General features: G+C 45.0%; 2 protein-coding genes across 31 annotated transcripts; one reads left to right on the top strand and one right to left on the bottom strand.

Moving 5' to 3' along the window:
- Positions 1–88,642: 88,642 nt before the first annotated feature.
- On the bottom strand, positions 88,643–118,765 carry LOC135416544 (basic proline-rich protein-like). Its single transcript, XM_064659759.1, has 5 exons — positions 118,654–118,765; positions 118,122–118,234; positions 114,973–117,761; positions 90,225–90,418; positions 88,643–89,446 (listed from the first exon to the last, which is right to left on the bottom strand). The coding sequence occupies exons 1-3, from the start codon at positions 118,763–118,765 to the stop codon at positions 116,748–116,750; spliced, it is 1,239 nt and encodes a 412-aa protein (XP_064515829.1). The 3' UTR covers positions 88,643–89,446; positions 90,225–90,418; positions 114,973–116,747.
- Positions 114,030–140,083, top strand: PAX6 (paired box 6). 30 transcript variants are annotated; one of them, XM_064657023.1, is made up of 15 exons: positions 114,031–114,121; positions 118,151–118,260; positions 120,828–120,970; positions 124,499–124,575; positions 124,915–124,969; positions 127,682–127,812; positions 128,703–128,744; positions 128,838–128,852; positions 129,630–129,795; positions 134,259–134,417; positions 135,258–135,340; positions 135,615–135,765; positions 135,906–136,003; positions 138,023–138,173; positions 138,982–140,083. In XM_064657023.1, the coding sequence occupies exons 5-15, from the start codon at positions 124,960–124,962 to the stop codon at positions 139,065–139,067; spliced, it is 1,092 nt and encodes a 363-aa protein (XP_064513093.1). In that variant the 5' UTR covers positions 114,031–114,121; positions 118,151–118,260; positions 120,828–120,970; positions 124,499–124,575; positions 124,915–124,959; the 3' UTR covers positions 139,068–140,083. The 30 variants fall into 30 exon arrangements, with proteins under 30 accessions (XP_064513082.1, XP_064513093.1, XP_064513083.1 ...); XM_064657013.1 differs by having other exon boundaries at positions 128,838–129,053; XM_064657011.1 differs by having other exon boundaries at positions 128,838–129,053; positions 135,888–136,003.
- The last annotated feature ends 3,665 nt before the right edge of the window (positions 140,084–143,748 follow it).

The raw sequence follows: 143,748 nt of genomic DNA, 5'->3' as shown, positions 1-143,748 counted from the left end.
TCATAATGATAACCCCTTCTCCAGACATGCTTACACAGATTACTGTGCAGCCAGGTGAGGCACGGAGTACACATTGATCTATACATTTATCTATAGAGCAGCTTCAGCACATTTCAGTGAGGGCAGGCACAGAACAGACCAGCTTCTGCTGTGGAGCTGATCATTGCATAGTGAATTCACCCAAGCTATTCTTGCACCAGTTCATTCCTATAGTTGTATTGTCTTACAATCCCAGTCATAAATGTCATCAGAATTTAAAAGTAAGGCTCATTTTGTGCTGTTTAATTTTAGATATTGTTACTAGTTTCATAGCAAACTTTTTGGAAGTCTGGTTACAACATAGCAGACTTCACAGAATGGCTGTACATATTTAGATTATCTTCTTGACTTCCAATCACTTCAATTAAGTGACCCATGATTTTTATACAACAGGACATTGCAAAAGATGCACCTGCCAGTATTATTTTTGGTTTTATATTGTTGGAAGTGGTTTGGAAGTTTGATCAAAGTATATTTCCGAAAGTTGAGATGCTCCTCTGAATCCTTCCAATTTCCTGGAGGAACATTTTGGTGTTTGTTTTGCCAGAGGGCAGCCCAGGATCGTAAAGGTCCTCTTGAGATTTACAACCTCTGATTCTTGGAATCAAAACATAGAGCCCAAATTATGAGCACCTATATGGGGGTTTCTAGTGAACTCAATGAAAATCTTGTATGAAATATGTGCTGTCATATGCTGTATTGTCTTCTGGGCAGATCAAAAATATCATACATCAACATTTATCATGGAATAGCTCTATTTTTGACTCAGTAGCATATGAGCAGAAGCTGGACATGACATAGAATGCAAGAGAAAATGAAATATGAACAAGGAGAAATCTTTCTTTAGCCATTTATAGGGTAGCCATTTGTCAGCATCTGGTGAGCACATATCTATTTTAAGGAGCAGAAGAACATTTGAAATGTGCCACTCATATGTGATTTGAGTCCTAAATGTGGCTTGTGGTTATGAGTCTGTCTTTAGCATATTGCTGTGTGCTGCCCCAAAGCCTTTAGGTCACATCAACTTATCTCAGATTTAATTTTCTTTCGGTTGTAGTATTAATTCAGGGATTGTTACAGTTTATTTGCTTAAAAAAATCTGTGTGATTTTTCTTTGCATTTTGCAAACCTCATCATTTTGGAATCCTAAATGAACTGTTAAAAGAACTATTTATTATAACCCTATTATATGGATATATTTTGACAAAGAATGCGCATGAGCTTGATGGTGCATCAAAGCAAAAAAAAACCAAAATGGCTTTGACTTTAAGGAAAAGACTTGAACCACTGTCAAGATCAAAGTATATTTCATGTACTGGAGTCCTGATTCAGCAAAGCATGTAAGAAAGAATTTCAGACACAGTGAGCTTTGGTGGCAGCCACTGAACATGATTGCATTTACTGCTGAGATTCTTGCTTCTCAAGAATCTCAACAAAACAACCCACAACCAAGCCATCAAAAATATTGTAATCTTTCTCTGTTTTCACATCCTTGCACAGCATTTCTTACACAGTTTGCATTATTCATAATGAATTGCTTTAATCAGAAGGATTTAAAGTTTTAAAAGTTCCTGCATCTGCAGATCTGTTTCTCTTTGTAAATGTGCTTAGGTGATGGGAAACAGCTCGTATGCTTTTCCATGTCCTAGTAATCTTTTAATCAAATAGAAATGCTTTATGCAATAAAGCTTACTCACTGCTCTTCCTGCTTCTCCATCACCAAGAGTCTTAGAATATGCATGCTGACAGCAAATAAATGAAAGCAGTACTTTGTTTTCTTAATGGAAAATGCCTGGTGAGACACTCTGATTCCCTCTATCTCTCTTTGTTTTGCAGGCAGACCAGTGAGGGTTTTCAACCAGACAAATGTTTTAGGGCAATAGTGCTTTATGTTTTCGTAACACCCTTCTTCTAAGGGTCTAAAATGCTTTACAGCACTAATAAATTAAACCTTACAACATCCTATGTGGTAGGTAACTATTATATCCATTTTATGGGCGCCAGACTTCGTGAAATAAGCTGCATTCAACATGCCAGCACATTATGAGCAGTCACTGGGGGTTTCATCCCAGAATCATCATGTGAATGCTGTCTACAATGGAGTCTATAAAAGAGGAACCTACAAGGCAAAGCATTAGGACTTTTAGGAGCAGTGTTTGTCTTTGGGCCATGTGCAGAGACCTTTAAAAAAAAATGTTTGTGAGGAAAGCTGTGATCAGAAACCAAGAAAAGTCTTGGTAAAAAATTCAAGGTGAAAAACCCTAAAAAATGATGAAATGAAGGTTCATCAGTCTGGAAAGAAAGATAGTGCGGAAGAGGGTCTGGGGGAATGAAAGGAAATGTTTTAGAGTGGAGGAGCCATGACCAGATTTTCTAGTCTGCAATTCAAAATATAAAGGAGTGTCTGGCCTCTCCATACTACTTCAGCTGAGATAAAAGAAAGTCGTGACTGTTGTTAACAACACTCATTCTCAACCTGAAACCCAAATAACTATAGGCAACTATAGTAACTTAGCTTTTAAATCAGCAGGACTGAGCTGCAGTCAGCTCAGTTAAATGAATGATTAAAAGACTTCAGTGATGTATTTGAGTCTGAAATAGGCACCTGACTGGTGACACCCCACAAGCCCATGCAGGTGTGCTGAACTTCCCTTTTGCTTATGTCCCTCTGGAGCCTGCAAGGACAATAACCACTTAGGTTGGAGGAAACACTGAATCATGGAAGAAATTGTGACACCAAACATGTAAACCCTCAGGAACAGGAAAACCTAAACTAGTTTTAAAATTAAGCTCAGTCGTTGTATGGACAGGCATGTGGGGTGTGATGGTCTGGACTAGCAGGACTCAAAAGACTGATTAAGGAGGGACCCCTCCCGAGATAAATTAACATCATGTGATAAACTCAGTGCTTCATGGCATGTTTTTTGTTAAGTTGTTAAAAAAATCCTATCATACAGGAATAACCTCATTATTCTGTTAAGATGAAGCAAGAAATACAGGCACCAAGGAATATCTTCCGCTCTGAAATATTCATAAGTTTTTTTGTTTTCTTTTTCTACTGACACAAACAGTCAAAAAGCAGCCTGGAGGAAATGTCCTTCGCTTTTGGAAAATGAGTTGGTAATTTATTCACATAAGGCCACGTAGTCATTTTGAATTAGCACATTGTGGAATCTACTAATAAAATGAAGTCAGTTTACATTTTAAACAACCTTTAATATTTGTAAAAGTAAATATCCCTTAATTTCTCAGCAATTTAGATGTAATGGAAATTGTCAGAAATTTTAATTTCTCCCCGTTTAGCTCACTCACAATGGCTGTCAAACAGTCAAGTGATATGACGTAAAGTACTGCTAATCGTTTCAGCACAAGACAGTACTTCAAAGGTAAGGCAAAGGATGTGCAGACACTAATGAAATTTTATTATCAGAACATAGAATTAGAATTGTGACAAGAGACAATGGTGGCAGTGACATGCAGCTAGAATGTTAAGCTTCTGAAATCTCCAGGCTGAGTCTCGCAGACAAAAATAGCTGGAGCTACAGACTTCTTAATAGTCTTAAATGGAAATCGAATGGGCTCAATTAATCAAATGAACAAAATATAGGAAATTACAAAAAGGGCTCCTTCTATATTTTCAGGCTATTAACCTGCATGGCCATTATGTCCTGTTGTAATGGTGTGCTTTGAAATTCATGTGTTGCTTCTCTGAGAGTACATGTTTTTGTAATTCATAGGAAAGCATGGAGAGCTCATAAGGCAGCATGGCATGATGATTTTTGTAAGCACATGCTTTGTCAGACCCCACAGACAGTGGGTCTTGTTTCATGTGATCAAGCCAGTTCTGCCTGTGAAATAGGACTGCATATTTCTGAATATGTGAGCATGACAAGTTTGCTTCAGAGCAGGCAACTGGCCCCCAACATATCCAAGGTAAAACAATGAATTTTACTGACCTGAGGGCATCCGTTACTATTTTAGTGTTCACTGAAAGAGTCTCTACTTTACAAAAATCTATGAGAATATGTCAGGTGTTAAAGAAGAAACAGCTTTGATGTTAGTGGGCTCACAAAAAGTATATGTGAAGTAACTCTCACTGTCCTCAGCACATTCTTCTAATTCTCTGAACTGTGGTATGTGCCCTATTGCCTTGTGAGCCTCAGCAGCTGCAAGGGGAAATAAAAAAATGCCACATTGAATTTATTAGGTTTATTTCCTTTTGAATGTGAGTTAAACTTGGGTAAGAGTGATCAAAGCCTGGAACATTCTCTCTCCTTTGGAGGGGACCTGGCCTCTACTATTAGGAACTTTTCTCTGATTCTTGGATTAGTCCCACCTACAACGGCATCAGAGATAAAAAAGTATTTGAGAAAGGTTGGAGACAAAAGATACTCATCATTATATTCTGTAAGCATTTTTGGGCCCTTTTAGGGAATGTCTGTTCCCTAGGAGTTCTGTACAAATATAAGAGCTTTATGAAAACTCACACCCAGCATGGATGTGATAGTAAGGAGCTCTGCTGCAACTTGCACAGGACACAACCCAGCAGGAAGTCTGCAGTGTCAGGCACAGGCTTTCCTTCCTCCACCTGCAGGGTAGCTATTGGCATTGGAGAAGGACACAGAAGTGTTTTGAGTGTAGAACTGAGACTGGAAATTGTTACCAAACTCCTCTAGTGCACTGGTGTCCTTAGAGTACAATTTCTAGCTTAATTTGAAATGGGGAAAGAAGGTGTATGGTTTTCTTTAGGAGATACTTTTGCACTCTGACAGATCTCTTGGCAAAAAGGGAGGGTTTCCTCTGCATAAGGAAAAGGTCACAAAAATCATGTAATTTATTAACCCTACCATGTAATTCCATGGAACTGGCAATAACACTGCTTTCTAAATAAACAGATAGGGCCACAGTATATATCACTAAGATATTGGTTTGGCCTGGTAAGATAGTCCGGAGTCTTTGTCAAGACTGCCTATACCTGATGCTTTCTGCTCAGAGCTGCTGTATTTTCATTCCAGGGAATGTAGCTGTATCCACTGTCTCATCTCCTGTTCTCTTTCTATGGTTGCTGCATTTTATCTTTCCCATTTTCTGCTGAACTCTTCCATTTCTTTCTCTCTCTCTTGCATTTTTGTTCTCTGTAGTTTTTATTCGCGTGAAGGACATCTCCAGAGAGTTCGAAAATAGATAATTCATGTTCCCTCGTGCCATTTCCTGTGCCACACTGCCACTCCCCTGCCAGTGTGGAGTGTAAACATGTAAGGATTCCAGCTATGCTGGTACAGATACTTGCCAAGGGCAAACTGTAACCCAGAGTGCTTGATCATTAGCTGAAAGCAAACTGCACATCGTACATGCACATATGTTGTCTGTTTACAGTTTTGATTCCACTGCTAAGTTATGCAAGTCTACCAGTCAGGGAACAAAACCAATAACACATATGTTTGGTGACTAACCAGAAGCGTGATTTGTCCTCAAAATAAGAAATGGAAGGGGGGGGGGAAAAGAGTCAAAAGCTCGTATTCCACTTAGCAATGCAGTTTGGAACAGAGGTGACACGTGGTTTGAAAATATTTTGGGTGTTGTGTTAATCGTAAAAGCAGAGCAAATTCTGAATGGGCAATATTCAGCTGTGTTGCTGCAGGGAGAGCAAACACTGCCACATGGCTCATGCAATGCAGCTGGTGCTGTGCCTACAGTGAATATTTGCAAACTGCTCAGCAGAATTACCTAGTAAGTAACAGTCCCCACTAAGTTTCAGGTTCTAGTTTCATAGTTCATACACAGCTGAATGCCTCAGAAAACTGGACATAAAATGAATCCCTGTGGCTTGTTTGTTCAGGAAAGACGAGGTTCTCTGTTCTCCAGGCCCTGACCCCGAGCTGAAGGTTCTGGACCATGTGGCCTCTGTCCCTCAGCTCCAGTTACCTGGAGGTAGCAGCTCTCCCCTTACTAATGAGGGTGTTGGAGGATGAATGAATTGAAGACTATGGTACACTTATGGGATCAAAAAGATGTTTGAAATGGATGGATCCATAGTGCTGCCTATTGTACCCATTACCAGCTCCTCCAATACCTTAAAGCCCCTGCCAGTGATGCCAGTGAAGCTTTATGTGAACGTAGAGTCTCACCACAAGGGCAAAGGAATAAATATATGACTGGCTGATAGAAAGCTTCTTAGCTTCCTATGGTATTCTTGAACAATAAGCTTCCCTTGATCTGCAAAACCTCTTTCATGTAACATTCACCTGCATCTTGGAAGGGCTGTTAATTAGACAAAAGGGGATTCAAGGAAAATTCACATTAAAAATGTGTTCTTATGGGGAGCAAGGAATTGTCGTCCTGGCAACAGCAAGCATCTGTGTTTCTTTTTTTTTTTTTTTTTTTTTTTTTTTTTTAATTATTATTTTTCTTTCTTTTTTTTTCCTTCTTTTTTTTTTTTTTTTTTTTGAGGGACCTTACCTTGTATCTGCTGTATAGGCTTTAGCTGTTCCTCTGAGTTAAAAAGGCCAGGTTTGTCCTTCAAGTAGAAGTTCATGCAGAACTCTGCAATGGAGGTCTTGATGCTGACTTTTTTTCTCACTGGACTCAAACTGATATAAAAGTGGCTTAGCAGAATCAAATTAATTCTTGAATGAGAAGATCTATTTTAGACAGCAAGCCATTATTCAAATTTTAGTTAAGATGCACTTACTTCACGAAAACAATAGTTCTTAGAAGGGAAAAGCTTTATATGCAGAGGGAAATTATATGGAACTTATTTTTCTTCAAATTAAGGTGACTCTCGGAAGACGAATAGAAAAGCTGCAGAACTAAGTGGTTTGTCTGAGTGTATTGGCATTGTGTATTGGATTGGGATAAACTATCAATTATTAATCCAAATCTTTCCTAGTAGAGTTGAAAAGGCAAGCACAATATTTTGGTAAGGGGAAAAACCTTGAGATTGTCATAAACCCCCTCTCTTCACCTTTAATACAACCTCTTGGTTTTTAATTACTCCTGTAAAGTGGAGCAATCACAGGATCCTCCTGTGACATTTTCAAGTTTTCTGTCTGCTCCACTTACGAGAAACAAATGGGTCTGCTCAGCTCCATCTAGATTGAGTTTTTCATGAAGTCATTACTTCTGTCACAGGGACTATTTTCAAATTGAAAAATCTGAAACAATAAATGATGGTGAAGCAGTTAATAACTGTTAAGAAATCACATTTGGAAAATTGCATTTAAGCAATAACCTTTCTCCCTGTAATTAAATGACAGAAAGGTCCTGGTTTTAATTAAGTCAGCAATTTATAGTTATGAAGCTATACTTCACTATGCAGATTAGAAGATGATAGGTCACAGAACACCCTGAGTGCATTTTTAGCAGAGCTGATCTGGTAATTACTCCACTGTTCAGTGGTGACCACAGTGAACCGTATCTCTAGATTAAACAATTTTCTTTTCCCTGCTCCATGATGTATAACCAGGATGAGTAAATGTACCACTAGGACTGCATCGAACATCTTTAAATTAAAATGGATTTTAAATGAGGGGGCATGAGTGAAGAAAGTAATGTTTGAAGAACAGCGGTAAAAATGAATGGGCCACTAGGCAAGTCTTGCAAGCAGAGAATATATCATTGTTTTACAGGGCTTTCTATCTTGTGCCTGAATGTTTGGTGCAGATTTATGAGGAAGTAAAATGCTAATGTTAGTGTATTTATAAACATATGATGGGGGTTTCATCTATAATTTATTCCCAAGCCCTGCATTATGCAGCCTATGAAAGAAAATGAAATGCTGTGTCGGACAGCAAAAGGGTTCATTAATACAGCTTTCACATTTTATTTAACTAACCCCTAGCTCATATTACACATTGATTATTACATTGTGAGATGTTTTTGAACGCTTATTGTGTTCTGTTCCTCAGGCCTTTTGCGAGCTACTTCAGTAAGATTTCAGCAGCATTCAACTGTCTTATTTCAACTAGCACTAAGTATATTCACTTGGCCTTCAGGCATATGAACAATGTATGTATATTTATGGATTTTATTTTTTTTTTCTGAAAGAGTTGGAGGAACAGAGGTAGAGTTCAGTATTACAGTTTATTAATAAAATGTGTTACTTTAGTAAGATACTGATCAAATAACCTGTGCTCAAGTTGCACCGCAGAATCAATCCTAATCAAAGGTAGCCACAGTGTGAGCTTTGCTGAACCAGAGTCTGTAAATAAGGAATATTCAAATAGCACTTTAGTTCACAGTTACTACTTCCTTTTACTGGTAAACAAACTAATTCATTGACCAGAATAACTTCTTTAATGGGTCAAATTAGCTATGAGTGTAAATTGCCAGCACTATATGGAAATCTGTTGAGATTTGCCAATACAGACTGGAATTTACTTACAGAGCTCAATTTTTCCATATATTACAACTGAGTGCATGTTGAAGAGGAGGGGTGGCAAGCGTGGAAAGGGATGAAAAGCCAGTTACAAGATGATATTTATGAGAGCAGACATCAGTAACTATTGACATTAAGCGAAGACAGCAGATGATGGTTTTCAAGTTTACTGATACAAATACTTGCTTACAATTTCTTTTTACTCTGTTTGCTGGGTGATTGTTTTATTTTTATTCTCAGGTTTTTGCAAACCTTATTCTGATTCTCTCTGACTTTAACGAAAGGGGCTCCAGCCAGCAGTAGGCAATGACAAGATTGTTTCAAGGTTGGATCTGTCTAAACAGAGCAAGGAAAAGAAAGGCAAAAGTAGCATCTCTCAAGCCACAGCTACTGGTGCTGTTCTTCCAGGTTTTGGGATGTTGTTTTAGGGAGGGGGGTTGTGGGGAAGTGTGTTTAATAAGCCTGAAAAGGCCTCATAGAATCAGATGTCTTAGGAAGTTTCTTCTTTTAAAAGATGATAAATCTCCACTGTAGATATTCTGAAATGTTGAGAGAATGGGAAAAGAATGAAAATACTTATGTCACGTGCTTTCTTTTCTTTTTTCATTTTTTTTCTCTTGAAAGGATTGACAGTTAAGCTAATTGATGACAGAGCTTTGTATTTTCCCCACCACCACACACACACGCATATATTCCCCTCCACCATGTTTATTCTGCATGGAAAGAAACAAGCTTAGCACCTCCTTTGTATGTGTAACTGTATATAACTTTATTCTGAGGCATCCATATGTTTTCAGTGAAGTTTAGAGATGATGCTTCTTGGGTTGGTTTAAATGTGGGAGCAGAACAAGGGGACAGGTCTTTGGCTGCACAGTAAACAATGGGAATTTAGCCCAAATTACTGGCCATCTAGTGTAAAGGATGCATTTTGTACACTCCACAAAGTCCTGGGGAAGCTGGGTAAGCAGACTCAAAGGTCAAGCAAAGTAAGCAACAGTTAGTTAGCAACCTATGCCTTAGGTTCAATAACCTCGACATATTCTCACACCACTGAGTTGTGAACTCTTTGCAGAAGTCCCCAAAGTATCAGCGTAAGAACATTTTTCTTCACTACAGTTGGCTTGTCTTACTTCTCTTGTCATCCTTCTCTCTTTCCTTTTTGTTCAGTATTTTTATGTTACTTCTTTTCTGTTTTTTTTTTCTCCTTACGTCTAGTGCTGTTTACAACCCTCAGTGTATCAGGGTGAAGGTATTTCAAAAAGCTACTGTGTTGAAGGAATCCAGTGCTGCAAAACAAATTTTAGGTATTTTTAAAGATCTTCCTTAGCAATGTGTGACATTTTGAGTTAAAAGGGTAGGGATGCAGGGCTGCCAAGCCCTAATCCCTGAAGATGTAGCACAAATAGCATTTGGAGACCCAAATGCCTTCTGCATAACACTGGGGACAGTCAGTATAACCAAAAATCCACACACATGCAAACTCCAGGATCTACAGTCTGTTAGAGCTCTGTGAATCCTGAAGCACAGACATGATCATCTACTCTTTTCTAGCAATTACTGTCTGTCACAACAGCCTCTTGTTATCAACAGAGCAACTTATCAGCTGACTAGAAGTTGTTAAAGGTGAATGGAAATAGGTGAGACCTTAGCTGGCTTCCACAGAAACTGTTGAGTTCCTCAACTCCTGTTAAGACAATTAGCTAAATCAGGATCTGTTTTATTGCTTCTGAAGAGCATGAATTTACCATTTTCCTTTCTTCTGAAACAGCTGGAATGACTTATACTTGGAGGTACCAATTTGCTTTCATTCCTTGCAGAGTCTGAGGAAGTTCATGGGAATATTCCCTGTAGACAAGGCCATCAAAATGGCTGTCATGAAGCATGGAGACAAGTAAACTGATGACAGAAGAATTATGCGTAGGATTTATCCTTCAGTGATCATGTACACCTGCCTTATAAGGACATCCAGGGGAAGTCTCCCTTCGAGACAGCCCATTCTTGCTATGTTACATCCAGAAAAGAGACACACAATTAAGGTGGGCAGGAAAGAATTTGAATTATGGAGAGGTACATGCTTTCTGATGTGTTTGACAGCAGAAATCAGACAGGGAAAGCTGATGAATTCTTATACTTCTCAGGGGAAAAAGTGAATTTGAATCAATGTGGCAAAAAATTGTCAAGTGATACTAGCATGCTTTGGAAAAAGCAGTAAAATCCTTCCCATCTCGCTTTTACTACAGAGTTCTTAAAGAACACCTTTTCAAGTTCATTTTAGTTATGGTAGCTTTGCAGAGAAGTCCACTGGAAAATGCTGGAGTAAAGTACTTTTACCATGCCGTGAATCAGAGTATTAATCTTCACTCTCAGCTCTTCACCTACGGGCAAGGATGGTGATACTTACACTGACTTTCCAGCAATCCCTGCAGCTGCTCAGTTTCTGATCTTGAGTTCTGCATTAATGTTGAAACAATTGCACTGATCAGTTTTAATTACTCTATTGGCTCACTGTGGTGTTAAGAAGCAGCACATTGCACAGATTAACGTCATGGGTATTAGCACTTACTCATTTCCTCCTTTTGCCAATGACTCTCATTAATGACACAGAGGTTACATATTTATTATTTCAGTTATGAAAGCCCTTATGGGAGGTGCTGTACAAACAGAACAAAAAGCTGTCCCTACCCCAGGGCGCTCTCAATCCAAAATAAGCTCAATACAAAATTACAGATGATGGATTCATCCGGGAAGTAGTTTCGTGGTGTCTAATCCAAAGAGGACTGAAAACTAGTGAGTGGTGAAAAATACCTGAAGATAGAACTGTTTGGAGAGTGGGAGGTGTGAAATGGGGCTGCTGCTCAGGTGAAGACATGCAGGAGAAGTGTGCAGCTTGAAAGTTGCAGGAACATCAAACATGAAAGTTGCAGCAGCCATGACTGTGCATAAGGAGTAAAGTCATGAGCTGGAACAGAGAAGGAAGGTTGTTATTAGCTAATAATCTTTCCCTGTGTGTATCACGGGCTAATATGTACTACTTGTCTCCATATTTTAAAACTGTTGGGAGCTCTGAAGCCTTATGGCATTTTATTTCAGGGATTACAGTGTCATCAAGATGAACATTTTGTTAAAACTTAGGAAAGTCAGTGTTAATAAGTTTTTGGATTTGGAAGTAAAACATGAAAAAGCTGGAGTCTGCATAAACTAGATCATGCATCAGGGCTACATTATGCCTAAAATGTGAAGCTCAGCTTTGAAAAGCAGGTATTCACTCAACTTTCTTCAGGCCAGTGTGTTTTGGGCAGTAAATTAGAATAGCTTTGCAGAATCCTCATCAGATGCTGTGGGTCAAAATGCAAAGGCACAAACATCAGCTCCCTGTGCACCCCATTCTGTTCTGTACAGTACATAGTGCTGTCAGCCTGGACTCATAAGTTTGCACAGTGAAGTATTGGATTTCTGCCCCTTAATTTTGATGGAAAAAACATGAGGTTTGTCAAGTTGGAGCTCCCAGAATTTTAATTTTTTTTCTGTCAAAGACAGCCTTATCAGTTTTCCTTGTGACTACATGAGTGTTCAGTCTTCTGGCTTTTACAGGAGGATCCTCAGACCCATATTTTTTGGCATCTGCTTTATAGCTGGAGAGCTGACAGTCTGTATTAAAACGTTGTGTGTTTTCATGAGCAGCCTGACAGTGCTGCCAAGAGATCCCTCAAAATCCTCTCCGAATTTTAAAATCTCTTTGGAGTATTTTACTGATTTTTCTGCTATTGCACTTGACTCTGCCTAAAGAAGCCACGACACAATGCATTTTACTCATGTGCTACTGAAAATTGCCAAAACAAGTCACTTATACACCAAACCCCATCCATTATTCTATTTTTAACTGTATTCATTTGAACAAACAGCAGATAACAATATCACACTGATATTATAAATAATAATATCAGTGAGGTAGTACGTAAAAATTTTAGGAACAGTCTATTAATGAGAAATGACTCCTCCTTGTTCATCCAGAGGGGTCTCTGCCAACCTTGTTCCAAGGGCAGTCAGAAGTCTTGTGTTGTGTAAGTGGTCTCTCTTACATTCTGCTCCCTGTATGAGCTGCAGGCTTCACAGCAGGATACTTTATCTTTGATTGCATCATTCATGTCTGGCAAGAACAGGACATCTCAAATGTTGTTTTTACACTTTTCAACACCCAAATGGGAACTGCAGATTATGTTTGCTATGTCTCACCTCAGGTGTGGTACTAGAACACAGTTGTCTCTGTGCAGCATCCCATTCTTAGTCGCAGTTTTGCCTGGTCTAGGGTGGAAGTTGCACAGCCTTTTTTGTTAATGGCTGCCCATTTAAAATCTCATCTAAGATATAAAATGGCAGCATGTATTGTTAACTGAGCTTTTTTTAATTTTGCCTTTTAGAAGCATACAGCAGGGTAAGTTTACTTCTTCCTGTACTGTGAGTGGATAAAGAAGCTATTTAAAGCATTTCTTCTGCGAAATGCCTGATGTGAGTAAAGACTGAGTGTTAAATCCATTATATAAGGGATTATATTCACCTTTCTTTGTCCCAGCACCTTGCTGTGTCTCCCCATCAACTCACTGGGTCCTGGTGAAGGTCACAATCTGTGCCTGAGTCACCTATTGAAAAGTAAGCATAGTAGCACACTGGAGGTGTAGCAAGGGTGATAGCAATTGGCATTGGTGTGTTAGAGAGGTTTTAAATGTTAAGGGAAAGGGTGCCATGACAATAGCTGAGGAAGTGACTCGGGGGTGGTGTTTTCGTACGGTGTCATCAGGAATGGTTTGCCTGAAGTCTACAGAGTGAAAAATGTACTCTGTAATGTTTCTGGCAGTAATTTGCAGTCGTTTCTGGTACAAATGGACACAGCTCTGTTCTATTTATGGAAGGTTCCTGTAATGTGTGCAGGCTTCCCACTGACTTCAGTGAAGCTGTGCCCACTTATAAGGCTTGTGAACCTGGCCCGTGAACTCTGCCAGTCACTTATAAGGTCTGAGACAAAAAGCCAGCCTGAAAGCTGTCAATATTTATGTAATTCTGTCTGAAGGTTGCTATCTTGGGGTGAGCCCAGCAAGGAAGAGAAATTTTGTGTGCTCAGACCAAAGCTAGTAACATTTAAGTACTTAATTTTTTTCCCTGGAAGATTTGTCCATTAACTTTAATGAAGCTTTTTCTGGGCTTACAAATCTGAAGAGAGCTATTAAACAAAAGGGAGAGAGTTTGCTTGCCAGGCATTTTCTCTGCTCCCTTGGTTCTGTTTCTTTATAGCCAGAGAAACACTTTCAGCAATATATCTTTAAAGCAATCCTAACACTTAGTGACCAGTTAAGTAAATCCCACTTGTTAAATTCTTGTGGCTGCATTATGCTGGGAGCCTTACTCTGAGGGCCCTGTTCTGTCACTGCTTGTTTTTTCCACATTAAATGAAGTGACTTGGATGGGATACACAGATTGGTGATGAAGGAGAAATCCTCTTCTGCCACTGAAAGGTGGCATGATGCAGCACTAGAGCTGTTATTTTACTCTTCTGTAAAAGGTAAGCCAAGAAAACTTGTTTGCTTTCCTAGACCTCAGGCTAACAGGACAAAGCCTGGATGCAAGACAGTAGCCAGAAGCAAGCAAGTAGAAGGGCTTCTTTACTTATGGCTCCCGCTCCTGAAGCAGGAGTGAAAGGATACGTGCAGGACTTGCTATCTTAGGTCTCTTTGCTTTGTTCTTGGACCAGTGGAATTAGAAAACTAAATGGCAGTGAGCCAGTCTAGGTGCAGTGTCTCACCTCCATGACACCTGCAGTGCCCTCTTCCCCTCACAGTGTTGGCCATAAGTGTCCCAAAAAATCTTACAGGTTCCCATTTGGAGTTCCAGGGCTTCCTTGAGACAAAAAGCTGCAGCTGCTGATGTCTTTCTCCCAGAGCAAAGAGACAAATGACGCCTACGTCCATCTGCCTGCCTTCCCTGCAGGGTGTGTGTCCCTCCTGTAGCCCTTGCACTTACCAGCCCCTGACTCCCTTCACAAGCACCAAGGTACCACATTTATCTTTTGCTCTTCGGTGGGATTGAGGCCCAAACATTCCGGATGGGCTCCAGTTTAAGAGGAGCAGCTTATCCGTACCCGTACCATTGCTGTTACAATCTTGCAAATAAAAAAAAATGTCCAAGGTTTCTTTGTGTGCCATATCTCTTATTTCAATTACAAAGTACCACTCAGAAGTCATAGCTCAGGAGTTCTGGCCTAATTTCTCTTACAAATTGCTTACATGGATTTCTCTTGCTTGAAAATTAATTGACCATACAATAAACTATTTTCCCTTGAGCAGGGACTATTCTGTTTCCTATGACGTTACAGTAAGCTGTCTTTGGGCCAAATATTTAAAGGTATTTAGGTGCTTAAAGATGCAGGTAATGTGAATTTTCCAAAATACCTAGCTGCCTAATACACAGTGATTTCAGTGGGAGTTGCCATCAAAGAGCTTCTAAAAATCCCACTGTGCACCCATCTGCTCCTTTAAGCACCTGAATTCCTTTAAAAAACAGGTCCTTCCCTCCATCATTGGAGACAAATTTTATTTTTCATAATGTAGACAGAGCTTCTTACTACAGTTTCTTGGATATTGCCCGCCACCTTTAGCTTGTTTTCATTGTTTTGATTATGATGTCAAATCTAGTTGATGATCATGTTTATGCAGTTCCAAGCAGAGCGTGAGCACACAGCATCTATCCTTTATGACATGAACTTGGCACAGCAGCTCATGTTAATAAATCAGGGCTAAGAGGTTTGTAGGCAAGCAAACTGTCAGGAAGTTACTGCAACTTTTGCAGTATATTAAATGATCTGTGTTTTGTTCTAACTTTTTAAACCCTCTTTGAAAACTGGTACTCTGTTTCTCATTAGTTGGTCTTTGATCCAGTGAAAATATCAGTCCCTTGAGTTAATATTTCATCTGACTATGAGGCCATGTAATTTGCTACGACACTAAGTCAATAGGTCTCTGCTGGCTTACCCCAGCAGGACTTGTATGTGTAGGCAAAAAATTCTCTGCAAAACATGAATAATGTGGGTCTAATCAAGAATTTATTTCTTTGGTTAACCAAAGGAAAAAAGTGGAGTGTGAACATCAGTCCATCTAGGCACAGAAGGAGCTTGAGGGAAAGCAAACATTTCACTTTATATCAATTCACATTCTCAATTTAATACATAAGGAGGAGTGTCAGGACATGTACATCTTGCAGAGCCACAGAAATAGCAGTAGATTGATCTATCATTATTTACCAGCTTAGCCATCCTTTTCATGTGCTTTCTATTACAATGTACTTGGAAAGCTCAGACAGTCCTTCTGCATTAACCTCCACCTTCTGTCCTCATCCTTCCCTCTGGCCGCCCCGCGCTGCATTCTGAAATTTTAATTTCATTGCACAAGGTGCTATAGAATGAAAATAAACATTTGTCTGTGGAGAGTTTGCTGAGTCTGGAATATTCAGTGTGGCTGAAGCTAATTTAAAAACAAGCAACTAAAATTGTGCTTTTACTTTTTAAGGCTTCTCCAGTAATATTTCATTCTGTGGTCTCTAAAGGACCAGAGCATTTACGAATATGCATTAATCCTCACTGGGAATTGATCCAGAGCTTGTTTTAAGCATATGCTTAAGTGGTTTGTTGAACTGGGGCCATGGCTGCCCAGACCCATCTCTGGATGAGATTTAATTGAGCAATGAGTACATTTGAATTAATTTACTTGTACTTGTGGGGTTTGATTGAGATATATATAAAAAAATTATATAAATATAAATATATATATTTATGAGATTTATAAGGATTTGTGCACATCTGATGTTTGAATTCAGTGTATGAGAAAGGGTCAGATCTCTGCTATGACTCTGCAAAAAAAAAAAGTCATCTTTAGTGCAACACCTGTCTGATGCTGTGTCTAAAGGACAAGCAAATAGTTTTTTATGTTTTCTCTATGCTGAAAATAGACTTAGATCTTTATTGTGTGATTTTTGATCCTTGCTTTGTTTTGGCTTGGGGTTTTTTTAATTAATTTTATTTTATGGCTTCCATTCCTGTTTTGGATATATGATGAGGAAGAGCCTTATTGTAGAGGAGCCTCCTGCTCTGGTTGATGTGTGAGCACATCACTGACCCACTGCAGCTCATTCATGAGTTTTCAGCTCTGACAGGTTGAATGCCCAGAGTGGTCACTGATTAGACTGCCACTCCTAATATTCTCATCCCTGCAGTTATCAAGCAGGAAAATAGTGACAAGTAAATCCAAGCAGCGTGGGAAATGCAGAGTCTGAGAAATCATGGACTTGTTGCATCTTATGGCACTTACTGAGCCTGCAGTGGCATTCAGTGTGATAGCACAGTAGTCTGGATCAGAAAAGGAATCCAGAACTTGGCAAATAGAAGGCAAATTGCACACCACACTCGTGACTTGTACGTTGCTGCACGATGCCTTAGGGGGAGGAGAAGGATTTCAGAGCCCTGGGTGACTCCTTTGAGCTTGGTTGTTTTGTGTTCAGTTGCACTGCTGAAGAGATCTGACCCTGAAATTTCAGGGCCACCTCCTGAACTCCAAAATCTCTATTCATCAAGACAAAATTCTTAATAAAGTCACTGGGAATTTTTCTCTGACTTAAGGATATCAGAATTTCATGGTCCTTGTATTTTTTTCAAGAGGATGGTTTAAAGCATATTTATCAACCAAAAATGGGAATTTCAGTCCTCATGGAAGACATTCAATTTTCCCAGGTTTTATGGTAGAGGAGCTCAGCTTCTTACTGTTTTAGCACATTTTCTGACTGATATGTTGTAAATTGAGATTTTTTTCATTTCATTTGGGCAAGTTTGTTTTTGCACGTGTTTTTCTTTCCCAGCGTTTTTGCAGGTCTGGGTTCCACTCCTGCCGTTGTCATGCCTTCTTGAGGAGTATCCAGGGAACATTTTACACTCCCAGACTCCATAAATTCCCTGGGCTGATACCAGAGGCTGAGATGTATGCACTTGACTGAGACATTCACCAGGGATTTGCTGAGGCCAAAATTAAATCAGGTAAAGCTCTAAGTTGAATCTGGGTCTCCTGTGTCTCAGGTGAATGCAGTAATGTGTTTATTCTCTACAGCTTTTTCTTACAAAAAGTTAAAGTTCTGAAAAATATTTCTCTGACCTTCTTCCTAACAAAAAAAAAAAAAAGGCAAAGGCAGGCTTCCATGAATCAGTATTTTCCAGTGAATTTTTTTTTGTCAGAATATTCCTGCTTGGTTGTAATTGTTTTATTAAAAGCACCTTTGCTTTGGCTTGTGTTTAAAAATATAAATTCTGCTTAGATGAGAAGTGCCATGTAGAAACCAACAAGGAACATGCTTCCGAAGTTACACACATCTGAACTAAGTGATCCAATAAACGTGTTAACAAGCAGAATTAGGAAAATAAACTGCATTAGTAGCTCAGATGGGTCAATGTAAGTTCCCTGTACACTTCCCTGTACCTCTTTCCTGTCTTTTTACTCTCCCCAGTGCAGTGTTTTTCAACTCTGTGGCACAGTCCTGAAGTGTGGCTCTAGCCAGAGTGAGTCCATTCTCTGTCCTGGGGGTATATGTTTCTCTGCAGCCATGAGCAAGGCTGTGCACAGCTGCCCTGAGAGATGCTGTGTAGCTGTGTGCACTCCTGTGCTTCCCCATCATGTCACAGAGAGTTTGAAAGCCACATTGGACCATGCTAATGGTGGACAGAGAGCAATTCTGTGTGTTTTACCACACACAGGGAAATGAGCAGTCCTCTGTACTCCTTTGAAAGCAGCAATACTTTAAACTCCAGAGCTGGTCAAATCTGTGAATGTTTTTTGCTTGGAAGTTGAGGGCCGCTGTCCAGGCCTCCATGTTTGATTCCCATACAGATGAAGAGTTTGGTGTGTGGCTCTTCATGTGTGTATGTGAACCCCACCTCTAGCACCAGTTAGTACCCAGGCTTGGTGAGAGGAGAAAACAGAAAAAACTAATATTTGGTCTGAAGACATTCTGATATGAATTAAGCCTTAACAACAACTTTCCTCTGTCGTAACAAGAAATATCCATCGTTTTGAGGCAGGATGTTGAAGTATTAGATACATGCAGAATTCCCCGTGTTTAAATTAACCCCTTGGTTCTCATAATAAAGTCAGTCTGAAAAATTCTCATAGCCGTACCCCTGGGTTATGTGATGTGCCCATCCTGCCTCTTTTCCTCCTTTCAGCTCATCAACCCTCCAACTCTCCTACAGCTCTTATTCCTCCAGACCCCCTACAAAAGGGAAGGAAGGTGAAGCCAGCAACCAGGATGGAAATCCTTAACTCGAGCAGTCAAAAAGAGACAAGACAGGGTCACAAATGTACTGCTTGTAACAACCCTTTTCTTTTTAAAATTACTCAGTTGTGCAGAGAGACATGAGGAAAAAAACAAGCATGGCTTTTGTTGATTTTGAGACCATATGTTACGCTATCCTTAGAAGGGAGACTGCACAGTAAAATTTGGGGGGGGTGCTAGTGGAAAAGAATTAAATTAGAAATGGGGATAATAATGGCATAGAATGTGATGCTGGTTTGTCTTCTACCTCCAGCTGTTGCACCGAGAAGGGAGGGAGTCCTGTCTGCACACACCTCTTGCCCAGAGTGTCAGAGAGTTTGGACCCAGGTGTCTGAGTTCTCCCACAAAAGCTCTGCTGTGCACGAGGAACATTTCAGGATACTGCTGCAAGCGTGAGTGCATCCGTAATTCTGTTTTTGAAGACAAATCATTTCAAGTAGAGTGCATAGAGCTCATGACACAAGCACATCTGGATTTCAGTTGTTGATCTGAAATATTCACAGTCCAATATGGCAACAGCAGATGTTGGATTGACAGTCATAGTAAATGTGAATGATCACATCAGAAATCCCATATGTAGCTTAGCTGAGAGCAACAAAGCCTACCTGCCCACCCTTGTTTGTGCTCTGGGGTTAAAAATATTTGCTTGCACACCTAATGTTAGTCATTGCTTTTTTTTTAGGTATAGAAGATTATTACAACCCTTAAAAAGGTTTAGATGCAAACTGGTAGGAATTGAACTGACTCCCTTAATCAGAAATACTTGGTTTGAAATGAAACATAAAAAACCCTCCTTTTTAAAATGTTTAACATTATCATATTTTGTGCATAGTAAGCCCTGCTGCAGAGGTCAATGGCATCAAAATTAGTAGGTTGATCATTAAGAGACATTGAGCACCCTGTGCCTTCTGCTGAGGTACATAGAGGCTGCAGAACTTCTGACACCTTTGAGGAAGAGCAGCTGAGGAAAGAAAAGCATTGCTAAACACGAGTCAAGGGGTCCATATAAAGGGCACCTGATTTTTCAGAAGCTTTTAATTTCCACAGGATTCTCACTTTGAGCGTGAGTTTCATTGGTGTGAAAACTGCATGCATGTCATTCTTTATGTATTAACTTAGGAGTGTATCCACAAACTGGAGGATGCTGAAAAATACTTTGGATTATCAGAGTACTAATGTCACTGTCTTCCAGAGCAAAATCCTTCCAGACACAACATCTGAGACCAGAACTTTTGTAGAAGAGAAGCCCAGGCCATGTCCCCTTTTCTCTCTCCCACCCTCCCCCCACAGCCTCTTTGATTCCTGAACACTCAAATCCAGAGGACCATGTTCTGTTCTTGATCCCAGTCCTTGGTACAATGGTGCTGTGAAGGTGTTACAACTCTCCAGCAGTCTGAGGGCTCCAAACCAAGGTAACAGTTTAGGCAGTGTGCAATTTTGGAAAGAGGTGATAAGTCCTTGGTTGGAGTTCCCACCCTTGCAGCTCACTGAGCTACGGAGTTCATGGTTTCCCCAGGCAATTCCACAACTGGGAGACTGAATTGCCCACACAAGTGGGCATAAAACTGCTGGTCTCAGGACTGTCCATATCTTGCATTTGGTAGCAAGGTGCACCCTTCAGGGTGCACCAATGAGGTGCCTTGCAGAATGTTTATGATGTTCTAATAGAACCATTTACTGAGAAGTAAAATAGCTATTTATGTTAATCTGCAGCATTCATCATTGCATCAGAAACAATCTGTTGTTACAGGAGCTTTCCCAACATTTGCTTTCATGAGGATTTTAATGCAGAATCTGTTATTAGGAGGGAATTGAAGAAAGGGATTTCAGGATGAGTGAAAGATGGTGGGTAAGAGGTTAAATAATTAAGGAAACAATTATGCATGGGCTGAAGATAGAACAGTCATCCCAAGGTGTGGAAGAGATTCAAGACAAAGTTGAAGACAAGGTGAAACCAGTAAAAACTGTGTTGGCCACAGTGTTTTAAATCAGGTGAAACAACAAAGAGAAAAGTTTGGAGAAAAATGAGAAATTTCTGAGGAAGAGCTGGAGTGAGAGGTAGGAACAATTCAAGTGCATTAGGAAAAATGTACTGGGGAACATGGATAGCAGGGAACGTGTATGGTTTTTATGTTACAAAAAGCACATCCTAAACTGAGCTATCTCAGACTTTAAAGTGAATCAGATTTTGGTTAATTTCCTTTCCTAGAAGAGGATTTTATTTCTGAATAGGCAAACCTTTAAAATTGTAAAGAAGAAAAAGGAAGGATGGATGAAACATAAATCTTAAGCAGAACTATAAACTGTTCAGACAAGGCATTTTTGTTGGATTATGTAGCTCATATCAGATAGCAATAAATCAATCCTTCAAAGACAAAAGACTATAGAAAGAAGAATAAACCAAAGACTCTCCAAATAACAAAGGCCAGATACACAAAAGTAACTAAGGAGCTGAAGAGGCAAATAGATGCCTGGCAGGATTTTAAATAGGATCATTCAACACAGACACTCATCACCTGCTAGTGATTATTGGTGTCTTCAGGCTCCTTCAGGCCCAGACACTTCCTTGACTAAGGCTGAAATTCCCATCAGCATCAGGGAAACTAACTCATAGCCTTAAAATCTGCATGGTTGGTATATCTTCCCTAAGTAAATGGAATTTAGTAGTGGATGGCTTTGAGCATTGTGAACATTGACAGTACACATCTTACTACAGTTCTGTCTTTACTCTCTGGGGTCATCCCCCTGAGATGTGGAGTTCTGCACATATTTATTTACCTTCCTTGCTGTTCTAGGCCTGACTACATAGAATAATAGCTTGTGGAGAAAAACTGTGGCTTATTGGGTATGATGACAGAATTCTAGCAGTGGGTACCAGCCACTAATGTTAGTTAATACTCACTTGCTCTCACCCTTTGGAAATTAATTTTCTGTACTGAAAATTCCTACATTTTGGGCAAAAAAGGCCCCATTTCAGTGCTGCAAATAGCAAAATCTGTATCATACTCTGTGCCTGTGCCCTGCAGTGCCTTATTGTTCAGATCATCCCGACCTTTTACAGCATGCTCTGGCATGTTCCTAACCTGCACACCTTGGCCTTCTCCCAGTGAAAATCAAAGAATAAGAGAAGATTAAGTCTTGGGGCTCATCCTGACATGCAGGCAGAAGTCATAGCAGCTTGGAAGTATTTCCAGACCCCATGGCTAGAAGTACTGGGGACAGGTCTTTTTAGCTGAGCTTTACTATGCTAATAGTTATGTTTTCATCCAGGATCAAATTTGACTGGTTTGTTTGTTGATATTAAATAAAAGGATGACTCGAGTCTTAAACTGTTGAGGGTGTGTGCAGGATATAGAAATGGATTCCTGTCCTACCTAAATCAGAAGAAATAAATGTAATGTAGATATAAGAGGGGGGGGAAATAAGAGAAATTGCTGTACATCTATTTTAAAAAGCCAAGCAAACAAATATTGAGGGCACAAGATCTTAGTGTGACAGAGAATTACTAGAACATGCCAGACATGGTGAATAAAAGGCAAGCAGGCAATGTTACTGCTGGAACAAGCAAAGATGTGAAAAATGCAGGAAAATTTGCAAGTCTTTATTTGCCAGTAGTCTGACAACAGATGATGATGACATATCTGTGAACATATGTTATGAAAAAAAGACTACTATCACAAGCTATGCAGTGATAGGGTCTTTGAATATTTTTAGCTTCAGTTCTAGTTCTGGTTGGCCTGTGTATCATCTTGAGTTTGAAAGTGGAGGTTAGTTCAGTCTCCTCATGGAATATTGCTCTACAGAATACTTTAAGGGAATTTATTCAGAAAGGAGTCTTGGCATTTGAATACAATATCATTATGACTGCAATCCAAGCCTATACAGTTTTAGGTTTGCTTCATCAAAGATTAATATTCTGTTTCTCAGATTTTGCAGACTTACAGAGTTCAGCTGGAAAAAAAAAATTCAGAGTGCACCTGTTACAAGTTATGTGGTACTTTTGTGTTCTTTCAAGTCCTGCTCCCCTTTGGCACCAGAGAAGTGCTTTTTTCATTCCATATCTTAGGATGTGCAATACTTAAAACAGGGCAGCATGGAACACCATAAAAATAAGTCTTCCTGCTTCAAAGTACAAAATATTTCCTGTTCAAAATACACTTATCTGTTTAAAAAAGAAAAATATGCTTTTCCAAAATGTTGTCTGTACATTAATCCTGCCCAAGGGCACGTTTGATGTGTGCTTTCACTATTTACGTGGCTTTCATAGACAACTTCTTACTTTGGTATCAACTAAAAAATGAATTTTTTTACTAATCAAGGCAAGGACTGCACAGTGCAGCAGGAGTCTGTCCACCTGCTATTCATGACAATTTTTTCTTAAATAAAACACCTTACTGATACATTCCTTTCCACACATCTCCCAGAGCACAATCATGTATTTTTGGTCTCACTGTTTACTCTTTGCTCTTACTGCTCGTATGATCCCATTTTTCCCCCTCTTCTTCTTTAATTGCACCCCCTTAGTAGAGGTGGGGGGAAAAAAAAAGGTAACGTTTGCAAAAGGCAAATCAGTCCATGGGGACTGCTCGGATTTTAAGGGCAGCTGCTGTTCAATGTATCTGGTGTGTCACTTTCTGTTTTGTGCTACTGTTTTATTGCTGCTGTGGGAATGGAGCAAAAATAGCGGCTACTGCAGTTCTGTTGAATAACCATCAACGTGATTCTAGCCGATGTGTCAGTCCCTCACTGGGCAAAAAAATGTCCATATTTGATATCCACTACCCACCCTGACCTGTAAATGAAAATAGCAGCATGCTAAATAGCTACAGAAAAGCATGATTAGCTGGAAGACTCAGCTGATGTACATAGATGCGTTTGTGCTGCTATGCATGTGTGGGTGTGAGAATATCCCTACATCTCGGGAAAGGCTGGTGTAAGTAAATAATTCATAAGGTGCATGCAGTGTATTTAAATGTTAAATACATTGGCTTTCAAATTCAGTGCAACTATTGAAACCTGCATTTGGCTACAAACATTCGACTGCTGCATATTTAAAGGGAAACCACTAGCAGTATGGAAATGCTGAGTAAAATTTGCCCGAGCCCCAATCCTTGACAAACCACCTAAGCTTGCCATTTTATCCCTTTGTGGAGCTCAGATTATCTTCCTCCCATGCATGTTTCAATTTGAGTGTAAAGTCTTGACGCTGGAAGTGCTGACTCATGAAACGGCGAGGAAGGGACGTTTCCGTGGCTGCTGCAGTGGCCAAAGTGGGGTGGAATTTACCCTGTTGTGGCTTCTCCTGCCCTCCTCGCTCCATCACCCCGTGTCCCACGTCCGGCCTCCGTGCCTCTGAAACTGCTGCTGAGAAGGAGCGCGACGGTGCTAAATACACCTGAGAGCTGCTGGTTTGCTCAGTCCGGCGTTGCATCCATCCAGATTGTTTTACCTCTTCTTTCTGTTCATCAGTAAAAGTTTATCCCGCGTCAAGCCAGGCTTGTCCCTGAGCCTGACCGGGCTTTTGTTCTCCCCAAGGCGCAGCAGCGCCGAGCCCGCGCGGTCCCTGAACCGGCCGCGTTTCCCCGACAGATGGCACTGCCTTTCTCTCGTACTTAGCCAAAAGTTTAAAAACATTTCGTTAAAAATAGCTGCCCCACATTCTTAATTGGCAATCCTTTTTCTATTTATTGTTAGGCACAAATCAAACGCTGTTTAGCTCTTGGGCGAGCTCAGCGCACAGTACATAAAAGCGTAATGTGAAACACACAGATATTTTCCTATTCTGTTCTGTATCTGCTTGTTATAGCAGAAAATACTGAGCAATTTGTGGTTTGTCACTGATATCTTCAGAAACTTAGTTATGATAGAATGTTATTTTTTCCATTATGAAGATAGAACCTTTTTGTTTAGTCTTAAAACTTGCTGTGTAGTCAGACATCCAGGTTTGCACAAAGCCCCTCCTTTTCACATAAATGAAACCAATATTATTCCAGAAACTCTAGAGTTCGGCTACAGCAGTGGAGTGCTTAAGGCATTTAGCCCTTACCCTGGCTTCAAAATCTCCTGTGCTGGCAGGTGTTTCTTGCATGAGGGGATGGAGACAACCGTGCCAGCCCAGCTCTCTGAGCTGTGGTCCTCACAGTGCGGTCCTGATGCCCATTCTGGGGTCGTGAGGGCTTGCAGTCTCCCTGGGGCAAGCCCTCTCCAAAGGGGCTGGGAGCACTGCAGGAAAACGTGACTCCACCACGCACCTCCTCCGACCCCTCCCGGGTCCCCGGGGTAATTCCCCAGGTAGTTTGCTCCAGCTCCTTACCGGGGTCTCCTGATCCCAGCTCAGCTCTTGCAGGGAGCGGATGGATGCGTCACCGGGGGTGAGCCTCCCTCTGCTCTCTCCTCAGCAAGATAATCATTTCTGTGGCCTCTTCTGGGACCCATTTCATTTCTGCAATTCCTTGGGCTATGCTGAGCAGAAAGGCCAAATCACTCCTTTACAAAATGAAATTGTAATGGCCTCCCTTTTTCCTAGCTTAGTCTGCACCTCGTCTTTCTTTTCGTGGCCGAGTTGTTTATGGTGAAGCAGAAGGAACATGTTTTGTTTTGCTTTATTTCTTTGCCTGCTCTTGCACATGGACAGATTGTCGGCCAGCTGCCCACGGTTTTACTCCATCCCACCTCCCCCCACAACGGTCACAGATTCAGTGGAGGTCCTGATCCAGACAAGCATTTCGTTTCCTACCGGAGCTCCTCCAGCCCTGTCAATAGCACTGCCCACAAACACGGTTTTGTGTGAGCTCGAAGGCGGTGGCAGTGCTGGCCTTTTAGCACAGATGCATGGGAGAAATTCTTTCTAATATGCATTCACGTCTCTCTCTCCTGTGACCTTCGTTTGCCATCGCTTTGCCTATTTAGTTAGTTTATTTGGTCCTTCTGAAGTGGTTCCTAATATTCTCATAATATTGGACAAGCCTCAATAATTGTATCAAATTCCAATGTTATCAGCTGGATTTTTAAGCCCCTTCCCCTGTTTGCTAACATATTAAACAGCGCTGTACCTAACACAGTTCTCTGAGTCACCTCATTGTCAAAGCAGTTGAAAGCCTTTTCTTCTTCTTCTTCTTTGGTGATTTTTACTTCCCAAGTCGGTTTTGTTCCCTTTGTCACTTTTTGTGATGAGGGCTATCAGCTGTTTTTAGAAAGAGCAGTAGATTAATCAGATATGCTTGTACTTGAGGCAGTTGGTTACATTCTGAGCCTCATTTTCTTTTTAAAAACTCTGCACTATTCTCTGTCTTTTATATAATGACAGTCTGGTTCTTTTCATACTTTATTTTTGTTTTAAGAGTTTTGTTTTCCTGATGGTAGAGTTTACTAGGCCGAAATTTTCAAGGCTGGCTCAACATGTTTTTTAAAGCTAAGCTTTCCAGCAGCTGATGGTAATGAGCAAGGATGTAGGGGTTTTTAATTAGTTCCTTCGACACTTCCTTGAAAATATTTGCATGCACACAAGCCAGTTCTGGAGATCTGTTGCTCCTAAATGCAAATGTTGTAACACTTACTGCTTTGGTAACAGTCTTTAATATTGATTTATTTTCCTTACATGGGAGAATAATGTGCTGAAATGACAGCTTAAAATCCTCTTTTGAATACAGGTGTAAATAAAATATTTGGGATCTTTGAACATATCAGCCTTAAATACTCATTTGTTCCTCCTTCAGTCCTTCTGCTTCTTGGCTATGTGCCTCTGTGTGCATGTAAGAAAGTCTTGCTTTTATTCACAAGCAAATGGTCAAAAAATATTTTTTTTCCCAGACCTAGTTTCTATCTTGCATTTTTAAAGACAGTAGCACATGTATTTTTGTTTTGGTTTCACCTGCTGGGGGTTCCTCTGCTTTGAAAGCTAACTGGTAAACAGCTGACCACGTAAACATAATATTTATTTTTCCTTGATTTCTCCTTCCTCTTTGTGTCAAAATATTCATACTCTAGTGAATGTATTATGATTTTGAGGCTTTATGGTTATTAAGGACATCTAGTATTATTTCTCGTATCATGCCAGTCATGTGATTTCAGCCCCAGGTCCCAGACAAGCTGCACTGTATCTTTTATAAGGGCACTCATTCTTACTGAAAAGACATCAGCTTATTATATCCAGTGCTCTCAAGCACTTAATTTTAACCTAATCCTTACTTTACTTTTTAAAAGAACACACGATTTTTTTTTCCAACCTGAATTTGTCTGCCTTCTCTTTCTTAATTACTTACTTCAGTGGTTTTGCTCCCTAATTGCAAGTCCACTGTTGTCAGGGCTTTCCCTTCTCAGCACTTCACTGACACTGTGGTGAGTTATCCCTGCCCTTTTCCTGGGGGTGGCCATCTGTAGGATGTCATGCACAGGTAAGGCTTCCACAATTTCAAATTATTTAGTGACTCATTCTTGACTCCCTTGCAGTATTCCAGAATCATCATTATTTGAAAATTGGATACCAGAACTGGACATAGCCATGCTGGTCCCATCAGTGATACATACCTGTAATATCATGGTCTCCTGCATAATCATGCAAGTATTGCATTAACCTTAGCCCATAGATTGCATAGGGAATTCATGGTAAATTGATTTTCTGAAGTCCTTTTCAGTGTCACTGCATTTCAGGATATGGTATTCTGTGTTGTTAGTGTGACCTACATTCTCTCTTCTGACATATCTGACTTTGTGTCTGCCTGTATTAAAATTTTTTAAAATATTACTTCATTTTACAAGCTGATTCAAATAGCACATTATAGCTGACCATTCACGATCTCTCCAATGGTTATTTGATGAAATTTTTTCCTTTACATATCTATAAAGTAGCCAGTTTAAAATACTTGAAGTATTTTCTCTCCTGGACAGATAAATATATTTTCATAATTCCTGTTCTGAATGTAGTCAAAAGGCATTTTTAAAAAAAATAATAGAAACACTGGAAATACTATTTGATACACCCATATTCAGATATGATGACCAATAACAATGCTTTTGTCAGTTTTTAATGTTTTACTCCTACACATTTTGAGTAGTGTTGTTCTTTAACAGAATGTGATGCAAAATCTTTTAAAAATATGAACTCAAAATATAAATGAAATTATTTTTTACAACTGAATTTTTGACAAATAAAAAAATTATGTCAGCTTTTTTTAAAAAATATATGCTTCCCATCTACTGACTAGGCATTATGTTCTCATTTTTCAACATTTCTTTTTATTCTAACCTATGGTAACTTCTCCAAAGAGTCACCTTAGCCACAGTTTCTAATCCAAATGTCCCTTCCCCACTCTGTGAATTTCTCTGTGTCTGCAGCTCTTTCATTTTGACCAGGTGAGAAGCTGCTTTTGCCACCTTTGCCATTTGGAGATTGTATTTAAGCCCTTTCCCTGACCACGTAAATTCAGATGGTTAGCAGAATTTTTTTTCTCCTCCTTCCCTGCATCACTGTATATTCCGTGCCACAAGTCAGCATGAAGACTGGTTTATGCAATCTTTCTTTGCCTTCTTCCACCACACCCTGTGAATGAATTCCGTAAAAGTCTCTTTAAAATTCCCACCAGAGAAGAGATGTCATCTTCCATGTCAGTCTTTTTTCCAAAGTAACAAGCGATAGGACAAGAGGAAGGAGCCTCAAGTTACACCAGGGGAGTTTTAGATTGGATATCAGGAAAAAAAATTCTTCACCAAAAGGTTATCAAGCATTGGAAGAGGCTGCCCAGGGCAGTGGTGGAGTCACCATCCCTGGAGGTACTTCAAAGACATATGGATGTGGCACTTAAGGACATGGTTTAGTGGTGGAATTATCAGTGTTGGGTTAACAGCTGGACTCAATCTTAGAGGTCTTTTCCAACCTAAATGATTCTATGATTCTCTCCTCTCGCACCATGACTGGCTTGCCAGTGCTGGCTTGCTAATCTAATTACGCTGGCCTGAGGATGCCTATCTTTCCAATCAGCATCACTTCTGTTGATCATAGAATCACAGAATCATAGAATCAACCAGGAAACACCTCCGAGATCATCAAGTCCAACCCTTGATCCAACCCCGCCATGGTTACTAGACCATGGCACTAAGTGCCACATCCAGTCTCATCTTAAAAACCTCCAGGGATGGAGAATCGACCACTTCCCTGGACAGCCCATTCCAATGTCTGATCAGCCTCTCTGTAAAAATTTTTTTTCTAATATTCAGCCTAAACCTCCCCTGGTACAGCTTAAGACCGTGCCCTCTTGTCCTACTGCTGGTTGCCTGGGAGAAGAGACCAACCCCACCTGGCTACAACCTCCTGTCAGGGAGTTGTAGAGAGTGATGAGGTCTCCTCCGAGCCTCCTCTTCTCCAGGATAAACAACCCCAGCTCCCTCAGCCTCTCCTCATAGCACTTGTGCTCCAGTCCCTTCACCAGCCTCATTGTTCTTCTCTGGACCTGCTCCAGCACCTCAATGTCCCTCCTGAACTGAGGGGCCCAGAACTGGACACAGTACTCCAGGTGTGGCCTCACCAGCGCTGAGTACAGGGGAAGAATCACCTCCCTGGTCCTGCTGCCACACTGTTCCTGATCCAGGCCAGGATCCATTGGCCTTCTTGGCCACCTGGGCACACTGCTGGCTCCTGTTCAGCTTCCTGTCCATCCAAACTCCCAGGTCCCTTCCTGCCTGGCTGCTCTCCAGCCACTCTGTCCCCAGCCTGTAGTGCTGCAGGGGGTTGTTGTGGCCAAAGTGCAGGACCCGGCACTTGGCCTTGTTGAACCTCATCCTGTTGGAATCAGCCCAATTCTCCAGCCTGTCCAGGTCCCACTGCAGAGCCCTCCTGCCTTCCAGCTGATCAACACTCCCCCCCAAGTTGGTATCTGCAAATATTGCTAATGGTACATTCAATCCCCTCATCCAGATCATCAATAAAGGTATTAAGCAGAACTGGGCCCAACACTGATCCCTAAGGGACATCACTAGTGACCAGCTGCCAACTGGATGCAGCCCCGTTCACCACCACCCTCTGGGCCCGGCCCTCCAGCCAGTTCCTGACCCAGCACAGAGTGCCCCTGTCCAAGCTGTGGGCTGCAGTTTTTTCAGGAGAATGCTGTGGGAGACGGTGTTAAAGGCTTTGCTGAAGTCCAGGTAGACACACCCACAGCCTTCCCCTCATCCACCAGGTGGGTCACCTGATCAGGTTGGTCAAACAGGACGTGCCCTTCCTAAACCCCTGCTGGCTGGGTCTGATCCCTTGTCCATCCTGTAGCTGTCGTGTGACAAAACAACTGTCCTCGGTTCTAAAGAAAAGAAAGAAGGGGAGTGTATGGAAGTCAAAAAGCTCTGGCTGGATGTCTTCTATAGATAGCAAGTCGTTCTTCTTGGTTTGGACCCATAACATGAACCTGAGGTAGCCCAGATAGCAGGAGGGCCCTGGAGTCCAGCCAGGTTTACAATTGTGCATTTTGCCCTTAGGAAACGGCAACACTTGGGGTTTGCATCTGCCATGGGGTGGATATTCACTGGGGTGAAGTGCAAGTTCTCTATTGCTCGAGAAGGAATCTGAAACACTGAGCAAGTAACAAATAAGTAACAGCATCTCTATTTGGAAGCATAGGGAGAGAAGTTGTTTTCACACACATATTTCGTGGATTTTGCGATAGCTGCCTGTCAATTGACAGATGAACCTTTAGATTAGTAAAGCCAGCAGAACGAGAGGCACCTGCTTAACCTGTTTAATGTTTTCTTAATGATAACAGAGGAGACTTGGTATATTAGTGTTTCCTCGAAGAATATCCAAATATCCACTGACTTAAAAGATCAAAGAAAAGAGCAATGCTTTCTGTTAAGCTGGGCAGGTTATGTGGGAGTATGTTCTTGCATAATTATTGACAGCTTGTCTGGATCTCTGTCACCTGCACAGGGTCTGTGCACCAGACAAGGGCTTGGTTGCTTAACTCTATAGGTCATTAAGGGTACTAATTCTCAGTTAGAAGGCCATTCCAGATCCCAGTGATGTTACCTCAATTACTGGCTGTTAAATTGGTTACTGGCTGCTGTATAAAAGCCTTTTTTTTAAGCCTTTTTTTTTTTTAATGAGAAATTTTTGTTTCACTGGGGAGAAAAGAGTAAGAGAAAAGCATGTGAGAACAAGGCAGTTTGCAATGGTCACATAGGCTGTGTGAGATTCAGCTTGTGAAGGGACTGAACCAGTTACAGGCTGTCGCATCCTTGCTGGGATTTTGCCTCCCCTTGGCTAATTGTGACTGCAAACATTCTTTGTCTTAGGGAAGAGATGGCAGAGAGGAATGGCATTAGAGAGGAATGGCAGAGTTTGCCAGCACAAAGCAAGCACTGCTGAGGAGCCCAAATTCTTATCCAGGTGCTTTGAAATTGTCCAGAGATGCAGCTGCTTCGAGAGGTGTTTTATAAAAATACTGAGATGTTCAGCCTAAATATCTCTTTTTTTTTTTTCCTTCAGAAGAGAGAAAGTGTTGTGCTGACCATGCATAAGAAAACCAATCTTGTTGCTCACAGATACATGATAATGTATGAGCTGATATTTGTTCAGCTGAGTCACTTGCAGCCAGAGATGTGACAGTTCTAGGAAGTAATAAGCTGTCATGTAGTGTTTCTTAAATGCATGGATTTTCTGAAACCCTGTTCAAAGGGTCAATAGCAGAGCAGATGCAATTGTCTGCTGTATCACAGAGACCTCGAGAGTCAACTCTGCATTTCCCTTTATTTTTCATTCCCCTGAAGTGGTAAACCTCAGGAATTTCCTCTCTGAGCAAAGGAGCTTTCACTAGATGTTGGGGATAAGAACTGGCTGTTTAGTTTTGGAAATTATCTTGTGATTATTTTTTTATTCCACCTGTTTATTTTATTGTTTTGTTTCACATTATTCCTTGAGGAACTAATCTGTTTATTCCTACTACCATTTGTTAGCCAATGCTATTTTAATTGTTGTTTGGATTTTTGTGCTGGTGGTCTACTTGCTAACTAACATTTAGTCACAACCAAGGCAAGTAAAATCAAACTGTTAAAATCTATGTCACAGACATATCTAATGTGCCTTATCTTGCATCCTTTATTTGGTTGATTTCTGTGTTTCAAAGGGATAGAAAGGCACAGGGAAATATAGCAGATAGAGAGAGTAAATAATCTAGACCCTTCAGAGGATCCACTAAGGGGAAAAAGACAGAGATGTGCACAGTAATGAGTGTCATGGAGAAAGCGATTAGGGAGTGACTAATGCATTGTTTCTGACAATACAGGACCTAAGGGGGTTCCAATGTTATAATCACACAGGGAATTTAAAACAAACTTTTGTCATGCAGGGCATAATTATTTTGTGGAACTCATTCCACAGGATGCTACAAGTTCAAAAAAATAAGATGTATTGCTGACGATAGGTCCATGGGGGACTATTAACATGATGGTACTGTGGCAAACTCCGGTTCAAGGTCCTCTGAGCAGCTGATTGCTGGAAGCTGAGAGATGCACAGGGATTTCTGATTTGTCCTGTTTCTTATTCTTGTCCTCTAAGAATCTCCTACTAATAGCTCAAAGACAGGGCACGGGGCAAGGATGGATCTGAGCCTGACCTACAGGGATACGTTCATGTACAGAGCTAGCTACCCAAAAGAGCATCACAGACAACAGAAGAAACACAGGGACGCGGGATATGCTCACTGAATGAATGACGTGGCCTGGTGGGGTTTTTTAATAGCCAGATGATGCTAAATGTCAAATCCACTGCAACTTTCTGCAGGTCAGCTGACCTCAGTAAAGCCAGTTTACACCAGCACTAAGGTACTTGCTGGTGCCCTGTAGGGAAAGTGTTTTCCACAGCATGTCTGGAGTCATGATCTCCTGACCATTCAGTCTGCAGGACTTTGTGGAAAATATAGTAGCATCCTCCCTACACAGAGACAGTTTTTCTACTAGAGGAAATCAGGGTGTACAGAGGAAGGTGCACAGCATCCAAATGTGCAGCTAAATTGCATCAGGAATTCCCAGGGGGGATTAGGACGTACTGAAGTAAAACAACAGTATATAAGCAAGATACTGCAAGACCTGCTGGACTAGATGAGAGTTTGTGTGTGCTCTTATCCATTGGTAAATACGAAATATCTCCCTCTTAGTCATGAACAAGTATTGAGGAAGGATTGTGTTTGGAGAAGTGATCAGTGTGGAAGAAAATTTCTACATGAGGTTTTGACATGAACCAGTGGTAGAAATGCCTAAAAACTGGATTAAAGCTTCACTAGCTTGCTAACATTGAGAAGTATTAAGAAGGAGAAGATACTTTCAATATAGGACATGGTGTGGTAATAATGCTATGGAGCAAATTCTATGTGCTATGGTGAAATAAAAGTCAGGAAGAAAGTTAGGAAAGGGCAGTGGAGAGATTCCAGTTGTCTGGCTGTTTTATGGACTGAACAAGGCAATAGAATTTGTTGAAACACAGGGAGTGATTTAGGCAGGCCACATATTCATGTCTGGGACTGAAAGACAAAGGACAAGGCTTGTAGTATCAATGAAGATGGCAAATGGTAAAGTGAAGCTTTATAAGGCATCAAGAATACTTTCAATCCTTGCCCTAGTGCTAAATGGATGTCTGGGGAGGACTACTCAGAAAGAGGAACACATGGACCTCCCTATGTGTTCTGAGGTGAGGGAAATAGCATTTTCCTTTGGGAAGGCTGCTTTGTGAGGTCAACAGTGAGTGAATGGTAAGCTCAGAAATGCCAGGTCTCCAAAAGAAAGACTTGCTCCAGTGCCAGTCAGAAGAGGACAGTGTTTCTCATCTGTTCCTCGGTAAGGAGGGGAACACAGCTGTCTGCCCTGCTCTGTCTAGAGACACAGACCTTCTCAGAAAAGGAGGAAAAATGTTTTCTGCTGAGATACTTAATGCTTAACAGCATGGCATAAATTCATCTCCCTCTCACAATTTAAATTCAGCAGGCAAAGACATAAGGGCCCAAGTGGGCAAGTGTCAGGTGTAGGAAAGATTTATGAAATTCTTTTGCTTTGGCAAGAATTGATGGGTGAAACTTGGTTGTTTTTTCTTTTGTGTTTGTCTTTTTGTCATTTGGTTTGTCTTTGTTAAATAGAATCACAGACTTATAGCTATGTTTGTGTTGGAAGGGACTTTAAAGATCATCTAGTTCATCTTGTCAGGGACAACTTCCACTAGATCAGGTTCCTTAAAGCTGCATCCAGCCTGGCCTTGAACACTTCAAGGGATGGGGTGCACTCTTCTGGAGTGGGAAACCTGCTCAATTGTTTTACTGCCCTCATAGTGAAGAAATAGTTTTTGTAAAATTTATTGGTCTTTTACAAAATACACAAGACAGTACTAAACTGGTAAATTTATTTTAAAATTGCTTATAAACAGCTCAGATTAATATATCTATAAATTTTACCTCCATATAAATAGGCACATCATATTTATATTTTGTAAATCTCACTAAGTATAACATGAAATTATTGAGCTACAGGAAATTCTCTGAGACTGGGTTTGAGTACTATTAAAAAAACTGTAGAATACTCTTCTTCAACTATGCTTCTACCAGAAGTGTCAGGTAGAATGTGACTGCAACAATTTTACTTTGAAATCTTCTAAATGCATATGAAAATCCAGACAATAACCTCCACAATAAATTCCATCTTGCACAGGAGCAAACACCAACATCCACTAAAATTATAGAAAAGAGCATGACTTTAATATTAGATTCCTGTAATTGCAATTGTAAGAACCCTTTTGTACATCAACATAATAATAATGTCTGAGATTCCTACTCAGAAAGCACAGTTGCTCTCAAATCTTCTGTTCATTCCTTTAAAAGCAACGTCAACATGTAAGAGCCGTCACTACTGTATATGCATTTCTCATCTTAAATTAGCACTTTGTATTATTGCATTTCATTTTAAAAAGGCTTTCCAACAACCTATCAGGTATTTAAAGAATGTACAGTATAGTTGTAATGACACAGGTTGCTTATTTATTTAACTGTTGAAAGCTTGAAAGCCTCTTTCAGCTCCCTGTATCTATTTCTATATATACGAATTATGAGACCTTGAATAATGAACGTGTTATTTAAATCGTGCTCTGACACTACATAATGCTGAGAAGTCATTTTATACAGTTCACTATTCTCATAGTCAATGGTGCTTGACTTGATTACCAGTGCCTCATAGCTAGAGTAGATGTGGGCAATGTTTTAAATTTGTTAAAAATCGGTTAGATAAAATTGTCTTGAATGAAATAGAGTAGGTTGGAGAGCTTATTCCTTCCGATATTTTCCTAGATGAGTCTTAATTGTCACGCATAAAATATCCACGATAAAGTAAATTTTTGTATATTAAAAAAAGGAAGAAAATTAAAAAGTAAAGAAACAGCTGAATGTTCTCCCTGACCTCTGCAAAATTATAGTGGAGGAGGCAAACCCAGCCCAGCATCCTGCCTTACATTCCTAAAAGCCAATTCATGACAACCATGGCTAAGGAAATGTTTTTACCCTTCATGAATAAGGAAAAGGTGAGCAGAGATAACTTCTTAGCAACCACTAGCCCCTCATGGGTCAGCATACAAGATCTATGCAATGATTAGTGTCATTACTGTAAACTTCTGCTTTCTACCAGGCAAAAGGAGATCATTGTGCCCAGTACTGGCCTGTACTACAGTACAGGCTGCTCTGCCTGTGCATCTTCACTGCACTGGGGTCTAGAAGGCGCCCTGGTACAGCTGCAATTTACCTAGCAAAGCTGGTTTTCCCCTCCAATATTGATTTGTTCAGTGACGCTAGTTTGACCTGCTCAGCAAAGCCACCGTGCGCATTATCATGATGCATCCATGTAAGAAGTGTTTTGCACGTGTATTCCTGTGTGACAAAGCACTAAGAGGTTAACTCACAACTTCTGGGAGCCTGGAAAAGGGCAGATTTTAACAGATGGGGGGGGGAAAGGCTTTCTGTGAGCAGCAGAACTACGAAGCCTGGTTTGCCAGAGGTTGTGTGTTCCTTGTCACCTGTGAGTAGGTATGGCCGGTGGGCACAGCATATGCTCCTGGCTAGCACACCGCTCCCAAACAGCACGTGTGCTGCAGCATCTGAGTCGTCTGCTTTTCCCCAGTGGAGGTCACGAAATTGGGTTATTCCCTTCCACTAAAACCAGTAGGAATTTCACGGTTGGGAAGTTCCTACCTTTAGACTGTAAGACACACTTGAAAGGCAGTTCTGAAACACAGCCATGTTTCAGGTCAAGACAGGATCGAGCTGAAGTGTCACCGGAATTGGTTCATCTTCGGAGTATGCCTCAATTTCAGTGAATTTGATGAGATGCAATAAAAATTTCTGTTGGAAACCTTTTGACCTACTGTCCATGTAGGTTACCAGTCTTCAGGTTTCACATCTATTTCTCAGGGCTGAATAATATGCTACCAGTCAGGGCTGGCTTGTATCCATGTCACAACTCTTTTGCTTGTGCTTACATGTCTCTTTCTTCCTTTTCAGGCACATGGAAGAGACGTTGCTTGTGGTGCAACTGGTTTTGATACCCTCCCCCTTACCACACTTACACACACACTGAGGGTTTATCCATTCTCTTCGTTACATGAACCATGGATAATCCATGCGTTCTTGTCCCCACACCTTTTTGATCAGTTTAATATCTAATGAGATCTTAACCAAATGAAAAAAAAAAGAAATCTTTATTTCGAGATACTAGAATTCTTGTGACATGGATTTGAAGCAGTTTATGATCAAACAGTATTTTTTAATTTGTCTTGATTCATGTGAAAGTAATTTGAATCCACATTAGTATTCTATGAACTGATCATTAACACTTTTCAACTGATTTAGTAAACATATATTGCTTCCAAAATAAATAGAAACAGGAAAGGAGTACAGTTAGTGTAGCTGAGGCATGAAAATATACACATTAAAATGCAAGGCAAAACTCCAGCGTTGAAATGGGGCAGCACATCGAAGTTATTTTTCTAGCCATGTTTTCACATCTCCAGAGGATGCTTAAAAACAATAGAATAAACATCCTAAAATATATCTTTTAATAATGCTGCTTTATACTTCTGATTGTAACAAATGAATTGGCACAGCTCCCCTGAAAATATCGGGTAGTCTGGAAAGACAACATGCTGAAAATAAAGAGCACATCCTCCAAGGAGGTTGGTTCTGTGGTGATTTGTGAGATATTCACACAGCCCTTTTGGCATATGAGTCTTCTCTAGGGGCAGAGTCTGTGTCCCAGATGAAACCCAGGCTGGCTGTGGTCCAGAAGCCATGAAACCACAGTAACACATTGCTATGTCCAAACCCATAGGCCTTCCTCGAAGCTGTCATTTATTCCTGTTCTGTCACCTGTTGCTGTGTTTCACTTTAAATAGAAGTAAGGACCCCTGAAAATGGTCTTTTCCCTCAAAAGCTGATGTGCTTCTATTAGCTACTGGGTATAAGGATGAGGGAACCCTCCATCTCTTCCTTAAAAGGAAGGTAAGGGCCCATTTTGAGGGATTTACCCAGTTAGCTCACCTAACACATTCTGCTGCACCTATGAACTACTTAGAAGACTATCAAACTTTATGATCCTCCCAGGGCTGAGGCACGAAAAAAATGCTGAGTTGTTCAGCCTTGTTAACAGCAGGAGGCTTCTGAGTGTTTCCAAAATCCCAGACACACAAAAAATTAACAGACTATAAGTACCTCTAGCTTTGCTGGCTTGAAGCTGAGAGGCTCTATTTCTTGCAAGCTCAGTCTAGGTTCTCTTTGTAGACTTCAGTGTGATTTGCTGAATGCTATCTAACTAATACTTTGGATAAAGATGGGAATGGAGCACCTATCCCCCTGCCTCTGTGGAAACTCGATCTCAGTCAATTTGGTGAGTAAGGAGTGTTTATTGGTGAGAAGATATATGTAAAACCTCAGCTTGTACAACTTGGGCATCATCTCTGTCTGAAAGCTCCATAGTAATTCCTCTGTGAAAGCTGGAGGGTTTTTTGATGCAATGTAGCTCTCTGACAACTCACTTCGTGTGCAATGGCCGTGCAGAAGGGAGAAGGACATCATACTTGTATTTCTGAGACTTCTGGAGTGGTCCCCAGGCTGCTAAAATTGACACTGTTTCAGGTGTTTCAGGATGGTTGCTGACAGCAGCCGAGAAACATTTGGCACGGCGCAAGAAAAGAAGTGCAAAGGTGACAGTCTCCTTCCCTGGCTGGCTGGGCTGGTTCAGCATCCACCACCTGCCAGCAGACCCAACACACCAGGACGGCCCCCTCCTTGTCTTTAGATTCATCTGGACTTGAAAGGTACTGAGAAGGTTTGAATTCAACCATATAGCTCGTGCCGGGAGAGTGATTCAGCCTAGAATCTGCTTCTACTTAGGCTATTTTGCTGTAATATCTTATAAAAGATCTTGTAGGAATACAGTAAATATCTGCAGTGCCACACTTTGGTCTGTTTTCTCTGTCAAATCTCTCAGGGTCAGTCTTGTCACAGTAAGGTGTATTCCAAATTTTTCCTTTCTGCTCTGGTGCATCAGCGCTAATGGAGTATTCCCTTGCCAGAGAAATTAAGCACCTTATTTTGAAATTTTAAATTCTGGTTCCAGGTTAAAGTAAAGATTTTTGCAAATACTGCAAACACTATTGCTGACTGGCAGCTATGTCTCAGCTGCACATATGGAAAGATGCAAATTTTTTGTGAAGAGGCATAAAGTGCTTCTTGAAGCAGAGATGTGAGTTTTCATCAAATGAAATGTGCACAGGGGGTCATTTTTAAATTTTTTTTGCATTACATTATAGAAAAAGGTTCATTAGAGATTATAAATAGTAATGATATGGACCACAGTCTTGTGAATTCAGTTCTAATCAGAAATGCACTGAGCTACCAAAAATAATGCACCCAAGCCAGCTTCCTTAGGACTGCAGTTATCTTCTACATAAATGCATCTTTAACCAAAAGCATATAAAAAGAGCAATGATGACATCCAGAGGACAGATAGTTTAATCATAGGTACTGTAGGTATCCTCAGCAAATTTCCTGGGGATATATCCCTCACCTACTTTTTCTGTTTAAAGTCTGTTCCTATTAAGTCAGTTATTGACAGCCTGCTGAGTTCCTTTAAATCATAGCTTTTATGAAAACTGACCTTGTAAAATTGAGTGTTTCACCCCCCCGTGCAAAAATTATGTGTACATGGTAAACTTTTATTAGTGCAATCATTTTTGTGTGCATTCTCATTCTATGTTATCATTGAATCCAACTGAAATGTAAAGCACTTTAAGCTATTGGTAACTTCAGGTTAATAGCTGTCTGGCTTACTTCACCTGTAAGGGCTCCTACCGTGAAACCTCTCCCTATATGTAGGTTTTTATCTAATCTGTCTTAGTAACCTTCCATACTCTGTCTTGGCAGGTTGTTTTTGGGTTTGATTTTGTTTGCAACTGCAAGAATATTGGCCAGGTGCACCATATGTAGAAACCATACATAGAAAAGCCTCCGAATTCCACTGAAATATCTATGGGTGGGTGTCTATTTTATTGACAAATTTGAAAGAGATACATTACCAATGTTAGTCTGTTAAGCACAGCTCCACAATCAGAATTTAATTGAAGCATGTTACCTATAATAGGTTCAGATATTTGTGTTCTTCAGCATTTTATGAATTCAGAAACAGATGGGCTATGACCAGGAAGCAGTGGAGAACAGACTGGCGTAAAGCAGGTTGGCTCTCTGACAAGTGCAGGTACAGCTGTGGTATGTATTTTATTCAGCATGCCCACCTACTGTATCAGCAGCCTGCCCTACCAGCAATTCAACTACAACTGACTTAATGAAGAGTAGAAGTAAGCATGAATCCAGACTTTCCATGGATCATAATATTTGAGAACCCAGAAGAATCAACATGACGGAAATCATGCCAAGTAATTTTTTTTTTTCCTGCATCTTTATGTGTGAGAGATAACAAAAGCATTGGTGTTTTGAAGGGGGGAAAATATCCCCACAAAATGTAATCAGTTTATGGCATATTAAAATATTTCACTTTTGGTCTTTCTTAATTACTACTTTTAAAATTAAATAAAGAAAACCTTAGCAAGTAGTAGCTTACAGCTTAAATCACCATAATTGTGCCAAGGAACATGTTGAAGAGCTGGCTAAGAGTGCTTCTGTTAGTAAAAGGGAATTTATATGGGTGACAGAAGGGCCAGTTCTTGAAGATTTCATGCAAGAAGAGTACAAAGGGTATTTTTACTCCAGTTTGTGCCAATCTTTACAAGTCCTGTGGGGAAAGAAACTTCTGTGACTGAAGAGGTGATGGAAAAGAATCCTAGATGTGAGCATTCCTTAACTGGGAATGTGCTATTTGCTATTTTATGCATTTAAAAAATCTGTCTCTCTTTGTCTTTTGGCATTCCTTAGCCATCTGGTTGAATAATCTTGCATGCCTCTTTATCTCTGTTTCTCTATCTATCTAACTTCATATATTGTAACCTGCAATAACCTACAGTAACCCACAAAGTGAATTTGGAAAAACAACAACCCATAATTATTTTATATGGTGATTGTCTGACTTGAAATATTGAGGTAATTATCAAGTTAAATTCCTATGATCCCTGCAATTTCTATGAACCCTGGAGATGTCAGTACTTGAGTTCTGGCATAACTCTTAAAGTAAAATTATACCACCTCAGCCTAAGGTCGTAATTAAAGATGTAACAAAGCTAAGTGAAAAAGGGCTATATGATTTGAATTAAAAGCAGAACAATCCCCATAATTGTAGAGGGTGCAAAATTAAATTAACTGGCCACAAATTCCACCCTTCAGGAGCCACAAAGTGCCATCTGTAGATGGACAAGACTCTTGTTGATGCAGCTGGATGAAGGCAAAAGAGGAGCCTGGGATGTGGGTGCAGGAAAGAACCTGCAGGACCACTTGGTTTGAAAGGTGAATGATTTCTTACAGAATGCAGCAAAGACTTAGGGAAAGCCTGAATAAGAGGGGGGGTTATAAATCTGACTCTGCTGCGACTTTTATTTGGGGGACTGAGAAGTACCACTTTGGTCTCTTCAAAGTGAGACTGTGGGACATGTTTGCATAAATTACTTTTATTTTCACCTGGATTTCTAAGAAAAACTTTAAACACAACTGAATAATATTGTTAAGAGTTCTGATGAGCAGAAGAAAACGCAACCTAATGTATAGGTGTATATGCACCTCTATGTGTAAGCATGGATGTGGACTGGTGCTTACATTTGAAAATGAAATCCTGGAAGGCTGTTTAATGAACATTCCACAGCCTTATTTTAGGGGTTCTTCCTTCGTTGTAGTACAGTGCTGTAGGGGTGGCAACCATCAGCATTCAAATGACAAAGACAGGACTGGGAGTGCCCCTTCAGGGCAGCAAAACAAGGAGCTGCTGTTCAGGAATTCAGTTTCCCAGTGCATTTGTGCTAGCTGAACAGCACATGCCACATATCTTGCTTGCATCTTGGACTCTTGAAGGCTTTCTTTTCTCTCATTCTCTTGTCCAAGCTTCACATTTAACCTTTGAGGCAGTTTTGAATATATCCCTCCATAAATCATAGTCCAGTAGCACTAACCTCAGGCAGCTCTTTAGTGTTTTTGACTCCCTTCTCACACTGTTCCTCCTCAGGCTTCTGCTGGTCATTCTCATTTCTCTCCTGATGATTTTGTCACTTCTCTTCAATGTAAAACTCAGGGGATCTATGAAACTGTACACTGTGACCGTGTTTGTGATGTTGGGGCCTCTGCCTGATGCTACACTTCGCTTCATTTACCTTTCTCATTTCATTGCTTTCCCCATGTTCCAGCAGTGCTGCCTGCCCCCCTGTTCCTGCTATAGGGCTGACATACTGTCCATCAGATCCTGTCCCCTCCAGCCTCCACCAAAATATGTTACCTTTCATGTTGGTGACTCCCTCAAATACACTAAATCTTCTGTGTCCTTTAGAATTTTTTCCGTTTGGTTTTAAATGTCCCCCAGCTGTTCTTGTGCTGGAAAACACCTCTGGACCTACCGATCCTTCACAAGCTTTTTAAAACCGTTCTCTGGTATTTCTTCTGTCAGCATTTTTACAGCATTTCAAGACTAGTTGGTGTCACAAAAGTGAAGAATATTTCACAGAGAGGATAAAATACTACAGTCAGTTCCATACAGGCTTAGTTCTGAAAAGTCACTTAAGTGAAGTGTGATGTTGAATGAAGGGAGTAAGTGATGGCTCTTGGAGATTTGTCCAGAAACAAAAATGCACCTAAGCTGTAGCTCAAATTTATTTTTCTTTTTTCAAATGACTGGTAAAAAATAAGCTTTAGATATGGCAAACCAAAAAAAACCCCAAACCAAACCAAAAACAAAAAGAGGAAAGAAAAGAAAAAAAGAGTTGTAGTCCTGTCAGCTCCTGAGGTCCCCACTGTCAGAAGGGACCCCATCCCTGAGCACCAGTATCTTTGCTGCTGAGTGCTCTGGATACTGGCACCCAGTTATGTTGGAAAAATATCCTTTTGCTAATGGAAGTACTGGAATATGGTCTCCTGCATGCAGTGAGTTCCCAGGAATGCTGGATAAACCCCAGAGCAGTTTAAGCCTTGTCTCTTTTCTGGAGCTGGGTGCCTCTGCCAGCCAGTCCCACGGCCATGCCACTGAATATCTGCAGCATGTGAAGAGTAGGAGTCAGAGCTGTTCCTGAAAAGAGTTCAATAAGATGATTTGGAAAAGCTGCTTGATTAAAGGGGTCTAAGCATAAGAATTGCATTAGTTGAGTCCTGCATTATTTTCATAACTACAACAGGCACAATTCTGCCTTCAGATCTCCATGGGTGTTTGCACGGAAAGCAGGTAGTGAGCTGAGAAATTTGGCTGAGGAAAGCACTCAGGTACACTATCGAAGAGAACAACATAAAAATTTAAATTAAGAGAAGATGAGATTCTCTTCAGCTTCAGAGTAGAGCAGACCAGGAGCATTTGTTAGGATCAGCATTCCATTTTCTGGTTCTCTGTCATCACCAGGCTGAAGGGTGTCTGCTCTCTATCCTGCTCTCTGAGGTGTCTACTCTCTTGCTCCAAACTATCCAAAAGCTTTAGTGAGAGCTGGGAAAATTCAGGGAGCAAGTCCTGCATCTGAAGCCAGTCTCTTCCACCTCCACACCCAAGTAAAAAGCTCCACAGTTTCTTTAGAAGAGAACTGAAGCTTTAAACTGAGGGTCAGTGAGCTGCGCAATGCACCATTTCATCAGCTGACAGGCAGTTGTGGTTCTGAGCATGTTCCCCCTGCACAGGATCATTTCTCCTTCTGTTGGTAAATGGGGTGGGGTGCACTTGCCCAGGTGAAGCTGAGGCAGGGAGCAGACATGTTGTATTTGATGAATATTAATGTTCCTGAATACCTGGTGTCTTATGCTGAGCTCAGCAGCTGGGCTGTACAGGGACACTGTGAGTTTTTTCCATTCCTTGGGTAGGAAGCAAGTGGGGGTATTTAAGGTGGCCTGTTAAGGACTATCTCAAGGTCAGGGCAGAAAAAGGGTGTCAAGTAATCCTTAGGAAGAATATTTAGAAGCATGTAAGCAGAAGGCACAGGAGCAGAGAAGATGAAAGAGAAACCATAATGGGAGACAATTTTTATTGTACATACAGAGTAAAAGGGATGAGTTCAAAATCAACAGGGAAGGGTTTTCATGAGGCACTATGGTTTTAGTGGGGAAGATAACATTCTGGATGCTATCATGGAGTAAACTGAAGAAAGATGGAAGAAAGTAGATAATAAGGAAACTGGAACAGCAATACCATTTCCTTGTACTCCTTTTGGCTTTCAGTTTTTCATTGGATGAACAGGACAAAAGCAAGAGCCAGAGAAAATTCTGTAGGACTTGAAGTGCTCTGCCATGTCCCTGCTAGACAGTGTATATTCCTACTGGAAAGGGTGCTGGAGAAATAGCATCCTTTTTGATAATGACTCAGACCTGAAAGTGAGAATAATAGCTCTGACTCAATCACAGGCTGTTGTGGAGGGAGATTAATGCCAGGATACATGGCCAATTCTCATTTTTTGTGTCAATCTGCTTTCAAAATAAAGCACATGCCAGTTATTTCTCTTGGAAAGGAAAGAGAGAGAGCTGATATGAAACAGAGATAAAATCTGGAGCATAATTAAACAGGCATTTTTCATATCTTTATCACTGTCTTCTTTCTCTTCCCTCTTATGCTTCTGTGTCTTGTTCTTTCTAAAGCTATTGCAAATGGGATGGATGTCGAAGGAATAGCAGCTGGTTTTGATGCCAAATAAGTACTTCATGTTTTATCTGATACATGGCAAGACACATTCAGGCATTTTTGTTGTGCATCTGATTATATAAGGCATTTTATGAACAGTCCATCATACAAAGGCATTATTGTTACTGTAATTGTCACATCTTCATGTCAATTTTCAATTCACTTTCTGCATTTTCCTCACATTTCCAACAATAAATACTTAAAATAATTATGATTAATCAGACTGAGATTACAGGTAATATTGCTTTGACTTGATGTTTTATTACACTAATTTTCTTCAAGAGCTAGCAGTGTAGGTTGGCTTAGGATGGGGATAGGTACCTTTTTGTTGTTGAACTGATATTTCAAGTCTCCCTTCAGTTCAGAGTGAACTAGCATTTCTATTATCTCTTGGCTTTCTGGTTAATGGGGTGGGATGGTCCCAGTGGCATTCCTGCTGACCTGTCATAAGCGATGGTGGTTGGCTCCACTTCTTTGTTCTAGGTAAGGAGAGTAGGGTTTGAAAAAGTTTTAAGCCACTTTATGATACTGATATAACCCTCCAAGGTTCTCTTGCTACCCTGGGGTTGGGGTAGTCCCACGTGTAAGCAATGTTTTTGTCAAAGTGACACCAACTTGTCCTTGTTTTCAATGTTCCCTGAGGCAGCTGAAAAATCTCAGGCTACAGAGACTCATCCACAGCCTCTGCCCCTGAATAGATCTCCATGGTAAAACTCTTCTTCTGTTGCTGACAAACCTAGCCTGAGAGCCTTGCCCTGGTGCAGAGAAGAGCCTGAGCTCTCCCTTAGGCGCAAGGAGTGGTAAGCCTGCTTCCATACTCTGTGGGCTCCTGTAAAAGAGCAGGTATGGACGGGGTTCATTTATAGAACTAAGTCTGGGAATATAAAGAGCTACACAAACAACTTCCAAATCTACTATTACATGGGGCAGCTTTACAGGTCCCATTTGATACAGAAACTCTTTGTCTTACTGTATTCACCTATCCCTCCTGGCTCTTCCCCTGTTTCACTAAGTGCCAGATAAATTCAGCCCTACCCCAGCCCCCACACCTTCTGAAAAGTTATACTCTCCTGCCACTGCAGCAGCAATAGAAATGCCACTGCTGGCAATGACTTGAATGAGTGACATGGAATATGGGAAATGAAGCCATGAGTCTGCTCTGATGGGAGAGCTTGCTTCTGGAGAGCAGCATATTGATTTGTTTAAATGCTTACTCTCTGGGTTCTTGTGCTTTCTTTGTGCTTGTGTTTGCCTTTCACCTTCACAGCGCCATGCGATGATTCCCATGGGTCTGTTTCCAAAACTGTCACAGTCTTGGTATCTGTTGTTGTTACAGATACATAGAAGAACAGGAAATGCTCTCCTGTTCCCCTTTAGGTGGCTTCAGCATTTATAGAGCTTCCTGCATGAGGCAGGGGGGACCAGAGCATGTGGAACTGGGCTTGTCCCTTGATGAAGCTCCTCAGGGGATTTTGGCAGCCATCCTGGAGCTGATTATGTTTGTCATGTGCCACACAAGGTCTCAGTGCAAAGATTGAAGATGCAGTCTTAGATGTTGTAGATGTGGATGTTATCTGACTTCTGCTCAACTCTCTTGTATTTTGGAGGGTGTTTTTCTGGGTTACTGTGGTTCCCAGTCCTCTCCAGTAGTATCAGAGATATAGTGAAAGTGAAGAATGCACAAAAGGGAGCAGACACTGCATTCTGTCCCTTGCTACGATCCAAGAAAAGGGCCCACAGGTCCAGAGATGCAGGTGGAGCTGGAAGGAGCTTCAGAAGTGGGAGATATTTGGGAGACAAAAGCAAGGTGCAAGGATGCAACTGTGATGGATGGTCTTTGTGGAAAATATCACAAAGCAGGATCTGGTAGCATGTGCAACCTTACAAACTGCAAGTACTTCTGCGTCAGGAGTCGGCTGCATGTGCCCCTAAATTTTTTTAAAAGCCAGACTTCCCCTGTGGAAGCACCAGTGTTCCAAGTTAGAGTTAGCCTTTCCAAGGCTCAAAGGGAAGCCTATAAGTAATGAGCTATGATTAATTTTCTGTTTGTTTTGTGCACACACTAGAAAATGCTGTGATATTTTGTGATGATGAATCATGCTGTGCGTGAACACTCACCTCGCAAATGTCTGAAAACGGCATTTTGTGTTTTGGGACCCATTTCCTCAGTACTAGAGCTACTATGTTAGGTCTTACAAACCTTTTCAGGAACTGGGTAAGCTTCATCTGAAAAAAACAGTTGGGTTTTTGGCCCTCAGTATTCCTATTACTGGGCAGCCATTCCAGAGCTTTTATCCATCCTGTGACAGCCAAAGCCATTTTATTTCCAACCTTAGTTTATTCCTTGCCAATTTATGTCATGTGAAGAAATGAATGAATTATCAAATATGCCAGACTGCAGAATAAACAAAAGTGGTGTCACTAAACACCATATTCAGCATTTAGGAAGCAGACCTAGAGTAGATTCAGAAAGAAAAAAAATCAACGCAGAAGGCCATATAGCTAATTACCAAGTACAATAAATGACTACCATGAAAAATAGGCCATGTCGAGAATAATCTCTGTCAAATGTAGCTAAAGACTGTCCTCCTTAATCCATTTACGAATTGAGAGGGTATTAAAACCTGGAACGTGTAAATCAGTTGTGAAAGTTTACAATTCACTGCACCTCACGTATCTCCAGGTTGATACGCGTGCGGGGAATTCCAACGTGTCACTTTAGGAAAACTTAGGATAGCCAAGACTGGCTGACGTGGAAGAAAAACTCTTACCAGCAAGTCCCAGGCTGCTGGCAAACCAGTGTTAAAAAGGGTGCTGTGTTTCACAATAAAGCATTCTGATGACGGGGATGCTGTGACATGATCCCTCCAAAAGGTGCAGGAGGTGAGATAAGCATCTGTCTCAATTCTTTACAGAACCCTTGGGTTTGACAGGAGCGAAACATATGCTGCCTGGCAGGTGAGCCCGCATTTAATCCACGTAGCACTTTCTTTTAATGCCTATGGTCCTGGCAAGGGCTTCACAGCACGTAGGATGGCTTTTAGTTTAGTATAACAGGATTTTCATTCCCAGACTTATGATTTTGCTGCAGAATAATTAGTGGGTTTATTATTCCAGAGATGCAGGTCTGAGCTCTGCTGAAAATCTGAAGGTCTGGTATTGAAATATTTTGGAATGCTCATAGTCCTGATGTGGTGGTCTTCAAGTGCTCTTATTCATGGTGGTCTTGTTTCACAGTAACCAGAGTGTTCCTGCAGAGGAGGTGTCTGAGGATTCAGGAGTGCTAGCAAAATTGAAATTATATTATTTTCTCACTGGACTCAGTGATCACCACAGAAAACCCTGCTGACAGCAGCATACATACACAGTTATTTCTCAATAATAAACAGATTTGCATGATCATATTCTTGAGCAGAGGAACATGTTAACACACCCCCACATTCAACCAAAAAAAAGACACCATTTCTTCAAAAACAGAGAAAATTTTAAATAAATGAATGGAGAGTGAAACATCATCTATTTGATGTAATCAGATTCACAGATTATTTAACTTCTCTGCTACTGTGCTGATTTCTCAGTTGTAAGACAAAGCCCCCAAGTGCTGTGCCAGTATCATCAAGGTATTTATGGCAACTTACTTTTGTAACAATTTGTTCATATGTTTACCTCTTACTGGTGATACAAAGCTTTTCTTTGCATGGTGTTATCAAATTCTTAATAAATTTCAGCTACATCACATCTTTTTAAGGTATCGGGAATTTTAGCACAAGTAAGTGTATCCAATGCATATTAGGTCATTTGGAAACAAGGTTGGTAATTAACATGTCTAGTTTGGGAAGCAATGCAAAAAATCTGAGTATTTATTGCTGACACAACTCAGCTCTTTGTATGTTTGACTGGCTGCAAATGGACATATCCTTCCCTCGGAGAAGCCCCCTTTAGCCTTTCCTAGGATCCAGCATGGGTGTAAAGTTCTTCTTACATGGATGATACAGGAGGATCAGGACATAAATAGCAGAACTGTGAACAGAAAAAGAAGTGGACTCAGGATATCACAGACAGTGAGATATTAATAAATGTTAGTTTGTGCAAGATTGGCTTAGTCTATAAAACTATCCATTCTGTTACGTTGGTCACCTGAATTCTAGTAAACACAAAAGATGTTATCACAAATGGTATAGTGTGTGTGACCTACCTCAGTTTTCCTCATTAATTGGATGACCTTAAAATGTTTGTATTAGGAACTGATGCAGAGATTTATTCATGAAAGTATTGCTTTGTTTTAATATATGTAGAGCCCAGCTGGGTTGCAATTAATAGCTAAGAAGGTAATGCCAAATTGGACTTTACGTAGAGTCCAATGCTATGAGTAACTATAATAAGGTTACACATTAAATTACCTTAGATATCAAAACTAATAAGCCCAAACTAATAATTGCCAGTCACAAGACAACAATTTGTTATTTCAGATGAGCTGACTTTGAAGGGATTTGAAGGGAACAGAGAAAAATGAGTTCATGTGCAGTTTTAGGAGATATCACTTATCACACAGTAATAAGATAGTGGACAACCCAGATTGCAACTGTGAAATATAGATAAAGCAAACTTGCAAATAGAAGGAAATGTGATCATCTGTAACACTGCCAAACAAAACCAGGAAAAAAGAACAGAAAAAAAAAAGACATCTAATTCTGTAAAATGCAGGGCACAGATTACAGAATAAACTAGGAACTCTCCTAAATTAATAAAAGAAATTTAGAGTCCAGCAGTAAATTGAAATGCAGTTGTTTGAAAAGCACATATTAATGCTCTCCTTCCCCCAGATGCTGCTTTCTCTGCCTGGAGTAGCACTCCTCAGAGATTTTGTTTCTCACTGCCATGATTGCTCATTTCTTCAGCAGAGATAATGAGATCGAGGCAGGACTAGCCTTCTTTCATTCTCTTATTCCATTTCATTTCTCTCCTTCAATTTGCACCACAACAATGGCAGCAAAAACATCAAGGAGATGAGTTGGGAATAGTTCATGGTCAGCAGGGAAGAGACGCTCTGCAGAGAGGTCCTAGATGGAGTTTCAGCTGGGGTTGGGGCACATTTCTCTCCCTGTCCTCCCCACTGAGCCGGGTTTCTCCATCTTCACATAACTCTGCATAGTCCTGTCTGGGACCCACAAAGAAATTGAGATGGGTCAACAGAGGAAGAACAAGGCAACCATGAGTCTTCTTGGATGCTTGGCTGTGTTGGTTCATCCACCAGTACAGCACCCTGGAGAAGTGCTGTAAGGAAGGTTCTGTTGGAATAACCCAAAACCTCTATGTGCTTATTTTCATAACAAAGTGCTAGGAGTCATCCAGGTGCTTACAGTCAGCACTCAAAAGGGAGGTGCTCCTCCTTTGCTGTTTCACAAATATCACCTGGAAAGCACTGAACAGGAGGAAACGGTAAGGAAGGTGTGTGCCCTGCAGTGCACTTGTGCAACCAGAAGCCAAAAATTAGCAAAGGGAACATCTCATTGTGTTTGTTCTGCTTGCAAATAGATACCACCCCCCCCCCACACTAATTTCAGCTTCTGCTTACAAAAGTGCTCTGCAGTGTTCGCTGCCCCCTCCCCGCCCTTCCTCCTGCTCTCTCCGTGATTTTTTTTTCTTCACTCAGATGTGATTTTTTTTTTACGTTTCCAGCTCTATTTTCTCAGTCTTTTCATCAATATTTAATATGTGAATGGAACAGTGGGCAGTTACCTTCTTTTTCTTTTCCCTTTTTTTTCCCTCTAAAAGTGCTGGTGCTCAGCTCTGGCTGCAGGAGCACTTGGCTCCTGGGAGCACTCACTTGGTTTGAGTACTGCCTGCATTAAGGAGCCAAAGTCTAACCTGAGGCTGCCAGAGGGGGTTTAAAAAAGGCAATAATGACTAATTGACCTCTTTAATGAGCTTAGGAGGTATAAAGTAGATAATTGCGGTGCATATGACATATTTTATCTAGGTTTTCAGAAAATCTCTGATAAGGATCTACATGACAGGCTGCTTCTGAAGATGAACCTAACAGGGGCTGAGAAGGACATGGCAAAGAAATACATGAAAGAAAATGAATTTTCTGTGCTGAGGGATCCCCCCAAAAGGGAATAGTTAAGTGTGATTAACACCTGGATTCATAGTTTGATTTTAAATAAATTGCCTAGCTAGAAAGACCCACCATAATGTGCTGTATATGCTGATGATACTAAATTATGATGCATACTGAGCACAAAATGAGTGGCAAGAAACATTCATCGTGCCTTAGATCAGCTCAGTAATTGAGCTGACACATGGCAAATTAAATTTATTACTGAAAAACGTGAAATAATGCACATTGTTCTTGATATAGGGATGACAAACATAGAGACCCCATAGAACATTTTGACAAAATAGCCTTTACTAGAAGGTGGCTGTCCTGGACAATGTACACAGGGAGAGAAACACTGGAAAAGGTGAAAACAGATGGGACTGGCTTTAGCATTTGATTTTCTCTCTACTACAGTGCATTGTCCATGCCCATTCATTTCTTGTTTTTCCAGCTCAACACAGAGCCCCTCAGTTGCTCAGGTTTTCTGAAATCTCTCCATACCTTGTGGGTTTATTAAGATGAAAACCAAAGAAGTGAGTTGGATGCATGAAGAAAAGTCCCTCAGTTTTGGAGCTGGAAAAGCAGGGAAGTGCAGCAACAGAACTTTTAAAATGTGCTGGAGCAACCACCCTGATGACACCCTCTATTTAACCCTTCTATTGGTGCAGTACGGTAAAGAGAAAGGAAAATAGATGTTTCATAGGACAGTGTACTAGACAAGTGAAAGGGGTGGTGTGGGTTTGGTCACATATCTGGCTTTTCATAATGTGCACACTATGTTGTTAAACAGTTTATGGCTAAGATTTGATGCACACACCTGGATCTGGGCAGATCTGATGGAGTAATTACTTAATCCAGATCTAGCAGCCCAGGGCAGTGGCTGTGCGGTTGGTTTTGGTCTTCCAGGGTTAACACCAGCACTTCCCATTATCCTCCTGTGTGGCTGCTGTGATTCCCAACACTTATTTTCATCTCCTTACAGTCATGTGGAGTCTATTTTTCTGTTTCATCTTCTTGGTTTCCAGCTCAGTTTTCCAGGTGTGATGGACAGTTTCCTGCTAACAATTAGAAGCCGGTGCTTTGGAGAATGCTTTGGGGGGACTGATGATGGAAGGAAGAGCAGGGGTAAGGGCTTCCAGGCACAAACAGCCACTAGACAAAAAATACAGACACTTGTGGGAGAGATGGCCAAGCAGGCCATCAAGGCTGCCAACAGCGACAGAAAAATAAGATTGTTTTGTTTTGTTGTTTTTAAAGAAGGGCTAAGTTGTGACATTTGGGTAGAAGTCTGTGGTGTTCAAATTCATTACAGCCGAAAGGGAAATACAGTCACAGGGGCACATCACAAGAGAACAGTCCCTCTGACTGGCCCTGAAGACCACAGGATACTTGCAGAGCTTTATTGACATCCTGATTACAGTTATAATGCACTTAACTGCAAAATTCCTTAAAATTAACATCTTATCAGAATCAGTCATTTTAGTTCCTGCTGGTGGGTTCAGGCTGATTTCTGTGGTGTATGCTTCTCCTTCTGTTTTTTTAGCCATCAGGGTGGTTTGGGTTCCAGTTTCCAGAGTTATGCTGATGACACATCTACGTGATTTGTTTCTTGACTACTCAAAGCCATTTAATCTCTTTGAATTTATTTTTAATGTCAACATTTTGAGATGTCTCTATGAAAATCTGTCACTATTCCCCTAATCTTTTCCTTCATTTCTTTTGCCATCTGAGCTGTGCTTCTTGAAGGTGGGGAAATGCCTCTTTTTCAGGATCATATTATGCATTCTGTTTACAAAGTCATCTTTTTATTACTTGGAAGCATCCCACAAACCAAATACACACAGAAGAAGAAATTAAAAAGCTTACCTTTGTAGCACACTTTTCTTTCCTCTGGATTTACCCTTGGTAGAATTCAGTTGCGAACACAACAGCATTTGACTCAACTCTTAAAATATATCTTGTTAATAATGGGTTTTTAGCTCCACAGTACAAGACAGATCCATTCCTGCTTTTGCAATTGTCAGTGCAATTTTGCTTATTATTTAATTTTAAATTGGACTTGGCAGATTTAAGGTAAGAGCCTATGTTTCGGGGTGTCTGAACACTCTTGATATCTCAATTTTTGAGCAATCTCCCTGAGATTCTTGAATAATTTGGCTTCCAAAGTTTTAAGTCAGGAATTTTTTGTCATAATTTTTTAAATGGAATTTATTATTTGTCTAAAAAAATTGATAGTCTTTTTTGTGAAGAGGAAGAGTCTTGTCTATTGTCTGATCAAAACCCTGAGAATAAAAGATTTTTTTTTTTTAAGTGAAAGGAACATGTGGTGATAGGGAATTAAAACAGAGAGTGGGTAGTTTATTACTGGAAACAATATCCTAAACTGATGAGGTATAACATTTATTTAAGTTGGATAATGTATGAACTAGTTGTTGGGAATCGATGAATTTTACCTTTCACATCCAGCTCTATGAAGACTCTGTCACAAATCCATTGTAGTAACTGGTGGTTCTGTATTAGGCACGGGAATTTTTTGGAGGAAGAAGTCTTCAAATAAAATTTCAAAAGTTGCTATTAGCTGATACTTGCCTAGATCCATTGCAGTAATCCACCCTAAAAACTTTGCTCAAGGTACCACCTGCTGCTTAATTTCCATTTTCTAAGAACTCTAATAAACCAGAAATCAGACTTTTTATCCCGTACCACTACACTGAGTTGGTCTGTTTGACTGATTGTAGGTTATAATGTGGAAAGGGACTTGGTATCTAGCAGGTGAGATGTCCTCTGCATTTGAAAAAGAAAGTATGTCCATATGTAATGTTTTATGCTTCTTCATGCCATTTGATACTATTGATCACAGAAGCTTCTCTCTTGCCTCCAGGAAGCTTGAGGGGTAAACAGAAACACCCTTAAATGACTTAGATCCTTCATCTCGGATTAAAGCCAAAAATTTGACTGGGGCAAATGGTTTTCCATGTCAGCAACCATCCCCTGAGAGCCTCTACAAGGGTTATTCCTCTTCTCTCCTTATAAAGCATCTATGGGATTCTACTGAAAATTGGTATATACATCCTGATGATTTTAAAAGAAACCATTTTTAAACAACTTTTTCTCATGGATCCAGCATTTAAAATCCTGTCCTTTTCCTTATTTTTTTGTTCATGAGAAAATAAGTTTTCAGTATCCATTCCTGCTGTCATCATATGGAAAAAATGCTTCAAACAAAATCATCTTAAAACCCCACCTCTTTAATCACCTCTCCTCCTCCATTATATTCCTCCATTGAATCCCCTCTATATCACACCAAGGTCCATCCACAAGTGATGTGACTTATGACATCATCCTTGTCTTCTCTTTCCATATCTGTGCCTTTGCTCTCATCCCATGAGATGCTGCTCATGAACTGGTAAACTTTTCCTTATATAAACCACCTTTTTTTCCTTTTTTTTTTTGGGTTGTGTTTTTTGTTGTTGTTGTTGGTTTTGGGGGTTTTTGTTTGTTTATTTGGGGTTTTTTGTTTGGTTTTTTGGGGGGTTTTTCTTGCAATGCTTACAGGGAATCTAATTAAGTACTGGAACTGTCTTTCACAAAGCAAACATTGCTATCGATTTCACCACAGGTTGGACTGGACTGTAAACTTGCTTACTCCTTATCTGCATGAATTTCAAAAATATGTCTAATTGATTAAAAGTCAGTGACACTTGGTTTTCCAAGTTACCCCAGGGCTTTTGAAAATCCCTTTTCATGAGGGATAAAATCAGAAGTCAAATCTGCCTTCAACAAGTCTCTCCTTCTTTCTATGTCCTCTTTCATAACTTATTGGATTCCTATTGTGTCATATCTTACATTAATTTCTGAGGTCTGTAGAACAGTTTAAGTCCCATAATGTTGTAGACAATGTTGTAGATATAGATCCATAAAAACTAAAGGAAACTCTGAAAAGCAGAGCGGAGACACTCTAATCACAAAGATTGTGAAGTCAATGCCCCCCATGATGCCTTCACAAGAACAAAATATATTCAGATCCTTAGATGCTATGCTTCCTTTAAGGATACTTGATGTCCGATTTATCAAATGCTCAGTGTATTTTTTCAGATGGGGCTTGATGTAGTCTGTGTGAGACTGGAATGGAAGTAAATATAGTGATGTGAATAAGGAGTTTGAAACCACTGCTATAATAGATGCAGGACAGTATTTGAAATCAGTTGCAAACAAATCAACATCAACTGTTCTGCTGGCCAAATTTGCTTCAAATTGGGTAGTGATAGCTTGTCATCCAAGCTACTTAGGAGTCCTAGTGCTTCCACCTTGGGACTGCCAAGAAATGTGATTCTGTTGGTTGCATGTGCACATCCATTGGAGGAACAAAAGTGTGCCACGCAGTAAAAGGCTGGGGTGGAGATCATGAAAGGTCAGGCCCTGAGCACTGGAAATTGCCCCTCCCAAAATCCATATTTGAGAATACAAATAGAAAGTAATCTTATGGCCAGAGGTGCAGAGCTCTGGGACAGCCAGTCCTCAAGAAAGCTGGTCCTCTCATCTGTCAGCAATTATACCCTCACTAGTCACCTCTTCCCTCAGGACAGGTCTGTAGCAGTGAGCTCCCACACAGAGCAAAATTCTTACTGTCATCCATGAGAGAAAAGAGGGCAGGTAGGAGCCCACACTACTCTGTTCATTGCTGTGACACCTTCCACGTCACCAGCAGGACATCCCTGCACACCTGTGACTCCTGAGTGGGCCCGTGAACCCACCACTGAGCTCTGACCTGTTGAGAGGAAACTGGAAATCAATCACTTGTGCGTTTGGCAGAAGCATATACGGGTCTAGAAGCAATTGCTGCAATCTGTCTAAAATCTCTGATGGGTCTTTTGCTCCTCCTCTTCCTCCTCCTCCCCCATCCCAGGCAAAGGACAGCAGTCACCTTGCAGTCCTCCAGGTATTGTTTCCAATTTTGCTTGTGCACGGTAAAAAATTACCCTCTCCCCGTGCTCCTTGCAGACTGTTTGTTTGCATCAAGGTAAACATTTAAATGTCACCTAAATGTAGAAATAGGTAGGAGGCACATTAAAGAAACTTCATCTCCACTTCACATCAACACCACTAAACACATTGTTACAACAGTGACTAAAACTGTCTAATAATATCATCAGTGGCAACTGGTCAGTTAAAATGTTTTTTAATTGTGACTTGAATGTGTTTATCAACCTCTTTTTGTGACATTAAAAAGACAGCAAGAGAAACACATGGAGACATTGTCCTCGAGGGAAAGGATTAATCATCAGTGAGTGAGCAGGCCTAAGCAGATGGTCAGCTAAGCTTTCCTGAAGTCATTTCTTCTATCCACCATTCAGTGTCACTGCCAGAAATGAGAAGAAGTGTTATCTTGACATTGAACATCTTTATAATAAAATCACTAATTGGTGTCTAATACCAAAGGCTTTATAGCTGTAAAACTGCAACAGAGTGGTTGACTGGGTTTCATTTTAATAAATGCTATTTCACAAACCCTTCCTTAGTGTAGTCAACTCTGTGCTATCACTGGGAGACCTCTCTGCTGTAACAGTGTGTCTCTGTTAGCTCACTTCCAAACACAACAACCAGGAGTGTTTTAGCAGCAAAGCAGACAAACGTGTCACTGCCATTGTGCTGTTATTTTTCATGTATTTCATGTAATGCTAATATTTTACAGAAGATGTTCTTCAGGATTTAGTTCTCAGATTTTTCTTGTCTTTTTGGCAACCAGAGAGAGTCTGTCATAATAAATTATCACTTTTGGTCTTGGAAATATATTTTTATGAAAGCTGAAAATGTGTCAGTGTTGGACATACATGAAATTCTCATGGTTTATTAAAGATCTCTTTTTCTTTTTTTTAAAGGTACAATCAAATCTGGGCTGGAAAGAGTTATATATATAACAGGGGCTATGTGAATACAGCAGTTCTTTTTATTACAGTTTGTATGTGTGGGTCTTGTTTCCATCACCCATTTTTCCATTTAGCAAATCTTTCATTGAGTGAACAGTGAGAGCCAGATTCTGGCCTCATCACACCAAAGCCAGTCTGGAGTAATTCAGACACTCTGGACTGTGTTTTGGTGTGGTTGAGGCTCAGCAGTGGCTCTCTTGAGAGCACCTTTGATGGTGCTTGACCCCAAGGCAACCAGTGTGATGCTGCTGTGTTGGAAACTGGGCCTGATCCGAGGTTCATTTAAAGCAATAGAAAGAACCTTGTGGACAGGAACAGCTTTCAAACCAGGCTTTCAATTCTTTCCCAGTGAAATTTGAAATTTGCAGAGAGGGTTAATGCCTGGAAAATTATATAAATATGTTATGTCATAATATTATATGTCCCAAAATATTGGTAAAGGGTGTTTTTCCCAGAGATTAGAGCATTAGTGAAAAAATAATGATTAACCTTTAAAATCAGATTGGCATTTCTTTTTTCTCCAAATGTAGAATTAATACGCATTTTTTAATCATTAGTGTAATTTTCAGGATGATACTTTTGTTCTTTTGGCTGTTGAACTGTTACGGCTGCTAGTAACCCTTCAAATTGTTTGCTTCATTCAAGCATTCTTTTTTGAATAATTCATTAGGCATTATTATCCAAGCGTGGAACACCTCATTTAGCACTGGTGATCTTTTCCTTATGTGTAGCTGACAGGCAATCAAAGTTTTTATCAGTGCAGAAAATTTGCAATTCAGAAATGTAGTTGCAGCAATTAGTAGCTATCAGGTAGCATAGGAAGGACAGCTTCATAAAAAGAGAGAGTTGAATGAGCTCAACTGATGTTAGCACAAAAGTAATGGATAAAACTAACCAGCTGTTTCTAAATTTACCAAATGGAACATTCCTTTTTCTCAGAATAGAGGCTTTAATTAACTTTGTGTTATGTGTGGCTTCACGAGAGGAGAAGTGACTAGGTGACAGAACATCCCTCTTTTGGTGCCCTTCACTTAATTTTGTAACTGTATTAAGATGTCCTGTCGATATACAGCTCACTCCCTGTCTCACTGCAGGAAAAACTTCCAGGTTTCTCTTCGCTCACCTTAGGTCCACAGGAGAGCAATGAGGTTTTTTAAAGGTATGGCAGGGTTTTTTTCTCTCTCTCAGTACAAATACTGATGTTTTTATGCTGCTGCAAGAAGCTTGCTGAAGTTTGGGCACTCCAGGTGAACTCCCAGTGCGGCTTCTACGGTGACAGTCTCAGAATACAAATAAATAGTTCTAGGAAACAAGGTGGGAGAAGAGGTTGTGGAAGCAGGAGGAAAGAGTGAGCTCTTAGTTTCATATGTTACCAACCAGTCTAGCTCATTTCCATATTGCAGACCAGGAGATGTTTATACTGGATTTGACCCCGTGGGTCATATTCTGGAAAGTTCAAAGAGAAAAAGAAAGCATTAGTGGCACTACAATCTACAGTGTTCACTGGAATCCTGGAGGAGACCTGGACATTGGTCTTGTTCCTGGGATAGTTCATCTGGTTTGGAGTGGACTTTTTCAGGATTTAACTTCAAAGACACTTGGTCTGCCAAGTCCTCACATTCTGGTGAGTTGCTCTAATTGGTTTGTGACTGAATAATTGGCACAGCTCCATCATCCCCTCGTATCATTTTTGAAAGTAAGAGTGTTCCCAGGCCTCCCTTATGGTTCTTGTTTGAAGGAAAAGTTTCCTGGCACTGGATCCCAGGCAAGTTTTGCCTGCATGCTGCCCCAAACAAGGCAGCTGGCCAGCAAGAGGGGCAAGCAGGAGAGGAAACACCTTTTCCCAGGCTCTGCCTCCACACTGCGGGTGTGCAGCACCCTGACCATAGGGCAGTACAGGGGGCCTGGAGGGCCAAATCCCCTTCTGAGGTCCCTCACTCTCACTGAGCACTCCAAACAGAGCCTACAGGTGTGTGAAGGTGTTTAACGGGGCCAGGTCTCTGAAACCCAGCACAGCAAAGCTTGTGGCTCCACTTCCATCCTGTCCTGTGGCCTTCCATGGGTGAAGTTTCAACAAAGCTCTTTAGCTTTTTAACAAAAAGCAAAATGAGTCCTCCAGTGTCCAAGTGGAAGGAGAAAGCCTGAAGTGCAGAACAACCCAACTGATTCAAGAACAAGAAGGTATGTGGAGCAAGGCCCTACATCAAATACTTATGTGTCATGGTGGTGGAGACTGTGAAAACTGAGAGAAACACTGTTGCAGTGTAATTTAGAAGCATTTAAAACCTGCTCTCTTTGTGCTTATTGCTGGTCCACTGTATTCATACAGTGCTTTTAAGCACCAGTGCTGAGCCACATGTGAACATTATTTTATCCATTGTGTTGTCTGCCTCCTTTTAGTGAAATGAAATGATGCCATGTTTCACATACTGTTTCCTCCTCTGACAGCAGCCACAGGGCTCAGGAAACTGCTCAGAGCAGCGTGGGCCATCTCCAGCAAATGCTCCCATCTGGGGAGGCACTTGGGAAGCTGCAGAGGAAGCAGGTGTGCAGCTGCCAACCCCCATTCCCCACAGGGAAAACTCTGCATTCCCAGCAAAAGGAACCTCCTGGCGTGTTCTCCCATCTCAGGGGTCTGCCTGGCCTTTTGCTGACAGCATAATTTCCTTAGGAGTTTCAGGGTCTGACATCTCTGTTTGTGACCCTTTTTTCTAAGCAACATTAATATCTGCTGCAGGTTTGGCAGGTGCAACGTCCGCTAATTGTGTCTGCATCGCCAGGCCTGATTCAAACACCCCTCCAACATCTGAATTTCTACCTGGGCAATGAACAGACCTCCTTTTCTCCTGGAAAGAGTGCCCTGCTCACTTGTGAACTCCTGGCCAACAATCTCCCAAGCAAGAAGAAACATATAGTTAGGAAATTTGCCGAAGCCATCGTTGTGAAAACTCATCAGTACGTCTGATGGAACTGAATAGCCTTTGCCAGTCTGAATTATTGCTCGTGTCACAGGCACAACCAAAGCTCTTTTGTAAGATGAGCTAGGAGACACCTACCTCAAAAAGCCAGAAACAGTTGATATAAACTTGACTGAAGTGGCCATCTGAGGTGGTGAAAAGCAGCACAGCGGGAATCCACGGTGACCAGACACTGTGCCAGGCAGAGGGTGGGTCTGGGCTGATGAGCTGCTATGGCACTGAGCTTCCCATCCCTTGCAATTCAGTGAAGCATGGCTAACCTGGCACTGGTTACTCATCCCTGGCACTGCTTACTCTGTCCCAATTCATTTTTCAGAAATAAATAAGGTTTTGAGTACATGCTTTCTTCCCAATAAAGAAAGAAACATAAGATCTCCCTGTGATCTCGGCCACAACTAGCCATCTAAGCAAGTATACATTTTAAATATAAATAATATATCAAAATAACAGTTAATCAATACTAGATTTGTGTCCAATCTGGTTCTGTCTACCATCAAATGCTGAGAAGCTTCTGAAATCCCACATTTTTTTTGGTACCACAAAATTGATTTTATCACATATTGATTTTAACATTGGGAGAAGACTTCAGGGAAGGTAAACAGAGAAATCTCAGACTTGATTATCCTGAGATTTTTTTTCCCCAAGACTTAAAACTCTCATTAATTCTGATTAAACAAACCACTATAGCTCATTTGGATTGTGAACTAGCAGGTGCTTCTAAGACTGAAAGCAACCACCTTCTGCACACCCTGGCTTTGCTGGAGAGTAGAATTAGACCCAAAGTATATCTCCTAATGCTTCTTCATTTTTTATGGATTTTATTTTTTTCTTTTTGAAGGGGGGGTTGTTTTTAGATGGAACCAACTCGATGCTATAGCAAAATTAAGCTTCAATAGTGAAACACAAGAGTGAATGAGAACCTTTAAATGTATAGCCCCCACCATACTGACGGGGTCTTTCTCTTTTAATCCTGTTTCAGCCGAAAAACAAGTTCCCAGGTTAGACATAAATACTTTAGTGATGCCTTTCAGAACTGCATGGTTCTGGTTCTATATGGCTGATGTGACAATATGTTGAATCAAGTAATTCCTTATGTTTAAGCTCAGGTCCCCGTACAGCTTTTTTTGGACAGTGAGAGTCACACAGCCTAACAGCCTCCTGCACTTACCACTGCTGCCCCACGTCCCACAGAAAAGGTTAAAAGGACATTAAGGTCTGTGGCAAGGTGTACAGTCCTAAATCCACTAAAGTATGAAGCCCCTACTGCAAGGTGACAGCAGTAAGTGCTAATAGATGGCATTGTGTTGCTTTTGTCTTATGAAAATTTCCCCTTTGCTTCCTGCGTCATTAGTGGAGGAAGTGGCTGAGCACAAGTCCTTAGTCAACACATCTCTCGTTATTGCTGTTATTATTTTGGCAGAGGTTGGTCTGTATTCACTCCCACCTGGGTGTGGAGATGCCAGTAAGATGATTTGTCCTCTGAAATCGAACCAAACCCTCTGATAAACACTAAAGCTATGGGGAAGGACTTCCCTGGCCAGTCAAAAGTTTTAGAGAAGCTTAACTCAGATGAATCCGCTGGCAAAGGGCAAATTTCCCTAATGAATTTCTCTCCTAAACTTTTACGATAATTAAGAAGAGAGCACTGGTCACTGAGCTCATCACTGAGCAAGCAGAGCAGGGGAGCAAAATCCCCAAGTGATTGTTTCCCAAAGACTACTGCGTAGCCATTCCCACGCCCAAGACATACCGTTCCATCTGCTCTCATGTTTTTTTTCTAAGGGCGGTTTCTTTCTTCTCTAATTATTTTTTCACAAATCAAACGAAATCATTGCACAGTCATACAGCATTAATCACCTTATATAACTTCATAGTAGTGACACACAGAAATATAATAAGTAATAAAAAAATAAGGGAGGATGACGCATATGTGGAAAGAACTGCAAGGCAGAGAAATTGCTCTGGATGTGTCTCCACTTTCTCAGGTGTATCACAGAAGAATAAGGAAAGTCATCTCACCTTCGGGCTGACTAAAACACCTGAGACGTACTCCATGTAAAATCCAGCAGAAAAAAACATTTATGTATTGCTAGGAATTAATTACTTTGTAGGCATAGATTTTAGAGATAACTGAAGCACTAGAAAATATATTAAAAAAAAAACCAAAACAACCAAAAAAAAAAGATGGACAGCTAAACACGTGCTTCATGCCAACATGAAGCCAACATGAAGCCAACACAGCTTTTCCTGCCAACAGGACTTCTACTGTGACTTCACTGGAACACAAGAATAACCATAAGGGCTCAGAGGAAGGCATATCTCAGCATCCTGTCTCCAGCAGTGGCCATAGCAAGTGCCTCAGGTCGAGTGAGAATAAGGCATGCATCTATGATATTTATGTACAGTAATACTCTCCTAGTCTCAGACTGGGTCTGATTCAAGAGCTTGCCTGAGTCTAATGCAATTTGTCTGTTTAAGTGCCCTCAGTAAATCTCTCTCAAGTGCTTGTCCAGTCTCCCCTATCCAAATCCACATCATCTGCTGGCAAGGAGATCATAGGTTTAGGGGCAGATTACAAGTTTCTGTATCTTGCTTCCTTTTGGAAAAAATAAGAACACGTTTGGAGAGCCACTGTGGTCAGGTTTCTGGAGATTTTCTTTGATAATTTCTGAATGAGGAACTCTTGTGAACAGTTTTGATGAAACTGTCCTACTTGATAGGAAATATTGCAAAAATCACACAGGGTTTCTATTCTGCATTTCATTTCAGCATTGACATATCACCAAATATTCACCTTTAGGTTTTACCCTTGTCTTGAATGAGACACGTCAGTGGATTCCAGATGCTTTAGTAGCTCACAAAATATTAGTAGCATTATGATAAAACACTCAGATTACCAGCTGGTCTAGAGTTATGTGTTTTAAGTGGCATCCACTCCTTTTTGGAATTGTCTGCCATTTGTACACACAAGTATCACATTTTTGCACCTGTACAACAAAAAACAAAGCATTGTTTGGGTTTTGTAATCTGAATTCCTTGGGGTTTTTTAGTGTAGCCTAACAGTGTTGTGTGTTGTCTCTGTAGTGAGGGACCCATCACAAAGTTCAGATTTGGAGCTGAGCTACCAGCAGTCTGTGGTTGTTATGGTGCATTTTTTTGTGTGTAGGTCCCTCTCCAGAGATAGATAGGATTTCAACAGACCACTCTTAAAATTGTTAAGGATGCAAAACTGAATAGCCCCAACTTTAGACCAATGGACCACAGTCAGACATATGTCTTGCATATGTCTTGCAAACTCCCATCATCATCTAGAGCCTGGGACAGGAGGTGACAGGGCAGAGAAATAAGGAGTTTTCATCAAGGTCCATGTCATATAAAACTGACAGATTCATGTATGTTCCCATTTGGTATTTTCCTGGAGTGCATGAGGACTATTTATTAGGACCTCAGGGATGACAAGGGATGAGTCTACCACAGTTTGGAGGCTACAGCAATGTAAAAAAATTTAAAGACTGTAGTTAGGAGTCATCTTCACTGCTTGCCAGCACAGGGGAGCACCTTGGTCAGGCCTTTGTCAGGCCAGGTACAGCCACAATTCTTCATCAGCAAGTGTGATGAAGTTAGTTCAGTTCCACTGGAGACAGGAACATGAGGCTCCTGAAACCCAATTATCTGAAAATGTGTTTTGTGTATCGCTAATAAGAGAGGGAAATAGTGCTGATGGACATTGGCTTTAGTTCCTTATCCAGAGTCTGTTAGGAGATGCAGACAAATGTGTTGGTGCCTTACAGTGATGATGGGAAATAAGACTATTGAGTTGGTGTTCTGTGAAAAAGGAATAAAGTTTGATTAAGTCCAGAAGCTAGAAAAATGCATACATGAAATATTTTAGGTGCTGCTACAAAATATGTCTATCTCTGTATCTATTTTTATATATATGAAATGAACTGTAGACCTTTTATGTGGTTATACTTACCTGTCTTCCTTCCTATACGAGGAGCATTGCACAATGACTAAGGAGCCTGATCATGGCTCTTTATTGAGACAAGAGTAAGTGTCTTGTCAGTGAGCAGCCTAATTATTGACTTGAGATTGTATCAGAAAATTCCCACATATTCAAATCAATACTGGATTATAAAACTTTCTGCTGTAGCTGTGTATTTGTAACATTTGCCTCTCAGTGCTATCGACTGCCCTTCCCTTGCTCTGATATTTGGTGCCTTGATTAGAGCAGAACAAATGCCCTGATAGGTATCAAGCTTTACTGTTTCTCTGCTCTTTTTGGAGTTCCTGTGAAACAGTTCCTGATGCTAAAGAGAGGCTGCAACCCTCTAAGCCACGGGTATGCAGGAACAGCACAAGGTGTTGCCAGCTATGGGAAAGACAGAAAGCCTATTTTCAAATCCCTGTGAATGGGTTAATGCCGTTGCTAGGAAAAGATTTGCCCTTTTACAGATCTGAAGGGAGGTAATGTTGACAGTAAGGAGTAGAGGCCCAGCAAGGTTTTAAGTTTTTGTGTGACTTTTATTTCGAGAAAGGAAAGGGCATTGGCAACAACAGCTGCCTGTAGCACAGCTTCCCCTCCTTTTTTCACACTTGACTTCTAATATGGATTCCAGGCATGATTCAGCAAAGAGAGGAAAGAAGATTTTTACAGACATGGACTGGCAGTATTAGAAAAAAAATGATGCAAAAAAACCAACCCTGGAATAACATAATGGCCTTTCTTTGATAGATCTAAAATTTTGACCTTAGCAATCTTGCATAAGCCTTAATTTGCAAGAGTTTTATGGGTCTCTTGCTTTAACTGCAGAGAATTATTTGCTGGGAGCACAGACTTGGTCTAACAGGGCTAACTGGTCTGGCTCAGAGAAGGTCCCAGCTCACCTGGAGCCTCAAAATGAAAAAGATAAAACCACTAAATTGCATTATCTGGAGATTCATTTTGTTCTTATTTAAGTATATGGCAAATAGATGGAGAATGATTTTGTGATCCAGAAATCCCAGAAGTGGTGCTGACGGCTGGAGTACTTTATCCCTCCTTCTTAAGTAAGTGCTCCAGTTCCAAAGCTGGGACAACATTTTTTAGCTTGAGGAACAGATTTTTAGAGACAACAATAAACCTCTGGAGCTCTTCCAGCCTATCCTCATGCCCCAAGACAAGAGCAACTGTTTCTAAACCATATCTACTGGATCGAATAATATATACACACAAGGTATAAGTAGGCAGCTGTGAGGAGTCACGGGTTGGATGCATATTAAGTTGAAATCAACTGGGCACACATAACTACAGGAAAAGAAGAGAAAAAAAACTTCTGAGAGAGACAGAAACTTGATCGGTGTGGGAGTGATTGATTTTTTCAGACGGTTGTGAGAGTTGGTGGTTATTGTATTTTAGCATATGATTAGAACTGCTTACGTTTGGGTATTGTTGAAATCTAATGGACAGTGGATAATCCTCAGCAATTTAAGTGTGAATTAAAATGACGAATGTCTCCTTTTGTTGGAATGGTGGCACAGTCAGGTGAGGTCCCTGGTGGCTGAAAAAGGGAAACTTTGTACTCATTTTCAAAAGAGGAAGAAAGGAGGATCCTTTCTGACAGAACTACTGACCTGTCAGCCTCACCTCTCTGCCTGGGAAGATCACGGAACAGATCCTCCTAGAAGTTCTGCTTCTCTCTCTCTCATGGAGAACAGGGAGGTGAATTAAGACAGCCAACAAGGCAAGTCCTGCCTAACCAACCTGGTGGCCTTCTATGATGGAGGGACTACATCAGTGGACAAGGGAAGGGCCACAGATGTCATCTCTCTGAACTTCAGTAAGGCCTTTGACATGGGCCCCCACAACATCCTTCTTGCTAAACTGGAGAGATACGGATTTGATGAGCAGACTGTTCAGTGGGTGAAGATTTGGCTGGATGGTTGCATCCAGAGGGTAGTGATCAATGGTGCAGCATCCAGATGGAGATGGGTGACAAGCGGTGTTCCCCAGGGGTCTGTGTTGGGGACCAGTATTGTTTAATATTGTTTAATATCTTCTTCAGTGGCACAGTGGGATCGAGTGCACCCTCAGCAAGTTTGCAGATGTCACCAAGCTGAGTGGTGCAGATGACTCACCTGAGGGACAGGATGCCATCCAAAGGGACATGAACAAACTCACAAAGTGGGCCATGGGAACTTAAAGGGGTTTCACAAAGCCAAGTTTAAGGCTCTGTACCTAGGTCAGGGCAACTCCTGATATCAATAGAGGCTGGGGAATGAACAGATTAAGAGCAACCCTGTGGAGAAAGCCTTGACAGTGCTGGTGGATGAAAAGCTGGACATGATATGGCAGTGGGCTCTCACAGCCCAGAAAGCTGGAGCACCTCTCCTATGAAGACAGGATGAGATAGTTGAGGGTTGTTCAGCCTGGAGAAGAGAAGGCTCTGGGGAGACCTTACTGTGGCCCTTTGATGCTTATAAGAAAGATGGGGACAAATTTTTTGAGCAGGGCCTGTTGGGGTAGGACAAGGGGTAATGGTTTAAACCAAAAGAGGATACATTTAGACTAGATGTCAGGAAGAAACTTTTTACAATGAGGGTGGTTAAACGCTGGCCACAGATTGCCCAGAGATGGAGAGATGCCCCATCCCTGGGAACATTCAAGGCCAGGTTGGAGGGGGCTCTGATGAGGAACCCGATCTAGTCGAAGATGTCCCTGCTCGTAGCAAGGGGGTTGGACTAAATGACCTTAAGTGTCCCTTCCTACCCAAACCATTCTTTGATTCTATGTTACTGGTAGAAATAATTTATGCAGCTGATAAGAGCAATCCTGTATTGACAGCAACATTAGAAGGAAGCCTGTGAATTATGGATGGCAGCACAGGCTGTCATAAAGCACTTTGCAACTTTAAATCCCCAGAAGCTTGTACCAATAGTGTCCATACATCCTCCTTCTCCTCTTTAGTAATTGAGGACTACTCTCTTGTTAAAAAAAAAAAAATCAAACTGGCAAGGTCAGTCTGAATATTTTTCTTTACCTCGTGTGTCCTCTAATGGTTTGGGAAAATCTCAAATCTGCACAATTTGCTGGGTCTGGGACTGGCAAAGGAACAGTAGAATAGTGACTGGCAGAGATGGCAGAGTGCTCCTGTGTGCAGAGAGATGTGAATGTAGCTACCATTTCTGCACTAAAGTTTTAATAATGCTTTCATTTTCTCTTAAGATTATCAGAAACTGAGACTCATCCCTTGCGATCCCTGTGTTAATTGTGGCTGTTTATGATAATAACTTTCTTGATTATTTTGGATGATTTGAGTTCTGAGACTTTTCTCATATATATGTGAGTGCATCTGCGTGTTTTAAGATATGAAAATTGCTCTGGTGTATTCCTGTTAAATTGCATGGTAATAACTATAACAATATCCCACATAAATTATGACTGTGGAGACTTACCTACTTGTCCTTGCCTTAGCTAATTATATTTCACCCCCGTTCACTTTTTTCATGCTGTCAATTCAAATGTATATTTTTTGGTTCTCTAGCTCTGCGGTAGCTCTAGTACATTCCCTGACAGCAGGGTGGGTTACAGTTACAGTGGGGAGACTTGCTGGATTAAATGAACTGAAATGAAAGATATTTTAGTCTCCTGACATACAACTCTCAAGTAACTGTATGGAAAGCTAGTCCTTTTTTTTTAATGAATGAATATTTCTGACACATAATTCAAATGCCCAAAACTAAGCACATCTGGAGACAGATTTGATGCAGAGACAGTCCAGACAGGTCAGAAACTGCACCTCCTTTTTGTATAGGGCCAGGCCACTGGTGTAAAGCCCAGCATGAGGACCAGGCTCTTTTGACCATACGTGAGGAGGAATGGGCTGCCCAGAAAGGCAAGCCCTAAAACCTTGCCCCTTTTGAAGCATTAAAGAGCTGGAAACACGAAGGGTGGGATCGTGTTTCAACTTCTGCCCGTTGTTCTCCAGAGCTCAGCTGTCCAGACCTGCAGTTTTAACATGCATTAGCCTGATGTTTTATGTTGAAGACCCTTGATATGATGACAACCAAACCCAGGGAGCACCCAAACTACAGCCAGACTTCCAGGTAAAATTCTATTTGCTTTTAAAAGCAATTTACCCTTGAAAAGACCATTTTTTCTAGGAAACATTTGACTGCAGGTTTTGTTTAAGGTGGGTGGATGTCTTTAGAGAGCAGCCTGGCTTGGAAAAGCAGCATTTTATTGGAAGGGTAGGTCTGGCTGCACATCTTCTGCGGCTCCAGAGGACGTGAGGGTGCATTGTCCCCCATCCCTATGTCTTCTGGTCTGCGTTGTCCCAGAGGAGCAGTTCTGTTATTCAGGGGTCTCTTTACTTAAAAACCATGTTTTCAGTGAGGGTTTTTAACACTCGAGTAAGTGCCATAGTACCAATGCCACATAAGTTACACATCACGCTGTTAGCAAGGTAGGGTAGGGATGTACCTTCACCATTAACGCCCCAGTTCACCACTCACGTTTCTGCCATTTACATTTTTGACTTTTCTAAGGCATTTATAGCTCTCTAAAACATCCCATTTTACCTTCCGTGTCCTTTTCGCAAAAAATAACAATAAAAAAATTAAAGCTCCTCGGGGGGGACGATGATTTTTTTTTTCTTTGGTCAAAACACTTCCCCGCTTCATAAACAATGAGGTATTTCAGTCAGATTTAAACCCACAATTTCCCAAAAATTTACGAGTTATTCTGGTGACATTGCTACTGTATTAGCCTTTCTGTTCTCTCTCTGGCTTCTTATACTGTCAGATATTATCAGAGTACCTAAGCATCTCACGCATAAAATCAATAGCAAAAGTAAAATCTCTACAGGGGTTCATACTCTCTGGCAATGCTCCCTTCTCACTGGTAAAAAAATTTTTCCTTGAGTCAGGGCTTTTTTTCTCAATTTTGAAGAGTGGAGAGGAAAATGTTTAGCAATAAATGTGGTGTTTGTATCGGGTGTGAGCTGCACCCACAAAAAAAAAAAGGTCCTTAAAGGTACTGGTGGCCCCTCCTGAAGGCAGCTACCCCTGGGTTTCCCATGCCAGGTGGGGAGGGGCCTCCATGTGTCCACCCACACCCGTTTCCTGAGGTGACATGGGCTGGGGACAAGGATCTCTGGCACAAGTGGGATCACCACCTGCAACCAGGCTGGGTGGCCTTTGCACCATGTGGTCCCTGGCAGCCCCAGGGCTGCTGTACCCAAATGGGTCAGCATAACCCCTTATTGGAACCATTGGCCTCATCTGACTTCCACACCTTCCCTGAAATGGTACGTTTCTGTTAAATTCAGCCCCTTCATTTGTTTCTAAAGCCCTCTCTCACATCTGTCTGTCAAAGCACTTCACGTCTTGATTTGCCTCCTCCACAACTCTTGGCCACATTTCTCTCCTTCAGGAGTCTCTTTTCAGGATAAATAGATGCTATTTGATTTCTCCTCATACAGAAGCTCTTCCACACTTCAGAATATTCTCATCTCTCTTGTCTAAAACTTATCACTACCTCTTTTTTTACAGTGAGAGGCCAGTATGGCAATGAATTATGTCAGATATGGATGCACCAAGGGTTTAAACAATGGCATAATGATGTCTGCTGTTTCTTCTCTCTTTGTTTTCATCTTTCTGTGCACAGGGACACTGATGAAACCCCTCTTAATAATGTCACCAATGTCACTGTAGAGTTTTCTTTTGTGTTGTCATTTGTGTTGCATTTTAGAGAGGAAGAAGTATTTTTAGTAACACGTGAAGCATAAAAGCAGGTGCTGCATCTTTCAGTTTCACAATTTAACCCAAATGGCTTTCTGTGTCATTAGCTTCATGCAGCCCTGCTGAAAAGAACTATAAACTACAATCTAGGCTAGTTTTTTTCCACATAAAATTTCCAGCAGCAGCATATGTGCTTGTCGTGTAGTTGGGGCTGGTCCAAGCCGTGCAGAAGCGCGCTGGATAGGATTGTGCCCGCGGTCACCCTGCGGTGCTGCGCTCACGAGAAGAGATGCCAAAGGGCTCCTGGTTATTCCTGCCCCAGTAGGGACAGCACCATGGAGCCCTGTGGTCCTCTGGAGGTACCCAGTGCTTCTTCCCAGCTCCATCCTGATGCCAGAGGGGTTTACAATCAGCAGTAGGTCTCAGAGTGGTGGTTCGTGGCTGCCAGTGGCTCCTGCGCTGTTGTCAGGTGTCTGTGGCTGTGCAGTGACACCCTGATGTCACTGCAAAGAGGGGACTGGCAGACTCCCCCTTAGCAAATCAAACACTGGTGGGCAGATCCACACGTTCAACGGGTCCAGGCTGAGCGAATTTGGTGCCAGAGTGATTTAGCTCCCACACACCCCCACCATGATGAATTTTCCTCCGAGAGGCCCACGTAGAGCTCACGCTCAGGTTACTCGTGGTGATGGCTTCTACAAAGATGTGAGCTGACACCAGCACCCGTTCCTCGTGCAGCTGCTCTTCACTGCAGCCCTCCTTCGTGCCACCCACCCTCGTGCCAGCCCACAGAAAAAAAAAGACTGCACTGAGATGCAGTTTCTAGTAGCGACACTGATATGGGTTAACCCAAATTTTGGAAATCCAAGCCTAAAAGAGAACTGATTCTTCAGAAACTGCAGGCTATGCACCCCTGGAAAACAAGTGTTACCATGGATTGCCCTTAGTCATGCTGGGGACAACCACCCCTCTGGCCAGGGAAGCAGCTGCTCGTATTTGCTCTTTTATTTCTAGTTCTGGAGCAAGCATATTTCAGCCAGATTAGAAAATCTGAGACATCAGTTTGTACTGCTGATTGGCAGCTTTTTCTTCTGCAGTAAGTGCAGGATATTTCTCGGGATGCTTTGCAAGCAGTCACCTCTGAGTGCTCAGCAGAACAGACCACAGCCTCACACGCGACTCTCTCTCCACTGTATCGCTGCTGCTGTACAGCCTGAGAAACTGTTGTCACTACAGACCAAAAAATTCATATTCTGTCCCAATCCACAGCCCATTTCCCAGCTTTTTCTGTGCTGCAGGACCAGTAGCCTGATCCATGTTGTGCTCCAGCCTGTTTTGATGCTACAAGGTTTGAACTTGGGATCGCTTACGATAGCAATGTTCATTCACTATTATTTTGTTGAAGCAATGTAGAAAGACAAGGTTTAATCTGTGAAATGGGCCATCTGTTCCCATACAAACTCCATAATAGAATCCACAACTATTTCAATTAATGCAGTAAACCGTCTTTAAGCAATACAGATGATTTTGTATACATTCTTGGCAGAAGATGCCATCATCCTTTGCTCTAATTTTTCTTGATTTTACCTTCTTATTTTTCTATTTAAAGAAAAGGGATGACAACTTGTCTCGCTGGGAGAAAAGTTTGCTCATAGATGGATCAGGAATAATTAAACCAAATGGTACTGCAAACTCCAGCAGACAGGATATCTCCATTACAGAGAGTAATGTTGTCATTTCTTTGACCATCCTCCCATCAATCCATCCATCAACAAATTAAAGCTGGCTAAAGAGCCACTTATCTTGAGTGCTTTTCACCCTGATTGCTGTCAATCTAGGTAAATAAACATTTTCCCTAGGCAGGGTTTACATATTTAACCATGTTTCAGAAGACAGTCCCCTTGCTACTCATACATCCAGCAAACAGCACATGCTTTTGCTATGCTTCCTTACTCACCTCATCCACATATTGCAACTCCATTGAATAAGCCCTACCCCCTCTGACTCCCTTTGGTTTGTCTTTGAAGGTGGCATGACTTGGATGAAGTTGCAATAAAACTCGCAGACTGAAAAACGTTCAGAAACGAATTTTATTCCCTTAGGTTGGAGAAGCCTGGTCTCCCATGCAGGATGCACAGCAATAATGAAACAAGGGTGTGAAAGAAAGAAAAACTGAACAGCAGAGCTTTATCAGTGCAGAATATGGCAATGCTACTGCATCTGACTTCCATCGTTTAAACCTTGACACCACAAATTACTTTAGGGCTTCATGATGCACATAAACATGATATGAACAGCATTTTATTTGCTATCTAATAAATATGTATGTGCCAGTGAATACACTGTTAAAGATATTACTTTCTTCCGATTATTTATTTTTCACTTAATTGATATATACTCTGGTTCACACTCTGCCTGCTGCCTATCAAGCAGGAGCAAAGGAATATAGCCCTCTTAGTTATTAGTGTTAATGTGTGCCTGGTGCTTTTCAGAAGGCACTCACAGACACACATGTGCACAGAAGGGGTGACATTGGCCTCCCACCCAAGTCAGTAGGCTGTGCACCACTGCTGTCAGTAACCAGGGGGGCTGCTCTCAAGCCTGACTGCTACTAAGCCAGAGTATGACTGAGAACAAACCCACTGCTGTGGGCAGAGCTGGAGAGCTGTTAGGGAAGCAGCAGAGGAACGACAAGCTGATATTCCCTGTCGGTCATTAAGGACAATTTGCCTTTTCCTCTCAAATACCTTGCAAATGCAGCAGCTGTTTGGGGCATGTCTTAGTTGTTAGATTTCCCTAAAATGAAGGCAAGATGTAAGAAAATGCTTTTGCAGTGGCAACGTGCATGTTGGATAATGCTGCAGTGGTGTCAGTGGAGAACAGTGGTTTAAGAAGGGTAAGGATGGCCCTCAGGAGAGTTAGAGTCACAAACAGCAGTATGGCACTGCCACTGCCTGATCCCATCTGGAAGCCAAAGCAGACTCCAAACCGCATCTCGTCTCTTTTACCTCCAATAGAGTTTGGCACTGAACATCTTACTGGTCACAGGCTTCTCTTTTTGAGGCAGTTAAGACAGAATCAAAGGAAGATTTGACTTTCCAAACAGGACTTGTCCCAAGTACACAAACATCTCCTGAGACTACGACTCTGAACTATCCATTCCAGATTTTGTTGCACCTCCTTTCCCAGGCTTGCTCCTTCTGCCCCACACATGCTTGGTCATTGTGAAGAGGCTTCTCAGGGGCTTGCTGGAAAGGCTGTGCCCCCCCTGACAATTTGTCAAAGGCAGCTGTGCTGTAAAAGTCATCATGGCTGAAGTTATGGAAGAAGAGAACTCAGCAAGGACACCTTCCCCACGGACTGCAACAGAACAGACACGGTAAGTACGTAACATAACCTTTCCTTACACCCATCACTCTTCCTGCTGCCTGCTCTCAGGAGCTCAAGGCAGGAGTTTGCTGTAACATGATGAAAAAAAGATGTGACTTTTCCACCCTTTTAATAGACCCAGTAAGCAATAGGTGCCTTCCTTTCCTCTGCCAAAACAATTCTTCTGTCTAGACAAATAAAGGCAACCACATGAGGGATTTATACTGCTAATATTCTAATCAAACCCCACCTCAGATTTCTTTCCTGAAGCACAACCACAAGACTGGTGTAAATCTGATGGTGGTGAGTTCAGCAGTTGAACCTCAAGGTACCTTTCCACCCTGGGAGCATCCATGCCTGCCCTGCCCCAATGCCCCCACCCGCAGGAGGCAGCGTGTCCTTGCACAGTGCTGTCCCCGTGAGGATTTGTGTGTATAATATGTCATTTCTCCCATAACATGTCCATAAGCACAAGGCAGGGGGTCAAACCTGTGGAAGCAAAGTGGTTGTTTACAGATTTGGGGAAGGAGGGGGACAGGCACAGAGCTGAAGGAGGAGATGCACTTTGATTTCCCCCTCTCCAACACTCACAGGGGACAGTGACAAACGTCCCCAGTGCAGCCTGTCATCCTCAGGTTGTTCTCTGGCATCTGGTGCCCTCATCCTGGAGCAGAGTCTGTGCCTCACTTTGCCCAGGGGAAAACACTTCCCATCTCTAGGATCTTGGCAAGATACCTGAGGTGCCTCATCGCATTCCCTGCGTTTCACTAATGATGAGATGCCGCGGTGCTTGGCTCACACCGCGCGCCCGCTCATTAAATCTCAGCCATGTCTTCAGCACTGATATTCTGACCAGGCTCTTCAAATGCAAGCATGGATGGCTTCTTGCTTGTCGCTGAAGGGGCCCTCACAGAAGCCAGGGGTGGGTAAGATGGCTGATCTGATGAGGCAGGAGTAGCCTCCATCTTTTAGCGCTTGATTTCCTCGTCTTAACTCTGCATAAACACTACTTCTTTGCATTTATTTATACTCAAGTTTAAGTGCCTGTGCAAATTATAGCACAGACAGCCAGAACAGAAATGAGGCATTTAAATGGTAAATAAACACTGCCTGTGCATGGTGGTGATTTTATAAATAATATCCCCTTTTAAGCTTTATTCTCTTCCATACAGGAATGTCACTTTTCAGAACATCTGAACTTGCAAACATCACACATCAGTCTCTTTATATGCTTATTTAAAGAGCATATCAAACTATTTCTGCAAAGCAAAAGGACTAAATTATCCATGAATTCCATCCTTAACCCAGAAAATGTCAAGAGTTTTCCGTAATAATAGTCCCAAACATGGCAGCTGTAGTGGTTGGAGTACTCCCCCTTTAGGAGTGGGAGAGCCACACATTTCTGGGAACACACTCACCACTGAGCACGTCCTGACTTTTTTATAAGCTGTTATACATACTGGGCTCCACACATGGGCTCCCTGCAGTTGTGTAGTGCCTTTGCTGCCTCCTCTGTGCCGTGTTTCTCCTCTAAGGGTGGGAATTTTCAGTAAAGCCCTCACCCAGCCCTGGAGAAGCTCTTGGCAAGCAGGTGCTGCTGGAGCAGAGCCACACCAAGCAGAGAACAGGGTTGGGCCATCTCAGTGCAATATGATTTCCATGTGCCCCTGGATGAAGGGGGAGATGAAAATATTAATCTTCATTATTTCTTCCTACAACTTGCAGAAACCATTCATGACTGGAGGCCTCCACCCTTATCACTCCATTTATTAGCAAAATATATCCAGATTATAAATTTGGTCCTGTAGCAATTCTGTAGCAATTCCTGTAGCAATTTTATTTAGTAATAAAAAAACTTCCACCTTGCTTTATTCTTTAACTCCTGGCCTTCTTTGCATGATCTCTGGATTTAATGCCACCTTCCAGATGATTTTTATTACAATGTTTACAATGCAGACCTATAAACATCTACTAAATTCTATTTGTTAAGCCTGTAATAACTACTGCCCACAACTACCTAACAAGCAGGTTTACACCTGAAACACTTTAATGAAGAGGCAGGTTGTTCATGTGCATGTTCTCAGCTGGGTGTTGTTTTGAACAACAGACTTCCACAGTTAAAATCAGACTGATACAGAAACACTGACCACAGAGAAATGTGTTCCTGGGTCCCAGATTTTGGGCACAGGTCACAACACCATACAATCTACAGTACTACGTTTGCTCTGAAATATATGCAGATCCTTCACTGAAGTTAACAGGGAAGGGGGTGTTTTTACAGCACGTGTGCAAGTAGGAATTAAAAAATAATCAAAATTTTCTGACTCCTGTCCAGACACTACCAGCTCCTAACCAGCAGTGTAGTAGGGTCATGCCTGGCCTTTGCTTTTGAGGAGTGAGTGGAAAGTGGAAACAGAGTGCAGTGTTTGTTGTTTCCTGAGCTCCCAAAATGCACAGCCTGGTGAGGATCAGCTCAAACTGGCTTTGATTTCCTGCTACACCATCTCGAGTAAAAATACGTGATTTAACTTCACAATGGCAAGAAGATGCAGGTGGTGTGCTAGTGTGAAATAAGTAGTGAGGAACAAATTTGTCCAAATTGCTCATGAAGTTGATAAGGCACTAGAGAGCTACTTTGCTTTCCAGCCAGTGGGTCCCTTGGTGGAGGCAGCAGTGATGGTGAGTGTGTTTGTGCTGTGGCAGAGCAGTTTCTGACTTCAGAGCAGACCCAGCCACCCATGGCATGTCCCACACTGATGTCCACTCTTCTTGTCAGCCTAAGCACAGATGGGAAGGGATGTAGAGGCAGCGACACCCACAGACACTGCTGAGGGATGCTTCCAAGCATTGCCCAGGTGTGTTTGCAAGGTGGTGTGGAGAAGCTGGTGTTGCTCAGTCCTACAGTGCCTGTCCTGTGGCTGCAGAGCAGGTGTCACTGGCCAAAACTCAACCTGCCGAACACTGGCTCTCTCTACAATTTTAACAGACATGATGGAAATGCAAATTGCAAAATTCTCTTTGGCACGATTGTATTTGGTCTTTTTTTGTCTCATAATCAGAATACGGTGGTGGAATTTATTGTAGGTGAAGTTTTGCCATCTTACTCCAAGATGCAGAACTGAGAAAAAATTGAATACTCTGTGAAAAGGATTGAGGCAAAACACATGAGCGTTATACAGCCTCCTCCTAATGTGGTCTCTCAGAGTGGATTATAATATAAACATTCATCCATTAGAAAAAAACTACCCTTTACTGCCCCCCATTAAATACATTGGCAGTCCTATTAAAATACAAGTAAGATTTGTGTTTAATGATCTTGAAAGGAAAGTAATTGCTTGAGTATTACCATTCAAATGTTCTTACAGCAGCATATAATATTTACAGTCTAAGTGCCACTTCTGAGTGCTACGTGGCACTGAGGACTGCCCAGCCTCTTCAGAGAGCCTGTGCAGCTGAGAACCAGGGTACAAAAGTGATACACTCTCTGAGCACTGCAAAGCTGTGAGAAACAACCAAGCAATGGGCTACATAATTTTTCAATTTCAATAAGCTCTTGACAGGGGAAAAAAAAAAAATCTTACAAAACCCCTCCAGCCCTGAGAAGGCAGGGCTTGAACACCAAAAATGCTTGCTCAGGTGAGGAGTTCTGCTCTTACTCACAAGTCAAGCTCCTTGCACTGTAAGCATCACATGCCAGCAGCAGGACAAAGTCATTCTGAGATCTGTCGTATTTTTAACCCCTGACAGTTTCTTAGTCAACATCATGGATTACTTGTATTCAACTTTTACATATGTTCTTGCAGGAATATCCTCAGTTTGAAGCTCATTTTGACAAAAGGAGAGGGGAACACGAAAGTAAACAGGAAGAAAAAATGTTTTTATTATGTTTGTTTGTACAAGGCTATCAAGAGTAAACCAGGAGAGTATTTCATAAAGCACATGGGAAGAGTGCCACAAAGAATATCAGAATATTCCCAGTGGGAAAAAGCGAGGTCCAAGTCCTTTTTTCCTTTTCTCCTCTGTCTTGCCTACCAAGGTCTTGGTCCCTCAGGCTTCCAGAGGGATGGTGAGAGACTGGGCTTGGTGTCCATGTCTCACTGCCACCCTACCAGTGACTCATGACAGCAGACCCTGGAGTGCAAAACTGCTTGGCAAGGTCAGCCCCTTGCTCTGTGCTTGTACAAGATGCAGCATGGGGAAGCCACAGTCAGCACTGAGATCTTGCACCCACCTATAAAGCCAGATTAATTAAAAAATACTAACGAACTCAAAATGTCCAGGGCATTGCCTTTTGTTGGACATGCTGGTTCTGAGACTGACAATCCTGCCATAGTGAATTAGCTTTTGCATCCTTGGATGCCACTGTCAGATGCCATCCCAAGCAGGCAGGACAGCGAGGATGTGATGTGAATGGAGTCGGATGAGAGGCAGTAAAGCACCACCATGTACTAATCAAACTGGTGCCATGGGCCAGATATTAATGTTAGAATGTGGTGAGGGTGCCTGTAATCACTTTATTAATTGTAATGGCTAGCATTTCTGTCACATAGTTTATCTCCTTTGTATGCACTTGGCTGACAACCAGCTTCCTCTCTCAGGAGGTGTTATTCTCTGCAGAGTGTGGTCTTGGTTATAACCCTTTCTCCATCTCAGACACTCGTGAAGTGGTGGTTGAAACAGTCCAGACACAGCAATCTTCATTCCCTTCCACATTGAGACTTCTTTGATCACTCTCACCATAGAAAAGACCTGTAAAGCTGATACAAAGGTAGTTCAGGTTCCTGTGAAATCCCTGGGTGATTCCAGGGGCTTTAGTGGAAGTAGGAATTAAACTTGAAATCTCTGCAAGTGCTGTGAAATGCCCGTACACCTCTTTGACAAACATGGGGGGGGAGAGGAAGGCAGAGAACCAGGAAAAGGGAAAACATTTGCATTTTATGGAAACTATAATAGCAAAGAAGAGCAGAAAAACCCTTCAAGTAACCAGGGGCACACACCTGTCTTTGAAGGCTTGCCCATCATTGCAGATGTGTGTATGAATGAAGACTTTAAGCATGCCCGTGGCAGTCTAGCTGTGTACCATACAGAAACAGCTTTGCAAGCCAGTTTGCTGACCTGAGAACTGAAAATCAGCACCCAAGTCTGCCTCACTTCCCCCTGCAGATTAGTACATCTAGATGCACTGGATCGGGACACTTGGGAAGTCCAAAGCACTAGTAGTGTTTTCTCTGGATCCTCTTCAGTCTTTCACCAGTGAACCGAAAAATATGGCTGTGCTGAGTGATCTGGGATTTAGCTGAGCTCCTCATTACAGTTTTCTGATTCCCTAATTAGTGAGGTTTAAATTTCAAGCTGGAACAGATCAGGTACTATCAACAACCCCGGAAAAAAATGCACCCCTGCAATTTTAACAGGACTTGCCTCAGCCTCAGACCAACTAAATAATATATCTGGATGGCACAACACTCTAGAGAACCTGAACAAAGCTCTTGTGCTATTATTGCAGTTGGGACTGGGTGTTATTCAGGGTTGATGACCAACTGGTGGTGCTAATGCTTCATTGGATGGGAGGTGAAGAAGGGTTCATCACCTCTCACTAAATATGTACATTCATTACACAAACCCTCTGCAAATTACAAAGCAGCTTTCGTCAGCCCTGCGATTAAAGGATCCAGCCTGAGTTTCAAAAGACACTTGTAGGAGACAGTTACACACGTGTGTTCCAAAATTTCATACGGTAGCACTTTGATCATGAGATCTTCAAGGAGCAGTCACTTGCTGAGGACACTCAGCAGTCCTTAGTCCCTATAATACACTTTTGTGGGAGACTTTTTTGTATCTGTAAAATGTTTATTGCCTTGGAGGGGGGTTAGATACTTTTTTGCACAGAACTATGAAACAGTAAAGCATCAAGCGAGACAAGCCTGGGTTTGAGGGATAGTTGGCCGCAGTTAGAGACAACCAGCCTGGCTGATAAAGCATAGTCTGAGCCTTGGTGGGTGGAGAAGGCTCTGGAGCCAAGTGTCACTCTGTGTCGCAGGCAGCACAGTCACTGAGTGCAACAGAAATAGACTCCAGGAACCGCAGGAGTGCGAAAATAAAAAGAGAACACTGTTACTTGCATTTATTTGGATAAGTAATAGTCCTCATAAAAAAGTCAGGGTGCCATCATTCATATTTGGTGGAGGCCATTTATTCTCTTAGAGGTTTGTGTTTGTATTTATGGTTCTGTCCCCTGGGTATTGTGCTGAAAGTCACCTGTAATAACCAGGCCAATGACAAGCTGTATGAGGGATTGCCCTGTTGCCCAGGGAGGAGAAAGGAGGAACTGAGTCATTTGCTTTTGCAGCAGACAGACTGTGAGAGGAAAACCCCTTTTCACACCAGCTCTGACCTGTGAGGACACTTCTTGAAGAGACTGAACACGAGCTTCTCAGAGTAGCAGTGAGGAGTGGGAGAGTGGACCTGTGGTGTGACACAGCGACAGATGACTTGTGTAATCACCAGGTGATTACAGTCGTCTTCCCAGCATCACAGTTGCCACTGTGTTTATTCATTCCCTGAAATCGTCTTCCTCTGATAGCTGTTGAATCTCAGGAGGAATGAGGTACCCCTGGGTCTTGCAGGAGAGAACAGGCAAAGGGATGACTGCTCTGCCCACTCCCAGCACCACGCTGCCATCCCACCCACAGTATTTGGTGTGGTGAGTGTCTGGAAGTTATTCACACCTGGCATTTCCAGTGAAGTAGCTAGAAATTACTGTGCCTAGAAGGGAGCTGGTCTTTTTCCACATTTCCTACCGTAATCACAGCTTTAATACTATGAAACAACCTATTGGGATACTTTGGCCATTAATGCCAAAAGTCTCCCTGATGAGCATGTGTCACCTTCTGGTAGTGGTTAAATTGATGACCATTTTTTTGGAGCTCAGGGGAGTACCAGTGCACCCTGTGAAGCCTTAGGTCATAAAATAGAGACATAAATTCTTCATCTCCTCTCGATTACCTGCAGGTACTCTTCAGGTTCCTGCAAGGTCAAGCTCGTGCAGGTCTCCTCCTCTCCATAGGAAGAAGCAGTATGGTGGTCCAGGGGGTGCTATCCCACCAACAAAAGCACCTGCTGATGCTCACTGGGTGTCAAATTGAGCTGTCAATGGCAATTGTGAGCCTTCCTTCTGTCCGTCCTTCTGAAGGAGGCCTGATTACATGCAATGCTCATCAGTCCCTGGTTTTCTTTTTTTTTCCCTCCATTCCCAACAACCTCTTTTTTTCTACTCCAAATCTTTTCCTAGTGGTTTTCTAAATGTCTTCTTTCTCTCCCGGTTCATCCTTCTCTCTGAAGGAGCAGCACTGACAGTGGCTCTCTACTTTGGGATTGTCACCTGGCAAGGCATGAGCTCCATTGTTTGTTTCCTTTCTGGCTCATCCTGCTTGTTTCCCATAATCAGGCATATTAATATTCCACCTCTCATTGTCATTTATCTTTTGTTGGAGAACATTTGCCTTCTGTCTCATTTAGAAAAAAAAGTGAAATCACTGCCAGATTTTTTTTTTTAAATGAAGGCTTCTTCTCTGTTTTCATTGCAGCTACTTAAGAGCTCGGCTACTTTGGGTTGCAGGATGTGCAAACCCCACAAGGCACACACATGTTGGGTGTGCAGATCAGATAATTGCATGTACAAATGTCTAGTTAAATGCATGTCTGGTTATATGCATTCCTAAATACACGAATGCTTGGATACCATCACCTCAAACTGGGTCTGTGTCTCGGGAATGGTGTGATGGGAATGTTAGGGGCACAGGGCAGAGAGGACAGCCTGTGCTGGCAAAATACGGCTACATTTCTGCATGCAGTCCTCATCTTCTGACATTTGCAAATTTGTCCCTTACTCTCTGTGGTGTGGAATTTGCTGTCAAGAAACATTGTCTGGGATGAGCTGTTGGGATTCAGATTATCAACTGAACATTAATTATTCTTCTAACTAAACCCTCAACAGCGAGACTAGATAATACAAATGAAAAAAAAAAAGAAGAAGAAATGAGGATGAATGATGCTCAGTGCTTGAAATCTAGAATGCATCATGCTGTAGGAACAAAATTAAATACCATATGCACATGTGTGTTGAGACATAGCAGAGCCAGATCCTCAGCTGGGGCCAGGACACACAGTTCTGATGCCACTGGCATCAAAACGTGCTTTCCCCAGTTTAAGACCCTGAGCAGCTTTGTTTATTCTAAGCACCTGGAGAGCGATTCCAGATAATGACGAGATCCATCAGGTTGTGCTGTGGGAAGCTGAAGCCAAAATAACAAATAAGATCTGTTAATATTGTGATAGAAAATGTCTTTTTTTTTTTTTTTTTTTAGTCATGCTTATGCAAGGAGCTGCTCAGAAAGACAGAAGCAGTACAGGCCCTTGGAGACAGAAGCAGTACAGGCCAGGGTGCCTAGCATCAATGCCAGGCAAAGCATCAATGCAAAAAGCATCAGAGCTTTTGGAAGGAACAGCAAGCCTGTCTGCTGTAATTACCAAGCAAGAGGACCCAGGTCTTCAGACCGAGTAACTTGGGGCAGCTCAACTGACTTCTGTAGAGCTTTGTATTTATATCCCTCTGTTCCACACATGGTCGCAATGTCATGGTGCTTAATACCATCGTGGTGGTGTCCTTGCATCCAACTAGGCTAAAGATTTAAGTATTTACATTTCAGTGTACACAACTAAATGCTTTTAAACCCAAGTCAGGGGTTTAAAGTCTCAGAATAGAGCCATAAAGAGCTAATGAGAAGAATAAAAATCAGGTAGTTAAAAAATGATGTAAGGTAGAGTCTTAATTTTTTATTATTAAATTCACAGCACATTAAATATTAAGTGTTCATAAACTTTGTTTTGTGCAATGATAAATTAATAATATCTACATAGACATGTTCTTTTACAACAGGGAAGCTAAGAAACATAGTACCAGAGGACCTTGTGTTGACAACTGAAGCTATTAGAATAGACTCCTTAATCTTCAATCATAAAAAGTAGATAATGTTATTTCTTATTACTATTAAATGCAAAGTGCCTTACTAGGAAACATATATGCTATTACTAAAAATAACTATCAGGGAACATTTTAAACAAGGAAGAAAAAGATGTTAGCAAATTATATCTTGAGATAAATTCAGTGAAATGTTCTCTGCTAATCTCTGCCATATAAAAATTGGTTTTCAACTTATTCTTCTGTTAGCTCATAACAGGTTGCATAAGGTTTATGTCTGAGCACAGAAACAGTCAAGGTTTAACATGGTATGTTGTACTTTTGGTAAAAGTTGCCAATGTCCTCAACTGGTGGTGATGTGCAGGCAGAGGTAATACTTTTTGTATTACTGAAAAGCCTCTGCCAACCTCTGCTTGGGGAAGGGATGATGAACTTTGTGTTTTCCATCTCATCTACAGACAGTGAACAATGCTTCCTTGATTAAAGCTGGGGGACTTCAGCAACTTTTATCTAGGATTTAGCAACATTATTCATTCAAATGTTTCCTGTGGTTCATAAATAAGTGAGGAGGAGGTATCTGCCAGGGCAGTCTCCTCAAAGACTAGCTCCTTGTCTGCAGACCAGGCCATGAAGAAGTATTTCAGAATGAAATGTGGCCTAAATGAAGGAATTATGGGTTTGTAAAGTATTTATACATGACCCAGACAGCAAACCCATCCACTGGTTACTGATGTAGCTGCCAGTACATGGAAGTAGATGGGCTTTTAAGATTAGAGCCTGAGAAAGGCCCTTCACTGGGACAGTAGCACAGCTGGTAAAGAGGAGTTTCAAGCACTTCAAACCTTCCAGTAGGGGTAGGACAAAATGTTGATTTGCATGAGCACACACTAATTTTTGAGTCCTGACACTTTAAATACTTTTTTTTTTCCAAACCAGAAGGCAAAGGAGACTCATTTTAGATTACTATAAACAATTTTGAACGGATAAACTGAAACAAGCTACCCCTGGACCCACATTTGCCTTCAAAACCCCGTGCAGCATCTTCTGTTCCTGCTTCCACAGCGTGGCAGCCCCTGGCCCCATGTGCTGCCTCACCGGGGCTGCTGCCAGCGCGGGGACCCCCACCCCGGCAGCACACCACGGGGCTCATGCAGCTCCTGCCCCAGTTTTCCTTCTCGTGATGCTGAATGAGACCGGCTGGGGTGAGGACGGGCTGGAGCAACACGTGCTCCCCTCGCCTGTTTGTAACGGGCGGACGCTCTGCCCCGGCCAGCTGATGGGAACTAGGACATGCCGGGCAGTGCGTCCTCCTCATTCAGCTGCTGCAACGGCCCTGGAGCCAGCTGGAGCATTGAGGAGCCCAGCAGCTCCCTGCCAGCCCGGCTCCCGGGGCCAGCTTTAGGCACAGGAGTAATCGGCAGTTGCCTGGAGAGGCGGGCTGGTGGAGGCAGCGAAATCGCAGCCGGGAGAGGACAAGCCGTGCCCTGGGGTGCAGAAGCAGCTGCTGCTCCCTGACAGGCTTCCCCAGGCCCCCCAGGCCCTGTGGCACAGCCCCTTCCTGTCTTTATTCCCACTTATGGGGGCTCTGGCTGCTTGCCTGCAGCCCTGCCCTTGCTCTGCCTCTCACTCAGTGCTGGCCTCGCCACCAGAACCTTGTCTTGTGCTCTTCCTTGGAGTCGTGGCAGGGACTATCAGTGGCCCACGGGCACCCATCTTCAGTGTCAGGCTTCCTCCTCATGGAAAAGAGGCTTCTGCCTCCCGAGAATCATCCCCAGACCCATGCCTTGAACACAGGGGACACCTGACTGTGCTGCATGAGATGTAAAGTCTAAAAATTGAGAGAGGGCAAAGCAGTGGGGAGGAAGGCTGAGCTCTCCTTCCTGTTTCAGAAGTCCTTCCAGAGGCTCTGCAGCTGTGCTCTTGCATTGGGAGGATGTTCAACAGTGAGAATTTAGCCCCACTCTTGCAGCCAGGCTCTGTGGGCACTGCTTTGGGAGGGTGAACATGAGGTGGTTGGCACATCCCATCACTACCATCATCCCCCTCTAAGCCCTGCACCATTTCACGGATAGCTACTGCTGAAAGCCACCCACAGAGGACTGCTACGTATCAATCCCTCTCTGCATGTCATCCAGGAGACACTGCTTTTTTTGCTATGATAGAGAATAGGGAGAAAACATCCCTGGAGCAAACACGTCAGTGTTCTGAGCTTCCAGGTGGAAACCACCGACGTGACAAAATTGCAACCAGGGCTGCCAAAGCACTGCAGGTACACCCCAGTCAATGGATAGCCTGGCATCAGCTGCCCAGCAACCTGAAGCACAGCTCCAAAACTAAAGGATCCCGACCATGCAGTCCCCCAGCAGCTGGGCTGGGCATAGGCTACAGATAAAAACTGTTGTCAGAAAGCGCCTTCATAAAATACTGCCGGTTTTGGGGCACCTAGAGAAAGCACACAAAAGGTCTCAAAGCGATAGGTATTAACAACAGGGAAGGCTTATCCGAGCAGCTAATGGGGTTTAAGTGGGATAACCCCAGGCTAACAGTGGCAGATACCATCGGTGAGACACCTGGACAGAAATACCTGCACTACACAGCACTGGTGTTGCTGGCTCGGCACGAACTAGATGATGCGGTCCAGCAGGATTAGTGGAAACCTCCACCTGGGCGAATTTAGGGTAAGCTCCTCAGCATTTAGTCCCAGGGTAGTTTAAATAGTTTTCTGCTTAAGGGATTGGCTCTGAAAATCCCTTGCTTAAGCACTTAACTACAGGTCGGCTTGTTGGCACAGACCAGCCTCATTCAGGGCCCGCGTTCCCAAAGGCGATGGCTCGGCGGAGGACCGGGAGCCGCCGCGCTCCGGTGTGTGCTACCTGCAGAAACAGGCTCCCCATCACTCCTTTCAGGCTGCTTCAAGATCACTGCTGGCTGCCGTGCTGCTGAAGCCCCGCTGTGCCAGTCTGTGTCTGCAGCACAGACATCACCGCAGGGCAACACACCGAAACACGACCGGAGAGGGGCTGCGCCTCTGCAGGAAACGAGGCTGCTCCTCTGCGCTGTCTCCCAGAAGGGCTGCTGCCGAATTACACCTTCCCAGTGCTTCACCAAACAGCTTTGTGGCCTTTTTTTCCCCCCCTCGTTTAATTTTGTTTTTTTTTCAGCTGGTCTGGCTTTCTGCGATGCACTTGCAAGATATGGCATTGTCATTATAATGTACTTTTTTTCATTATAAACTAGACCTAGCTAGACCTTTCCAAAGGAGCTAAACTGTGTAGGTGACAAGCTCTTCATTAGTATACTTGGGAGTCATTTGGTCAAGTAAAGCTGCTTTATGAAAACCTCACATTCACCGCATAACAATTGGAGCGAAGTTTTCAAGCACAGGGCTTTTTATTTTCCAATCAGCAGCCCTGAGTTGGGACTCTTGGGGTAAACTGGTAGCTCTGGGCAGCTTTGAAGCACCACAAGTGGAGGGTTTTGTCTCCAGAAGATTTACTAGCAGTGATCTTTTCTTCAACCGTTTTATTAGCCTCCTTTTACATATGTATAGCGGTGAGGGGAAAAAACCTGTTGTTGGTGAAGTGCAGAGCCTATTTCCCCTGTGGTATTCACACCAAAAAAAAAAAAATGTGTGAAAAATTGTTGCCCGGGGCACCCCCAAATCTTGAAATTTAGCTTAGCACCACGAGGTTTTCCAACCCTTCTACCCTTCTCCACCCCCCACCCTCCTCTTTTAAAGGTTGAAGCTGGGGTAACAAATTCATCAGTGAGAATGGACGTCCTGCCCTTGGCTTCCTGGCGCTGCCAGAATAAATCTGGGCCCCCCCGGCCGAACTGCTGAAAAGTTTTCACCCACTTAACATGGGTTTTATAATTTTAACTTGCAAGTTCTTGTTGAATTGAGCCCCGTTGCGTGGACAAATTGGACAAGAAAAGTTTAAATGTTACCACTTTGGCTTCTCCTCAAGTGGTGCTGAGCACAGATGTTTGCAGGGGCCATCATGTCCCTGTAAGAATGGGGGCTTTGTGTGCATAACCTTACAAAGGGCAGAATAGCCCTGCTTTGCTGCCAGCCACAGGATCATCCTATCTTTATGTGTTGATTTATTAGGCCAGGGATGAATGAAACCGTAATTAATATTACTGAAGCATTAGAGTCTATTTAATTTAAATGCCACTGAATATTTCACTTTCAGTTGGGAGTGACAATGTGTTCGGGACTGTTGGTGAAAGCCTCAGCCATCTGTTACCCCTACTAAGAAGGGAAGACAAGAGAGACACAGGGAGACAGAGAGCATTGAGCTTTGTGGCTTTTCCAACCCTCCAGGATCATCATTCAACTCAAGGGCAGCCAAGAAACATTCCTGCACACTGGACCCTTAATGTATAGGGGAAAGGCCTGAAAGGGTATAGGGCCAACACATCTCCCCAAAGGATGGAGAGAGAGGGAGACAGAGGGAGATGGAGATTTACAGTACATACATATGTACATACATACCTAAAATATGTGTGAGCACGTGCAACAAAGTCGAGTGCCACGGCAGTAGAAGGAGGGTAGAGCAGGAAACCAACTTCACACCAACCTTCAGGTGGTGTAAAAATACTTTCAAAAGTTGGAAGGTAGAGAGGAAAGAGTCAAGGCAAGGATTGACTGTTGGTTTTAATCAGCCTAAGTGATGAGGTTCCAGTCCAGCTACACTGTAGCAAACATCCAGCATTAGACTTGACGGGTATCACAATGTTGGGAGCATGAGACACTCCCTGCGAGCTGCTGCTGCGACATGGTCCACACCGATCCAAAATAAAAAAAAAAATGGAGAGGGGGAATAAAGAGGGCAGCGGTGCAGGCAGCAGGCTTAGTCCCAGGGAAACGCTGTGGGGCAGGAAATGAGCAGCTGGTGAAGCATCACCTTTGCTCCTGCGGTGACAGAGGAGGGTCCCAGGCAGAGCGAGGGGCTGGGCACAGGGGCGGGAGGAGTGTGCCGGCGCCGGGCCCGGGCACGGGAGATGGCGGGACGGGCGGCTGGGCAAGGACGCGGGTGGGAGGCTCCGTAGTCCGTGGGATGGTAATTAGCACAGTGGGTTTTCTTATAATTGGGATCATTTGTTCTCCCAGTTTTTCTCCTGCGAACTGATTTCATGCCAGAGGGAAGCTGTGTGACTCACACCTTGCCATGCCAATTAGCTGATAAACATCAAATGTAAACAAAGATGGCCTAATTAAGACTAGTCGCCCAACCTCTACATGCATCCTGTCAAAATCCCACCAGCCTTTCACATCCAGACTTATTTTCTTGTTTGCTGGGACTAAATTAGCGGCTTTGCACAAGAACCACTTATCTTTGGGAGAAGCTTAGAGCAGGTAATGAAGAAAATTGGGAGCCGGCCACAGGGGCGGTGTCACCCCCTCCATCTCGGGAGGTGCCTCCTGCCAGGGCTGAGGGCAGGGATTTGTCTGCCACTGGGTAATGCTAGAGGCTGACCCAGCAGCCACATCCTGAGGTATTCACTCAATTTGTCTTCCTGAGTGCTACTATCTGTACATGAAATCTGTAATGTGTGTGTCTCCTGCTGCTCTCACCTGCTGTGAAAATTCATCAATCAGAGCCCATCGCTTACCATGGGCCCGTCCCCCGGCTCGCAGCCCGGGGAGTTATTTGCACTTTGGAGCGGAGGTGTACGACAGCGACACATCCCAGCAGCAGCGTTTCACACCCACTTCGCACCAGAGCGAGGGATCACGCAGGTGCGCTGTGGCAAAGAAACAAGCCCATGGAGGGAATTTTATTCCAGGAGGTAGCCTAATGAAGTCTGTAGGATTGTTTCATGGCATTATAAAAAATAAAAAGGGGCCAGAAAGAGATCTCAGTGGATCGTCTGGACCATCTTGCTGCACCTAAACCAGTTCCCCTGGGTCCCTGAGACTCCCATGGCTCACCCCAACAGCCTGTCCTGGCATCTCGCTGGCCTTGCTGCCAGGGAAGGCACCCCTTCGGTTTGAACTGAATCTCTTTGCAACACACTGAGCCCATTTGCTCCAATCCCACCCAGGATGAGCACAGAGAGCAAATCTTCCCCTTTGTCACCATCCTTAATGTACTTGAAGGTTGCTATAATCTCTTCCTCCCCGGCACCTTCCCCTCTTTTAAGCTCAGCAGCCCCAGGTCATTCATCTGTTCCCCATAAATCGTGTTTTCCAAGTCTTTCACAATTTTCAGCACTCGGCTCTGAGGTCTCCTCAAGCATCTCCATTGCTCCTGAAGCATAACATCCAAATAAGAGCATGGCACTCACCTGGCTGTGCTCCACTCCATCCCTGGCTACAACATGCTTGTTCCTCCTATGTTCCACCTTGCTTCTTCCAGCCCAACGTGGTCATCCTGACTGCCGTCCCACCTCCCTGTGTACCACTGGTCCTCTTTGCTTGGGGTCAGCTGAGATTGGAATTAGGTAACATCAGTTCCACTATCCAGGACGGGAATGACAATTTAGCAATGGCTGCTTTCAAGGCTGACTGTCCTCAAGCCCAACCACTGCTAGTTCAAACTGGCACTGAATCCACTCGTACTGTCCTGTTACCTCTGTGGTTTTGCAGCATCTCTTCCAGTGGCTTCATCTCAACCACATTGCCCAGCCCTGTTCAAGAAAACGTCATGAGAAGCACTACCCTCCTGAAATGAGAGAAAACTGGAGTCAGGGGTACATCCACCACTTCTCTCCACATGACAGGACTTCCCCTGACACAGAAAATAACTGGAGTGATTTAACTAAGTTTGTTCTTGACAAATCCCCATTAGTAGCCCCCCCACCCCCGGGTCTTTGCAATTAGTTCTGTGATTATTTGTTCCAGCACTTTCCTGGGGTGGAAACTGAGTTACCTTTTCAAAAACTCATCGGTGCCTCTTTTCCCAGTATAAATATCCTCTACAAGCCCTCGGTGAAAACCACTAATGGCTCTGAGCCCACGTCAGACCCTTTGCCAAAGATTCCAGGTAGCTGGGGAATAACCTCTCACACCATGTCAGTGAGAGCGATAAAGCACAGCCAATGCTTCCCTGCTTCCCACAAAAGATCTCAGGAAATCACCTGGAGAAATTACCTCTTCTGGTTTAGTCTGATTAAACTGGTGGCTCATTTATCCACACACGAGAGAGGGACCTACTCCACTGAGAGGAGGTAGCAATTAGCTATGCCTTGTGCTCACCAGTGGGTACCCATATTTCTCAGGACCTGTTATGCAGTCTATGTCAGCATCCCCATAAATGACAAGGTTCATTGGGAGGAAAGATGAAGGAATGCAGACATAGTGCAATTGTAAAAGGTGGCCAGTCAGAGTCAGTGGCATTTCCTTCCCAACTGCCTGCTTAGAGATGCTCCAGAAACAAGCACAGACTCCCCTCACTAGTCTGACCAGGTAGGGAACAGGGACTGAGTGAATCAGCTCTTTTTTAAAGAGGGAATGGGAAGCATATATTTTCACACAACAAATAGAAGTAATTCTGATGTCATTTATTTATAGAACCTTGCAGCTGAAACCTCATACATTTGAAAGTTATCTGCCTTGCAAATTATATGAATGCTGGGCACTGCTTCCCAAAGAAGCCAGGGAGGACATGTTGGTACCTGGCTGGAGAAGCAAGTGAAGAAGCATCATGCCAAACTGCTGATGTCCCAATCAGTGCAAAAGTACAAAAAATCAAGTGGAGAAATGCAGATTGCGCTACCAGTGTGGATTTATTCACAGCTCACATCAGCATAGAGGTACTTACAGCACAGAAGTGAAGGTGTGAAGATACCTCAACTGTTTTAGTGGGTAAATCATCTAATACAATGTAAGAGAAAAATTTCGTGGCCATTCAACAGTCTGGTGGGGTTCTGGCAAAGACAGTTCTCAGTAACATGTAAAGCAGGCCCTTGTCGGTGGCTTCAGCAGGAAGTTTTTATATTCCATGAACTTATTATTGTCTAAAAGTGTTTTTGAAAAGAGTTTATGAGCTAATCAGCAAAGTAACATAATTATGTCAGATGACAAAGCGTTTTGCGTGTATGGGTTTCTCTCCACTGGCAGAGCTCAAAACAACATGTAGCCTCATAACTTTTTAAATTCCAGTCAGATCCCACATGCTCTCCCCACTGGCCTCCAGCTGACTCATCCTTTTCAGAATATTTCTTTTCATTACTGTGTCTGTAGGCTGCACATCCCGGAGCTGGAGCCAGATCAAGCTGGTACTAGCCAGTGTGGTGAACCAGCATTTCTCCACGGTGGTCTCATCAACTTCTACTGAATTTCAGCTTTTACTGAAAAGGAAAGGGAAAAAAACAATCAAGCTCTCCAGGAACTATGAGCGAGCTTTGTCACTGTGGCCCCATGGAGGACAGCTTCACTGACATGGTAGGGAAAGAGAAACAGAGGGAAAATGTGACTGAACCCCAGTGGCGACTTGCAGCAGGTCCCAACGGCAGCGTCACCTGTGGGAGCTGTGGGTGTCTCCCCATCCCCACCTGCACAGCCATGGGGACACTGGAGGGGAGATGACCCACAGGTTTTTACAGTGAGGCAGCTGCAAGGGTGAAGCAACCTGGAGCAAACCCAGTTCTGGTGTCCCTTCTCCAGGGACCTGCAAGAGGGGGAACCCCACAGGCACAACGGTGTCTGTCTCCTGAGGTGACTGTCCCTGTGCCTGCCCTGCCTGGCACAGCTGCTCCGTGCCAAGCAGCCCTTTCTCTGCGTGAGAACCAGAAGGAAAATGATGCTCATCATGCTTACATGGTACAGAAAAGCACCATGTAAGTAAAAATGGAAGATTTCCAGTTCCTGAAGAGCTACCAGTGAGCATTTTCAAAAGTGGCGTTAAAGAACACTTTGAAGTACAGCCCATGAGTTTAAAAAAATGCATTTGGGGGATAAATCCATATCTTGTTCCAAAGATACTAACTAAGCTGCATTTTACTAAATATAGACACGTAAGGCACAGCAAAATTCATCAAAACTCTCAATCATATCTCCCAAAGAGATGTGTTGTGACAGGAGACCAGCAACACCATGAAAATAAGGGCTCGGTATTCCAGTACTTACACGCACGAGTTACCTCCACAGTGTAAGCAAAGCCACTGGATCAAACACTTGCAGGATTACACCCCTCACAGCTTAGACCAGGTCACTTGGCAGGATCTTTCCCACCAGACAGTGGCTCACACTCCGACCAGGCTCCCAGCACTTCCTCCAGAGCTCAGCTTTTCCGTCATCGGAGATCAAGTAGGAAAGTAGCGCTAAAAAAAAAGCTTTATTGATTCAGTTATACGAAATGATCCCCTTTGCAGCACAGTTTACACTAAGCCTCCAAATCTGACATCTCTTTGAAAGCCCTCTTAATATATCCAATTATAGATTTTCAGCAACTTTGTGGAATGTCGGCTTTCCCGGCGACTGACCCCGGAAAACACCATTGAAATCAGGAGGGATTTTGCTATTGAGCTCAGTGGGGGAGGATCAGGTCCTACATAATTTTATTGTCAGCAATGATGACCTCTCTTCACAAATGAAGAATACCCATCCTGAACCACGGCCTTCAGAACGTAAACCATTTATTTTTATAGCTGGATCCTTCCCCAAGTGGGATATTTTGTGCATGGTTAACTTATCCCAGGGCTTTAAATGCTTGCCAAGTGGCTTTAATAGCAGGATGTTGTTTAAAAAGATTGGGAAGGATTGTGGGCAGTAATAGAGATAATTACCAAGGAGAGATAAATGAATCTTCCATCTCAAACCAGCTTGGCTTTATCATTGGGTCAGGAGGGAAGATCCAGAAAAATCCCCTGTCTAAGACTAAATGTGTAATGATAGTTTGGGATTTAGGGAAGTTGGCAGCTGTCGAGATTTTTTGATAAAAACATCTTTTGAGGCTTAATGCAGGTTTGCAATTCCATATAAAGGCATGAAATCCCCTTTTCACTCCAGGGATTTGGCATCATGAAATAAAAAAGCTGGAGGTGAATTTTTCTGGGAGAGGAGCAGACAGCAAGTGGCATCCTGAACTGAGAGTTTTGCAGGTGGCACCAGGGTAGGGAAACTGCCCATGAAGGGACTGAGCACAGATCCAAGCAGGTAAGGAGTGTTTTGCAGGACACAGGGCACCTGCAAGGGGTACAGGTGCCATTAGGATGCACATCAGAAGCCTCTGGACCACCCCACGACCACCCCTCAGCTGTCCCCCTCAGCCTCTGGAGCAGCTGGGAGAGGACAACATGTGCCAGGCTCAAAGCTTCTCTTTCTGCTTTGGAAAGAGCAGAGAGAGCATATCGAGGACAAATTCAAGTGTATTTATTTATTTATTCACTCACCAGGGAGGGGAGGAGGTTGGAAGCCAACCATTTTAATGAGAAATTAGCTTACTTTACCGGGCAGAATAAGGTACTGCATGACACAGCAACTTTTCAGGTCAATCTTTTTAAAAACGAGTTGCCAAATAAAGAGTGTCGCAAAAGAAAAAAAACAAGGGCTGAATTCAGACAGGTCTCTCCTGCTAGGATTTGGGGGGTTGGAGTGGAGTTTCGGCTTTTCTCCCTCTGTGACATCCTCTTTTTCCTTTCCTGGTGCCAGACAGTGCCCCAGGCTGCAGGACCCTTTTCTGCTCTCTGCGGTCCGAGCTACCCGAGGTGACTTCTGCAAACACTCACGGGGCTTTTAAAAGAATTGGAAAAGGCATTTTAGAGAGAGATGATTTATTTTTCAGCTAAGGCCTTACCCAACCAGGAAGCAGGGGAACTTCTGGGACGTAATCAGTCAATGTGGAGCACTCATGGGGCTTTCATGAGAGTGGAAAAGGCCTTTTAGTGAATTATAACTTATTTTTCAGCAAAGGCCTTTTCTAGCTCAGGGTAGGGCTTTTCCCAGTTATCCTCTTACCAGTCTACTTTTCTCCTTTCTGTATTCTCAGCTATGGGAAATAACATGGGGGAAACTCAGAAGGACTGTACGGGGAGAAGCCTGACAAAATGATTTCCCTCATTATGATCTGGAAAGGAAACAGTGACCCATTTTTCCAAAAGCAATATTAAAAAAGGCAGAGGAATGTGACATGAGTGATACAAAATGAGACATCTTTGGGTTAAAGAGTCACTATTTCAAACCACCCAGCTACTTCCCCATGTTTGCAATTGCCCCCAAGAGCCGGACAAAAGCCATGAAGAGGTGCATGCTTTGGTATGACAAATTCTCCTGTGCAAGCAGGGTCCAGGAGGAGCGTTGTTCTCGTGAGGTTTACAAAACAAAAAAAAAAAAAAGGAAAATAGATCAAAAACCAGCTATGAAATAAAACTGGGGCAAAACCATCCCAAACCACGAAAAACTAAGTCCCCTGCCAGCGAGCGCAGCTGCGTTACCCCGAAGGAGAGCCTTCTTTCTGGTGTGGGAGTCTCAGCCTGTTCCCAGCTCTGGGATCTGCGTTTCCAGGCTCCAAGCCCTTCTCTGGGGAAGGGGTGCAGCCTCCCCAGCCGGCAGGCCATCAGCTAAACTCACCACTGCCTCGGGCTCCTGTTCACAGCCCGCTTGCCTTTAATATCGACATGCTCACACTTGGCGGTATTACTCGGAGCTTTGGGTCTGATGATCATATTTATATGGCTGACACCCAGACCTACTTGCCTATTCCTGCGGATTCCCGTGAAGTGCTGTCATGGCTTATTACCTGTCTATCTGCCTTCAAGCCTGGGTGACTTTTAATTTTTTTGAAGCTTAATGCTGGGAAAACAGAATCGTTTCAGATTGGTTCAGTTCACCTCCCGGATGTATGGATTTATGGGGTATAACAGTGTAGCGCACACAGCTTAGGAGATGGTTTCACTGTGAGGCTCTTAAAAAATGACCTTATTTTGTATGAAATAAACCTTTTCAGGAGTGTGTCAGCAAGAGGAGAGAAGAGAAAATGTCTTCCTCGGCTTTCGGAAACTTCCACAGCCTTTGCTCCGTGTTGCTTGCCAGGCTGAGGAGCCCTTGTTCATGCCTCGGTCTAATCCAGAGTTGTGTATCAGAGCTCAGTGATAATTGGAAACTCTTCTCACTCCAGCATTTTCAGCTGTTGTAAAAGTCTGCAGCTAATGTCATAACAAGAATTAAACTGTCTCATCGTATTACACCCATCTTAGCTGACTTCGCTGCCTATTAAGGTGACAGCGCATTGATTTAAAATTTGTGTTAATTGTTTACCCCTTCTTGCAGAGGCTTTCTTGGGGGTTTTGTAGCAACCTGCAGGCTGTAGCTGTGGATTATCTTTGTGTTCAGCTTTATATGGACTTAAAAAAAAGTCCTTTGTCTGGATCACACCATGTAATACCTCAGCCCGTGGACTTCTTTGGCACGTATATTCCCTGCATGGGTCACTTTTAAAAATAAGCTAGTGGACAAGGTATAACTGGCCTTCATATTACAAGACTTTAAGAAGGTTTTTTTCCCCCTCTCTGATATTTATTTGTATTTGCTTTTTTCAATTTTTCTGGCTACTGATAGCAGGGGTGTTTTTTCAGATAAAGGTATCACTGCCTACAACAATTTCTGCTTTATGGGTTTAACAAAGAAAATACTACCTACCAAAACAGACCTTACAGCCCATCATCCTAAGACTTCAAACTTTTGGGCTGAATAAGTCTGTCCCTGTGTAAGCCCGTGGTAACAAATTTTTTACCCGGAGCTGAGAATGAAATTTATTTTCTGTCATATGCTATCTCTGGCACAAAATGAGCATCACCTCAACAGGAATTTGGTATGCTCCGTGATTGCAAGGCTGGAAAATAGGAGACATTCTCTTTCTTTTTCATGATCTACTTCTCCAAATGCATAAACAGTGTATTTCTCCATGGATATTTGAAAAAAAAAAATCTTTCATTGTCTCTGAGACTATGAGGTTTTTTCCCCCACTTCAACACGAGCTGAAACATTTCTTTCTGCTCCACTTTGTTGTGCTTTCTCTCACTGGAGCAGCTACTTAATGGGAAATGGTAAGATGTAAATTTGTCTTAACAAAAAAAATCTTACTTAAGGGAAAAAGGTAAGTAATCAAGTAAATAATAAATATTTATTTGAGATCAAAATATCTTTGACACCATCAACTTTTTGTCTCAGGTGTCAGGGACTTTGGAGCAGACCTTGGACTCATTCTGGGAATGTGACCTTAACCAATGGACATATTCCTGAGGAGACCCACTCTGCCTTCCCCTGGCAAGAAGTGCTAATCACATAACCAGCCTTTCCCTTGGCCCATCTCCCACTGGGTCTTTTTTTGCTTTTTAGTTAAAAAAAAAGAGCTTGTGCATGAGCTGCAGCCGGATTTTACAATTCTCCAGCGGCCAGTACATTTTACACAGTTTATAGCTTATTAACATGATTGCGAATTGCAAAACTATTCCCGGTTATTTGAGTTCCCAGCGTTTGTTCCCAGGGAAAACCAAAGCCTCCCAGCTGCCATTAGAGAGCACTTCATTAGAAAACAACATTCACTATTTATATTTTGAGCAGAAAGTGCCACTCACTTGTATGAATAAAGCATGTGCTTTCCCAGGCCGTTGCTGGCTGTTCCCTGCACATCAGCGGCCTCGGCCAGCTCCGGCACCCACACCTGGCAGTGCCTTGAAAACGGAGAGGGATGTTCTGTAACAGCTCCAGCAACAAGTCCGGCTGTGGGATGGCACCCTGGGCCACCGGGTGCTCTCCCATTAAAGCAGAGCCAGGGAGGTTGTCTATATTTAACGTGAACTTTTCTGCCTTTGAACAGAGCGTTGCTCGGCGCACGATAACTGCGCTTTAAAAGCCTTTTGTTTTGCTCCTGTTTTGATGAACTTCTTTCCCTTTGATGTTCATCTGAGGTTTAATAGCGATAAAGCAAGCACAATGGTTAGATTGTGGAGGGGGAAAAGGTGCTGGGAGAGCACAATGCAGCGCATTATCCGCTGGCTCCCCTGTGCCGCCCGCTTGGCAGGCGGCAGGGAGAGGGAACCAGGGTGGCAGCCGGGGCATCCTGCTGGCTCCCGCTGAAGTGACACCAAAACCAGGCTCAGAGCAGAGGATCAGGCACAGCCAGGCCCCGGGAAGGGCTCACTGCTGCCAGCAGCCAGCCCGCAGCACCTTCTTGCAGCTGTGGATGCCACAGGGATGCGGTGTGGGGTCAGTCCCAGTTTGTGGCATCCTCCCCCGAGGCCTCCTCCAACCTCAGGGAGCGATGGCTGGCTGCAGTGTGTGGCCCTACATGAGTGGGATGCATCCCAGCTCCCTCACTGCTCATCAACATCCCGTATCAGCATCCCATGTCAGCCTCTCCCACATCTGCTCTGCCCCTAGCACAGGAAGGTGAGAGTTTGAGGAAACCCCCTGGGGTAGCGCTCCAGCACAAATGCCAGCCTCTTCCCAAGCTGCCAGCGACCTCGGCTCTGACAGGTTTTCAAGAGCCAGGTGGTACTTGCTGTTGTTTGGGGTCTGGCTCCCACAGCCTTCTGTGGGCAGCTTGGTTTTCCTTCAGATATACATTTCCAGTCCATCTGACTGGAAAGGAAATCCCCAAAAGCAGGAGACAGAGGGAACCCCTAAATGTGCTATTTTTATAGTCTTTCCACAATTTTGTGAAAGGCACTGATGAACCACTTCAGAAGGCAAGACGGGGCAGCAGGGCCAGCAGCCACCATGGCCAGTCCAGACAGCAATGTGCCCACAGGCCAGTGCTTACCTGAGCCCATTTCTCCCTGCCCAGACCCTCTGCAGGTTTGAATCAGCACCGTCCTGGCTTAAGCCTCTTTACAAATTATTTGTGCCTATTAACTCCTGGCACCACCCTCTTGTTCCCTGTCCGGTGACATCTCCCAGCAGCCAAGGCTGGTGCTGCCTGCCCAGCTGTCACCTTGCAGAGGTGCCCTGTGGCGCCCAGGAGCTCCCAGGGAAAGGGCAGTGCCCAGGCTGCACCCCCATGCCCAGAGGGGCTGGCAGACCGAGGTGACCTGGTGACACCTCTGTGACTCAGGTATCGCTCTTTCCCCCTCCCTGCCCCAGCCCTGCCCCTGGGCAGCTGCTGCTCTCAACCACGTCATGGCACATGCCATCCCTGGTCACATCTCGGGACATGCCAACCCGGGGCACATCTTGGAACAAATCTACCCCGGTCACACCCTGTCCCCACGAGGCTGGGGTGCGGATTCTGCCCCCTCCCAGGCTGGGTGCATCCCCTGAGCCACCTTGCATCCCAGACCCCACTTCAGCCACCACAATCCCAAACCCCTGACAGGGGGCACCATGTGTATTTGGGATATTTTTGTGCAGCATCAACAGGGTGAGTCATTTTCTGTGAAGGCCCTCAGCACTGGGTAGCCTCAAGCACCTTTTCCCAGGAATGACTGAGGTGGCTTCTGTAGTTTTGTGGGGACTTACAAGGACACGTGTCTGTCTTGTCCGAGCTGTCCTACTGTCTGCAGACAACCTGCTGTGCAAAATAAGGACAGAGTCCTAATGAACTCATACATAATCTCATTTCTCCTTAGATGGCCTCTGCCACCAACAGCTGTCTCTGAATAGGTGGGGGTTTTTTTAAAGAAAATTATATATAGACCTTCTGCAAATATAATTTCTTACCTGACAACAAGTTTGAGGGTTTTTAAGTATTCTTTGAGTTGCCAATTTTGGGGATGGCTCATTGTCTGTATTTTTGCTTAGATTTTTAACCTTATTTTATGACATCTGCATTCACTGCTGCTCTGACCTACTTAGTGAAGTCAAAGATACTGAAGATTAAACTGAACGATCCACTTCAGTGCATACTTATAATTTCAGGGTTTTGACAGAATTCATTAGTTTCTAATGATAACTTCTTGCTGTTCAAACACTAGTTGTAAATTTGCGCTCAAAAAAAAATCTTATTTGCAAAATAAAACCATTCTGTTTACCTGAGAAGGAAAAATCTGCAAGTTCAAATAACTGAACTGCACCTGAAATGCACACAGGGCTTTTTAACAACACTGCTTATTAACCAATGCTAGTATCTGCCAGTGTAAACCCTGGTGTGCCACAGTCCCTGTAAAATTTAGCTTAACTGCAGCGAAAAAAATCCTTTTCTTTTTTTTTTTTTTTTTTTAAGGAACGCTTTCCACTGCATCCCCATTTCAAACCCAGAAAGCAAACAAGTTGTAGCAGACTTTCTCTTGCAAAATGAATTTGTCAAGCTCTGCTGCTTTTTGCTGAAGTGTAAGAAACGTAAATAAAAGCGATCTGAAAATTAAGAAGCTGGTTTCAGGACAGAGACCAGTGAGGATTTCCATGTGTATATTCACTATTCCTGAAATTGGAGGTGTGGGTACGTTTTCTCATTGCCAGAGGAAATCATTCACAAGTCTAAAACCTTCCAAGACTGATTCCCTTCCCTATTGCACTGTGCAGCTCATATTTTGATAATATTCCGGAGATACAAGTGAAAATAGGAAATAACTTGCAATTTTGAGATAGAATCTGGGCTCTTCCTTTTCTCCATTACTCTTTCATACAATATATTTTATATATATATATATATATATTTTTATATATACAAAGCCTCTGAAAATTGGGCACAAAGCCTCTGAAAATCAGGCACAAGTGTTTCAAGCAGGTCGTGGACACTGAACATTTACAAACACCTTCTCGTCTTGACACAAAAATACTTGGAGTGTAACCTTGTGTTTTCCTGGTAGCTGATGCCTTGTTTAGTGCTTGGGAGAGTATAGCTGTGCTATTTAACACCGTATTTTCCTGGCTTTTAATCCATGTTATGAACCTACCGCCAAAGAGCCTTTCAAAATGACTGCGACCATGCCACTAAGGTTTGGAAAGCAGTTGCTGCCAGTGTAATATTTCCCTGTATCTTTACCATTTATGCACAAGCTGGAAAACATTTTTTTGCTGGATCTGAGCTGCACTGAAGCAGCCTGTGTAAACTGCTGTTATTATTCAGTGGGCTCATGCTGCCGTGTGGGAACTTGCACGTCCAGTTTTCAGTGACCCCTTCAGACACAGGCACAGACCTGCTCTGCCACGATGCCAGCCCCCGATACACTTGAGGATATTTGTGGATATGCTTTGCTGGGCAATAAAATATAATTAAAAATGTGCAAAATGAGGGCGTGCAATGTTTTATTCCTGGAGGTAAAATCCACTTAGTAAAACTTCAGCGTTCTACCGAGTGAGAGGTTCGTGCTCAAAAATGCATTTCTGCAGTTTTTTCAATGAATTTCCTCAGGTGATTGATTTATAGATGGCTGAACGGTGGTAAATTACAGAGTGCACACAATCAACATAAATTAGTAGTACTAAGCAAGTGCCAGATACTCAGAGACTCTTTATTACTTTGGAGTATCTCATATCAGTAAAATAAAATTGTTTCACATAACATGAGGCAAAAGCCATTTGGAAAACAGCATATCCAACCTAACTGTAGCCAATTTATTTCTAAGCTCTGTAATGCAAGGGCTGCTTTGCTCTGTTGTTACCATAACCACGTATTCATCAGATGTGCTACACAAAGGTTTTTCTTATCCGAAAATCAGTTACATTTATGAATGTTGCTTTAAAATTAAAGCACAGACCCCTGAGCCTGCAAAGATTCAGCTGGACCCTGAACTCTGCATACAGCAAGGAAGCTCAGAACCCAGGCGAAATCCCTTGCAGAAGCACAAGAGGAACACTTTTAGGAGCAGGGTCTGTGGAAGTTCCACTCAAGGACCATCACCCCCTCCCAGTAAAAACTGTCTGTCTCAGGGACAAATTACGAAGAATTTGCCTTAAAGCCTGGCTGGGCCACCCTTGAGCTGCGGGTTTTGTCCCACACTCTCAGGCTGAGACGGGCAGGCAGTGCCTCATGTCCAAAACAAACCGAGCTGGATTTGTGAATCCGTGAAGAAGTGCCAGTCAGGAGTGCAGGAGGGTGGGCTGTAGGTGGCTTAGAGCTCATGGATGGCTCTGCATTTGTTACTTTGAGTCCTTTCCCCTCGAGGATTCTAGGCTCTGGAAAGTTTTCTGCCTTACAGAGATCTCGTCTTGCGTTGTAGGGGAAGGGCAAATCACACAAATAGGAGCTTGCTCATGGAGCTGCCCCCTCCTGCTAAACAGCATATTTCTGTCTGTGTTTGACTGCGTTTTTCTACCCCATCTCCTTCTGCTCTGCATAATCTGTCAATGTTAGGTTTGCTTTCATTACACATTACTCTCTCTTAACATCTATTCTTCCTCACTGATGGTTCCTCCCTTTACCACGGATTTTTTCAGCACTTTGGTTTGATTCAAACTGAAACAGCCAGAGTGGCATTTAAAAGTAGTGAATTCGGTTGTATCTATTTACTGTGAAGCACACTATTTGTATCAGCTTCATTCTTTGGGTATTTTTAAGGAAAATGTAACACTCCCTTAATTTTAGATCCTTTCTATATCTTACTTCAGGCATAGGCTCCAAGAGATGTGCATGTAGCACGGATGCTTAATTTACTCCCCCAAATATGCAACAAATATGGCTATGTGCAAAAAACATCATTAAGAGCATGCCTGAAGACCAGGGGAAAAAATCAATAAAGCTGCTGTGCATTCCTTATAACCTAAGAATTTCAACACCTATTCGTATGTCTGATCTTCTGTTGCACCCTCATGAACTCAAGAGCCTGGGACACACTTATTCATGGCTGCAAGCTGTGTGTGTGTGCACTAACAGTACAGCAGATTTTGAAACAACCATCTGAGGATGTTATGGTTGTTAGTCAAAATCAGCCAGTAAGGGGGAGATTTTTGTTTGAATAGGGGGATTCAGAATGTGACTCATAGAGAAATCACGCGGGGTACAGGGACTCCATGAGAAAAAAGCCTTAGAAAAACACACTATTGTCTGGAAAACCTGGACATGCAAGTGCAAAATCTGCAATATCTGAATCATATCTCTTCCCTGTTACCTGCAGACTGTGCAGACTGTGGATTGAGTAAGTGACATCTGCAGTAAAATATTGAGCAGCAGAGAGAGAAAGGGAAGGGCAATGGCTAAACTTCCACCAGCCTCGGAGAGACTAAGCTTTCCCCTGCACATCTTTTAAGTCTCTGATTTCCACATCTAGGTGTAAACCTGGCTTTGAGCTATGATGCACACTTCTGCCAGTCATGGTTAGTATTAATCACATATTATTTAGATCAATAAGGATCTCCCATGCATGTAGCACTTGCTGCTCTGTATCCTCCAACTCTTTGTAATTAACAATAACAGATCCAAAGAAATTTATACTCAGGCCACAAGCCCTTCACTCCCCAACCCCCCACTCTTACTGGTAGTGTAAATTCCTACAGCTCACAAAATATAACATAAAATATTACAGTCTTGAATTTTTTTAATGTCCTAATAGTCCCACTGATCTGGCTATTCATGGGATTTTTCACATCACACTATTTCGTATTAACTGTGTGCGTGTGTACCAGGAGAATTGAGTGGTGAAACGGTAGCATCAAATACTTGAAAATGTACATCTCCAGGAAAGACTGTCTCCCTGTCTACGCCCACACACACACTCTCTCTCTCAGATGTGTACATGTCTCTCCATCCCAGTGCTTGAATCAGCAGTGTATGGTCACTACTGCAGAAACATATGTGGCACAGCGATATCGTAATCAAATGTATGCTCAGACATGTGGCAGGAGGTAGCAGCAATTTACAGCCACATCGAATGCCATGGATTTGGCTTCCTTAAGAAGCATTTCTCACACCAGAAAATGCAATTACTGCTCCACTGTGCCTTCCCACATGGTGATCTGAAATGCTTCGGTAAATGAAGCAACCTGTCAATACTTTATCTATTGCAGATGAGACATCTACAGATAAGGATCAGTGTAATCCAGTCATTGATTTTAGGATTCTCAGTCCTCCAAGGGCTGTAACAAATCTATACATTGTCCCTGAGGGATGGGGTTTGCTTTTGTATTTCTGATTTCATTGGGGAAACCATGTAAAAGTTAATGTAAGCAGGGAGAGCTCTGCTGCTGCCCAGCTGGGGAGGCTCAGGTCCATGTGTGGGTCCTTCCAAACCCAACTATGGTGCATACCACTAATTAACAACCAGACAATTACAGACAGACAAACATCTTTTTTTTTTTTTCCCAAAGACAAGAAAAGGAGAACAGTTTCAATATTTGCCAGCTTTCCTGCTTTGCCCCAGATTTGCCTTGCTTTGGAATCCACTTGTACTGTACAAGCATAGCTACCATTTCTGGTGGGGTTTGGTGACCTGGGGATGTGAAGGAAGCATTTGGCTCTCAGTGCCAATCAGTAAATCTTGTTTGTAAGAATGGACATACAGAAAAATTCCTGTCCTGATGTATCTTCATCTGGAATTTACATGTGTGTGTTATTCCTTTGACATACTTGCCCCAAAGCAGGTTATAAACAGATAAATGTGTCCTTGTAATAAAAAGAGAGATTTTCTCTTTCTGAGAGGCCCAGGAATTTGAGGGGCCATGTCTGTAGGTGTGTGAAGGCACACACACATAGGGTCCTTCAAACATACACTTACACAAGGTTTTATGTAACTGAACTTCAATGCAGTGCAAATGTTTACAGGCAAAGGTTTGCAACTCACTGGCTGAGGACAACAGAGTAGTTTGCTAAAGAAAGAAGGGAAAAATTCTGAACAATGACCCAAACGTCTCAACGTTGAACTAATCAGAAAAGAAAGTTTAAAAGTATGAAGAAATGTTCAGATTTCAGCTAATCTGTAAGATTTAATGCACACACAGATGATGGAGGTATTTGGATATTACATGGAAAAGCCATGTAATAGATATAATAACCTGGGATTACTGAGAATTCCCACAAATAATAACCTGGGATTACTGAGAATTCCCACAAATACCCTGGATATTGTCATCGGGGACTATTTCTGTCATTCCAAATGCCACAGCACCTTCAGGTTTCCTCACTTATTGCAAGATGAATATATCAGTGTATATTCTTCTTTTACCCAAATTTTCTTCTACTCCCAAACCTAACTGGAAATAACATGCTGGCAGAGGTGCAGAATGGGCAGTTTTCCAGTCTCCAGGTAAAGCCTCCGGTATCTGATCCACCACGGATAATTTGCTACCACTGAGCAAGGTGCACCCCAAATACAACACAAACATGACTAACACAAACATCTAATGGGGACTGAACCACAAAATATTAGATGTGAAATTGCCATTCCCAGGAAAGCAATTGTCAGTGCTTTTGGGAAGTGTTAAATTTGCTTCTGTTATGCTTGGAGAGAGTACTTTCTCACCCTTTACTTGGTATGATGATATGTAATTGAGACAATCTGTCCCTAAAATTGGAGAAAAAATATAATATTCCACCAATACACATTTTAAAAACATGGCTTCACAAAGTGCATGGTAGCCTTACAGAAGGATTTTCTGGTCACTTAGACTGACCTGCAGAGCTGGACTTTGCTGCTGTGAATCACGCGGACGTTCCCAACTCATGACCCTCCGCAGACAACATCAGCTCGGAGCAGCTCCAAGGAATAGGCTCTTCTGCAGCACAAACATTATTGCATCTACTCTACACCTCTGAAACTGCTAGTTTATGCACCATCACTACTGCATGAAATACGACTCACACGTGAAGAGCGATCGCGGCGGTGAGAGGCGCTGTTAAAGACGCAGGCTCCTCCACACATCATCTGCTCTCTGCTCTCAGTCCCTACCCAACACACTGGGCAGAAACCCAGAAACACATAGCTCATTCACAAGACTGTGCGTTCTCCACACCAAACAGCTATAAGGACTCTCATTTTCCAAGAAAAAAGCTCAATTTTACACTATAATAGGGAAAAAATGTGCTTAGATCACAAAAGAATAGAAACGAAACCTGTGGTATTCAGTTATTGACATAAACGCCCTCATGCACTGTGTGAGCTGTGATTTCAGGCTAGTGACCATATCACGTGGACCTGGGAATTTGTCCATCACATCAGCAAGCTTTGGATCAGACCTGTGAAAGCCAGAGCTGTACATGTGGCTTTAACTTTATATCTGGCAAGGCTTGCGACTCGGAGAAAAGCACGCTTCACTTGCTTACTTGCTATGTAAACAAGTGCAGCCCACGTCACCAAAAAGGCTCTGAGATTTACCCAGCAGATCAGTGAAACATCTGTAGTCTTTCACATATTTCACAAAGAAACATTTGTCTGGTAACACGTTGCATCCTTTCTGAATGGCGACACATGGGGCCATAGGCAGAGCAGTCAAATCACAAGGAAACGAAGTATTATAAAAATCTAGATTCTATTTCTGTATAGTCTATACAGAGTATAAATATATTCTAAATATGGGTTTATTTAAATATATTTCTATTCCATGTATAATATAAATATAGAATATAAATATAAAATATAAATACAAAACATAGATATAAATATATTCATTGATTTAAATAAATAAATCTATATTCTATATTGTATCTGATCTAAAAGTGCTATTGCAATTTGGGGCAGAAGTTTTTGTTTGTTGATATGCAAATATGTACAAAAAGTTCTATATCAATAAGAACTATGAGCTTTTCAGAAGTATCTATAATCTTATATTGACCAATTACATTATATACATAGGTTTTCCTAGATAACATATGTAATTTGCACAGTAACATCCCTTCTAAGCCTGAAATTACTCTGCTTTTCTGATAATGGAATTTTGACATCAGGGTCACTTTCAGAAAGTGGGAAATGATAGCAAAATACAGGGTTAAAAATTGAACAAATAGAGGAATATTATGTTTGTTCATTTTGAAACAAAATAAGAATCTAAGAACTGAAATGTGTCGCACGTTGGTTTGTGTGACCATCCCTGCTGACACTGGGCAACCATAAATCACAGTATTACTGGAAGCTCCCAGTCAGCTGATTAAGAGGCACTCAAAGAGGTCTGTCCAAATAACCACCTTCTTGACACGAGGGCCACAAGAAGCCAAGAGAATCTGGTCGTGTTCCTCCACTACACGCAGGCTGAAATCCAGAAATTGGTCAGAAAATGGGTTTGCCATTCACAGGGGCCAGTGCTCCTCAGAAAGGGAAAAATGTGACACTATTAACAGAGGCTGTGTGAAAGTGTGAATGTGCAGCTGAGGTCGGGTGAAAGGGATGTTTGTGTCTGCCTTTGGTTTGTGCTGGGGCATCTTTGGGGTCTGAAGGCAGCTGGGCCAGGTCCTGTCCTACCCAGCTAAGCAGAGGCACAATGGAAACCAAGGCTGAGACAGGACAGTGAGAGCTTCACTTCTCGTGTCTGTGTGTGTGAGAGGGAAGGCAGAGACAGGGTACAACCCCAAGTGCATCCAGGCCGAACACTTGGGGTGCCCACGTGCTGCTCCCACGGGCAGTAAGGTTTTGGGGGTGTGGGTGCAAGAGATTGCAGGGGGAACTCCGAGCAGCCTCCTGCCCAAGGCCTCCTGTGCCCAATTTCACCCTCAAGAGGTGCTGAAGGCATCACAGGCTGTGTTGTGGCTTGAAGGGGAGACACCCCCCACGTTAAGGCCCTGTCTGGATTTTTGTTGTGCTTTTCCCACAGAAGTGGAGTTGGGAGAGGGGAAGACTAAACGTCCCAACTTAATTTCTTTTTAATGGTCTGATGGAGCGTCTGACATGTGAATCTTCCCTGTCCCCGCTCTCCAGCTTGACTTCAATGACGGCTTTTAACAAACAGCCTCCCCCAGACAGGGAAATTCTGCTACCTTGCCCAAACCTGCTCAAATACTTTGAGCTCCCAGTTCTCCATTTAGCACAGGGTTTTGGCAAAATGCAGGAGAGGCGCATTCTTTGAACTGGAGGTAGACTTAAAAACAGCCCCTTGATCATCACTGATGTCTTTATCCACTGAACCAGAACTGGGTTTTATAAAACCTTACCCCCATAGTCTCTTGATCTCCTCCCGACGTGCCAGCCAGCCCCTGCAAACCAGGTCATTTTAGAAGAGTTCATGCGCCTGTATTCCTGCAGCCCTGCAATATGCATTACAAGTAGCTTATCCGGGGCCATCAGTGACCACAGATTAGCGGGGCGATATTCCCTCTGGAAATCTTTGAGCCTGTCCTGCCTTCCCTCATTACAGAGGCTATCGGGTCTGCATTGCTTTGCATCCGCTAACCGAGGGGGCTTTGCATAAACTCCTCTTGGGGTTTCGGAGTTTTGCCTCTGAGCAGATCGTGGGCAAACCGGGATGCTCATTTCCAGCGCCTGTCGGGGAAGGGGAGCCCTGCTGCAGCGCCCGGGTGCCCTGCCATCCCCAGGCCGGGCCTGGCTGCCAGGACAGGGTGGGCTCCAGCCGAGAGCGCCCAGCACCGGGGCCTTGCTGCTTGTGACTTCTCAATGCCAAGTCCTAACTGGGAATTAAAAGCCTGTCCCCTCCTAGTCTTCAGGGGTAAATTTCAGAGGCTCCAACGCTTGATAATTAAGAAGTTCTGTCGTTCCCCTTGCTGTTGCAATGGCTGTGGTATTTTTAAAGCTTTTTATTAAAAATTAATTTCTTTATTTTGTTGGAGACCCATCACTCAGTCACGTGGCTCCCTGTCATGTTTCTATCCTTCCTACTCATATTCGAGTTATGCCATCAAGCTAATATATTGTGACTGCTCTTCTCTCTTGTGACAAAGCCTTGCAGCTGCCTCCAAATCAATAGATGTCAAAGAAATATGAAAACAATCATGACAGAGAACTTAAATCCTGGCTAGAGTCTGCATAATAAAAAATGTGCTTCTGTTCTCAAGGCAGCGGATTAATTTATCCTAAAGTTTAGTCAAATTTTATTCCAGTACCTTTTTCCCAGCAGATAGAGCTACATCTGTTGGGTTTGTAATGTAATTTGTAATTACTGCCCTTCATGTGGTCCAATGCCTTGAACCATCTTTAATTAAAAGCATAATTAAGGGAAGATCTAAAGGAAGACAATTACCAGATGGTCTTTTTTTTAGAAACAGTTAGTTGCATTGAGGATGTGTCCTGGTCCATTTCTGACTTGGATTAAAAGGCAGGATGCCTCCCACACAATCTGCGAGGTGAGAGGCTGAAAAGGGGCTCAGACATCCCGGGCAGCGCCACAACCAATAACTGCGAGAGAGGCTGGGGACAGCCAGGGGGAGACTGGGGGGGACCCTGGGACAGAGGGTCGCCCTGGCTCCATCCCATTTCCCCGGGTGGGTGAGCCCTGCTGCTCTGCTCCAGCGCAAAGCTCTGGCAAAACCCACCTAAGTCACACCCCGCATCACCAGGGACACCCTACATCTTCTGGGGAACATTGGTGAAAATAGTAATAAATCATAATTATGATAGTAATAGTGATATTGTAGCCGTAATAATAACAATAATAATTTTTAAACCCCACGGGGATTGAGTCCCAGAAGAGCTTCCAAAAATGAATTATCGCCTTTACCCCGGGTGGGACAGACCCTGATGGCGTTCGCCGTGCCTGCCCAGCCTTTGCTCATCACCGGAGGCGGTTGTGGGAGGCGGGTTTAGCCAAAATTTCCTCTCAGGCTGCAGCAGCCACCCCGGCCTCGCTGGGCTTAGTCTGGGGATCCCTCCTTGCCTTTTGGGGTACTCTCCTTCCGAAAGATTCCCTGCACCCCGCATCTGGAAGTTTCAGAGACAATTACTAAAGGAGAAAGGGCAGGAGGGGATAGGAAATAACCTCGAAAATATGAATAATGCAACAAAGTGCAGAATTATGTGTGAGCACAAAATTTCTAGGGGAAGCTAGGCATAAAAAAAAAACGGGGAGAGAAAAAGAAAAAGGGAAACCTCGAGCAGTGGTGTAATGTAAATTAAATTTTTACTGTATTACTAAGATTTCATTATTTGACTGTTCCTACTCAAAGTAAGGCAGCAATGAATTGTAATCATTTCAATTATCTTCAAGATAGTTTCTTTAGGACACAAGTTGTCAGAGATAAAAAAGTACATTCTTGCTGCTCCATGGGTCCATTTTCCAGACGGTTTGTCGTTCTTGCTGCATGATTTAGTCGGGGCTTTTTTTTTTATTTGCATACTCCGGCTCTCCCGCACGCCCTCCGCCTGGGCGCGGACCCCCTCCCTCCCCACGCGGAGCGGCTGCGCAGCGCTCCGCGCCCGCGGAGCCGGCGGGGCTGACCCTGCCCCGGCGCCCGCTTCGCCGCCATCCTCTTGAATTAACTTCGCACAAGAGCTTTTTTTTGGTTGGTTGGCTTTACCACTTTTTCCCTCTTATTTTTTGCGGCTCTCCCCGTCTCGCTTTCTTCCCCCTCCTCACCCCCCTTCCCTCCCTCTCTTCCTCCGTGGAATATTTCCTGACCCATTACTCTGATAAAGCAATAAACGCGGGGCGGGCGGCCCCGCACCTCGCCTGGCCGCGGGGCACCCGAAGCAGGATCCTCGTCCCCATCCCCGCAGCCCTGCAAATACTGTTTTCTCCCTGCTGATATGGGTTGATTTGCAAGTGAGAGCTGCTCTCCGCCGGGAAGGCGCTTAGGTCTCTTTAAGCGCAAACCAAATAACATTTAAATGCCTTTTTACTGCCGGGGCATTATTTATTTAAGTGGCCGTCGGAAATCACAGCAGCGCGGTTCCCGTTCCTCCCGGAATATTGTCCTTGCCGGTTTATTGGAGCGACTGGTGTAAAACAGGCTCTTTCGGAATAAAAGGGCGCGTTTCTCCCCATTATTCATATCTGCGGAGTCCCAGGCCTTTAGTACATTAAAAAAGCTTCAAAAGGACAATTCGCCATCCACAGATATTATATTTGTGAAATGTCCTTTTGTCGAAGCTTTTAACACCTTCTTATAACGAATCATTTGTTCTTTTCTTTTTAATTTTGATAGACAATTAGCCATCAAATATACACCAGTTGACTGTAACCGAGCATTAAACTAGCCTTTATTTAACGCTAATTTAGCATAGCTGCTTTGTTTAACTTTGCCATACAAGAACCAGGTTTTGTAGCAAAAAATAGGTGTAATTTTATGTGGGGCTTCATTTCTTTTGGCCCTCTGCACAGCAAGCCCTCTCCTCTTTGTAACCCATTCTGCTGGGCAGAAACACCATTTCGGAGTGCCTAGCACCTGGAGTCTGGAAAAAATTAGCATTGATATAGATTTAGTTGAAATGTAATCTCTTAAATCTGTCCAAGATTCGGGGAGATAATTACACTTTCACTGAATTGACAGAGGTCAGCGTCTCTGTGGACCTGAGGAGTTGATTTACTAACAATAGTGTTACATAAAAAATGGTGTTTGAGATTATAATGTTAATAGATGCAGTCACTGGGGAAAGCAGGCAGGCTACAACTAATTCGATGGAACTTGGTTTTTGCTTTACAAGGTTTCGAATCACTTGCAGCATTTAATTTAGAGGAATGAGTTTGCCAGTAATTACAGCAAATGGAAAGGTCGCCTTGGAATATTAGTTATTTTTTGCCAACTTGGGACTCGGGGGTTTGTGGGGAGGGTCCTTTTTCTCTGCCCCCGGCGATGGCCGAGAGAGCCGCGGTGCTGCATCTCCTGCACTTCTACCGCTGGTCACCTCGGGCCCAGTAAAAACCCGCTCAGACAAAAGAAACAGGGGTAAAAAATATTTGTGTAAGCACTGGAGTAGCCCCTCGCGTGGGACCCGACAGTTTTCTGCGAGAGTCAGGATTTCTTTCTGCTCCTGGGAGATGCTCTCCTGGACGGGCCAGGTCAGCACCTCCTCGGGCAAAGTGCACCACGTCCTGGGGGAAAATGCTCCGCAGTTTCGTTTGTATTTTGGGGGGTCGCGACAGGAGTGAGGGGCTTGGGGCCGTGCTCCGGTGAGCCCGCTCCCGCCTCCCACTGGGCAGAGTTTACCCAGTGACAACCTGGCGGGGACCAGATGGCCCAAATCCGGACACTGCCCCGCCAGCCCCTCCAGGTCACGCTGCCTCTTTGTGCACCCTGCAAAGCCCAGCCCAAGCCCAAGCCCTTGTGCCACGACGTGCCCTGTGTGTCGTGACCCTCCACACCCCGAAGGAAACGTTCCCCACTTCGGCAGGACCTCGGCTTTTTTCCCGCAGGGACACAGGGAGGGCCCTGCTGGGGAGTCACGAGTGGCCAAGGGGAGCCGAGGGACGGGGTGTCCCTCGAAGGAGCGGAGCTGGTGCCGGGTGTGGGTCCCCTCTCCGGTCCCTCCAGGGGGTCCCACGGGGCTGCTCCCTCCCGCTCCCGGAGGGGTCCCTGCAGACCCGACGGGCAGCGGAGGTGGAGAGCCCACCCTGCCCGGCCCTGTCCGCGCCCGCGGGCCCGGCGCTGGGAGCCCGGCGCTGCCCGCGCTGCGCGGGCGCGGAGGGGCGCGGCAGCCCCTGCCCCGCATCCATCCCCCGCCGAGCATCGCCACCGGGGAGCCGTAAATCCAAACCGATGCCCTGCAGGACACACCGCGCTCTGTATCCCGGGCCGGGCGGGCGGCGGCTCATCACCGGGGAGCCCCGCACACCTCGAGGGGATGCGCTACCTGCGCCGGGCACTCCGCTCCGGCCCCTCCGCGCCTCGGCCGGGTTGGGGCACGGACAAAGGCGGGCGGGAGCGTCCCATCCGCTCGTCCCCCGGGCTCGTCCCGCTGCCCCGGCAGGGCCGTGCCCGTGCTCGCGGGTGGGGGCGGCGGGGCGGCTCCCGGGGCCGCGGCTCCGGTGAGCGCCGGCAGCCGGGGCAGCGCCGGCTCCGCAGCCTCCACCGCCCTTCCGTCCCTGCCTGTTTATATTTTAAGTCCACCCCGATCTTATATGTAACAGCAATATATATGTTAATTGAAAACTTCTGAATTTAAAAAGGTTGTGACAAGTTATAATTTGTCTTGTCAATGTCTGGAATCCTTGTTTAGCTCTTTAGTTGTGTCTGCTGTTCGTGCCTGTCAGATAACAGCTTGCCTAACACGCTGCCTTCCTCTCTTATGGCACGGAAATGACAAATGTGCTGTTTTATCCATACAATTTATTTCATTATTGTTGCCAGCACGAAGCATCACAATCAATCATAAGGAAGTCCAGTTGGCAGGTGTCAATCTTGGTATGTTTTTGTACGTCTCAGTCTATATTTAATCCAATTACAAGGGTCATGGAGTAAGTGCAAATCCCCTTGTTACAACTCACATCTTATTCAAGATTTAAAGTAAAAAGTCAACTTGATCACATGGGCGCTTTGGGGGTCCTCCGATACCTTTTGATATGTCGTTCCCCCCTCCCAAATTATGCAGAGATAGCGTTTTATCAAAGAGTTATAGCGGGTCGGTTAGGGTTTGGGGATTTTTTTTTTCCCTGAGTGTTTGTGTGCAAATGAAGTATCTTGTTATTTTGCTAAAGAAGAGGGAGGCTTTAATGATGGGAGATCTTTCCGCTCATTGCCCTTTCAAATACAATTGTAGATCGAACTCAGCCTTGTCACGTTGAGGAAAAGTGAATTTCTAACATCCAGGACGTGCCTGTCGACTTTCAGCGAATTGCATCCAATCACCCCCAGGGAATTCAGCTAATGTCTCAGTCTAAACCGGGATGAGGGGAGAAAAACAAATCAAACATTGTCCGGAGTCACGCTTATTATGAAAATGTTTTAAAGGATAGAGAAGGGAAATAATTCAAGACAGCCCAGAATAAAGTTTTCGACAAATTAATAGCATTAGGAGTCTTCAGGGGAAAAGAAAAAAAAAAAAAAAAAAAAGAGAGAGATTGAGAGAGAAAGCCCAGCTACAAAGCTAAGGTATAAAGAAATGATTTATAGCTATACTTTTCTTTTTCTAAGCAAGAAGCATTTTTTTTTTTAATCTTGATTTTTTTTTCTTTTTGGATGAGAAACAAGGTTACGGCATTGAAAATAATAGTCTTATTATACAGTCGGCTACGGTGGGATTCTTCAAGAGGGAAAATGTTATCTTTCTGCTAAATTTCTGTCTTTAGGACGCTTCAGTTCACAGAAGTTTCTTGCAGCATCTTAAATTAAAGCCCCCAAACACACGCTCCCGCACACTAATCCCGCTTGTTACAACAAGTTTCCAGCTCGCCAAGGGTTCACAGAGTGGGGTGCCCATGTCAGGCGGCTCAGCCCGCTCTGGGCAAATGCTCAGGAGAAGGGAAGGTGCAACCGTTTACCAGGTCGCAGGAGAGCCTCGCAGGCTGCCAGCCGCACAACAGCCGGAAAGCTCTCCCAACTTTATATGCCAGCACACAAAAAGCCATTTCAATAATAACTCAGGTATTTTTTATTCGAAGAGATGGAGCTATTCAGTTTCTATCAAACTACGAGAGGGCTGAGCCGACAGGACGAGAGGATTTAAAAAAAAAAAAAAAGAAAACCAACAAACCCAACAATACAAAACAAGAGCAAAATTACATTCCTGCACCAAGGTTTAAACGCAATCCTGGGGGCAAAAGAGAAATGTTAGACAAGCAAAGAAACGTGTGGGGGAAATAAAAAGAAAATATTTAAAAACACATACCTTGGACAAGGGCAAAATATCCCAGCTAAAATGCTAGTCAAGAGCCTTTTTCCTTGAAAGCCAAAACCACGTTTCTATCGCAATATTTTTCCTGTTCTAGAGCTTTTCCTTTGGTTTTTACCGTTTATTGTAGCTAGTCTTGGACCCTGCAGCCTGTGCAATGCCACAGTAAACAAATTGTTCTGATGTGCTTATTATTATTGCTCAAGTTCTGCTTGGATAGAGAATTAAAGCTCATTATTACAGTGTGTGTTGAGAATTGCTCAATCTATGTGAACACGGGGGTTTGGGGCATCCTCGGGAAAAGGAAAAAAAAAAAAAAGGAAAAAAAGAAAAAAAACCACACAACTTCGGAACGCAATGTAAATCAAATATGTATAACGCTTATAAATTTGTAACACGTTGCCGTGCCCCTGTTCCTCTCCCCTGCCCGGGCGCGGCGACGCCCGCACCGAGCCCACTCCCCTCCGCACCCGCGGGGCTCCGCTCCGCGCTGCACCGCGGAGCATCCTCCGTCCTCCGCGGCTCGGGAAAGGCTGCGGACCCGGCCGTGACAGAAGCAAAAATTAACGGGGACACACACACAGGCGGGGGGGGGACACTTTGCTGGCCCGTTCCCCCGGCACCGCTCCCTGCCCGAGCCTGCCCGGCGGGGCGCGGGGGCTCCGCAGGGTTGCGCGGCGGGGGGCGGCCCTTGGGCACCCCCTCCTCGGTCCGGGGGTGACACCGGGCCTGCCCGGGGGCGCCCCCGCCGCCGAGCGGAGTTTCCCGAGGCAGCGCCCGGCAGGGAGAGGCGGCCGGCCCGGCCCGCCGCCCCCGGGGTCCCGCCTGCCTCTGAGCGCAGCCTTTGCAGGGTTTTTTTTCCACTATTCTTTATTATTATCCTTTTTTTTTTTTTTTTTTAGGCGATCTCCCAGCCAAATACGGACTCTGTTCCCGTCGCTCCCCCACTTTCCTGCCTCGCTTCCCTCTCCCTGTCTCTATTTTTTTTTTTTTTAGGAGATAAAAAGGCAAACAGAGCGCTCTGGCGCTGGCGAGGGGCTGTTTGCCTGCCTCCGCCGAGGCCTGGCCAAGCAGACTTGGCTTCACGCCTGAGCAGTTTCTGGAGAGCGGCGCGCTGGAGAGCAGGGGAGGCAGCACCTGGCCCTGCTTTAGGAGCCATCTCCTTTTATTGACAGCCAGATAAGCAGGCGGGAGCCGTGGTGTTTCCAACGCTTCCCTGGAGGACCCTGCCGGGTTGCAGGGAGCCGCAAGCCCCTTAATGGCAGCGGCTCCAAACGCGCCGCGAAACCCCTTCCTGGCAGCACCCCCGGAGCCGTCGCTACCTGCCAACGCGGCCTGGCCGTGTAAGGGACAGGGTCACCCGGGATCCAGGCAGGCTCCCCGGGATTCCTGCCCCGGGGGGTCCCGCCTGACCCCGGCCCGCAGAGCCGGAGCAGGGGCCGGGGCCGGGCGAGTACCCCCGCACTCCTCAAAGCGCTCTCCCCGCACCCCCCGCCACAGCCCGCTCCTAATGGATCCGGCGGCCCCCGCCTCATCCCGGGCGGGCGGCAGGTTCATGAAACATTTAAGTGCAGTTCAATAAAACTATCGGCTGCGGGGGGGCCCTCTTTGCTGATGAATTATTTACCCTGACAAGTGTGTGCAAATAACGGGCCTCTCTCCCTCCCTCTCTAATGGGAGAGGGTGCGGACAGGGAGCCCGGGCAGGACCCGCAGGGCCCCGGATCACCCGCAGAGGCTGCCAGGGCGCAGGGAGGCTGCCGGAGCGGCCCACGCGTGTCCCGCCCGTCCCGCGGCCTGTCCCTAGGTCTCGCAGGGTCCGGCGTCTCGTTCCAGCAGGAGACCTGCGGGCGAGCTGGAGGGCCACAGCGTTTCCCAGGAGCCACAGGGTTGGGTCAGGTTTTGCGGGGCCTCTTTACCCGCACAAGAGCGTCCCTCCTTCGCAGCGCCTTTCAGAGGGGAAGAAGCCAAACCTCAGCCCAAACCTCGACCTGAGAGGCCGGGGATAGGCCCGGCTGCCGGCGGTGCTGCGGCTGGGGCGAGCCGTCGGGCCGCAGCCCCCGGTTGCTGGTGGGCAGCGGGAGGAGGCAGCGACCCCGCCGCTGCCCGAGGGAGCCTCCGGTCCAAGGGAGTCCCGTCCGACGGCCGAGCCCCGGCGCGGAGCCCCGGGCAGAGCGGGACCCCGGGCGGGGCCGTGCCGTGCAGGGCCGTGCCCGCCGACGGGGCGGGCGGTGTCCGGGCTCGCGCCGTTCGCGCTCGTGTCGCCCAAAATGTCTCATTAGCGAACTACTGTCCGCCGTGACGTCACCGGGGCGGCCCAGCCAATGGGGGGAGGCGCTGGCGTCGATATTAAGGGAAAGTTAGTGCAAAGGCAGCACCCCTCTTTTGCTGTCATTGACATTTAAACTGTGTGGCAGGTTCTTTGCGTGGAAATTGGCGACCGGAGCCGCCAGGTACCTCCTCCCGGCCGCGGGACCGCCGCGCCCGGACCCTCCGCTCCCGCTGACAGGTAACGTCCCCGCACGTCCCCTCCACCCCCAGCCCCTCGCCCCGACCGCGGGCCGCTGCCGGCCGCCAGCCCGACGGGAGGGGCCGGGCACCCCGACCCCGGGCACCCCCACCCCGCGGGGGGAAGGCGAGGGGAGCGGGCCGGAGCCCCGCACAACAGGTGGGGGTGGGAGGAGGGGTGGGAGGGAGCGGCTCCGGCCGCTGCCCGCCCGTCGGAGGGGGCGCCGCGGGGCGGAGGGGGCGGCCGGCGGTGCGAGCCGCTTCCCAAACTTCCCCCCCTGCGCGGGCGGCGCAGCCCCCTCCCCTTCCCCCCGCCCCGTGACCCGGGCCCCGCTCCCTCGCCGTGACCCGTCTCAGGTGGCGGGGGCAGCCGCGGGTTACCGCGCCCCTCGGAGCACCCCGCTCGGCGCCCCCCGGGCCCTGGAGCGGCCGGCTCGGGCTCGGGCTCCAGCCCCCCGGGCTGAATGGACGGGATGGGAGCGGGTCACGGAGAGTCCGGCGTGACGCCCCCGCGGAGGGGCGCGGAAAGGCAGGCTGGCGGCGGGGCTGCGGGAGCAGAGCCGAGCCGAGCCGGGCTGCCGTCGGGGGCCGCGTCCCAACCACCCTTTTCCCCGCCTAACGCCGGGGGCTCGCCGGTCGCCGCGGAGGCTGTCACCCTACCCGGGCTGGAAAGGTCCGGTCGCCGAGAGGCGACCACCTCTTGGTCCCCAAACTCAGGCTTGGCTTCCCAACCCTGAGTGCCTCTACTAAATCGGGGCGTCAGTGGGAGAGAAAGGTACCGTAGAAAGGCCGTTCTTCCTCCGAAATAACGCTAAACAAAAATAGCAGCGTAAAACCTAAAACACCGCTTACCTGTCTTCGAGCATCTCCAAATATTCCTTACGGTGCGTTAGCGGGAACGCTCCCTGTGATGCTTCACTATAATATACCGGTAAATGGACATTCTCCTTCAGTAATAAATCAAACACCATCTATCTCAGATCCTCCTCCCTAATTAGAGATGTTTATTGGAGATGGTGTTTATCCAGCTGTCATGCCGAGAAAAAGCTGTGACATAATTACCTCTGACCAGATAGTCTTTTATATGCATATCTCGCTGACATATAAAGGAATCGGTTTGCATTAAAAATGACAAGATCAAATGTTGATTTTAGCCGATATAATAATATTCCTGGTCGTTAAATTAATTGAAATTCAACTTTTAGGCTCTCCAAATTACAAATCTTGCGATTTAAACTTTTTTTTTTAGCAATTAAATGAGAGGCTCCACCGAAAGGATGGGCAGAGAGAAACGTGCCCTGCAAACTTGCCGCGATAAATCAAATATGCCAGCATAAAGAAAAAGAGCCCTCGACCCCTCAGCCTAAGAACACAATTGACGTGAATCTGAGGAGTTTCTCTATCGGTTCCTCGTGGTTTGCCAAGTTTAGGTTTTGCTGCTAATTCGGGAGGCCAGGAGAGTCCGAGGCTGGAGAGAGGCGAGAGCTGGACCCCCCCCTTAACGCGTTATTTTTAACCCCCGCACCTCGGCGGGGCCAGCGCGATGCTGGTTCATTTGGATTCGTGGCTTTGGCAGCGCCTGCGGAACCATCTGCGTGGGGCTGCGAGCGAGCCCTGATAAGCTCCGAATTACTCTGTAATTGAAAATATATTTTTGGGAAAGGCTGGTTTTACAAATATCAAGGGTGTAGGCTTTTGATCCTTTCTGCTGCCTGTGTTCTCCAGTTGCTAATAAAACTCGCATTGAGCTCCTTAGTGGCTTGATTAACAGGCAGATTAACTGTTACTGGGGTTTTGAACAGCTTGTCCCAATCAATAGCATTTAAAAAGCCCGTCAGGATGCGCTAAGCTTTCACCCCCCCTGTTCTTTTCTGAAGGCTTTTCGAGCGGGTCTGGTTGCATGACAGTTTTCCCATATTTATAATCAAAGGCTTTCTCGTACGGAAAGGTGTATATTCGTCTTCCAGTTTCAGAGAGACTTCGGCGAGGTCCAGAAAGCCTTTTTTTTAATCCTGCCATATGAAGCTGTGCCTTATGCAAAAGGCCAACATAAAAGAGGTTAAATCGATTCCAAACTTTTTGCAGATTGTTTATAAACTAGAAAAGCTCCACTTAACTCAGTGTCCTGTGCATTATAGGTTTCAAACACTGTCTCTACATATACAAATAGGCATTAAGTGTCCCGAAGGCAAAAGCATTGTAGTCTAAGACGTCAGGATTTGTGTATCTCTTCAGTTCCAGACCGAACTGGACAAGAGGACTTTAAGCATTTTTCTGGGTATTAAAAAAGGTAGTTTGCAGCCCAGATATTAATACAACGAGACGATACTGGAGTCTCTAACTCAGCACTTTCTGCTTTCGACACCTAACAAAATACGAAAGGGAAGCAAACGTTGCTGTTTAACACAAATCAATACCCAGGCACGAGATCATGTAAAAAAGGTGAAAATTATTTTAATTAGGAAAAATAAACAAAAAACCCGCACCTTGCCATGTATAATAGTTACTTACCTTTCTTTTTTTAACCATTTTTATATTACGCCCATTTTTTTCTTTTTGTTTGGAAGTTAAAAAAAAAAAGTGTGGGGAGAGAAGGAAAAAAAAAAAAACAGACGCAGAAAAAAATGCTAGTTACAATAATCCTGTGCGGATTTTAAAGGAGAAATCTTCAAAGGGTGCCTAAGTCCATGCCGAGGGCCGAGGCTGCGAGGTCCCACGGCCGCGGGCCGGGAAAAGGGGGGGCGGTCTGCGCCTGCAGGAGGGCAGGGCTTTGGGGGAGAGGGGAACGCGCCGAGCACCTCACAGCGCTGCTGCTCCTCTCCTCTAATTACAAAGGCGAGAGCAGTAATTGCAAAAGTGGAAAATTCTCCTGGAAAAAAAAAAAAAAAAAGAGAGAGAAAGAGAGAGAGAGAAAGGGAAGGGGAAAATAAAAAAGGGAAAGGAAAACCAGGCCGGCCGGGCAGGGAGGGTCGAACGGCGGCTGGCGATCTGTTAGATGGGGGGGAAAAAAAGGAAAAAGAAAAAGCAGAGCGTTTCCTCGGGAAGTCTCCAGGCACGGCAGTCCCGGCAGGTCCCGCTGCCCGCGGCGGGGCACGGCTGCCGGGAGCGCCGGGGCTGGGGGCCGAGGGGCTCCGGGGGGGCGGACGCGGGTACCGGGGCAGCGGCGGCGGCGGGGCCGGTCCCGCACGGCCCCCGCACGGCCCCTCCGCTCCCGCCGCTCCCGGCGGAGGTAAAATGGCGGCGCGGAGCCGGGCCGGACCCCGCGGCGGGATGGGACAGACCTGGCCCGGCGGGACGGGACGGGACGGGGCGGGCGGTACCGGCGGATCCGCTCCGCTCCCACGCGCGGCCCGTCCCGCCCCGCCGCTCTTTCTTCCTCCCAACTTTCGCTCGGGGCTCCCGCTCCCACCGGCGCCCCCCCCGCCCCGCCCTGACGTCACCGCTTCACCCCTGCCCTCCCCTCCCTGCCCAGGGAGGGTTTTGGTGTGGGGGTTTTTTTTTCGGGGGGGTGGGGGCTGGGTGGGGGCGTTAAAAGTTTTTTTGGAGGTGGCGGGGAGGGAACACAAAGCCCGCTGCGCCCGAGGGGAAAATAGCAACAAGATTACGGCTGCTTTATTCTGGCGAGGAGGAGTAAGAAGGTGCTAATCCAAGGGATGGCTAATTGAGAGCTTGTAAAAATGATATTTGCCTGCGATTTCAGACAAAGTGGGTTTTCTCTTCTCCTCCTTTAACGCCCTGTGGACGAGAGTTGGAAAAAAAAAAACAAAACAAAAAAACAAGCCAACAAAAACCCAAAAAGATCGCTCATTTGCTAGAGAGGGAGTGCAACAGGGAAAATAAACCCCACAACAACAACAACAACAACAACAACAACAACAACAAAGCAAGATTTAAAAAAAATAAATCAAAAGCCACGGACACGACTGACTTCACTCCAGAAAAAGGACCAGATCCCAGCTTTTAACATCCCTTTGAAGCCTTCGAGATCGGTGCGAGCTTACAAATCGCAGCCTCTTTCTCTCGCCCGCAGGATGCGTGCTGCGGGACGCCCGGCCTCGGCCAACTAGGAGGGGACAGGCTGCTCCGCGGGTCGGCTCGCCGGGACTCACCCACCCTGGAGGGGAGACACACCGGACACAGGTTCGTACTTCATTTTGGACTTTGTTTCTTTTCTCTTCTGTCGCTCTGAAAAATTTCCTCGGCGCCCCTGAAATGATGCCTGGCCGCGGGCAGGTTAACTTAGTGCCAGATGTTACTTTGGAAAGTTTTGGAGAGGAGGAGGTAGGTGAGCGCGGGGACCAGAGGGCTGTCGGGGCGGGGAGGTCCTTGCCCGAGCCCCTAGTTTTGGCAGAGCCCCCCTTGGCGTGCCCCGCAGCCCCAGGGCCGGACTACTCTTACCTTCAGGGAAGATCCCATCACTGCCAAATGCTCCCGGTGTGTCCATCAAGATAGTCGGCTCCGTTTCTATAAAAACGCATGACTCGGGTCAAAATCCGAACCAAAATAAGACCCGCAGGTTGCCTTAGGCCTGACCAACGCTGCAGAGCCCCTCGCCGTTGCAGGTGGGGTCGGCCGGGTCCCGGGGCAGGAGGGCGGCAGTTCTCCCTTCCCCGCATCCTCCGAGGAAAGGCTTTGCTCGGCCCATTCCCGGGTTGGAGGGAGGGCCGGGGGGAGGTTGTCCGCCCCAGTCCCTGCCTCCCGGGCCTCCCCACCGAGCGCGGAGCGGGGTGGTCACCGCGGTACCCCGGCGTCGGGGGAAGGGTAGGGAAGGGAGCGGCGGAGGGGCAGGCAGCAGTCTCTTAAGAGCCCATTTTGTGCTATTAGGGAGCTGTGGCAGCTTCTCGGCGGGACCGGGGATGACAGTGCATGACGGCCGGGCAGCCCATTATCCCGCTCCCATTGAGGCGCCCTTTCACTCACATGCAAACTCCTTGGCAGAGTCGTTTGTCTCCTCATTGTACTTTATTTAAGAATGCAATGGTTGTCAGGGCTCTTATTCAATTTCAAGATACTTTATTGATGAGCTTTGACTTTTAGCACTTTTCACATGTCAAGAGAAGTCAAGTGTATGCGGCTACGACTTCATTTTATGCTTTGCGCGTTCATACTCTCCACTTTCCGCGGTGGCTCTTGGAATTTCTTTTTCCTGTCTCTTCTTCTCTTTCTTTCCCCAAGCCTTTTTTTTTTTTTATTGTTTTTTTCCCGGTGCAGACCCCCCTTCTCCTCCCCCCGGCCCACTCGCCATAACCGATTGGGACACCCTGAGCTCGGACTGGTGCTCCCAGTGTAACCTTAAATGCATGCGCTGAGGGGTTGCTTTAGAGTTTACTGAGGTGTGTCTTAATAGTCCGGCATTCAACAAATGTACTTGTGGTGTGTGGTCAGAGCAGCAAAGTCATTTACTTACTTTCCCCCTTGAGTTTCTGGCAGCCAGTGAAGGGGGTCCCTTTGCAAAAGGAGAGGGGAGGCGGGGGGAGCCTCTTCGGACGGGCACAAAGCGGCAGCACTGCCCAGCGTCAGGCTCTGCCCTCCTCCATCTCCTCCGTGGGATCTTTAAAAAAAAAAAAAAAGGGGAAAGAAAAGAAAAAAAATCAGCCGGGCAGCCCTTAGTCAACAAATGGCACGTGGGAGAAGTTGGTGAGTGTTTGGTAAAGGACTCTTCAGGGCCTTTTCACAAGAGCCCTCAATACACAAAGTAAATGGTGTATTTGCTCTGCTCTTTCCCGGCCGGGGCAGAGCCGGGAGCTGGGGGGAAAAAAGGCGACGGGGGGGGAGAGAAGGAGGGAAGGGTGGCGGGCGGCCTCGGGGCGCTCCCGGGGGCGATTCACCGGCGACAAAGCGCGCCTGTCTCCCAAATATTTATGCCTTTACCATTTGAATGTTATTTCCACACACTCCCCCTCTCCCCCCTCCCTCCCTCCCTCCACTTCCCCCCCCCTCAACCTTATCTCCATTGTCGGGCCGGGAGCGAACTGTTTAAATGCAAATCGACCTCTCCCCCACCATCGCCATCACAACCAGCATCACCACCACCACCGCAACCACAGCCACCACCACCACCACAGCCACCGCCGCCGCGACCACCCCCGCCCCCCCTGCCGCGGCGGACCTGTGCGGCGCGGTGCGGGCGCGGTGCGGGCGCGGTGCGGGCTGGGCGCGGGGCGGCGCGGGCCGCGCTGGCGCTGCCGGGCCCTGCGCATTCATATTCAAACGCCTGGGCCAATTGGGCCGGGGCGGGCGGCGGCGGCCAATGGGCGGCGGGGAGGCGCTGGCGGCGCTTTGCATACGGCGATATTCGGGTGGGAGCGGAGCGGAGCGGGCGGCGGGCGCGGCGGGGCCGCCGAGCCATTAAAGTGGGGTTTGGAGACCGCCGGCCCCCCGAGCTCCGCCGCTTGTGGGTTGCTTTTTTTTTTTTTTTTTTTTTTTTTTTTTCCCCCGCTCGGGTCCCCGGCGCTCCTCGGGAAGGAAGTGTTTTGCTGGAGGATGATGACAGAGGTCAGGCTTCACTAATGGGCCAGTGGAGAGCGGTGGAGGCGAGGCAGAGACCAAGGCACACACACATTAATACACTTGAACCATCACCAATCAGCATAGGTGTGCTCTGCCTCTCTCTCTCTCTCTCCCCCACTTCACTCACACACTCTTTTATCTCTCGCTCTCCAGTCACTGACAGCCCATTTTATTGTCAATCTCTGTCTCCTTCCCAGGAATTCAAGATCACACAACCAGCAGCTTCAGTGGAGAAAAACTATTTTGCTGGCAACTCTTTTTAAAGCACCATCATTTTAAATCAGTGCGCTCTTAAACTATTGACAGGAGCTTTGACAACAAGACAGGATGCCTCATAAAGGTGAGTGCTCATTTATTCTCCCAACTTCTCCCTCCTCGCATTTTAATATTTAGGCAGGGCTCTCTCTCTCACCCCTCCTCTCTCCCTCTCTCTCTCTCTCTCTCTCATATTCCCATTTGCATTCCGGAGAGCTTCCCAGGGAACTTTCCAGCCCAGGAGCTCACAAACTTTCTGCCTTTCACATGAGCCCGTGTCCTCTGGAAAAGCTAAAGCATCTGACTCGGAAACCAATGCCAACACCAGCAGCAGTAATTCCCACGCAGCGTTTGCTGGTCAGGGAGAGCACAAGCGCCGGTGTCTGTGGTGCCGATGCTGCCGGTACCCAGCTCGTAGGGGCGGTGGGACCCGAGAAAGGCTCCGGCCCCACGCCACGCCGAGTGGGAGGGAGAGAGGGAGGGAAGCGGCGCCTCGTTGCCCCGGGGGCGGCCCCGTCCCCGACTTCTGCTTTGTGTTCTGCGGTCTCGGTTAGGGAAGGCTCACCCCTGATGGTGGGGGAGAAACACAGAACGAGCGGCCGGGAGAGTTGCGTGGGGAAAAAAAAAAAAATAAAAATAACCCACATCCTAGGCCAAGTCAGCTCCCAGGCGCGGTACAGGCGGGGAGCTGAGCGGAGCTGAAGGGCTGTCAGCTTTAATCAGCCACCCGGGGATCTTCCCAACTTGTCCCTAGTGCCGGCAACTTTCCCAGCTCCGGCGCGGGAGAAGCGCCGGGGGCGCGGAGCAGCCCGCACCGTGCGTGGAGGGCCCCGCCGGATGCCCCGCACCGCCCCGTTCCTACTCGGCACCGGGGCTCGCCGTGCTCCCGGCGTGGGGAATTTTTTTTACTCCCTTTTGAAATCGACACGCTTTTTTTTTTTTTAATTTAAAAAACCTTGATATATCTTATTTCTACAAAAGCCTCTTTGACCCACCTCTGCGATCCCCAGCTACAGCAAACCTTTCTTTTTTTTTTTTTTTTAAATTTTTAAGAAGTTGCAAACTCTCGTCCATGCAAGGAAAAAAAAATATATATATTTGCTCTAGCGAAGCACAACAATAAACTTGATTCCTTTTCCCCTCGGAAGTGCAATTGCAAAAAAAAAAAAAAAAACTGGGTTTGAATTTAACCTTGTAACGCTTTGCACGGAAGGGTTACATGGGCACGCAGAGCAGGAATCATTTCTGAAAAGTTTAAAAACAAACTTTCTCGAATGATTCAATGTACCTGGCAGAGGCTGTTTTGGAAAACCACAACAACGTATTAGAGAAGAAAAGTGACAGCATCTTCTCCATTTTAGGGACATAAAATAATAAAAGTGGCCCTTGACAATAAATGTTTATAGCTGCTGACCTTCACCAACGCCTCATCGCAAACCGATTCGTTTTTATCTTTTTCTCATTTGCCCCGGGAACGCCAAACTTTTTCCTGAAGGTCTAATTATTGTTTCACCGGGAGAGGGGGAAAAAAATTGCTCTCCTCCATGAGATAATATGACGATTCCGAGATTAAAAACCGAGTTGCAGATTAGGCCCGGCCTATTAGGACGCGGCAAATTGCATCCCAGTTCTCGGAGGGAGCCGGCCGCGTCCCACGGGCCCGGTGAGGGTCCGGGGGTTCCTACGGGGCAGCAGCGAATGCGGGTCACGGCAGGAGGAGGCGATTTCGCGTTGGTGCTGCGGGGCCGCCAGGCCTGGCCGGGGCCGCCGGGCCGGTGGCTGGAGGCGGTGGCGAGTTGCTGAGCAGACACGCAGCTCCTTGTCCCACGCCTCCTCTTACCTTGCTGAAGATCTTGGCTACCCTCGACTTCTATTGTAAACCGCTTTCGGCTCTGTTTGGGTTTGTTTTGTTTCGTGGTCTTCTTCTTCTTTTTTTTTTTTTTTTTTCCTTTTTTTTTTTTTTTTCCTTTTTTTTATTTTTTTTTTTTTTATTTTCCCCTCCTCCATTTCTTTTAAACCCACTCAGTGCCATTTCTGAGGTCCGTGCGGGTAGAGCTGAGGGCTGGAAGTTTCCTGGTGCCTTTCTGGACGGTTTCTTTAACCCCGTAGGCCCCACGCTTATGATTTGTGCATGAAATATGGGAGGAAATTGTGTCTGGAGAAGTGGGTTTCCCGTTCGGTGTGTGTCTATGCAGACGTGTTTGGTGTATTAAAGGGATGACTTCACGTTCAGTTCAGCTGAAGGAGATATCACCACGTCTCCATTGAAGTACAGTGTAGCTTGCTCTGCTGCTAATCAGGTAGCTCTCCAAAGAGCAGTAAATATTTACCAGTTAAAGTCTTCATGCTGCGAGAAAGTACTTGTTTGATGTTTATTTTTATGGATTTAAGATTGCTAAAAGCTACTTAATAAATTATACCATGGCTAGTCCTGAATGGGGAAACGTGCCTCTTTGAATTCTCCATCATATGCAGGAAGAGTAAAATTAATATTCATTATAGGCGCAAAAGAAAGAGAATGAGTATTTTTAGGCGCAAAAAAAAAGGAGAGAAAATGAAGGCTGCGACTATTTCATTATTTTACCTCCTTTTTTTTTAGCAACCCCCTTGAATGGGCTCTTTATTGTAATTGTCCCTCCCCAATTGAGCACCCCACTGAGCTGTTGTATCTTTTTACAACCCCTAACAACTCGCACCAGTAACACAATTACCGCCAGATATTTATAACGAGAAATTACTTTTCCATTTTCACCCGCGACGATTTCAAATAAATACATGGGGACGCATAAATAAATAAATAAGTGGGCCGGGGGTGGCGGGGGGGAGGGGGGGGGAGAGAAAGGGAAGGAGGGAGGGAGGGAGGGAAGGTGGCGAGAGGAGGAGAGAGGGAGCAGTGGAAGGAAGGAGGGAGCGAGCGAGCGAGCGAGCGAGAGAGGGGGGTGGGGGGGGGGGAAAGGCGCTGGGGACTGTCCAGGCGCTGGGTCAAGGCAGGCACTAATGAAGGGAGAAGGGGCTTGTTTCTCTGCTCTTTGTAAGTTGGAGGGTTGTTGGTCCGTTGAGTTGGGAAGCTGCGCGGCCGGTTAAGGAGCCTGGGTTTCTGCACTCGGGGTTTGGGTAGAGGAGCAGAATGGAGGCCATTGTTCGCTTTCTGTAGGCTTTGTTTAACAGTTCTCACCCCCTCCTGTTCTTACTTTTTAAAGCAGTGAGGCGAGGTAGACAGCGTGTGTCACAGTACAGTGAAAAAGGGGAAGATCTAAAGACCAAAAAAGAAGTTAATCACAAGACGGGGAGTTTGGGGTAGAAAAAGTTGCCAGTGCCGCGGGGAAAGGGGGGGGAGGGGGGGGGAAAATAAATAACTCGAGGAAATACCCGGAGGTAAAAATGGAGCCCCGCTCCCAGCACGCAGGGCAGCCGGCGGAGGGCTCCCCCCCGCCACCTCCCCGCCCCCGCCGCCGGTGCCCGCGCAGCCCCCGCCGCCGGTGCCCGCGCAGCCCCCGCGCAGCGCCGCCCGCCCCGCTCCTCTGCGCTCCCCCCGGCCCGCGCCCCGCCGCCCCGCACACCTTCCCGGCGCCGCTCCACACTTTTTTAATATACTTCTTCTGCTTTGTCCTAGAGGGAAGACTTTAACTAGTGACACGCAGATGTGCGAGTCCCTAAATTGTATGAGAGGACAGTCCACCCTGCTTTCAGGCAAGTTTAAAAACATGACTTCGGACTCTCTTTGTGATTGTTGTCGCTCCACTTAATACACCACCTCAGCGAAGGGCACTAACGACGAGGCAATACACCACCTGCATGCAATTAAAACGAGAAACCACTTGGCGGGCTGCTTCTCTTAATTTTTTTCCCCCGCGTGTTAGGGATACATATGTACAGTTTTGCCTTGAGATGTTAAAAACCCCCAAATCCTTAAACTGACCGGGGGAAGATGCCTAAGGATAACAAAATCAGCCTGTGAGATATTAGCCTCTCTGCAGCTTAACTGTGTGCACTACCTCGCCTGATTAACGCCTATTTTATCACTGATAGACTGCTATAGGCGACCCCCGTGGGATACTGCTCTATCAGCCCAACATGCAGAACAGTAAGTGACTCCGCGCCCCTTCGCGGCCGCGGAGGGCAGGCGGGGCGGCCGCGGGCGCGCAGGAGCGGGCCGGCACACCGAGGCGGAGGGTTCGCTCGGGCGGGGGAGGGAGAGGCGGCTCCGCCGGGAGCTGGGACCCCTGCGCGGCCGGGAGCGCCGCCCGCCCCGTCGGGGCGCGGGTACAGCCGTGGGCGGCGGGGAGGGGGCCGGGAGCGCTGTCACGGCTCCCGGGCCACGGGGACTGCCCCGGCCCGTGGCCCAGGACCTGGCTGTGTCCCTGTCTGGTTTGCGGTGGGAGTTGGGCAGGGAAAAGCCACTCCGTGTTAGGTGCAGTTCCTCGTCACCTTCTGAGTTTATTTGCTCCCCGAGTCTGATGTCTTTGTGGATTATTAATTTTCTGGGGGACGTTTTATCTGTTGTTGTTGTGGTCGCTGCTGTTGTTAAGACCTCGTCGAGAGGCCTGAGCGTTTCTCAGAGAGGAAAGCGCTGGCATCAGGCAGGAGCGCACGGAGACGGGCACGGGGGGCGGCGAGAAGGGGCCTCTCCTTGCGTCCTGGCGGAAGGGGCTGCGCCGGGGTCGAAGGGACCGGAGCTGAGGTCCCAGCCGGTCTGGAGTAGGCCCCATGTCCTCGGGACGCGGGGTGGGCTCCGCGGGAGCGCTTACTCTGCGCGTGTGGCGGTGGAGAGGAGGAGCGCAGGCCGAGTTGCGCGGCCCTTGCGCGGGGCGGTCGGCCCCCACCTCGGTGCTTCTCTGGAACCTGGCTGGGGATGTCTATCCCACCGCTCAACCGGTTGATAAGTTGTACCCCCGTGTGAGGAGCATCAGGAAAAACAGAGGTTTTGGAGATTTCTCAGATATCCTTGGGTGGAGCGCCTTTTTTTTTTTTTTTTGGTTGATTTTTTTTTTTTAAATTTTGTTTGTTTTGATGCTTGTTTGTGGAGTCGTTTTCCTTCTTTTTTTTCTATCGGGGCCGCTGCTTGCATGCCCGTGCGATTAATTTTCATGTATCCCGAGCAAAAACTGAGCCTCGGCAACCCGGGGAGGGTACTACCTGCGCCTCGTAAGGACGGCGGCGGCTGCCCTTGGCCGTGGCGTGCCGAGGGTTTATGGTAATAGGGGATGCCTTCACTCGGCCGTTTGGGATCGCCACTGCAAAACGCAGAAAAGATATCATTCGGGTGAAGCCTTTATTTTGTTTAAAGGTCGCGGCGGGCTCTTCAGGCTTTGTGTTAATAACTCCTGGGTGTATATGGTGCAGAGCATCCAAATTGACACCATATGTTTTCCTATTAGATGACTAGCAATAGAATACAAGGCGCATAATCATTGCCACTGGGCGAGATCTACACCGCTCTCCAGGGAAATTATATAATGATTAAGGCTTAACCTTTTAAGTGAAACTTTGATTTTGCTTTCCCCGCTGCCATTTTTTATGTCGGAGAGGGTCCCCCCCCTTGAAATGGGCTCCCCGCACCGCATTTACGGGGGGAGGGGGGGCTGACGACGGACGCTGGCTGAGCAGGGGGGGGAGCAGCCGTGGGGCTGCGCCCCCCGGCCGCCCACCGCCGCCCCGAGCCGGCCCGCCCGCCGGGGCGCAGCCCCGAGCCCCCCGGGGCGCGGGCGGGGAGGGACGCGGGGCTCCTCTCCCCGCGGTGGGAAGCGCAGGTCGCAGCGCCGGCCGTGCTGCTGGGCCGGGGCGGCAAATTCCCCAGCCCCGATGTCACTTCGAATTCATTGCGCGGGGAGCGCGCCCCCTCGGTGTGTCCGCGCAGAGCCCCCGGCTACCGCAAACCGCAGCCTCCCTCGGAGGGAGAGCGAGTAGAGTTCAATCTAGTCTGAGTGATATCCAAATGCGGACAGAAAGGGTCGTTTTATCATGCTACTATTTGTCGTGACGATGCAATTTTCAAAAGCAGAGTACTGTCATAAAGTGACACGCCTGCCACAAGTGCTCCAACTGATCTTTTCAATTAGCCTTCCATGCATGATCCGGGGCGACTTCCGCCTATTTCCAGAAATTAAGCTCAAACTTGACGTGCAGCTAGTTTTATTTTAAAGACAAATGTCAGAGAGGCTCATCATATTTTCCCCCTCTTCTATATTTGGAGCTTATTTATTGCTAAGAAGCCTGGGCTCTTGGAGTCAATTTATCAGGAGGCTCCAAAGAGAGGAGAGCGGAGAGCGCGTAGAGCAGAGCTTCTCCAGGGAGACCCTCCAAAGCCTGGAGCTTCAGGTTGGGCACTGGCGAGGCAGCCTCTCGCTTTGCTTTTGGCGAAGCGAGCTGCGGCTGTGCGGATGCAGGCAGGCTCGCTTGGGCTTGGGCTTTGGGCTTTGGGGTTTTTATTTTTTTGGCGGGGAGGAAGAGAAAAAAAAAAAAGGAAAAGGCAAAGCAAGGGAGCAACCCAAGGCGATCCAGCCCAGGAATATTCTGGGCTTTTGGGTTGGGTTTGGGGGTTCGCCGCTGCCGCGGGTTTCGCAGACGGGGAGTGCGGCGAAAACGCATTTTCTGAGCCGCGGTGGCTCCCGGGGAGCAGTGGGCGAGGACGCGGCCGAGGCCGGAGCCGGGTCGGGAGCGGTGGCCCCCGGTCGGGCGGAGCGGATGGGCGCGGAGCGGAGCGGCGGAGCTGCGCGGAGCCCTGGTTCTCCCGGCGGGGTGTGCGCGGGTCGGGCGGGAGCGGAGGGTGCTATGGTGGGCGCTGTGCTTCCCGCAGGTCACAGCGGCGTGAACCAGCTCGGCGGGGTGTTCGTCAACGGGAGGCCGCTGCCCGACTCCACGCGGCAGAAGATCGTGGAACTCGCTCACAGCGGCGCCCGGCCCTGCGACATCTCCCGGATCCTGCAGGTGAAGGCGGCGGCGCCCCCCGTCCTCCCACCGCTCCGTCCGCTCCGCTCCAGCGCCGCTGTGTCACCGCCGGGCGCCCGGGCGCTAATGCGACCCCCCCACACCCACCCACGCACCACCACCACCCGCCTTCCAGCCTAATAAAACGATCCATCTGCTCGATTGTTGCTGCAAATAGACCCTTCTACGCGTATATCTATATATATGCCTTTTAAAATATTTAAATTTTTATTTTTCGTTCCCCTTTATTCCCATCCGGTGATAACTCGCACTGTCGTTGCAGTTAGTTCGCTGTAATAAACTGAATTATACGGCTCGGCATAATTCCAGTTTCCTCTCCTTCCCTCCTTCCCCCTCCTATTTGCTTATGATTTTGTGATATCTGTATGCATTTGGCGTGGCTTACTGCTTTTTTATTTTTACCTTTTTTTTTCTTCCAAAAAGCAAAACAAACCAAAAAAAAAAAAAAGCGGAAAAAAATTAGAGAGAGAGAGGGAAAAAAAAAAAAAAAAAAAGAACCCCCCTCAAAGCCACGCTGTTTTAGCCCGGAATCTGTCTCTACAGACACTCATGCAATCTGGCGCAGCTCAGGGGTACTTTGTAAATGTAGGTCTTGAAAACGCCTCACTCACCCTGTCCCCCGCAAGTATTTTGGCTAAGAGCAGTGAGGAGGATGGAGACTAGTCTGGCTTAGCTATTGTTCGCATTTAAGGAGTATTTTAACATTGATGCTAAAAGAATTACATTTTGACCAGATGATTTTTTTTTCCCAGATGTTTTTAAAGTATCACTTTTGTAGAGGGTAGGGCCAAGAATGTAATTTTTTTTAAAGAAAAAAAGACTCTCTAAGTAAGTTCTCATACCATTTAAGGTATATTTTTGTGTTATAGACCCATGCAGATGCAAAAGTCCAAGTGCTGGACAATCAAAACGTAAGCTTGTCATTGTTTAATGCATACTTAAACAATTTTATTTTTGTCTTGAAATTATTAATAATGTGATTTTCTGTCCACTTCCCTATCCAGGTGTCGAATGGATGTGTGAGTAAAATTTTGGGCAGGTATTACGAAACTGGCTCCATCAGACCCAGGGCAATCGGAGGTAGTAAACCGAGAGTAGCGACTCCAGAAGTTGTAAGCAAAATAGCGCAGTATAAACGAGAGTGCCCCTCCATCTTTGCGTGGGAGATTCGAGACAGATTACTATCAGAGGGGGTCTGTACCAACGATAATATACCCAGTGTAAGTTCATGAAAAAACCCTTCCTGTGTGCTGTGTACAATGCTGGGTAGCCGTAGCGAGCCTCTGCTTCCTTTGTTTTGGTATCAGAGGAGAGGATAGCAGGTTCACATCATTTGCATGTGGCAGGGTCAGACGCATTTTTTCATACAGAATCTGACAAATGCCTTTAAGGAGGGAAAAAAAAAATAAAAAACAATATGCGGGTCACCCCTGCGCCTGGTGCCTCAGGACTGCGAGCATCAGTCGAAGCCATCACTCTGGTTTTGCAGGGTTGGGTTTGGGGCTTTTTTTTTTTTTTTTTTCCTTGGCTTTTTTTTTTTTTTTTTTTTTTTTCCCCGTGGTTTGTTTGTTTGTTTGCACCACCACCACCAGCAGTGAGCGAGTCGGGGCGGCTGGGACAAGGCGGTGCGGGGCGGCCGCAGCGCGCAGCCGGCGCTCGGGGAAGCCCTGACTTGCGCCCAGGTCGAGCCGCCCGCTGTGCGGAGGGGGCGCGGAGGGGACGCGGGGGCTGCGCGGGCGGCTGGCGGGGAGCGCGCTACCGCACTACCATTGCCTTTCCTGTCCTTTGCCTTCCAGGTGTCGTCGATAAACAGAGTCCTACGCAACCTGGCTAGCGAAAAGCAACAGATGGGTGCCGACGGGATGTACGACAAGCTAAGGATGCTGAACGGGCAGACGGGGACCTGGGGCACCCGACCCGGCTGGTATCCCGGCACCTCGGTACCCGGGCAGCCTGCACAAGGTAAGGGACAGCCCGGTCGCCTCTCCCCGGCCCGGAGCGGCCCGGGGCGGCTCGGTTCGGTCTCGTTCGGCGGAGGCGGCCCCGATGCGGGTCCTCCTCGCCCCCTCCCCGGCCGCAGCCCTGAGGATGGCGGTGTCCCTCCCGCCGCCTCTCTGGGTGGCTGCGGGCAGGTGGGTGCGGGGTCCGGCGGCTCGGGAGGCGTCCAGACCCGGCCCCGGCAGGGCGGCAGGCAGAGGAGCTCAGGAGCATCCTCTGCCAAAGCCGCATCCGCCGAGCTGCGGTGCCGGCAGCCGGGCGGGATGCAGGGCTGAGCCTTAACCTCAGCCCGGTAATTAGGGCTCCCGCTCCCCGCCCGGGCCGCCTTCCCGCGTCGGGGTCTCTCTGCAAAGCCAGGGCGATCGGTAACTATCTCCGTAGGGCTGATTATAATTCCTCCTCAATGGACCCGAAACAACTTTGTAAATATAGGAAACTGTTTATCCTGAAGATTAATAGGTATTTGTTGTAGGAATGACAAGGGGATAATATGAAGGATAATGGGATGTTACGTTACATACTTAAGATGGTTAATGGCTTCTTTTTGAATGTGGGCTCTGTTGAGGCGCGGCTCTCCCTGGCTCTGGTCATTCCTTTAGAAGAGGTGTCTATATACAACAACCTGCTTTTTGTTTTCACCCCGCAAGGAAAAAAAATCGGTAACAGTGTGCGGAATATCTGGTACAAAGGATGTTTCTGTCACACGCAAGAATTTGTTATGGGAACAATTCTGTCGCTATGTAATTGCTCATTAGAGATCGTTTTGTTTCTCATTAAGGCGACATGAATAAGCGTCTAGTTGAAGGAGACAGCTGTAGAAATGTTCCACAGGAGACCTCTGGACACGATATGGCACCGCTTGCCAATTAGACATGTCAGTTTTAAGAGAAGAAAACAGTCTATGAAGGACACTAGAAAGATAGAGCGGAGTCCTCGCTTCCCCCCACCCCCACTTTGGTGTTTTTTGTTGTTTGGTTGTGGTTTTGGTTTGGTTTTTTTGTTTTGTTTTGCTTTTTTTTTTTTTTCTTTTTTTTTTTAACATTTTGTTTTGCCCGATGTCCACCCCAGGAACCGGGACGGGTCCTACCCCCGGCTCGCCCCTACCTGCGGGGCCCTGCCCCGGCCCGGGGCCTCTCGGCCATCCCCGTGTCTCGGCGCCCTTCCTTCCCTGCCCCGCACCCGAGAGCCAAACCGCGGAGCGGTGCGTGGCGGAGGCACCGCACCGTCCGCCCCTGTGGCTCCCACCGGCCGGGCGCCCTCCCTTCCCGCCCGTGTGTGGTTTTGGTTTTTTTTGTTTGTTTGTTTTTGTTTTCTTAAAAGAGGCGTTAAACTGAGAAATGTGGGGCGCTCCCGGCCGCAGAGCCAGTGGTTGCGAGGCCCAGCCGCGGGTGCGGGAGGTGCGGGACGGGCTCACCTGGGGCCGGCGGCCCTTGGGCCGCACCAGCGCTGCGGCAGAGCCGCCTGTGCCACAGAGGCCGGGAGTGTGCGGGGGTCGGTGGCGCTTTGGGGAGCCCGTGGTGGCCCCTTCCCGTGGCGTGGAGATGAGCGCAGTTCCCGCAGTTCCCCGGGCAGGAGAGTGCGCGGCGGGAGGACCTCGGGAGCCCCCTCCTAAAACCGCAGCAGAAATGAAGCGTTTGCGGGGCAGGGCTGGCTCGGGCCGGGGGCGCGTGTGTGCGTGGGCAGGAGAGGCGAGGGGGAGGCAGGCAGGCACTTAAAACATCCACATGGCAAAATTAAAATTAATAAAATGGATTTCCTCTGGAATATTCATGCTCCCTCTAATGTTTTTCCCTTGCAGGGGTATGTTACTGGATTTTAAGAGTCCATTACTCAAAAAGCATAAGGCGAGGTTAGGTCTCAGAGGGGTACAAATATGGTCTCAATCTGATAAACGCCATGCAGCAGTGAATAAAATAATGGATACATGAGGGCTGACAGAACAAAAAGAGACATCTCTATCCGAGAGAAATTCTCCAGTGATTTAGTGGTTTTAGGGATCACCGAGACACTGTTTCTTATCTTTTTTTTATCCCCTCCCTCTCTTATAAGACTAAAGCCTTCTATAGGATTTAGACACTTTCTCTTTCAACAGATGCTACAATGTTTTGATCCCGGCTCTATAGCTGAGAGGTGCCGCAATTGGTTTGCTATCTTTTTTTGCTTGTTTTCCGCCTCACTGATTAAGACACTAAGAAACTAAGGAATGATTTTATTTCCCAGCGTCTTTTTTTTTTGTCCTTTTTTTTTTTTTTTTTTTTTTTTTTTCCAGGAAACAAATCCTATACCCAGCGTCAGATGGTCTAGCTATAGGATAATAGGGACGGACATTCACTTGCTTTCTTACGGATTAGGTCTGGAAGGTGGAACAGTCCTATTGAGATCGCTCCTTTTAGGGGCTTTAAAAAAAAAAAAAAAAAAAGAGAAAAAAAAATAGGGAAAAAAAGTGGGGGGTGGGTGTCTAAAAAGAAGATATCTTAATTGTCCTGGGGTTTGAAATGATGGGCTGTGGTTTGAAGTGATCATAAGCGAGTTTAGGTGAAACTTTTAGCTGGCCGAAAGGTCTGGGGGAAATGGGGAGTGGCAAAAAAAAAAAAAAAAAAAAGAAAAAAAAAAGTACGGCCTTAAAAGTTTTAAAGATAATAAGAGTGTGGGGGGGCAAGGGAGGCGCCCGGTTCGGGCTGGTCCACTGCGCTCCCCGGCGGGGACGGGGCGCTCTGCGGAGCCCCGACGGCGCGGGGGGCCCGCGGCCAACCCCGCAGGTTCTGGGCGGCTCCCCCCCGGCCGCCCCCCCGGCCCCGGGTCGGTGCGGGCCCGTCCGGAGCGGACAGTGATGGATGAGGGCGGTGGCGGAGGTGAGCGCGGCCCCCGCCGCGGGCGGGCGCGGCCCCCGGCGCTGCCACCCGCGCTTGGCAGGGCGCTGCCCCGCCGCGGCGGCCGTCCCCGGGCCCGGGGCTTTGTGTACCCTGAAAGGCGGCCCCCCCCGCACCCCCGCTATTCACCCGCCGCCGGCCGCCTCAATGGGGCTGCGGCCGCCCATATGGTGACCACTGCCGCTTGAATCCCCGTGTTTAAATGGAGGAGAAAGTTCGGGTTTTAAAACATTTCAAAGTGGTTGAAAGGGTCCCACCAGATCCTGTCACAATTCCCCCCGAGCTTTGAAGGCCGGGGCCATTGTTCGCCGATTATAAATGATATTACTTTAAAGTTGATTTCCCACAATATTTAAAGGATGTCGCGGGAGTGTCGCTATTTATTTTTGGCGTAACTTTTCAAGGGAATTAGCATAAGTAGCCCATGCGTCCCTCACCCCAGCTCCCTCTTTATGCGACATCAAAACGCCTCGAAAAATATGCTTTGAAAGGAGAGGGAGAGCTCATTTAGGGACAAGGACTTCTCTGCCTCGCCAGCAGCCTCTGTCCCTCTGTCCCCGACGGCCGGGGGTGCCCGCGGAGCCCCCCAGCACCGTCCGGCCCGGGCCGCAGCCTCCTTCGCCCGAGCACAATGAAACTTTCCCCTGTTTAATGACAGAAATTACATTAAAAGTGGTGGAAATGCCCTAATTAAAAATGTACCGCTTAAATGATATGCCAAACGCTCAGCTGCAGAATAGCGTATTTAGCTAGTTAGTGAACTAGCTACTATTTCTTTTAAAATTACATGTTAAAATTTTAAAAGAAATCTTACTTTTCTCTGGTGCAACACATTACAAAGAATGGACAGTCCTTTTATCTAAATATAAAATTCCATTTTCAGCAATTATAGCCTGTTCTTGGTGATGATATAATTACAGCTGTGCTCAGTAATAGGTGTCAAGGCAATGCACACTCATACAATAGTTGAATAAAACTGCAGAACAATGCAGGCACTTCTAAATTCACAACCTTTAAAATGAAATTGACTGTGCAGAATTCAAATAAAAACTGGATAAATATTTTTTTAAAAAGATTACAAGCTTGGTTTGGTTTCTTAATAGCATTTTCTGCAAACCTATCAACATCTAATTGATTAGATAGGAATTACTGATTATAGATAATCTGAAATGCTGAACATCACTATTTTAAATATAGCAATAGGTAAATAAATGCAGCAGGCAGAGGAGACTGCCATGGCATTTCAGCAGTGATTCATGAAAGAATCACTTTCAGGGGAAAGTATTTTTATGCAGGTTTTATTCCAGAGGGAAAACAAAACGAAATTAAGACCAGGTGATCGTAATTCTTCATCTCCGATGTTTACAATAAGGCTGGAAACTGAAATGTTTCCGTGTTACCCATGTCATTAGTGCTGTGCTGCTTTGATACTCGAGACATTTTTAAGGGAGGGTGTCAGCAAACATGGCTGAACTTGTTTCCAATCGCGTTATTTCTCTGATAGGGATCTTAAAACAAGGGTACCTACATTTCACTTTCCTGCTCTCCGTTCCACAGATGGCTGTCCGCAACAGGAGGGAGGAGGGGAAAACACTAACTCCATCAGCTCTAATGGAGAAGATTCAGACGAGGCCCAAATGAGACTCCAGCTGAAAAGAAAGCTGCAGAGAAATAGGACATCCTTTACCCAAGAGCAAATCGAAGCCCTTGAGAAAGGTGAGTGACATTTTCCTATGGCTGAAGCAGGAGAGAAAAGCAAAATGTGCCCTGACTACATTAACAGCTGAACGCAGGCATGGCATTCACGTGCCTTATATATACGTATATATTTAAAGTCTGTGGCTCCCTCCCTGCTCTTTTACTCACTGAGCTCCAAATATTCATTGATGGCTGTGGTATGCCCCAAAAAGCCGTTAAAAGGTTTTTCAAAGGGAAGGTATTCAGGGCACAGATCATAGCGGAACATCGATGCTACACCCTGGGCTCCTTTCGGGGGGAAAAAATCTCCTCCTGCCCACTGTCTCTGGCCGGGCTGCATTGCGAGGGAAGGCGAGGGCGGGCAGCTGGGGCTGGCAGCAGCCCTCCATGCCTGCCCCCACACTCGCTCCCCATCCCCAGTGCTGCTGCTGCTGCCCGGGGCTGGGAGCAGGTGCCCTTTTCCCTGACCGGCCTGGGCGCACCTCTCCTCTGACCTGCTGCGGATCTTTGTTCTGATTTTGCGCTGTTATTTAGCAACGTGCCATTTCGCTTCTTGCTGACAGGGTCAGAGCTGCCTTGGGGACCCCCTCAGCAGAGGCAGAAGCCCTCACTGCTTCTTGAAAGATGCAGCATTGCACCCAAGCCTGCCTATCCCCATAGCAATATTCCCCAGCAGGCAAGGCGTCCTCCTTCCTAACACACACACACACACACGCACACACACAGAAAGCTCAGCTTTGCCTTTACAGTGATGCTTCTTAAGAGCATTTAGAGCACAGGCAGTGCAGGAACAACTCTGACTTTACAGTTGGCCGCATTAACTCTTTGCAACTAACGCAGGAATATTTCCTTCTGCAGAATTTGAGAGGACCCACTATCCCGATGTGTTTGCAAGGGAGAGACTAGCTGCTAAAATAGACCTGCCCGAAGCAAGGATACAGGTACTGAGTTGCTCCGCAATTATAAATGTTATTATTTTTACTATTACTCTTTCGATGTTGTTATTCCTGGCTTCTCAAAGCACCTATAGGGCAGCCCCTATTTATGATCAGGTATTTGTCCATATCCCCCTTTCAGCAAAATAGCAGCAGCTGGGCTTTGCTTTCACCCACTGCTTTGCTCCACCACAAGCCACGGCCTTGAGCTACGTGGGGAGGCCCAACGCCTCTAGTCCTTGGTAAGGTCACTCACGACTCTCAAATGCTGTATTTCCAGGTATGGTTTTCCAACAGAAGGGCCAAGTGGAGAAGGGAAGAGAAGCTGAGGAACCAGCGAAGACAAGCCAGCAACACTCCCAGCCACATTCCCATCAGTAGTAGTTTCAGCACAAGCGTTTACCAGCCGATCCCGCAACCAACCACCCCCGGTAATGCCAACAACCCGCTCACGTTCATCCATCCTCTTGGGAAAACGAGACTTTGAGACTGTATTGCCAGTTGTAACTGTGGTTGGACTAATGTGTTCATCTATCTGTCTATTCTATTATAGTTTCCTCTTTCACATCAGGTTCCATGTTGGGCAGAACGGACACGGCGCTCACAAACACGTACAGCGCGCTGCCGCCCATGCCCAGCTTCACCATGGCCAACAACCTGCCTATGCAAGTAAGTCCAGCGCCACCACCATGGAACGATGCTCCCTCGGGACTTGGCGGCCCCTGGGATATGTGGGAGTGTGGGTGGAGGCTCTTCCTCTGCAGAATGAGGGGTCACGGACCCAAATCATTCTGCAGGGAAACCAGCACCAAAGGCATCAGAAAAGATGCCCTCTTTGGGAGAACCAGAAGGGATAGGGAACTGGAGGATGTGGTGCTCAACAAGCACCTTTTTCTGAATTTTAAAATGGAAAGTCCTCAAATTCGCAAGGCAACAAATCTGGGATGAAAAAATGCTTTTTGGAAAAAAACCCTGTGGTTAACCTGTGGAACTCACTGGTGCCGTATCGTGGAAATTGCTGCCTGAATAAGCTGCTGGAGGGATCCGACATTCTGGGTGTAGGTATTGTGGCAGCGGCACATTAGGAACACCTGAGAGAGGGAAGGATGTGATTAGCATCAGTGGTTATGCCAGCTAAGCCAGAATTGCAAGAGCTGTCAATCCTCATGCCTGAAAGCATTAGCTGATCACCAGCTGGGTTAGGAAGAAATCTATTCCTTTGGGGTCTGTTTCTATAGACCTTTCAGATGCAAAATTCCTCCTTTTTTAATGGTGGGGTTGGCCTAGGAAGGTGCTGGCCAATTACGGGAGTTTTACAGCTTTGTCTGAGGCACACAGCATTGACCACTGCTAGAGACAGGCGAGCAGATTAGAGAGCCTGACTCCTTCGCTGCGGCAATTACTATGTTACTAATTGCTGAACCAAAATTAACCAAATAAAGTTAGAGTCTTGCAAGTCTATGGAAAGAAGTGATGTTGGCTACGTCGCTGTTCCGTGATGTCAGAGGCCGGCGGTGCCGTTCCCGGCAGCAGGCTGGGAGCAGACGACAAAGGATCAAAAGGCTGATCCAGGAGGGGACCCTTGGGAACGCAGGAGGCCCCTGATTCAGCACCGGGCACCTGGGCAGGGACCTGGCATGTGTAAGCTGCTCTGGAAAACCCTGCCTACGTGGTCACCGTGGCATGGTAGCCATGCAATGTCGGAGAGGGAGGTTTGGCAGCCAAACCGTTGGCATCTCCCTGTGGATGCACGGTGAGCTGCTAGTTCTCCCAAAGCACAGCGTGTGTGCCTAGCAAGTGAGGCTGTCAATATTTTTGGAGACAGTATGTGTCAGGGATGTGCAGACAGAGGAAATATGTGCAGATGTGTTGAGTCTTGTATGCTTGGAGCGGGAATTACTCATCCTGCTTCCTGCTCCCCCATTGCCTCTCCATGTCAAGGCTGCACTGGTCTCCACTCACCAGGCACCCTGGAGCAGGAGAAGCCCCTGCTTGGTCCCTCAGCCCCTGCCCCCCTCTGCTCTCCCCCCTGGCAGGTGGGGTTTTAAACGTTGGACTTTAGATAAATGGAGATGTCTGTTCTCCTGGGATGTTGCTGGTGTGGGTTTGGGGTGATTGTGGCTCTGACAGGGGATCAATGCACATGTATGAATGGGTTTGGGGATCCCTCTTCAGAGCCTCAGTCACCCCAGACCCACAGGTTTTGTGTGTGTGCCCCAGGCTTGCAGGTGCAGGACCAGCCTGTGTGCCTCAGTGGAGTAATTTTTAGTTACACCCCTAACAGTTTTTAGTTACATCATCAAACGTGAGGTAAGATATTGGCCCTGTCTCTGGCTGCAAATGGTATGAGACATCTTTCTTTTACACGGGTATAAACGAGTGCATCACTCAGGCTTAGGTATGTAACACCTCCACTAGCACCCAGATGTAGGGATCTGCTCGCCAAGCATGTCTGAAAAAGCTCCAGTGACCGCCCACGTTGATTTTTTAGACCGAACACCTTCGTGAAGAGGCTGCTTGGCTGAGCTCCTAAACAGGGCTTTACATCGGGGTCCCTGGATTTGAAACCAAAGCTCATTCTTGCTGGTGCCCACCCGCTGCTGAGGGCTGGCAAGTCCATCCAGAGCAGCCTAATGCTGTGTTTACCTCCACTGCTAATTAACACTGTCCTGTCCTTTGCTCCCATAGCCCCCGGTACCCAGCCAGACCTCCTCCTACTCTTGCATGCTGCCCACCAGTCCATCGGTGAATGGACGGAGCTATGATACATACACCCCTCCTCACATGCAGACACACATGAACAGCCAGCCAATGGGCACCTCTGGCACCACTTCCACAGGTGAGTGACCCCGTGCTCCCCCAGCCTTTCTTCCTTGATCCAGCCATCAGGTTTTTCACGTGTATTCACTGGGAGAGGTCCCTGTTGGGTTCAGTAGCTGCCGGACCAGGCAGAAGATGAAAATGTAAAACCTTGCGAGCTGGAGCAAAAATTCTGATTTTTTAAGCTGCTGCTGGAGGGCTGAATGAAAGACAGCAGATTAACAGAGATGGTGTCCCAATAGCAGGACAGTGGAAAGCTCTTCAGTGAGCCCCCCAACCCACAAAATCTTCCCCATTTAATTAATTTCTAAAGCGGCATTTATTTCAGCATTAAATTTCACCAGAGAAACCCACACTAGTGAGGTTAAGTGTATGTGAAAGTGTTTACAAGACTGGGTGTATTTTTACTGTGTCTGTGTCAGATGTTATTCACTGCTAGAAATTTGAAGTTATAGAAAAGGCAGGGAACCTGTAGAAATACTACCCTACATAAAAAAGGCAAAACGGGATAAAAAAGGGTGTCAGAATAAACAGGAGACACTTTCAAAAAGACTAGAACTGTTCAGTGTATTTTGGGCTGAATTCTCAACTGATACAACTGAGCTGAGGCTCTGGCATTTATCTCAAAGCATGACAGTTTATTTATAACAACAAATCAGTGAGATGTGCATAGGTTTTTAAAATATACACATACCTGATTCTGCAGGCTGGTAGATGGTGAGAGTTAATGCTTACTGGAATTCAAGCACAAATCTGTGAAACTGTAAAGCAAAAATTGTGCTATGTATAGAAAAACTAAAATATCCATTTTCCCTCTCAATTTTCAGGTCTCATTTCCCCTGGAGTGTCAGTTCCAGTTCAAGTTCCTGGCAGTGAACCTGATATGTCTCAATACTGGCCAAGATTACAGTAAAACATGTGTTAATTCCGTAAATGACTATATGGACAACAGTTGGATGTTCCGCAGTATTTTATAAAGGAAGAATGGCTCTCAGAGTACTTCTGTACTGCAACTGTGCCCTATGCTGTAACACATGGAAAAGACTTTCACATGGACCTTTGTACACTGAAGGCATTATATCAGTTGGAACAAATCTTCATTTTGGTATCCAAACTTTTATTCATTTTGGTGTATTATTTGTAAATGGGCATTTGTATGTTATAATGAAAAAAAAAAAGAACAATGTAGACTGGATGGATGTTTGATCTGTGTTGGTCATGAAGTTGTTTAAAAAAAAAAAGAAAAGGAAAAAAAAAAAAGAAGCCATGATCAACAAGCTTTGCCACGAATTTAAGAGTTTTATCAAGATATATCGAATACTTCTACCAATCTGTTCATAGATTATGGATTGACGTTCCAAGTTTGTATCATTCCATTGCATATAACTGAACCTGGAACAATACGCACTAGATTTATGTAAGAAAAATATCTGTTGGTATTTCCAAAGGTTGTTAACGGCTGAAGCTATGTGCAAACAGGGGGTAAGAGAGAGCTTCGATGAAGAAAAGAGTTTGATAGATAAAAGGTAGATTGTGTCTTCGATATAATCCAATTTGTTTTATGTCGAAATGTAAGTATTTGTCTTCCCTAGAAATCTCCCAGAATGATTTCTATAATAAAGTTAATTTCATTTATATTTGACAAGAATATTCTATAGATGTTTTATACACATTTTCATGCATCATACGTTTCTTTTTGGTCGGCAAGAGTTAATTGTTCTTAGATATAGTTGTACTACTGTTCACAGTCCAATCATCTTTGTGCATCTAGAATTCATTCCTAATCAATTAAAAGTGCTTGCAAGAGTTTTAAACTTAAGTGTTTTGAAGTTGTTCACAACTACATATCAAAATTAACCATTGTTGATTGTAAAAACCATGCCAAAGCCTTTGTATTTCCTTTATTATACTATTTTCTTTTTAACCTTATAGTGTGGTGTTGCAAATTTTGTTACTGTGTTAGGTTAATCACATTAAGTTTTATTTTGATTTTATTTTCAGTTTTCAATAAGGAGGGATTCTTAAGAAACGTTTTTACAGACTTTCAGCCCTTCCGCCAGCCTGTAATTTGGGCTAACAAAAAGAAGATAGGTTCACGTATCTAATTGCAGCTGAGAGCAGGAGGAGGTTGTTTATTTAGCTTGGCTTTCTGGGGATGCTCTAAATGAACTCCAGAATCCGGCAGAATTTCCAGTGGGGAGTTTGCATCGTGCCAGTCAGTGGCAGAGACACGATGCCCGCCTGTGTCTATCCGCTGTAACAGTACGTATAGACACACATGCACACAAATATACATTACTGACTTCTAAAAATTGGTTTTGTTAGGATGCTTAAAAGGGAAAAAACCCAACCCAGCTGTGTTTTTAACAGGCTCTTTGGGAGACTGAATACCATCCCTTTATATTGCCACACAGCACAATCTTAGTGTAATTTTCCATTGAACTTGTAACCTGGTTAATACCTCAATGCGCTTTGTGTGAGGGTTGTTAGTGTGGGCGTGGGTGGAGAGCTGCATGTCAAGGAATAATGAGAGAAGACAAATCAACAGGCAACAACAATGCGAGCTGGGACTGGCTAGTGAAAGCTAAAGGCCTTTAGTCACTGGCAGGGAAATCTAAACATTCCCATATCTATGAAGCTGGCTCATTGTGCTGCAGTTGTTACTCCCGATGCTGTGCTGAAAAAGGGATCTCATGATTAAAAAGCCAATGTGCAGGGAGTTTTGAGTCAAAGCACAGGCATCACAAGCAGCCTTTGTAAAGCAAAGATACCATCTCGGCTGGTTATGTTTTCCTTTCGGCATATTTGTCACTGCAGATAACGCTTCACTGTAAACTTGGGGCAGAAGAGCTGAGGTGCCGAGGTAGTTGCAGCGCTGCAGACGAGATCGAATGCACGTAAACTCTGGATCCTTTAGGGGAAAAAGAGCAGTTTTGCTCAAAGCATGAGATGATAGCAAAACGAAGAGCCCAAAGCAAGCTAAAACGAACAAAAACGTTAGATTTAGATTTCTTTTTAATTGATACTGGTCAGTTGAAAGTATATTTGTTATACCAGCATAAAGCAGTTTTAACTACCTGGAAGCCATCCATTCACAAATACTGAAGTAACACTGATTTTTAAAAATTTTTAATACATATTTTTGTCAGACCTGCGTGTTATGTATTTATGAGGTATGGATAGATTGCATTAAACACCACAATAGGCAGGTCCCTTCTCGCACAGCTAAATTGATTCAGGGAACAATTAATTACAGGTACAAACCCGGCATTTATATAACCACTTAGTGTGTTTATACCTACTAACAAAGTTTGTTATCTAAATGCCAATTTCTGTTCGACCAGGAACGGAAAACAGCTTCCCATCCCTTCCCTCCCCCCGACAGCTTTTGTGCCCTGGTCGCTGTTCCTGCAGGTGCCGATCCGCGGGCAGAGGCAGCTCCCCGTAGCTCCTCCCTGCCCTTCCTGGGGTTTCCCGGCCTCGCAGCTCCACCGCCCGTGGTCCAGCCGTCGGTGGCCTCCACATCGTGCTGTCGCCAGCCCTGTCCACCCCTCCCGAAGCCTTTTTGGCGGCAGGCTGTGCTGGGGGCCGCAGCCTTCCCGCAGCCCCCGCAGCCGCGCGGTAAAGCCGCTGCGTGCGCGGATGAACCTTGAGATCATTCCGGTGACAGGCCGGCTGGCCGTGGTGGAGAGGAGACATTTCTGGCTCACTGACTTGTTATCGTGCCCTATGGAAGCGGGTCGGCGGGGAAAAGTCCCCGGCTGGCTGCACATCGGGAAGGAGCCGGGGCATTTGGTCCCCGGAGCGTCGCTCGCCTCGCAGAGCCGCTGCCGAGCGCGCCGGGGGCTCTGCGGGTCACGGGCAGCCTCGGCCCGCACGTCTCATGTCCGCAGCCCTGCCAAGAGGCATTTCCCCGGGTGGACTGGGGCACGGGGCCGAGCGTGAGGGGGTCCCACGCCCGGGCACCGGTGCCAGCTCCCGGGTGCTCGCTGGGGGCCAGGGGAGGCCCCGGAGCAGCCTGAGCGCTGTGGCGGTGGTGTTGTGGCTGTGCGGGGATGTGCCGCCTCGCCAGGCACCAGCATGCGTGGGGAATGAAAACCTTCAGCGCGCTCTGAACAGCCTCTACCACCCGTTTTCATCCCCTTTTTTTCCTGCCAGAGCTGTATGACTCGCGAAGACTGGAATCTGCTGTGATGTGTCGCTCAGTGTAACACAGCAATTTCCAAGGGTCTCGTCTTTTTACCACTGAAATTAGTGGGAGTTTTGCTATTGATTTCAATAGGAATGAGACATTTCTGTGCATTTGGTTAAAATGTATTTCATAATAACACCTTATACTTTATTTATAAGCCCCTCCTAAGGCATTTCACAAATTATAGTCACACAAGAATTGATGTGTGAGTGCTGTCTTAATAACACTGTATTTTGTGTTTCAAATATTGTGTTCTAGATACAATATTTACATTTACAAGTGAAAAGGCTGCTAACCTAACAGTTATTGTTCAGAGCAGACAGATGATGAGCCATACATGCTGATGGCGAAGCAGATGCATGCGGTGACACACGTGTTGGAGCTGCCTCGCGCCGTGCAGACACCCGCTTTAATTGATTTTAAAAGGTAAGCACCAGCCAGCATGTGCCCCGCTCCAGGAGGCAGGAAGAGCTGCCTTCTCACCCAGCCTGTGACACAGAGAGGGGATTTCCCCTCTACTTTTTATTTATAAAGTCAGCAAAATGCCCCTGTAGGCTGGTTTACTTTAGGCAGCCTGACATGGGATTTATCCGTGGGGGCAAGATTACAGTAGCAGAGAACAACCTGGGACTGATAACACACATTGCCTCCCCCAGGCTTTCCAGGCATTGGAGGTCTTATTTCATTCACTTTCCATGGCCAAAGGTGTCTGTTTGTTTGGTTTTGTTTGTTTGGTTTTTTGTTTTGTTGTGTTTTAAATTGTCTTTTCTGGTATTACAGACTAAAACACATTATCTCCTTTTCTCCGGGTAGTACCTGCGAGTTTAGAGTTGTGCTAAGGTTTACATTTGTTTTGCATTTTCATGGTACAAACAGTACTACAAAAACTGAAAAAGTGTCATTGTTTTTAATTTCTTTTCTTCCAGTTCGTTTCCATTTGCTCTTGTCCTCGGCTTCAGCAGTTGAGCATTGTGCCACGTGCAGCTGATAAGGCTCCTCTGCTCTGGGAATGGTGTAGGATCTTCCTTTAACATAACTCTTCTTTGACAAGGCACCTGCTTGCTTAATAATGAGCTCCTGCAGCCGTGTTTCTAATCAGAAGTGTGATTGGCACCTACAAATACCCAATTCAACCCCCCTCCCCAGTCAGAAACAGGCATGTGAATTATGGGTGTGAGAGCAGAGTCTGTGATGGCTGCTTGGTCTTGTTCAGACAGTGAGTATTTACGTGTCTTGCTGTGGAGAAAAGGCAGCCATGGGAGTGTTTCTGTGGCTGAAGAGGGCAGGAACCCCAAAAACCTTGCACTGCCCAGAGTGGTAGAGGCAGAAGAAATGTTCCTCCTCTTTGGGTGGAAAATAAAGCATGGAATATAGCTCCATTTGGATTGACGTTGGAGAATGA

The sequence above is a fragment of the Pseudopipra pipra genome, chromosome 6, assembly GCF_036250125.1.
Source record: "Pseudopipra pipra isolate bDixPip1 chromosome 6, bDixPip1.hap1, whole genome shotgun sequence".
Taxonomy (NCBI): domain Eukaryota; kingdom Metazoa; phylum Chordata; class Aves; order Passeriformes; family Pipridae; genus Pseudopipra; species Pseudopipra pipra.
The sequence above is the reverse complement of the archived record's forward strand: the minus strand, read 5'-3'. Positions and strand labels throughout refer to the sequence as shown.

Excerpts from the sequence above, each read along its gene's own strand:
- PAX6 (XM_064657005.1), top strand. Across the intron at positions 134,418-135,257 it reads AATCGAAGCCCTTGAGAAAG|AATTTGAGAGGACCCACTAT; the intron begins GTGAGTGACATT and ends TTCCTTCTGCAG. Across the intron at positions 136,004-138,022 it reads CCAACAACCTGCCTATGCAA|CCCCCGGTACCCAGCCAGAC; the intron begins GTAAGTCCAGCG and ends TTGCTCCCATAG.
- LOC135416544 (XM_064659759.1), bottom strand. The coding sequence starts at position 118,765 with ATGGGCCGAGCAAAGCCTTTCCTCGGAGGATGCGGGGAAGGGAGAACT. Across the intron at positions 118,235-118,653 it reads CGAGGGGCTCTGCAGCGTTG|GGTGGGTGAGTCCCGGCGAG; the intron begins GTCAGGCCTAAG and ends TCTCCCCTCCAG. Across the intron at positions 117,762-118,121 it reads AGAGAAAGAGGCTGCGATTT|CACCTTCTTACTCCTCCTCG; the intron begins GTAAGCTCGCAC and ends CCCTTGGATTAG.